Below are 142400 nucleotides of genomic sequence, written 5' to 3' on the forward strand. Positions count from 1 at the left end.
TCCAGCAACTTTGCACAGCCATTGAAGAGGCCATCAACAGCCCGATCAACTCTATGCGAAAGAGATGTGTCACGCTGCATGAGGCAAATGGTGGTCACACCAGATACTGAATGGTTTTCTGATCCACACCCCAACCTTTCTTTTAAGGTATCTGTGACCAACAGATGCATATCTGTATTCCCAGTCATGTGAAATCCATAGATTAGGGTCTGATGAATTTATTTCAATAGACTGATTTCCTTATATGAACTGTAACTCAGTAAAATCTTTGAAATTGTTTTATGTGGCATTTATATATTTGTTCAGTATATATTTTAAATAGCTGGCTGGCTAATACTTTTAGAAAAATCATAGGTTTTACCCCCTCCCCCCATTAACCAGAAGGGGGCAGTCTTTCTCTTCACTTTTATAGTGAATATACTGTATAGCCTGTCCTCAATGTTTATTATTTGCACAACTAAGTCATTTGGCATAAAAAACAAATACACACTTTTTCATCATAATTTTATTGAAAATGTACATAAATGGAATCAAACTACAATCACATATTATATCATTAATTTGTGGTGTGGACAGGTAATTGACTAGGAGGGGTGATTATGGCAGATGCTAGAAAAATGTATGGCAATTTCTTACACCAAAATGTAACTTTACACAGAGAGAAGAGTCACGTCCAAAGATCATATTTCATAAACAGGTCTCCACTTCCATACACAAAATATATCCTTATAAATTATACAAATGCATGAGTATCTATCTGTATCTAGGATTCAACTCCATCTCATTGTAATATTTGGCAATATGGGTGCCGGAAATTGTGGAGAGGGGTATAACTGCACATAACAACTAGTAATACACAAGATAAAACTGGTCCAAACAATAGAGCATCAAATGTGAAAGAGTGCAAAACGGAACTGTTAGGGGAGAAAACTACAATGGGGAAAAGGTCAAGATCACAGAGGTGATGAAATAAAAAAAAAGAGCATAAGACATGCAATATACAGAATAGACTGATGTTAGTTAAAGCACAATGCGTAAAGCGCATTAAATGTGACCTACATGGTATTTCAGTACGGAAAAGGTGATTTCACTAAATAAGTGCTTGACATGAACATGTCTTTGGCTCTTCTAAGTTCCAATGAAACAACCTATGCAGTGAACAAAGAATACTGTATTTATTTGGATCGCAATTGTCCTATGGTTTTTAAATCCGTATTGACAAAAGTTTATACTACTCACACGCAAGACGTCACACTATCAATCACCAATTGAATATGTCGGCTTTATCAGTGCTTTATTGAGGGTTGTGCCATTTGTATTCATAGGGGCTCCCGAGTGGTGCAGCAGTCTAAGGCCCTGCATCTCAGTGCTAGAGGTGTCACTACAGACCCTGGTTCAATTCCAGGCTGTATCACAATTGGCCGTGACTGGGAGTCCCATAGGGCGGCGCACAATTGGCCCAGCGTTGTCCGGGTTAGGCTATGGCCGGGGTAGGCCGTCATTGTAAATAATTTGTAATAGTGGTTATTTCAAAACAGTCCTTCTCAAAATAGACTGAATATATGATTGAACATTATTACATAAAGACTTTCTTAAAATGTACTGTCAATTAAGTTCTGATAGTTTTATGCAAAATATAAATTAATCAGGAGCCTTGGCTCTGCCACATATGGTATGATGAAACTATTGGTTTAATGTTTTTCTCTTGAACAACTGTTTAGAATCCTACCTGAGCACCTGAACAAAGCTTTGTTCATTCATACACCAAGACAGATCTGCAAAATATTATCAGTGAAGGACTCCCACTTGCCAAAGTGTACCTTGATTAGGTGGCAAAAGGTAAACTATCCAAAAAATACCATGTGAAGTCCACATACGGCCATGTTCAACAAAGCAGATGAGATGGAAGTTAAAAAAAGGTTGATGCAGTGAGAAAAGACAGGAAGAGGAAATGGGTGCTTAGTTCTTGTTGAAGCTGCAATCCCCTCTTCAGACAGGTGGCCAAGACAGATTAAAAGAAGCTAGAGAGAAAGGAGACAAATGCAAGGTTACAAGAGATGCCCAAGCAGTCAGGGAGAGCAACAGTGCCTACCAGAAGGATTACTGACATTTTGGGAGGGAAGACAGTACGTATTTGGGTTTTCCTAACGCATGTATAGTTGCTACTGTACTTCAAATGACACTAACTCTGTTCCAAATGCAATGTCTGTGTGGTAAGCTAAAAATAACTACTCATATAATAAAATACTACAGTACTTGAGCTGACCAATTCAATTTGAGCATAATACGGATTTAAAACATTGAATCAATTGCTTATGAGAACTGCTTGCAGCAGATATTATGTCCTCTGTAAATACAAAAAAAAGGTATTCAGTGTCAGTTAATAAATCAAACAGACAATCTTAAACCTACAAATGATGGAAAAACTACCAAGAAGTGCACAACAAAAACTGTCCAGAAAATATCTATCCCTACAGAAGCAAAAAGCAAATGGGGATATTAGTCAGTCAGCACAGCAAGAACACGACATGACAAAAAAGCATAACCATACGCAAAAGACAGATTTAGCCAGAGTGAGCACATAGAGCAGCAATGAAATACAGATAGGAGTATCCTTTTGTTAATACATAAAGCAGATGAATGTTTTTGTTTTTTTAAACCCAGAAGGGTGGGTTCACAATGCCTCTCCTCAGCCTTGGGGTACCCGCTACCCACAAAGCCTGGTCCCTTAGCAAAGCTTGAGGGTGGAAGCACCTACTCAGTGCAGAGCCAGGGATTACTGCAAAGGAAAGGTAAATACACACAGAGCAGTGAGCAGGGGAACTAAAGCACAGTATGTATGAATGACCACACACCAAGGCACACCCTGCCAACCCATAGAGCTTAGGACAACAGTTCCCCAGAGACATTGAGACAAAGAGCAATTTGAGAAGAGATGGTGAGAAGTTGTAAACCATACCTACTACACCACTGTACAAGAATGTGTAAGTACGTAAGCGACTCATTTCAATACATTTAGACGAAAACGAAATACCTATATCGGTGGACATTTGACTCATCAGACCAACTGTCTGACCTGTGTCACCGTACAAAGTCATGTGGGTTATATTGAGCAAGGACACAGACATGTTTTTGGGGGGGGTGGTGTGGGGGTTCTTAGAAATATGTTTCTGATAAACAACACCCTGTCCTCAAGATACAGATGTGAAGGAAGTGGAATTGAAAATAAAAACCAACAATCTCCTTGGCGCTCACACTCATCTGCCAAACAAAGGAGTGTTCCAATCCTGTTTCTCGAGGAGGAATGGAGAACGACTACTGGCTCAGTCTGTTCGGACAAAAGCAGTGCAGCACTATAAGGCTGAATACTAACACGACATTGTATGCACCTAACTTAAATGCTCATGCAAGTGTTCCATTGACTTCCAAGGCATGATTAATAAGAAAGTCCAAGTTAGGATCCAGCCCTATGAATTCAGGTTTGCAGACAATTTTGCTCTGTAAGGAGAGTTGTTTTGACAATAACAAATGGCGTGACATCTCAAAGCCCTTGAAGGAGTTAAATATCTAGACCAAACCAAGTGTTTTCAACTGTAATCAGAATCTATGTGAAACCCTTATATCCTCACATTTGCAGAACCCACTCACATACTGTATGTTTAAAATACTGCTTCATTATGCATTTCATACACAATAAATCGTGGCCACAGTTGAAATATTTGGTCAAATTCACACTTTATTTCCTTTGGATATTAAGTATTTTTGTGTAACACTGATACAAGTGTAATACTGATCCCTACATGATTGTTATTTCTTTAAAATGGATTAAAATGTGCTTTAATATATATTTAAAAAATATATCAAGTCAGAATTGCACTAGAAAAATACAAAATCATATTTTGTGTAAAATGTCAAAAGCTAACAAGTATGCAGATAACACAAAGTATATTATAAACAATGAGGTATGGCAAAGAGATGACAAGCATGAATATCTTCACATGCACCGGGCTAAGACGAAATAACATCAGCTGTTCCCTATTAACACTCGCCGTCTTGATAGCCTCAGCGCCAGTTTGTTTGCGCTGTCATGCCAACTTCCTGTAACTGATAGTCATGCAATGTTTGGAGTAGGCAAAAGCACAAACAGATCTGGGACCGGGCTACTCTCTTGAATGGGCGGTGGACAACATGCCCTCATTTAAAACATACTACGATCGTGTCTTCATTTTCAATAATTACGCATTGTATGCCAATACGATATCAGTGCCCATCTTCATGATCTCAAACTACTGGAGTGGTTTCGGACACCGTTGGAGTGAGTAGAATAGTGGTGGTATGAAACACGGATGTGAATATGCTGCCCCTGCCAAGTACATGCAGTGAGCAACGGATTACATGCCACACACACACACACACCACTCGCTTTGGGTCAGACCATAGCCGATGTGCGTTTCACCTTAGCCTCCACAAACTCCTGCCGGTCAAAACAGTAGTTGCGCGTGTGAAAGTTTAAAAGCGCGCTCAGTGATGCGGAACATCCCAACAACGAAAAGAGAATGTCGACCTTCCAACATCAAAAAAAAAAAACAGGCAAACGCAGAATGATGGCTTGTGAAAAACGTACAAAAGGAGCATGCAAGGATTCCCATTCACAGTAATGGATGGATTCTTCCTCAGAGCAGGGGCATGTGTGGGGGGTTGGAATGGGGGAAAGGAGGAGGACAGGAGGGCACAGAGAACAGCATGGCACTGCCAGGGATGGGGTGAAAACTCATTCACAGCTGGCTGAGGGAGGAAGCACTTTTCTACAGGAATCCTGAACTGGAAATAGAGAGAAGGACCATTACGCGTTAACAACACTAGTAGACATACTTTTTAATCAAATGACATAATCATTCATGTTATTGGTCAAATGTAATGTCGGAAGGAACATGTGTTAAGGTTGTTACTGTTAATAAGACGTCTGAGTGCATGGAGGTGGGGGAGATTTAGAGTATATGTTGAAAGAACATTTATTTGGTATGCTAAAGAGCTAACACACCAACTCAGTGGCCTTGTGGTTAGAGCGTCCACCCTGAGATGAGAAGGTTCGGAGTTCCCGTCCGAGTCATACCAAGGACTGTAAAAATGGGACCCGATGCGCCTCTGCTTGACACTCAGCATTAAGGAGATATATTGGAGGTAAGGCCCTGCGATAAACTAGCGTCCTGTCCAGGGGGTCTGCTTGTACATCAAGCTGCCTCACGCTACAGTCACAGGAGATAGGCTCCTGCTCCTATTAACTATCCAGGCCTTGTGGAAGGCTACTTACTTAATGGACTAACACAGATGTAAATGTTAACCACGGTAAATCGTCTAGTGTACATAAATGAATATAAACGTTGCTATCTAGCAACATTTCTGTTTCCGAGATTAACTAGGGAGGGGATACATGATTATTACAAACTAGATCATTTATCCTGAATTGACTGTTATAAAGTTCACCGATCCGTTCTCAAGTTGCTCCTACAGGGCCTTAGAAAAATGCAGTCTCTCTCTATGGTTGATTTGTCTGTTCATTTCACACTGCTCATTTCCTGTGAACGTTGTCCAGAATGACACAGCAACGCTGAGACAGCAGACTGTTTCTCATCACATTTAACTGAAGTCTTGGAAGATGAGCCAGCCCAGGAGCAGCAGTTTACAGATCGCAAGACAGATGTCTTCCTTTCCCACCCTCTATGGCTGAATCTGTACAAATAGTGTAGCTCTCTTTTTTTTAATAAATGGAATCATCAAAGAGCTAGGCGTCAAATAACTGAAGGATCAAGAACAAATGCTATAAAAAAAATCCTGGCTGAACGGCGCACTAGTGCGATCCTGCAGTTTCTGCTGGGCTCTGAATGCTCTTTGTGTAGTGGCTAGGCAGGGGTGAACCACAAAAGCAGATTGTTGTGTGGTTTCAGAGGGCAGATGGGGCAGCACATCAGACAGAGGCTAATAAACTTGCTGATTTAATTTTTAAATTATTTTAGAGGCTGGCACAGGCACAGCCAACCACAGGATATGATCCACTTCTGCAGCAGTGATGTCATCTTCAGCTAAGCCGTGGGTGGATACAGACATTAATAAAATGTACGAACACAAATGTCATAGGATTCGTTACAAAGATTTGTTGTATTGAATTAGTATCAGACCTGATTTCAAATACTGTTTTAAATATCTCAAATACATTCGAAGTAAGTATTCAGATATATTTTATTTGAAAAGACAAGTTGAATATTTGAATGTACACTACATGACCATAAGTATGTGGACACCTGCTCGTTGAACATCTCATTCCACAATCATGGGCATTAATATGGAGTTGGTCCAACCTTTACTGCTATAACCCCATCGATAACCCCATCGAACACATTTGGGATGAATTGTAACGGCTACTGCGAGCCAGGCCTAATCGCCCAACATCAGTGCCCGATCTCACTAATGCTCTTGTTGCTGAATGGAAGCAAGTCCCACCAGCAATGTTCCAACATCTAGTGAAAAGCCATCCCAGAAGAGTGGAGGCTGTTATAGCAGCAAAGGTTGGACTAACTATTAAGGCCCATGATTGTGGAATGAGATGTTCAACGAGCAGCTGTCCAAATACTTTTGGTCATGTAGTGCATTTGAAAATACTCTCAAAAACTATTTGGTAGACTATTTTTATTATATATTTTTTTACAAATAATTCAAATACTGAAATAAAAGTACTTGTTTTGGGCTATGTATTTTAAAATACTCAAATACACAGACAAAAGTATTTTAAATACCAAATAATCAAATACACATGTATTTGAACCCAGGTCTGATTAGTATAAAATGTAAACTAATATGTTTTGAAAGTAGGCCTACTGTACAGATGTTGCCTGGATTTCTAACAGCTACTAGAAGTTAAAATACTGTTACTTAAATACATTTCCATTTTAATTCCATTTAAGGACTTCCTTGTCCTTCTCATTTAAATTCAAATATGTGTGTTTAACTGACATTTGATTTACATTTTTTTTTTTGTATTTAAATAGATGTGCTTTTTGTCATTGGTTACCAGGGGAACAGTTGAGTGAGCAAGCCTTACCAGGACAAGATGTCTCATGCAGCATGCAGCAAGTGGGGGGAGGAGTTAACTGTAAAACAGCATGGATGCAACATAGGTGACACATGGACTCATGGGAGACATATGGTGCATTCAAGACAACTCGGAACCTCGGAACCTCCGAGTTAAAATGTACATATTTTTTGGCCGTAGAGCATCCTATTGGTTGATTCAGATGGAAAATATCTGGGAAAGTGTGGGAAACTCGGACCTTATCTTTCTACAACAAGTTTCTTTCTACAACAAGTTTCCAAGTTGGACATTTCTGAGTTTCCGAGTTCCGAGTGGTCTTAAACACGGCAACACATACACATTCTCCATGTCACATCTACACCACTCATTAAAACATGCCATGCTTATGTCCTTTGGTGACTGAATAAAACATTGTTTTGTAGCCCAAGCTATCAACAGGATCATGTTTTGAACAAGATAAGGAAATAGAGAGGCCAAGTTTGGGATCCAAAGGTTTAGCAAATGAGGAAGTACTAACTAGCATTCATAGGGCCGGTTTCTCAGACAAGACTAAGCTAGGCTTTTTAGTCCAGGTCAATGCTTAATCTGTGTCCGGGAAACTGGCCAATAATGTTTTGATCAGTAACCCAGAAACATTAAGTGAAAGGGAGGAGGAAAAACTACAGAGTTTAGAGATAGCAGAGAGAAATGACAGAAGAACTGTAATGAAAAGAATTCAGAATAAATAAAAAAAATAACCTCTCAGTGCAAGTGGCAGGGCTCGCATCAATTTGAATAGACAACCAGGAGGGATTACCAACATGTAGGGACCCACGACAACAACCTCTCTAACTGTCAACGCGGCCCTACCACTGTAGCCCGGATACTACAGGTAAAACAAAACGTCACAATTACTGAACCAACATTCCTATGGGATATAGACCTATACCAGCAGTCTCACTAGCCTGAGGTCAATACAATCAGATTACTGTAATACCAAATCTAATCCAGATGAATCTGGTTAACGTTGAGGGCCAGAGAAGGGTTCCGGATATTACTAGCTACAGTACTCTGTATAATAAAGGTGGATAGAAAACAATGTAAAATCCTAGTGAAGTGACAGCGACCCTAATCTCTGGTGCATATGTGTGTTCATTTTGGAGGAGAAAAATAGCAGGTCCACCTCTATACCATAGTTATGAAGGCATAAGAGCAAATGCTTGCTAAACTGCTAAACTAAGCCTTAGGGAGCATCTATTCATCTATTGCTCCTCCATTTCAATGTAATCAGAGCCAGCTACGTTGGTTATCGCTAATCCATTAGACTGTGGAGAGAAACCACTCCGTGCTTGGTGACATTAATGGGACAAGCCAAAGCGGTGGTCAGGAAAAGAGTTCCTAGAAATGCATCGACATAAGGCAAATGAAAGCTTTGATTAATGACTTTGTCATTTGTTTACGTGTGGTGTGTGTCAGGGCCTCTTCATATCTGAGGTGCGGCTGATGCAACAGTGTACAGTGTCGTGCACCAGTAAAGTGGTCCACATACATACAACATTTATATTTTAATTTGTCCATCTTCTGTATCACCAGACGTACAGTGGCAAGAAAAAGTATGTGAACACTTTGGAATTATCTGGATCTCTGCATAAATTGGTCATCAAATTTGATCTGATCTTCATCTAAGTCACAACAATAGACAAACAGTCTGCTTAAACTAATAACACAAATTATTGTATTTTTCTTGTCTATATTGAATACATCATTTAAACATTCACAGTGTAGGTTGGGGAAAGTATGTGAACCCCTAGCCTAATGACTTCTCCAAAATCTAATTGGAGTCAGGAGTCAGCTAACCTGGATTCCAATCAATGAGACGAGATTGGAGATGTTGGTTAGAGCTGCCCTGCCCTATAAAAAACACTCACAAAATTTGAGTTTGCTATTCACAAGAAGCATTGTCTGATGTGACCCATGCCTCGAACAGAAGACCTAAGATTAAAAACTGTTGACTTGCTAGAAAGGCTATCTGTAAGGCTATCTGTCCGCCAACTGAAGCTCAACAGAAGTTGGGTGATGCAACAGGACAACGACACAAAACACAGAAGTAAATCAACAGAATGGCTTCAACAGAAGAAAATACGTCTTCTGGAGTGGTGGCCCAGTCAAGAGTCCTGACCTCAACCCGATTGAGATGCTGTGGCATGACCCCAAGAGAGCGGTTCAAACCAGATATCCCAAGAATATTGCTGAACTGAAACAGTTTTGTAAAGAGGAAAGGTCCAAAATTCCTCCCGACCGTTGTGCAGGTCTGATCCGCAACTACAGAAAACATTTGGTTGAGGTTATTGCTGCCAAAGGAGGGTCAACCAGTTATTAAATCCAAGGGTTCACATACTTTTCCCACCCTGGACTGTGAATGTTTACACGGATGTTCAATGAAGACATGAAAACGTATAATTGTTTGTGTGTTATTCGTTTAAGCAGACTGCGTTTCTCTATTGTTGTGACTTTGATAACATTTTATTACCAATTTATGCAGAAATCCAGGTATTTCCAAAGGGTTCACATACTTTTTCTTGCCACTGTGCATACATGGGATAGGCAGGGACAATAATACATTTACTCATTATTTTGAGAAAAAATAATTTAGATGGCATCTATTCTAAGTGGAATTAATGACCTAGTGTTTCCCGTATTGTTGTTTGGGCGGACACCTCTCATTTTGGTTAATGAGGCCCTAAATGTTGATTTGGGGGCCTTTGCGCCCTGCCTGGAAAACGATCTAGGGGAAACACTATAGTGACAATTTATCCAGGTGTTCTTTGATCCTCCTAGATCAGGTTGTAACATCCAGACAGCTCCGGTCCAGTATACCTAAGGAATCCTCAAGGATAGCTGGGTTGTGTTCATTAGGGCACGCAACAGAAAACGTGTTAAAACGTTTCGCAATGGAACATGAAAATTAGCGTTTCTCATTTGACAGGTCCAGGTAGTCTCTCCCTGTTTCGTGATGTTATCTTCTGTTTGGGTGCCTAATGAAAACGACCCTGAACACCTATGCCTGCTGTGTGAGGAGGAGGGAGTTGAACGTGGAAGGAGATACTTACTTTTTCCTCTCCTTGTCCCTCTTGAGTGTGGTTGAGCCCCCTGCCTGCTGGGCCTGGGACTGCAGGAGCTCGGCGGCCGTCTTTTTCTGCTTGAAGCCGTTGAGCTCGTCATCCAGGGATTTCTTCTTGTCCTCCAGCTTCTTCTTCTCATCCTGGTGCAGCTTCTTGAGCCGGTCAAACTTCTCGTGCAGCTGTGTGGCGAGGGAGAAAACTCACGTCTTAGATAGAAACTCATTTAGAAGGTGTGATATCTGTAGCTTTGAGTACAAATAGAGATGTGGCACATGTAACCCTAGTTCTTGTGAGGTTGGTAGGATTGGTGATGATGTGGCAGAATTAAAGCATTTAACTGGTAATGGAAAAACCTTCCTGTACACACACGCACCTCTTTCTCGGCCTCCTTCAGTTCGGCTTCCTTTTCCTTGACTCTTTGGACGAACATCTGCCTCATCTCCTCCTCCTTCTTCTGCAGGTCGCCCATGAACTCGTTCCTCTTGGCCTCGTACGTCTCCTGCAGACTGGGGCCCAGACAGGAAGAGAAAATTCAGAAATTAAGTCATACTAATGAGTCATATATAGTGCGTTCGGAAAGTATTCAGACCCCTTGACTTTTTCCACATTTTGTTTGGTTACAGCCTTATTCTAAAACTGATTCAAATCGATTTTCCCCTCATCAATCCACACACAATATCCCATAATGACAAACAAAAAACAGGTTTTTTTTAGAAATGTTTGCTAATTCATTAAAAAAAAAATGAAATATCACGTGTGCATAAGTATTCAGACCATTTACTCAGTACTATGTTGAAGCACCTTTGGCAGCAATTACAGCCTCGAGTCTTCTTGGGTATGACGCTACAAGTTTGACATACCTGTAATTGGAGAGTTTCTTCCATTCTTCTCTGCAGATCCTCTCAAGCTCTGTCAGGTTGGATGGGGAGTGTTGCTGCACAGCTATTTTCAGGTCTCTTCAGAGATGTTCAATCGGGTTCAAGTCCCGTCTCTGGCTGGGCCACTCAAGGTCTTTCAGAGACTTGTCCCGAAGCCACTCCTGCGTTGTCTTGGCTGTGTGCTTAGGGTCGTTGTCTTGTTGGAAGGAGAACGTTTGCCCCAGTCTGAGGTCCTGAGCGCTTTGGAGCAGGTTTTCATCAAGGATTTCTCTCGACCCTGACTAGTCTCCCAGTCACTTGTGCTGAAAAACATCCCCACGGCATGATGCTGCCACCACCATGCTTCACCTTCGGGATGGTGCCACATTTCCTTGGCATTCAGGCCAAAGAGTTCAATATTTGTTTCATCATACCAGAGAATCTTGTTTCTCATGGTCTGAGAGTCTTTAGGTGCGTTTTGGCAAACTCCAAGCGGGCTGTCATGTGCCTTTTACTGAGGAGTGGCTTCCGTCTGGCCACTCTACCATAAAGGCCTAATTGGTGGAATGATGCAGAGATGGTTGTCCTTCTGGAAGGTTCTCCCATCTCCACAGAGGAACTCTGGTCAGACTGACCATCCGGTTCTTGGTCAACTTCCTGACCAAAGCCCTTCTCCCCCGATTGCTCAGTTTGGCCGGGAGGCCAGCTCTAAGAAGAGTCTCGGTGCTTCCAAACTTCTTCCATTTAAGAATGATGGAAGCCACTGTGTTCTTGGGGGACCTTCAAAGCAGCAGAAATGTTTTGGTACCCTTCCCTAGATCTGTGCCTCAACACAATCCTGTCTCGGAGCTCTACGGACAATTCCTTCAATCTCACGGCTTTGTTTTTGCTCTGACATGCTCTGTCAACTGTGGGACCGTATATAGACAGGTGTGTGCCTTTCCAAATCATGTCCAATCAATTGAATTTACCACTCCAATCAAGTTGTAGAAACATCTCAGGGATGATCCATGGAAACAGGATGCGCGCTCAATACTTATGTAAATAAGGTATCTGTTTTCTGTTTTTAATATATTAGCTAAAATTGATAGAAACCTGTTTCGCTTTGCCATTATGGGGGTGTGTGTGTAGATTGCTGAATAAATTGTTTTATTTCATCAATTTTAGAATAAGGCTGTAACATAACAAAATGTGGAAAAAGTCAAGGGGTCTGAATACTTTCCGAAGGCACTGTATGTTAGTACTATGTCCCTACATTCACATTACAGTGAATTACATCAGACTGTAATTGAAATCAGAATGCAAAAAGTGGTTGTGATTAACTACGGGGGTGGTAGGAAGTGGAAAGTAGTGATTCCAAAGTTTCAACCATTGTTAAAACCCCTTTCTCTCGTGGGAATTGGCCTATATGTACAGTGAGGGAAAAAAGTATTTGATCCTCTGCTGATTTTGTACGTTTGCCCACTGACAAAGAAATGATCAGTCTATAATTTTAATGGTAGGTTTATTTGAACAGTGAGAGACAGAATAACAACAAAAAAATCCAGAAAAACGCATGTCAAAAATGTTATAAATTGATTTGCATTTTATTGAGGGAAATAAGTATTTCACCCCCTCTCAATCAGAAGGATTTCTGGCTCCCAGGTGTCTTTTATACAGGTAACGAGCTGAGATTAGGAGCACACTCTTAAAGGGAGTGCTCCTAATCTCAGTTTGTTACCTGTATAAAAGACACCTGTCCACAGAAGCAATCAATCAATCAGATTCCAATCTCTCCACCATGGCCAAGACCAAAGAGCTCTCCAAGGATGTCAGGGACAAGATTGTAGACCTACACAAGGCTGGAATGGGCTACAAGACCATCGCCAAGCAGCTTGGTGAGAAGGTGACAAGAGTTGGTGCGATTATTTGCAAATGGAAGAAACACAAAAGAACTGTCAATCTCCCTCGGCCTGGGGCTCCATGCAAGATCTCACCTCGTGGAGTTGCAATGATCATGAGAACGGTGAGGAATCAGCCCAGAACTACATGGGAGGATCTTGTCAATGATCTCAAGGCAGCTGGGACCAGTCACCAAGAAAACAATTGGTAACACACTACACCGTGAAGGACTGAAATCCTGCAGCGCCCGCAAGGTCCCCCTGCTCAAGAAAGCACATATATATGCCCGTCTGAAGTTTGCCAATGAACATCTGAATGATTCAGAGGACAACTGGGTGAAAGTGTTGTGGTCAGATGAGAAAAAAATGGAGCTCTTTGGCATCAACTCAACTCACCGTGTTTGGAGGAGGAGGAATGCTGCCTATGAATCCAAGAACACCATCCCCACCGTCAAACATGGAGGTGGAAACATTATGCTTTGGGGGTGTTTTTCTGCTAAGGGGACAGGACAACTTCACCGCATCAAAGGGACAATGGACGGGGCCATGTACCGTCTAATCTTGGGTGATAACCTCCTTCCCTCAGCCAGGGCATTGAAAATGGGTCGTGGATGGGTATTCCAGCATGACAATGACCCAAAACACACGGCCAAGGCAACAAAGGAGTGGCTCAAGAAGAAGCACATTAAGGTCCTGGAGTGGCCTAGCCAGTCTCCAGACCTTAATCCCATAGAAAATCTGTGGAGGGAGCTGAAGGTTCGAGTTGCCAAACGTCAGCCTCGAAACCTTAATGACTTGGAGAAGATCTGCAAAGAGGAGTGGGACAAAATCCCTCCTGAGATGTGTGCAAACCTGGTGGCCAACTACAAGAAACGTCTGACCTCTGTGATTGCCAACAAGGGTTTTGCCACCAAGTACTAAGTCATGTTTTGCAGAGGGGTCAAATAATTATTTCCCTCATTAAAATGCAAATCAATTTATAACATTTTTGACATGCGTTTTTCTGGTTTTCTTTGTTGTTATTCTGTCTCTCACTGTTCAAATAAACCTACCTTTAAAATTATAGACTGATCATTTCTTTGTCAGTGGGCAAACGTACAAAATCAGCAGGGGATCAAATACTTTTTTCCCTCACTGTATAGGGCTAAATTGAAATGTTTCTTACAGAAGAAATATGGAACGCATATGCATAACCATGGTGGCAATTAAAAGGGAACAGTTTGGAAATCCTGGGGAAATTATTAGACAAAAAGTGAGGACACAACAATTCACCTGTTGATTTTATGTGCATTTAACATTTACTGTACTTTTTGCCACATTTGTTGATAACAACATCTGCAAATACTCTGGATACATTCCGTAACATGATAAGAATATTATTTGAAAATTTGGGGTAGGTGCAACATAAGACAACAAAATGACACAGGTTAGAGTGAGAGATTTAACTGGTGTTTCCAAGTGGCCACACACCTCTCAAAGCGTGCACAGTTCCTAAGTAATTTCAACAATGCACTTTTATGACTCAGAGGTTTTTTTTTTAGCTCTCCTAGCTGTGCCGCTGAGGAACTAGAGTAAGCACACTTGTAGTTGTTTTGTTTGGAACACAGCCCTGCCCCGCCTTTACACAATTACTGTTGTTGTTTACACAGTCCAAAAATGGTCCATTATAAATCGCAATCTGTCCATTCTGAATACGATCTTACAGTGTTAGGCTTCACAAGGCAATTCAGAGAAGCAGATGGTCATTTTGGTGCGCATGGAATGGAGTCATGAGTGCATTCCGATGCTTGTAACTGTACATCAAAAATAGAGATTATAAACGTTGATCCTATATATTACACGGGTTTCATGATATGGAAATGTGGAGTGCACATTTGAACTCCCGGGTGTTTGGCTTGCTTGTATGACATCAAAGCAGTATTTATTATATTCCTCAATGTCTCATCTTTCAAAATACATTGAGTCCTCTTAATTTAAAGCTTTTCCCTCACTCAGACAACAAAACATTAGCAAAAGTCGCCCAATTATCAGGAGGGATGGGGGCAACTTCCTGTCGCGTGCGGTGCTCAAGTTCAGAAAGGCAGTTTTGTCAGTCAAAACCCATACAGATCTGTGAAGTGGAGACCCTGAACTCTGACATCATGTATAGCATGTTACGGTACATCCACTGCGTTCCAATTTAGGTGCTTATCAGTATCCAAATCTGCCATTTTCAACCCGAATACGGGTACAAGTGTAAAGAACTACATCCGTGACAGGAAGTGTGCAGGGTGGAGAATTGTGACGCAGTCCTGGAAGGGTGTAGGGAGGAAAGAGAAAACAGGATGTAAGGAGGAAATGTGAAGGGAAACAGCCGCACCTGAAGGGTTTGCAGTCGGGGTCCGTGTCCTTGAATCCCATCTCCTCCAGCTTGCAGCGGCGGTAGAGCTCATAGTGGCGCGTGTGTGTCTGCTCCCGCAGGTCCTCCATGTTCACCCGGATCAGCATCTCCCGCAACTTCACAAAGTCACAGTGGCTCTCATTCTCCACTGCCGACGACACACACATACACACGCACACACACAGACACACACGCCCCATAGAGTGAACAGAGTAGAGTGTGGAGCACAACGTCAGAGACAGCATCGCGCCAGCACTATTGTATTTGTGTTCCATGTGAGGACAGGGCTAGGTGTAGGTCATACTACCCCCCACGTATCCACACACAGCCTAAACCGACATACGTACGAGCACAACATAGGAAACCAAATAACAAATAACGAGACATTTCACGTTTATATTCCTATGGTAAGTCAGTAACTTTCTCTGATAATCGTCACAGGTTTCACAATCGACCACTTTTCAAGCATTATCGACTTGTTTGAGATAAATCAATAAATCCATAGAATCGTCAAAAATTTCAGACATGGGATTCGGTTTTTCCCCATCTAAGTGACATGACTCAAGCAACAGCTGCTGTAGGTTATACATGTATGCAAGAGTGGAGCCATGTGGTGTTAAATAGACAAACATGAATGAGATTACATAAGCAGCAGTGATGGCTTCCCTCTTGACGGTATGAATGCAGTTGTTTAGGAAGTTAGGGCGGAATGAGTGGGAGGGAAATGGTGGCGGGAGGATCCCCCGACCATTTCCTTTGTGATACGTGACCTAGCTTACCCTGCACCGTTCCCCAGGGGTACTGCCGCGCTTTCACCATCTTGTTGCCGATCTTTACCTCCTCCGTGCTGCCCACAACGGCGAACGGCAAATGGCCCTGCAGAGCCGTAGTGGAGAAAGGATTCACTCTATTACATAACTCCATTATTTATTTGTTTAGATTTTGATCAATTGGAGCATATCTCTTGACAGGCGAACCAATTGCAGAGTGAACCAATTACAAACTGAATTACACGTGACATGTCATGTTAGGCCTAAAATTGCAAATTCATATACAGTGCTGCTTGAAAGTATGTGAACCCTTCAGGGCTGGTCATTATTTTGCTATAAAATATTAAAATAAACATAAACATAAAATCCTTATCTAAACCCCAATTGTTCTTGTGGCTCTTGGGGATATTTTGGAAGGGTGTCCACTTTTAGGCCGAGTTGCTGTCATGTTAAAGGCTCTCCATTTGTAAATGATTTGCCTCACAGTGGACTGATAGAGCTCAAATCTTTTTGAGATTATTTTATAGTCTTCCCCAGACAGATGTGCTCTCACTACCCTCGTCCTGATGTCCTCGGAGATCTCCTTTCCTCTCGGCATGGTGTGCTTTGCATTCACCTGGATTGGTAACACCAAACTGACCAGGTTTCTTATCTCTATTTATCAGAGTCCCAACCAAACTCTTTCCTAACGATCTCTCCTTTGATTGATTCATTTGGTACCCAATTATTTACCCACCTGATTCTACTTACCTACTTGATTTAACCAATGCAACTTGGGGTTCACTTAGTTTTGCACCTGCACTAATTCCTTTTTTAATTGTGTTTTTCTACGACACGCATGATTTCCTCTACATTCGTAAATATAAACCTGTCATGTAAGATCAAAAAGACTGGTTCTGATTAAATGAAGATTTCATGCTAAAAACAAAAAAAATCTGTAATTGCACAAGGGGTTCACACATACTTTCAAGCAGCACTGTACGTTCCCTACATCCACCAAGAATAGCTCATTTTCATAGACAGGGAGTGCTTCTCACTGCAGTGGTCGGGTCGGTTACCTTTCTGCCAGTGTTAGCATCGTCGTAAGAATGGAGGGCGAGAGCCTCAAGAGCTAATTGTCAAACGCAAATCAGCTGGGTTCTGCTCAGTGCTCAGTCAGAAGCATTGGCATTCTCGATTCGCTTGTCACTCGTCATTGTCCGCTCATTTAGCCCTGGCCCTGTTGTCAGAGAGCTAGCTGATTGTCCTACACTGTACTGGACTGTCCCCTCCCTGTGTGGACACAGATGGTGCTCGTATCCTGCTCTAGTTCTGCATGTTGTTTTAGTGTTCTGAGAATTAACTGATTAAATGACCCAGAACTCATAATGAAAGGATTCTCACATGAGGGGTACAGATACACAACCATATCTACTCCTGTAATGATTTTGTCCACTGTATTGTACGTATATTGTTTTCTAATTATTATTATAAAAAAATATAAAAAATTAACTAGGCAAATCAGTTAAGAACAAATTCTTATTTACAATGACAGCCTAGCCCAGCCAAACCCGGACGATGTTGGACCAATTGTGCGCCGCCCTATGGGACTCCCAATCACGGCCGGATGTGCTCCAGCCTGGATTCGAACCAGGGACTGCAGTGACTCCTCTTGCACCAAGGTGCCGTGCCTAAGACCGCTGCGCCACTCGGGAGCCCAAATGTGCCTGCCCTCACAAAAATATCTTCCATGAAAACAGACAATCGAGTATCGTATCATACGATATTTCTCCCTAATCAAACCGTGTCACTCGTACTTATACTTCTCAACTATAACGAGTAAGTCTGTATTGATAAAACTTGCTGAAATGCGACTGAACTAAAATGAGTGGCGTCGGAGAAGGGTTAGCTTACGTTCATGGTGGAGTTGATCTCTGCCACCGTCTCGTCGTCGGTGGGGAACTGGTAGATCTGAACGCCATTGCTGACCAGCTCGCTGGTGATCTTGATCTTGAACTTGGTCAGTTCGCTCTTGGAGATGGCGTCTGATTTGGCGATGATGGGGATGATGTTGACCTTTCGTTTGAGGAGATTCAATTAGATTCTAAGACGTTATTAGGGCTATCCGCTGATGAGGAAACGATGTGTGCTGCATGTATACAAAAGAATCCATCAGAACACATACAAATAACGCAGATCTTGTTATACCTTACCGACTTGCATCGAGATAAAAACATACTGAATCACAATTATTTGGAAGTCACAATGACAAGGTGCAAACAAATAATGCCTATACTGTGGGATATAGATAAATAAAAGATTGGCTTTGAGGCTCATGGCAAAAGCAATTTACAACACTATACTTCCACCAGGACAAAACAACAACTGAAACTAAATTGTTTAAATTGGGTCTACTTTCCAACAGAAGCCATGAATAATTATATTTCATACAAAAACCTGTCTCAGCTCTACACATTAATGGTTGGTTTCCCAGATAAAGATGAAGCCTAGTCCTGGACTAAAAAGCCCTTTGATGGAGCTTCTCCACGGAGAATTATTTTAAGTATAGGAATAAGACGAATCTATAATAAGCACATACAGTGCATTCAGAAAGTATTCAGACCCCTTCACTTTTTCCACATTTTGTTACGTTACAGCCTTATTCTAAAATGGATTAAATAGTCCCCCCCCCCCTCATTTATCTACACACAATATCCAATAATGACAAAGCAAAAACAGGTTTTTAGAAATGTTTTCTAATTTATATATTTTTTTTAATTTAAAAAACTGAAATCACATTTACATGCGAGCATCTCCTATGCAGCCAGGTCATCACAGCTAGCTAGCTAAACCTCCTGAGACAAGTGGGGAACATCTGGCCAAGACAGGATATGAATAGAGCCTGAGATATGGCTCTTCCCTCCCTTCCTAATGTTTCTCTGGATGCCTAGCCGGATACGAAAACAAAAAAAAATGTAGCTTGTCTTTTTATATCTGTACACCTCTAGTCTCTACTAGCTTCAGGGATGTTTGTGCATTTTCGATTCGGGCTTATCTATGTGCATTTCTGACATAATCAGAGCTTGGAACGAAGTAGAGATATTTGGCAGTGCAGAGCAGTAAGAGCATTTACCAGAGAGAGTAGTACTAGTGAACCTCCAACGCATGCTCCATCTCGTGAAGAGCTCGCCAAACACATTGTTAATGATGAGAGCCTACTGATCCAGCTAGCTCAGAAGAAACACTTCCTCCAGCCCCCATGTTTGGTGCAAACAGAAGCAGAGCATGAAGAGAGAGGGAGGGAAGAGATACAGTATATCCAAATATCCGCTTTAATGGAGCCCACAGGACTGAAGAAGCACAAGGAGGCAGGGGGGTCTTTGTCAAACATCCACCCACCACCACTTGTTGCCCATAAACTCAAGAGACACTGCACTTCCTCCTGCACAACCAACTTTCTTTTCACTCACTTTGGCCAGACTCAAACGCCATCCAGTAGCACTAGCCCTGGGGGGAAGGCTTCACAGTCGCTAGTAGCAATGATGCTTGGCTGACGCTAAGGGCCGTGTGATGTATACACAGGGAGGCTTCTGCTCTGGATCAAAGATCACACTGTTGTGAGAGGCTGAGAGGTGGGTAGGGTACAGCTGCTCTGGCAAACACCGAGGAGCCCCTTTCTCCGAAATCCAGGAAGACTCTATGCAAATAGGGCTTTTTGGGGTGGCATTAGGAAAACAGAGTGAGCAGTCACCGTGACGACCAAGGGCCTGCATTTCACGGCTGACCTACACCGACGCTGTCACAGGACAGGAGCGCATCTGTGAGCGTGCAAAGTGTGTGGAAGAGTTTATGAGCCACCATCATCTTGAGGCTAGGGAGCTTTCTCTTTTCCCCCCCTGCATTTTATAAAAAACTATGACAAAAATATGACTCTTCAACTGAGGTTACCATCATATTAGGGAGACTGCTTTTCACGTGACACTTCAAATCGGCAGAGTGGTAATTGAGCAGATATCTTGAGCCAAAGCGACGTACAGAAAAGCCAACATTGACAGTGACACATATAGACCAACTTAGTATACTATATCTGGCCCATGCAGGAATTGAACCCATTGGAATCATAGTGTAATTAGCTAGCTTTTGCAGCTCACCTTGCTGTCCAGTTTCTTCATAGTGACCAGGTCCAGGGACTTGAGGGAGTGTCCGGTGGGCGCGATGAAGTACAGGCAGGCGTGGATGCGCGTGTCGTGGTAGCTGTGTAGCGTGCGCTTGATTTTCAGCTCCTCCTGCAGATAGGCCTCGAACTGGGTGTCGATAAACTCAACAATAGACTTGTAGCTGAGGAGAGAAAAACACAAGTGTCCTTAATGTGTTATAAACGCACGATAAACAGGTAATAAGGAAACTAGGTTAATGACAGCGGCGCACCATAAAGAGAAAGTCACTTACCATTGTCTGTGAAGGATTCAAGGGTAGCTGTACATTTGCCTTTTTAAAAATGTCTCACTCAAAAATGAAGACAGTTCCACCACCTTATAATATCAGAAGGTGCTGTAAAGCATCTCTTAAGTGAGAGATTAAAACCAGTTCGTTCTTTAATCCCAGAGCGTTGTCAGTGGGAGGTAGCTAGCTCGCTAAGTGAGTACAGCTCAGCTCCCTATAAAGAACCTGCTGATCCCTCATTCAGCAGAGCTGGGTCTCATTAGCTGGGAGTCATCAGGCAGAACTTGGTGGTGGAAGATATTTGGGAGCTCACGGATCAGGGAGCAGAGGAGATTCATCAAAAGGCATACCACCGCCAATGAAGGGGAAGATGCACCGCGGTACGAAGGAGAGATGGAACCTCTGATTAAACACAGGTATAACCCCCGCCCTCCAACACACCTCCCTCCCACCTCCACTCCCCCTCATAAGAAGCTAGCCGAATGGCCGCTCATATAACTGGCCTTATCTTTGTGATGGATGCCGCTAACTGCTAGCCCTTAGCTCACATTCATCCATCCACCATTTGATACTGATGTGAAGCAGTGTGAACCTGGAGCACTAACCTACAAGAGGGTTCCTGTAACTAGCACAGCCTCTCCCTCGGTTCCCTAACAAGAGCAGATAGAGAGGCCTGGGACAGACTGAGGTTAGAGAGAGCTGCCTGGCCTGGCGTTCACATGATCCATCCTTTCTCTCTGTGATCTCTCATGACGAGGAATGAGGATCACATGACGGGAGAGAGAGCGGAGACAATTAGATCCCATGTTGACTAGAATGTTTCCATCAGGGGAGAAAGTGAGAGTAGTCCTCCCTTTCCCACAGACAAAACACTGTATGATTTAGACCTGAAGACTCCTGGCTCAAGTCTCAGACTATTGATACTTATATTGTGTTTTCAGAAGGTATGGGAGAGGGATAATACAAGTGGAATAAGAGTGGTACCTAATGTTCTACCAGACTCCAGAGGGGGTGACCTTAAGTCCCCACTTCATAGGAGGCGTCTCAAGCATGCACAATTAATGAGTGACATTCACAAACTGCCACTGCCGTGAAAGATAACATATTCTTGGTAGTGGTATATCAACACCAGGGTCGTATTCATTCGTTTTCTTCTGTTTTGTGCCTAATGAATGGGAATCTAAACATCTCTTAGACACATGAAGAGGAACCTGGGGCTCTCTTACCAAAGTCGTTACACACACACACACGTGATATATTCATGTTGATCTACGTCATTGTCTCTCACCTGTCCTCTTTGTTGATCTGGTCTCCGAAGCCCACAGTGTTGACCACGGTCAGCTTGAGGCGCACGTTGCTCTCCTGGAGCTCGTATGTGTTGGACTTGAGCTGCACGCCCGGCTGGTTGTGCTGGGTGGGCTCGCCCTCGAACTTGGTGTTGAACAGGGTGTCCATAAGAGTGGACTTGCCCAGGCCCGTTTCCCCTAAAACACACACCTTCAGTTAATTCACTATTGTGTCCTTTTTTTGTGGACTCTGTATTTTGTGTTTGTGTGCGACAGTTGTACTAAACTCATTGGGTATTTATACGCTATATTCTTCGATAATCAATGGGTATAGGCTACAGTATAGCATTATTGGAAATGACCATTAAACAGCAGGGAACATCCCAGATTGGGGCCATTGTCAGAATAAATGTGGGCTTAAAAAGGCACATTACATACTGTGCATGAATACTGTACATGACAGTATTTAGTACTGTACATCCCTGTTGAAAATACTGCAGTTCTACAATCTGGACTCGGGCTGCAGAGCAGATCTCTCTATGCCACCAGAATGTTAATTATATGGACACTTCCCATTTTTTCACATCTTCATACATTTTCCGTGTGAACCCCTCTGGCTTCTCCGCTGCTTTTGGCAGGAGAGGAGCTTTTCAATTAAATCAAAAAAGATACGCCGTAGAGCAGCGCATCAACAAGCTAATCTTATGTTCACCATGGTTGATATCTGGAGCAGACCACTGTAAAAAATTAAAGAAAAAAGGGCAGCACGGATCTGAGTCACGGATATCCTGATGCGTTCCGACAAACTCATACTGTTCAAAGCTATCAGTCAAGTGAGTCAGCCGCCCTTCCTCTCCCAGTGCCAGAAAATCGTTTGGGTCAAAGGTAGTAGTAGTGCGCTATATAGGGAATAGGGTGCCATTTGGGATGCAGGCCTATTTCTGTTCATCTGACACCACATATACACATGGAGCAAGCAGAGCACTGCCAACGGTAGTAGTCTTCTATTCACATCGCATCAGGGTTTCACTCAGTGCACACTAAATAGTAGAAGGGGGGTAGAATGGAGCAGCACAGTGCCTGTGTCTGAGAGAGAGCGTCCACCTCAGGTCTCTGTCGAGAGGTTTCCGTTGTCTCTCATCTTCCTTATAGAAACTTCTCAGGGCTGAACTAAGCTATGAGCATCTCACTTGGTCGGGGGCCCATGCTGAACCCCGTGCTAAAAGATGGGGCCCTGACATCCAAAGGTTCACATTTGAATGTGCCGGCATCTTAAAAATCTAACTTTCGTGAAGAAAAACGGCGGTCGGTATGAATCCAAATGGGGCTTTTGTTGCTCTCGATTCAGTTCTTGACGTTTTCTTTAGACCACAACCACAAGCCTCCGGATCGCATTTCTGGGGCTGTAAGCTGTAGGCCTGTGCAGTTTACAACTGTTTTGCTTTCTCTGACTTTAGAGTAGGCTGTAATAATAGAGGTTTGTTCGGCTTCTAGCATTGCTTTGGAATGTTTTGATTGCCACTGATACCTTTCAAGTAATTCAGAGTGTGTCAAATGGAGAGGGGATTGTATTCTCTGTTTCCTACTTTCTACAAAATTTACCATTTGGTTTAAACATATGAATCAAAATAAGGCTAAAAGACGACAGGCCATTTCACCATAATAGATCTATATGACAACTCTATCTGTCAATGATGCCCAAATACCATTCAGCTAAGTTGTATACAACCTCAAAATGAGGCCTAGGGCATCCAAATGTAATTCTGAGATAATGTAACAGACAGACACTAATATAGGGAGTGAAATAAACATGCATGTCTGTTGTCTATTGCTTTGAAATTACTGGGGCGAAATGCGGAATTACACTTGACTGGAATCCTTTTAGGGGCTTCATTTCTACTCCCAGTCCCAGACGATAGCTTGACTGACTGAAGATGAATTAGCTACGGTAATCAGAGTCGACTGCTGACCAGTGAGAAAGCAACCAAAGTGGGTCAAAGACAGAATGAATTGGGTTCACATCTACAGTGGAAACGCCTGACATAGGCCTACATTGCGCCGGAGAAGGGCTCCCATTTTGCCTTGAGGAGAAGAAAAAAGGGAGGTTTTACGCATGACACACTCACCGACACAGAGGATGTTGAAGCAGAAGCCGTGGTTGACAGACTTGTTGACCAGCTGGTCGGGCATGCTATCAAAGCCGACATGGCCGGCTAGAGGGACGGCACGAGCACCTTCTCCCTAAAGACAAAAGAATGATTTTGAAATTAGAAACACTGAGTAAAGATGTGTAATTAATCATTAACAGCCGGGTATAATCGCAGATGCATATGAAACAGGGGTGGTATAGATAAGGCTATCGTAACTTAGGTAAACATTAGGCTGACCATAATATTATTATTTCACTTCAGTTTACACATTTCATGCAAGACCAGACTACACAGAAATATGACATTTCAAACATTCACTTCCACAACTACTGGTAGTGCAGTTTTTAAGGCACAAACGGAAGTGTTAACCATAGCTACAATCTTCTATGGTTTAAGCTACAATTTACCTTTTTTTGCCAGACACATTCCATTGTATTCTATGAAGATAACTCCTCAGCTAATTTCTCTGGTGCTCTAGCTGTGATACACTTCCTGTTTCCTGCTAACATATTTGCATACAGCACAGTCTAGACCGTTGAAACCACAATGTCCATATATGGAAAGTAAAACATCACATTGTAAGAGTTACAGACTGCACAGGTGTTGAAAACAAACCATGCACAGTAGAACGATGGCATGTTTGTGAGAGTAACAATTCTATGTTATAAATGTATCATAACAAATGACCCAACTTGATACAGGAGGACATGGATCCTCCTGTTGTAGGCCTGACCTTAAATTCATAAGGGTCTAATATGGATATGAATATGTGTGTGTGTGTATATGTGTCTGTTTTTGGTTTTACTATCCTTGTAGGGACCAGAAGTTCGCACAAGGATCGTAAAACAAGGACAATTCAGACAAGTAGGGACATTTCACCGGTCCCCACAAGGAAGAAGGCTGTATGCTTAAGGGTTAGGGTTACAATTAGGGTTTGGGTTAGAATTAAGGTTAGGGGTTAGGTTTAGGGGTTTGGTCCCCACAAGGACAGTAAAACAAATGTGTGTGTGCATGAAGGAAGTTCCATCATCACACATTCTCTGCTTCTAGAACTGCACAGGATGGTTATGTGAGCAGGAACGCAAGGAATTTAGATTACATGGAACTGCCAAGCGTGCCCTCAATAGTGACTTAACTGAAGCCACCCCACCACTAAAAGGCCTAAATGTTTTGAAAATACATTGTGGCATTGAGGCAGACTGCAAAATCCGCTCAGTTAAAATGGGAGAGGTTGAAAATAGTTCCGCAGACAGGGGTAAACAGTTGTCAATTGTATAGTTCGAATTGTGTTTAAACAGCTGAAAGGCTATTAGTTAAACAGATGGTTTTTCTTGAGTAAACAAACACTCCTCAGCTGTCCTACATGTGCAGCATTCCCAAACCCAAGGCCTACTTGGGATCAAAGACACATCTGCGTTGCACAATGACATAATGCTTGTTGTTCTCGTCCATTCATTGATACATTTCGGTTGAATTAACTGCACACAAAACGGAAAGACGATTTACGTTAGCCTACCAATCTAGCCCAAAGGCCGGCAGATGGCGATATTGATCCGGTATTGATGGTCTAAACGACTCAACATCGCCATCTGCCGGCCTTCGGGCAACTACCAATCCTTCTCCCAGTGACTTTTCAAGCCTACTGACTCTCACATTCTGAAATTAATTAAACCACTTTTGATGAATCCACATTACCTTCGTTATTATTTAGGTCTATATTATATACAAATATTAATAATTCCCACTCAGTTGTACCCTATATGATTCGTTATGCACGTCAGACAACGCCCAGCAAACAAAGTAACGGGGCTGACAGGACCAGAAACAACGCGATAGGCTAACTTACTAACAGAATCGAACCCACGATAGACGGCGGATATGCATGAAATTTGAAATGTCCAGAATAAAAATATATAGTCATAATATCCTTAAATAGCATATCAATGTGAAGTATATACAGATTTAATAGCGAAATTATGAGGATATTGGATCGCAACGATAACCATAAAAGCGAACGCATGCGTGCAAATGAAGACTATCGAATGTTCCCAATAATTTGTATTTTAATAAATCATCCGGTTACGTAATGAGCGATATTTATCTAGATGCATTGTATCATTACGATAATAACGTTGTAATAGAGGTAATTTGATATCGAGTTAGCCTATAAAAAACGGTGCAACAACCATGGCGAGTGGGGCTTTCCACCGACAACTATCCATGCCGTTTGAGGTAAATTCACCCAATACTTATCAAAATTAATAATTTTAGCAAGCTACAACGGTGCCCTAGCCAAAAAAACTAGAAAATCATCCTTAATTATAGTACTCACCGCTTGCCTAGCTATTTCTGTGGCCGCCATGGTTATTTTTTTATGAAAACCCTATGTAGGAAGCTGCACTACTATTCTGCTAGCAACACTAACAATGACGTCACTTTCCTATGGTAATGATGAAACGTTCAAAATAAAAGCCCGCATTTCAAAACATTGCAAGGTGGATAACTCATTCAAAATAGATAACATTTTAATCAATGTCGATTTTTATTGTGTTTATAAGCAAATGCAAGAAGAAATGTATGGGGGGGAACGTATGTTCAGACTGAATTGTAGACAATATGGGTTTCAAGTGAGAGAAAAAAATAACTATTCTTTATGCTGATGTGAAAGTGGGGTTGGGAGTACCGAGTAGGGTCTGTAGAATCTATATATGGTGTAATTTCATGGGACACTGAACAATACGGAGTGTTGATGGCCTTTTACTACACCATTCCATATGCCACAACGCAAATCACTGTATATGAACTACATATTGGCTTATAGTGAAAAAATTTGTTTTTCACCTAAACGCATTTTTTTTAAGGGGTTGGGCAAAGGCTGTAATTGGGGTTGAGATGTACCTTTAAAAAATATATGTATATGGATAATTTGACATACTTTTATTTAAAATATTGTATTATTTATAACAGCATTTGTTAAGAAAGTTTACACCAATACTGGTATGTTGAACGCAATAGTGTAGGCTATATGTAAAGAAATACACTTTTAATAAACTAGGTCTATATCAATAAAACATCACAATAAAGTGCATAGCGTTCGATGTGCCTATTGGGGGGCCAGGAAACCAGAGATTCTTACGTGGCCCATTATATTAGGCTATTACTGGGCTATACCAACCAATAAACGAGACATAGTTTGAAGCAGTGGTGTAAAAATACTTTAAAGTACTACTTAAGTAGTGTTTTTGGGTATCTGTACTTTACTTAACTATTTATATTTTTGACAACTTTTACTTTTAATCCACTACATTCCTAAAGAAAAGGTACTTTTACTCCATACATTTTCCCTGACACTCAAAAGTACTCTTTGCATTTTGAATGCTTAGCAGGACAGGAAAATGGTCAGATTCACGCACTTACCAAGAGAACATCCCTGGTCATCCCTACTGCCTCTGATCTGGCTGACTCACTAAACACACATCCTGCATTTGTAAAGGATGTCTGAGTGTTAGAGTTTGCCCCCTGGCTATCCGTAAATTTAAAAAACAAGAAAATCGTTCCGTCTGGTTTGCTTAATATGGGAAGGAAGGAATTTGAAATTATTTATTATTCTATTTTTGATACTTAAGTATATTTAAAACCAAATACTTTTAGACTTTAACTCATGTAATATTTTACTGGGTGACTTTTACTTTTACAGCCACCTCCACCTCTGTTCCTCATAACCTTGGAAGAGAAGAGCCAGCCCAGGTTAGCTTAGAATCCTACCCTCGCCGCAGGTTTTCTGTCCAAAAACATTCATTTAAAAAGCAACTGGTTCATAGGAAGGAAGTGGTTGGAATACTCTGTTACTGCAGATGCTATAATGGTTTTCTTGGTAGCCTATTGGTTTTCATACCTTATTCTATCGCTAGAGGACTCCTGATATTTCAGGAGTGATAAGTAGAATTTTTGTCTTCATCTTGTTGTTGCCTAGTACAAGTCTTTTTGCTAGCTAGGGCCATCAGAGGCTGTATTGAAGCGGGAGTGGTTCCTCCTCTCCAAGACAATCAACATTTAGTACCGGGAGGTGTGTTCTTCACCTTTGCATGGCAATTAAATTAGTATTAGTACTTCAGTCCCCCCTATTTTCTCAGTGGCAGCTGTGAGCGGCGGTCTTGTCAAAAAACTAAGACCGTCGCTGAAACAAAGAAGTTTCTGAGGGCAGTTGTTCTGCGGAGTTCTTCGACGAAAGGAAGGAGAGGAAGGCTCCACATCACTCTCTCACTTGAGTATTTTAGCTAGTTATTTTCTGATTATCTCATTTTGCTCTTTTTTTAAAATCCTTTTTCTCCCCAATTGGTAGTAGTTACTGTCTTGTCTCATCGCTGCAACTCACGTACGGACTCGGGAGAGGCGAAGGTCGAGAGCCATGCGTCCTCCGAAACGCAACCCAACCAAGCCGCACTGCTTCTTGACACAATGCACATCCAACCCGGAAGCCAGCCGCACCAATGTGTCGGAGGAAACACCGTACACCTAGCGACCAGCATGCACTGCGCCCGTCCCGCCACAGGAGTCGCTAGTGCACGATGAGACAAGGATATCCCTGCCGGCCAAACCCTCCCTAACCCGGACGGCGCTGGGCCAATTGTGCAACGCCCCATGGGCCTCCTGGTCGTGGCCGGCTGAAACAGATCCTGGGCTCGAATCCAGAATCTCTGGTGGCACAGCTAGCACTGCGATGCAGTGCCTTAGACCACTGTGCCACCCGGGAGGCCCTCATTTTGCTCTTTTGTAGCTTTGGCAACTATGTGTGTGTTTTCTATCTCAGTTCACTCCTCTTCCTGAAGGCTTTACAGACACTCCCCACCCCTTGACTGCAACCCTTCTAATTTAGTGTACCCTGCACGCACAACCCATGTGGATTTCCTGGTCTCTGGCAGTGTTCGGAACTACTGATCTGCGGTCAAGAATGGTGAGTTTATCTCAGTCCCTTGACTTTTTGGGCCTGACATTTTCTCTCGTAGCATTTGGTCGTCGCGGTGGTGGCACAGGCGGAATCATTTCTCCTAAGTAGAGATTTTCTCTTTCTCCCTCTCTCACCTGTCAATCTCCTCATTTGAATTCCATGCTGTCACTGTCACTTGGCCACTCAAGCTTAACAATGTTGTCATCAATCGTCCACCAGGTGTCCTTAGAGAGTTCCACAATGAGCTTGACCCCTTGATTAGCTCATTTCCTGATGATGGTTCACCGCTCTTCATACTTGCCGACTTCAACCTCCCGACGCCTGCCTTCGATTCCTTTCTTTCCAACTCTATCTTTCCCCTCCTTGCCTCTTTTCACCTCACCCTTTACCAGTCCCCTCCCACTCACAAGGCAGGCAATACGCTTGACCTCACCTTTACTAGAGGCTGTTTGCCTACTAATCTCACTGCAACCCCCCTTCAGGTCTCTGATCACTACTTTGTTTCCTTTTCTGTGTCGCTTTCCTCCAACCCTAGCCACTCAGCCCCCATGCACCGTTGCAATCTTTGCTCTTTATCTCCCACTACTCTCTCCTCTTATATCCTATCATCTCTCCCTTCTCTCCCTAAATCCTTTTCCTTCCTGTCTTCTGATTCTGCCTCTTCGACCCAACTCTCCTACCTTTATGTATCCTATGACTCGCACTGTCCCCTTTCTTCCCGGCCGGCTCAGCCCTCCCCTTCTGTTCTGTGGCTGAGGGACTCATTGTGAGTTTACAGAACAGGGCTGCGGGCAGTTGAGTGAAAATGGAGGAAAACTAAACTTCCGGAGAACCTATCATCCTTTCACTCCTTCCTCTCTACCTTATCTTCCTCTGTATCCACTGCTAAAGCCACTTTCTATCACTATAACCCTAGGAAACTATTTTCCACCTTCTCCTCCCTCCTCCCTCCACCTTCAACCCCTCCTCCGTTTATGCGGATGACTTTATCTACGACTTTGAAAAGAAGGTTGACAATATCCTCATTCACTCAGCCTATTGAGTCCACTTGTCCCACTCACACGGAACTCCCCGACGCCTTGACCTCTCTCCAGATGAAATCCCGACAATCTGCCCGCTCAACCCCATTGCCTCCTCCCTTCTCCAGATCATCTCTGGAGACCTTGTCCCGTTCCTCACTTCCCTCATTAACTCGTCCTTGACCACTGGCGTCCCCTCTGACTTCAAAATTATCCGATTCACTCCCCTCCTCAAGAAACCAACTCGATTCCTCTGACGTCAGAAACTACAGACCGGTAACCCTTCTTTCTTTTCTTTTCAAAACCCTTGAGCATGCTGTCTCTGACCAACTCTCTTGCTATATTTCTCAGAACGATTTTCTTGACCCTAACCAGTCAGGCTTCAAGTCAGGTCACTCAACCGAGCCTGCTCTTCTCTGTGTCACGGAGGCTATCCGCGCGGCCAAAGCTAACTCTCTCTCCTCTGTTCTCATCCTCCTAGATGTATCCGCTGCCTTCAACACTGTGAACCATCAGATCCTCCTCTCCACCCTCTCATGGCTGTACACTTGGATTGCATCCTACTTGGCAGGCTGCTCCTACGAGATGACGTGGAGAGGATCTGTGTCTGCACCACGTACTGTCACTACTGCTGTCCCTGAGGGCTCGGTTCCAAGCCCTCTCCTCTCTAAGCCCTCTCCAAGTCACTCTGCTCCGTTATATCCTCACATGATCTCTCCTATCATTGCGATGCGGATGACACTCAACTACTTTTCTTCTTCCCCCGTTCTGACACCCAGGTGGCGACACGCATCTCTACGTGCCTGGCAGATATCTCAGCTTGAGTGTCGGCCCACCACCTCAAGCTCAACCTCGACAAGATGGAGCTCCTCTTCCTCCTTGGGAAGGCTTGCCCACTCCAAGACCTCTCCATCACGGTTGACAACTCCATGGCACCCCCCTCCCATAGTTCAAAGAACCTTGGCGTGACCCTGGACAACACCCTGCTGTTATCTGCAAACATCAAAGCAGTAACTCGCTCTTGCAAGTTCATTCTCTTCAACATCCATAGAGTACGACCCTACCATACACAGAAAGCGGCGCAGGTCCTAATCCAGGCACTTGTCATCCAGAACGCCACAGCCTGCCTGGTGTTCCACCTTTCCAAGTTCTCCCATGTCACCCCGCTCCTCCGCACACTGGCTTCCAGTGAAAGCTCGCAAGACCATGGTACTTGCCTAAGGAGCAACAAGAGGTACTGCCTCTCCCTACCTTCAGGCTTTGCTCCAACTCTAAAACCCAACCAGAGCACTCCGTTCTGACACCTCTGGTATCTTGGCCCTCCCAACCCTACCCCCGAAAAATCATAATCCTGAAATAACACTCGCGCTTGACCCCCCCCCCTTACTTGCTCTGACTTTACTGATCGCTACTTTATTGAGGAAAAATGTACCACTGTGACTGAGATATGTGGTTGTCCCACTTAGTTATCTTAACTTGAAACAGCGAATTCTGAGAGTGTGAATAATGCGACAAAGATGTGCTTTTAATACAATACGGTGGCTAACACATACAAAGCAGAAATATGACTGTTTACAAATAATCTGCGGGACAACAAAAACAATTTTCATCCCAAAATGGTATTTCTGACCGCCCGCTCCCAACCGCAGCATGAAATATTCCGAATGCGCTGCAATGAACTCTGTCGGGACCCGCATTCTCTCTACTATGAAGCAACTGTTTTTAGCTGATCAGTATGTCTGTGCCACCAATCAGTCATAGCGGTTAAGGAAAAATACGAGTTGACATCACCACCATTGTCATCTATTTCTTGTTACGATGGATGTAGCTATGAATATAAACGATAATCCTCATAGCCTACATGTTTCATTTCTTCGTAAAAGCACATAGATGTGTATGAAACCGCAAGCAAAAACGTTGAAACTGGTCATGTGCCTGCCTTATTGCCTTTTGAATTTTGTGTAACATCAGTCAGTAGTCTAGTCAAGGAAGCATCATGCAGATTATATTGGTACACTCCAAAGACCAATACCATCGCCAAATACCTTGAGTTGGTACCACCCAGCACATCTAGAAGGAAGTGTAGGTATTTCATACCGAACCCCTCCTTTTAGATGATGTCGAGGCTCTCTCTACATCACGATTTCAATGGTAGAGTTGAACCGCTAGGGGCAAAAAGAGGTCGATTTATTTAGTACTATAAAACCAACATACAATCACTTTTACAACGAACTGTCAAAATTAAGACTAGAATTGACGTGTTTCACTATAACTAAGCCTAAAACATCTGTTTTTCGAATATTTTTCTTCTTCTTCGTGAAAGTTACTATTTAAAGGTGGTTTCAATGCTGTGAAAAACACTTGTACTGCACTAGAGTACAAACATCGATATTCGCAAAATGTAGCATGTATTTATTTATAGTAGGACTCTTATTTTTAGAAAAAATCATCCGGGATCGTGCTGCCAGCATAATATCCCGCTGCCAAGAGAACGGTAATGGAAACTGCATAGTACAACAGACATACACGAGAGAATGTTCCTACTTGTCCTCCGATATTTTTTTTGTAAGATAATTAATTGAAATATAAACTTTTAAAAAGGGTGGGGCATATCAGTATAAACTATGTTAAACTGATGAATTAATGTTTGCATAACTCAAAAATGCCATACATCCTAATAGGATCTCTCCCCTATTTTCCTTCATTTGAACCTTCTGGGTAGGCTGGAGCGGCTGGACCAGTAAAATGCCACAAAATACTTCATAAAAGCCAGTAGCCATTCCACCGAATGCTAAACTTTATACTAGGAGGATTATGACATATCAAGGGGGAAACAGATGAAAAAATAGTGAAAATATTTTATATCAGTGAAAAAATTGTTATAGGCACACAGAAAAAATGTAATAGATTGTAGTAGAGGTGAATGCAAATCTACTATTGTAGTGCCCTGATCATTGTCATGAAATTGTTATATTACCAGTCTTGTTGAAACGTTTTAAAAAAAGTCTGACTGTAGCCAAACCATTTTGATTGATAGCCTTCGCTTGTTGTGATTGAGTTTATACCGTTATGATCATAGGCCTAAACTATAATATAGCTTCTGATCCCAATTGCTGCTACTTCTTCAGATCAAGCGTGACATAAATATTGGTCACACGTATGTATGTTTGTCTGTTTCTGTTTTCATTCGGGAGGTAACTGTTACACAAAAGCCTTATTATTATCTCAAGCAGAGAGAAGAGGCATCGCATTATTCCACTTTTACAGCTCCCCTGTGCGACTGGCTCCCCCGTGCGCACGTAAACCAATGGGATGACGAGAGGCGCAGTTTAAAAAGGAAGCCGCGAAGACGTTTCCGCTTATCCAAAACAAAACAAACGGGCAAGCCTAACGATACCGGACAAGAGAACGGTAAGCTGCACTCATATGACCACTAGCCAGCAAACGTTGAGTAATTGACACTAAGTTTGCACATTATTAGCAATGTAAATATCTTGCTATCGCTTTTGAATGACAAAAGCCATCCCTGCTAGCTAGCAGCGGGATAACGTTACAAGCCTCCCTGGAGTAAAACGGCTGCTAACTAGTCATGCCTTCCACCAACCAAACCGAAGATGATCGAACTTGGACGCTGTCCTCACTAACGTTACTCTCGGGTTGTCATAAACCTCAAGCGTATTTTGATTCCCTGATAGTTGATAATGACTAGCCTAGGTAGCAAATTGTCTGAAATGTCTGATTAGCTAGCTAACACGATTTTACTAATTACCACTTGCCCAAACAGGAAATGGCTTCAATCATCTTCACTGAGAGAAATGCAACCCTCCATACACCTGCTCTGAAGATGCGCCAGCGGTTGCAATCTGTTCCAGGTACTCTGCCCTACTTACAATTGTCAATTATTTACCTTCGTTTACATCTGCTTTGATAGAACTGTCTGTATGCTTCATAACCAAGGCTACATTGGGTGTTTTAACCACCATGAGAACACATGCACTTCTGTTACCATCTGAGACAGTAAAATGTAAACGATTGTCCATGATTGTTATCAATAGTGTATACTTTGCTCAACCTATTTACCACTTAAAATATATGCTTACAGAGAACCTCTTGAAGACCCCTGTGACTGGAAAGAACTTTCATGCTCCTTTACAGTCTGGTCGCAAGGCTTTGGGAGCAGTGAACAAGATCACATCAATGCCAGCTGTAAATGGACAAGAGAAGAACAAACTCCTTGAGACACAGGTCATAAACTCACAATTTGACAAATTGTTTTTGCCAGGTGGTGTGCCTAGATCTGTATAGTAATCATGATTTTTCTCTCTTCAGGAAACAAAAGTTAAAACCCTCCCTCAGACCAAAGTAGAAGAATACCCAGATATTGAGAGGTTTATCCCCTATGACCCACTTGGTAAGTAAACTCTGGTGTTTTACCCTTTGATATCCTGCCACCTTTCTGATAACCACCCACTAACTTTTTTAATTCTTTGTGGTTCTAGAGTTTGAGAACTATGTCATCCCAGAGGATGTGGTTTGCCTGAGTCATCTTGTGCTGCCTGGACTGGTACGTCTCCCAGAAATGCAATATCTGCCTGAAGAGGACTTTGAAGTGCTTGAGACATACACATGTTTTTCTCCGTTGAAGAACCTACCTCGCTCAGGTTCGTTTCAGAATTTGGGGTTCAATTAAATAAATTGTCAGTTTGTCATTTCAGTTTCTTTTATTTTCCTCAGACAATTGTGCTACAGAATTGGATGCATTCCTTCAAACTATCAACAAGCTGACCATTGACCTGCCCCCAGAGATGGATGAATGCTGAGTCTATAGCTTTGTACTGTTTTTCACCTGTTCATCTTTTCTTATCAATAAAGTTTGTTTATGAAATCCTGAATAGTGTTACTGATTTTTAATTTCATGTGTTGCATTGGCTGCTGCAAATCTAACACTTGCAAGATCATGCGGAAGTCTGACAAGTATTTTGGTCAACATTGCGTACCTATTCAAGGCATATCATTTAGGATATGTGTGAGCAGTACTGTCAGGAATTCTTTACCTGGTCCAAGACTTGTCTGTGCTGCTGTTTTGCTAACTATGGTCATTGTGATGCCAACTCATTGTCATTGGGGCAAGACTGCAGGAACAGAACTGGGGCCAGCCTAAGGGATTTCATGTAGACTACACTATTAACAGGAGTTACTGTTAGGTGTGGACTATACCAAGTACATGATCTAGCATAACAATCTATGTAAAGCGTTGTACAAGATCTTCAGTTTCTTGGCAATTTGTCGCATGGAATAGTCTTAATTTCTCAGAACAAGAATACTGACGCATTTCAGAAGAAAGGTCTTTGTTTCTGGCCATGTTGAGCCTGTAATCAAACCCACAAATGCTGAGGCTCCAGACACGCAACTAGTCTAAAGGCCAGTTTAATTGCTTTAATCAGCACAAGGTTTCAGCTGTGCTAACGTAATTGCAAAAGGGTTCTCTAATGATCAATTACCCTTTTAAAATTATAAACTTGGATTAATTAACACAACGTGCCATTGGAACACAGGTGATCGTTGCTGATAATGGGCCTCTGTACAACGATCTAGATAATCCACTTAAAATCAGCTGTTTCCAGCAACAATAGTAATTTCCTACACTGTCTTTCTGCTCAATTATGTATTTTTATAAACAAATGTGCTTGTTCAAAACCAAGAATTTAAGTGACCACAAACTTTTGAATGGTAGTGTATATTGTGCATATACATGGTACTTTAATATAAAGCAGTCACAACAATACAATACCAAACAAGCTATTTAATCCTAACCCTCAGCCCATCCCACCTATCACCATAGACCATCTTTTGGTTTCCATGTGCTATGTATTTTTCAATTGTGCTGTGATATACCATTTTTTAACCTTACAATCATATAGTATCCCCAGATTGTGAGCTAAAGATAAACCTTTCCTACGAGTATGTTGACCGACTATGGCTTTCCAAATCGCCCAACACTGCTATTTGTAACCTTTATTTCAATCCTGAACCTGTGACCAGAAACAAGCTACATAGGGGCAATACCAGAATAAATGATCTATTGATTGTCTCTGCAGCAAAATCTACAGAGATGAGATTGTTGTATGCCCCATATATACAGTTGAAGTCAGAAGTTTACATACACCTTAGCCAAATACATTTAAACTCAGTTTTTCACAATTCCTGACATTTAATCCTAGTAAAAATTCCCTGTCTTAGGTCAGTTAGGATCACCACTTTATTTTAAGAATGTGAAATGTCAGAATAATAGAGAGAATGATTTATTTCAGCTTTTTTTCTTTCATCACATTCCCAGTGGGTCAGAAGTTTACATACACATATTTAGTAGCATTGCCTTTAAATTGTTTAACTTGAGTCAAACATTTTGGGTAGCCTTCCACAAGCTTCCCACAATAAATCGGGTGAATTTTGGCCCATTGCTCCAGACAGAGCTGGTGTAACTGAGTCAGGTTTGTAGGCCTCCTTGCTCGCACACGCTTTTTCAGTTCTGCCCACAAATGTTCTATGGGATTGAGGTCAGGGCTTTGTGATGGCCACTCCAATACATGGACTTTGTTGTCCATAAGCCATTTTGCCACATCTTTGGAAGTATGCTTGGGGTCATTGTCCATTTGGAAGACCCATTTGCAACCAAGCTTTAACTTCCTGACATGTCTTGAGATGTTGCTTAAATATATCCACATAATTTTCCTCCCTCATGATGCCATCTATTTTGTGAAGTGCACCAGTCTCTCCTGCAGCAAAGCACCACCACAACATGATGCTGCCACCCCCGTGCTTCACAGTTGGGATGGTGTTCTTTGGCTTGCAAGCCTCCCCCTTTTTCCTCCAAACATAACGATGGTCATTATGGGCAAACAGTTCTATTTTTGTTTCATCAGACCAGAGGACATTTCTCCAAAAAGTATGATCTTTGTCCCCATGTACAGTTGCAAACCGTAGTCTGGCTTTTTTTATGGCCATTTTGGAGCAGTGTCTTCTTCCTTGCTGAGTGGCTTTTCAGGTTATGTCGATATAGGACTCGTTTTACTGTGGATATAGATACTTTTGTACCTGTTTCCTCTAGCATCTTCACAAGGTCCTTTGCTGTTGTTCTGGAATTGATTTGCACTTTTCGCACCAAAGACCATTCATCTCTAGGAGACAGAACGTGTCTCCTTCCTGAGCGGTATGACGGCTGCGTGGTCCCATGGTGTTTATACTTGCGACCTATTGTTTGTACAGATGAACGTGGTACCTTCAGGCATTTGGAAATTGCTCCCAAGGATGCACCAGACTTGTGGAGGTCTACAATAATTTTTCTGAGGTCTTGGCAGATTTTTTTATATTTTCCCATGATGTCAAGCAAAGAGGCACTGCGTTTGAAGGTAGGCCTTGAAATACATCCACAGGTACACCTCCAATTGACTCAAATGATGTAAATTAGCCTATCAGAAACTTCTAAAGCCATGACATAATTTTCGGGGATTTTCCACGTTGTTTAAAGGCACAGTCAATTTAGTGTATGTACACTTCTGACCCACTGGAATTGTGATACAATGAATTATAAGTGAAATAATCTATAAACAATTGTTGGAAAAATGACTTGTGTCATGCACAAAGTAGATGTCCTAACCGACATGCCAAAACTATAGTTTGTTAACAAGAAATTTGTGGAGTGGTTGAAAAACGAGTTATAATGACTCCAACCTAGGTTTATGTAAACTTCCTACTTCAACTGTAAGTCAAGCAACGTGTATAACAGTACCATCAGTAAGACGACAGCATACAACTCTGCGACACATTTCCAACCCTTACAGGGTGGATGTGCATTGGAGTTTGGATCTGAACCAACTAATAATAATGGATAAGAGACCTACCTGTACGGCTAACTATGCTTCGGCACGAAGATCAAGGTAGCAGAGCCAGCCAGAGGTGAGACCAGCAGTAACGCATCGCAGAGGCTGTACGTGGAGCACTCGAGAGAGACTCGCTCGCCATGCGTAACACTTGAAAGACTTACTATTGAACAACTCGTCCGGTGGATTTATGTTCTGTTGTCAAGATGTTCCAATGCGTATTTAAGGGAAGTTGATGGGATGTTTGGCTCTGGACCCCATGCAGCACGCACGGATGGTGTCTGTTGTAGATGGAAACTATGAAATAATTTGAAGGGCAACGCCGCAGAGGAGATGGAGCTTCTTAGCACTTGGTACGATGCGCACCGTAGGGTGCGTCTGCAAAACCCAAATAACAACATTGCGTGCAGTGCCACGCTAGTACCCAAGTCAGAATTAAGTGATGAGAGACAATCCAGTCTACTTTGATCGGGCTCTGAGGAATGGCAGATGGCGCGGATCATCTAAAAAGTAATTTTCCCCCATTCTTGTCTTTTGTGAACAAAAGTTAAAGGTCAGATGGCCACACAAAGGTATTTTTTCCCACTCAAAATCAAGTGTCTTTATGACGAGTCACATCGATTATAGCTTGTAGACTCACGCATTTGCGCTTTTACGCACAGTATGCTAAGCCACTTAAGCAATAAGGCTGAGGGGTGTGGTATATGGCAAATATACCATGGCTAAGGGCTGTTCTTACGCAGGATGCGACACCGAGTACTAGGACACAACCCTTAGCCGTGGTATATTGGCCATATAGCATAAACCCCCAATGCGCCTTACTTCTATTATAAACTGGTTACCAATGTAATTAGACCAGTAAAACTAAATGTTGTCATACCCATGATATACGGTCTGATAAACCACGGTCTGCAGCTTTCAGGGCTTGAACCACCCAGTTTATAATTGGTGAATAACCAATCTGATTATGGGCAGCACAGCAGTGGAACCGTTTCTTGCACACAATTGTTTTGTTTGTTTTAGACTTGATTGTATTAAAAAAATGTTATTTCATTAAATAAAACTTTAATTGAAGGCATGCACAAGTGTGCTCCTTGATCAACAGGGTTTCTACACCAAAAATGAGTTATGCAGATTTTGTATAAGCTTTCGCGAAACCCTAATTTTGACACTTTCTGCAGGTCGTGTAAGCAAGTGCTACAGAACTATAGAGACGTTAGATAAGGCCCGAGGCGGTGTGGTATATGTCCAATATATTATGGCTAAGGGCTGTTGTAAATCAGGACACAAAGAGGAGCACCTGGATACAGCCCTTAGCCATATTATATTGTCAATACACTGTATACCATAAAATCCAGAGGAGCTCTATTTCTACTATAAACTGGTTACCAATGTAATTAGACAACTAGTCATTAAAAAAATAAAAAATATGTTCTGATATACCACAGCTTGCAGGCTCGAACTAACCAGTTTGTAATTAAAACACAAAAACCGACATGAAAAAGGCACAATGCCTCTTCCCCCAGGAGGCTGAAAAGATTTGGAATGGGCCCTCAAAGTTCTACAGCTGCACCACTGAGAGCATCTTGACTATCGCCAATTGATATGGCACCTCCTTGGCATCCGACCGCAAGGCACTCAAGTGTAGTGCATGCGGCCCAGTACATTACTGGGGCCAAGCTGTCACAGGCAGTGTCAGAGGAAGGACCTAAAAATAGTCAGACCTCACCTACCCATGTCAGACTGTTCTCTCTACCGCACAGAAAGCAGTACTGATGCACCAAATCTGGACCCAAACAACTTCTACTCAAGCCATAAGACCGCTAAATAGTTAACCAATTAGCTACCAGAACCACCTGCACAAACTTTTGACAAATCATACACTGCTCATCTATTCTGTTTAGTCACTTTACACCCACCTAAAATGTACACAGCTACCTCAATTACCCTGTATTCCCGCAAATCGACTCAGTACCCTGAGTATCCAGCGAAAGTGTCATTATTCATTGTGTATTTATTCCTTGCGTTATTTCTCTGCATTGTTAGGAAGGACCCATAAATATTTCACCATTAGTCTATACCGGCTTACAGATCATGCAACAAATGACATTTGATAATGCATACAAAATTAACAATTGCTCTAAAGGTGGTATGGTCATTTGATAAGACTATAAAAAAACAGAACACCAATCTTCACTTCTATCACACTTTGGTTCCTTTGGATTGAACATTAACACGTCAGCCCATTCCCAATTGGACTTTAGATTGGGCTTCCAATATCGTTTCCAGGAAGTCTGAGTCACTGATCAACGCATCATTTGTCTCACTAGTGCAGAAAAGTATTGCACCATTTCCCCCCCCCTCCACTCCCACTGGTGGAGCAGGGTAAGGGGACCATTCAACCCTCTCACAAGGTCATACATCTTTTACCAGCTTACATTTAGGTTTATGCCAAGTAAAAATACTAAAGTAAATCTGAATCCTCAACTAATTACACTGACAGGGTGACTAGTTAGTAATTTTGTCAATTCCCAGTGACCCTTACTTGAGTGGGATGCCTTCCCGTAATCAAATGTAGAATGTTGCGCTGTCAACCCTGTCATTAAGTAGGCAACACCAGTATGATACATGGCTGGCAAACTTTGGGGATAAGAGACACTTACTTGCACTGGAAGCATTTAAAAAGCATTTCCAGAGTAAAGGACGAATTGAGTTTAGACAAACCCAACCACATCTCGCAAATCTTTTATTGTTAAACACGCGCATAACCAGAGTATTTGTACAAAAAGACTGCCGTTCAAGATAGTGTGGCTTCCTCTCCAGGTTCTAGCAGGTGGTGGCCTTGGCAGGTGAAGATGCTGGAGATCTGAAGACCTGTATATTTACAAGCCCAGCTTCGTCCTCCTCCAGTGTCTCCTCTTGGAGTTGTACCTGGAACACAGTGAAACCAGGAATAACTCAGACTGATAATACAACACAAGCAATCTCCGTGGTGGCATTAGATTGAAATCCATTCAAGGGCCATAGTACACCGTTTGTATTTAGGCTTGTTTAGTTGTAAACACCATATTGTTTCTTTACAATTTGTCTGAGCAGATGCATAAATCCAATTAAAGTCATTTCACAAGACCAGAGAATACTGACAAATTGCATTTGACTGGTAAAACATATCAACCAAATGCTGTTTATTCCATATGCTCAAAAGCAAAGAAATGAGGCACAGCAGGAATAAGCCCCAAAATGGCAAAAAGACATTCAAACATACTATTTGATAGGAACATCATTACCTCAGTCAGTGCGCTAGATTAACTTTTCCCACTGGCTGCACTGTTGCTACCAACTTTCAGTTGATGACACCTGCACGTGATTTGGGCACACCAATTTTGGGGCAATAAAGACTTGACCAGTGTCCCATAATGTACCTGCATTCCATGGAACCAGGCTAATAATGACTAGACATCTTTTAAAAGTAACATGCCTTTGCAGGCCTTGACATTAAAAGGTACATTTGCCAGTGGCAACACCGGGCCAGTACCAACTGAAAGCTACTGGCGCCAAATGAAAAGAACACTGGCCTGGGAAAGCGGCCGATAATTTAAAATTCTCTTTATACTTGCGGGCAGAGCAAGTAACGTATAACAACCTACCCTCCATACACATTCTAACAATCTCTAAAAACGGCGTTATTGCTAGCGATTTTGAACAGTCAATCTAGTTGTAAGGCCCTATTAATATATAAAAATGTATTCAGGTTTTATATTTTGGTAAATTCTGTTTAGGTTCCTTTTCAAAAGTTGCAACTACAAAAATGTGATGCTCAAAGTCCACAACGCTTAAACCACATCAGAAGAGCACTTTTGAGGTCTGAACAAAATATTAGAGGAGAGTAGTTGCCCTCTCCAACTACCTACCTCTTGCCCATATTGTTTTAAGTAACTTTTTTGCACATCTATCACTCCAGTGTTAATTTCCTAAATTGTAATTACTTCGCTACTATGGTCCATTTATTGCCTTAACTCCTTTTGCACACACTGTATATAGATTTTCTATCGTGTTATTGACTGTTCGTTTATCCCATGTGTAACTCTGTCGTTGCACTGTTTTGCTTTATCTTGGCCAGGTCGCAGTTGTAAATGATAACGTGTTCTCAGCAGGCCCACCTGGTTAAATAAAGGTGCGATAAAAATTGTGAGCCTAGCAAGAGATCGTTGTGTTTGGCTAGTAGTGTTTTTGTACTGTACAATGTCAGCTACATGTGATGGCAGAGTTAGCGAAACAATTGTCCAGCGATTGAAACAAATCATGATATCATTCTGACAGGTAGGCTTACTTTGCAGTCAATTTAAATTGGTTAGTTTTTTTGGGGGGGGGGGGCCTATAGAAATGTATTCAAACAGCACGTGACTGAATTGCAGTTTACAAATAATCAACCAAGACTTTGAACCAAACTTAGTATACCTGGCCTGCATACATTGTTGCATACCCACTGCTGTTTGAATAATATATTTTAAATTGCAAATTGTGAACAAAAGTTGGAGTCGAACTGTAACTCAAGTCAAACGGTCGCAGCTTTGAGCCCTGTCAGGCAACTATGATGCTGTAGTCTTAATTGCACTGTCAATACTAAAGAGAATCCCCATCACAGGTGATGTGACAAAGTGTGAACTCCAAAGCAGAATGTTACTCTCAGCAGGATTAATGACAGCACACCCACTGATTGGAGTACTGTAATTGCAGACCTGCTTTAGATGGTCAGAGCATCCATTCAGCACTAGTTAACATTAGACCATTTTATGCGTTGTACAGGATAGCGGGATGCTAGGAATGTAGCTACACACATACCTGATCTTGTTGCCAGTCTTCATTCTGATCCACTGTGGGATGGGCCTGTTCTGCTTCTGTTTCTTGGCGAGAAAGCGCTTGATCCTGAAAGTCTTGTGGGACGACTGAAATTAAGATGGGGCTGTGTTAGTTAACTAGGGTAACATACATCACATGCAAACCTACATTCCCTTCATGGCATACTACACTTACGTTAGGTAAACCTGCCAACTAACTCGGTGCACTTCAGTTACAGCTAGATTACTATAGGCAGACAAGTCTGTTGAAGGCAGGAAGTATACTTCTGGAAGTCAAGTAAATTTGATCGACAACCCGGCCACACGCTACTAAAACGTTACTTTTTAGGAATTCAATACTGGTATTGAAGACAATATAACGGCTTTCGGTGTTGCCGTTAAAAACACTTTCTGCAAATGTAATGAACAATAATGCATTTCACTCATGTAGACAAGGATGTTATAAGATTTTAACTTACCATTTTGTCCGCAGTCCTTACACCACAATGGCGGAGGCCGAAGAGAAAGAAGGAGGGGAAGCGTTGGTGATGTAGGCAACCCCAACCAATCAAAGTGTAGCAAAGTCTTGCGCTACGCGCACACAGCGTCATCGAGTGGACCACTCCAGCATTGCATCAACATGACGCTTCTGTACCACTTGTAAAAAGTATTAGTGATTGGTTCTCTGAAATTATATTTACAGTACAGTTTGTCATAAAAACCAATCTGGAGTGTTGAATAAATACCATACACAACTTAGAACAATATTTTCTTTATTGCGCTCATTTGTAACTCTTGTTTAGCAAGTCTACATCAATCATGAAAAATGAAGGTATATATGCTTATTCCAATTAGAATGTTGTTACCATACTGTAGCATTGTTTATGTATGAAGATGTATATGAGTACGACGGAGAAGGCCACAACTTAATAGCCACCCATTAGGGGTTGCGTGCAGTCTCAAGTCAAGGCATAGCTCACAGTTATGTATTTATAAATTTAATTACTTTTTAATTCCCCTGAATTGTTGAATGGATGAAATAACATAGCTTAATATTGTTTGTTTTTTACCTTTACAGAGTATTGAGGACTTGTTGGGGAAATAGAAAACAAACTTATAAATGTAACTATAAACCTAAAATATGTCTAGTTTTTGAAAGAAGCAACAGGATATAGTCTCCTACACTGTTTCTAAATTAAATAACATATTGCATGTGATATTTTTTTAAACGTATGAACAACTAATGAGGGTATAATATAAGAACTGTGCTTCGCAACTGTGTAGCAGACTGTACCAAAACTGTAGTAAGGTCACTTTAAATTCATGTGGTCCTAGAGCGTTGGCTTTTTCTCATTTTGCCCTATTTTATCTTACCTTTATTTAACTAGGCAAGTCAGTTATGAACAAATTCTTATTTTCAATGACAGCCAGTTAACAGTGGGTTAACTGCCTTGTTCAGGGGCAGAACGACAGATTTTTACCTTGTCAGCTTGGGGATTCGATCTTGCAACCTTTCGGTTAAAAGGCCCACGCTCTGACCACTAGGCTACCTGCCACCCCATAGCCAAACTCCTGCAAACATTAAAACGCCGACTTTCCCTTGCTTTTCTCCATAAACAAAACTAAAAGCGGGGCACCTTCAGGCCCTGAGGGGAGACACCATGGTCACATCCCTTCCTCTGGTTGGGAGTGGGAGGACGGGATGTGGCTCTGCAGAAGCACTACTGCAGCAGCCTCTCTGGCACCAGTTTGCTTGGCTCAGAGCAGATTCCTCTCAATCGTTTAATCATTCTTTATTTGTGGTCATTTTTTTTTATCCTTCAACTCCCTTCTCTTGGTCTCGCGCCTCAGCATGAGTTTCTCCTCCTCGGTTCCTGGCACCTGGCTGGTATAGCTGAATGGCAGGCCGATCCTGATGCACAAGGGAATGAAATAGAAAATACACAACAAAACTATTAAGGAATGTGATCAGATCAACATAGGAAATCAGGAGAAAAGGGAACAAATGTAATAGAATATCCCGATTAACCCAAGGAATTGATTGATTAGGAAAAATGCATATTTGACTATATACCAAGAAAGACTGAAGTTACTACCTTGTTTCTTAAACAATCTCTTTTAGCTTTCTCCTCCCTCAGGGTTTCTTCTGACTTTTTAGGCTTATCAGTATGGCTTGCAGAATCCCCGGCATTCTCGCCCCTTCTCTTTTCCCAGACACGATCTCTTTTCTCCCTTTTCTCTTCTTCCTCTCGCTTTCTGTAGGAGTTCTCTCCATCGTGCCTTTCCCTCCTCCTTCGTCGATCATCGTCTAGTCGTCTGATGCGCTCCTTCTCTTTCTGCCGCCGCTCCCTCTCCTTGTCTCGTTCGCGGTTTCTGTCCCTTTCTACGTCACGCTCTCTGAAGTCTTTGTGTCCATTTCCATCAGCTCTGAAAGACAAGAACATGTTCATGAATACAATGTAAGCCTTTATGTTAAAGACCTGTAACATCTCTAAGAGATGAATGGTGATGACCACTCACTTCCGTGATACCCTGTCCTCCCTGGTTTCGAAGTTTCGGCGTTTCGTCATATCAGGACACCCTGGAGCTCTGTCGTCTTTCATCTTGTCCTTCTCAGGTTTCTTTAACTTCTCCACATCATCTCCTCTGTCTGGTTTTCTCAAGAGCTGAACGGAGACAGAAAACAGATAAACATGAAAAGAGCAGTCTGTTACTCTTCGGGATCATCCGGATTCATACAGTCAAGTAGTTTAACAGAATTTCTTCTCCTTTCCATACCTTGATTTTTGGCACCTCCTTCGCTTGGTCTTTATCATTCTCGGAAGGTTTGTCTCCTTTCTTGAACTTCTCTGCTTCTTTGCGCTTTCTCCTGTCCTCCTCCCTCCACTTCCGACGTTCCTCGTCCCTCAGGCGCTTACGTTCGAGTTCTCGTCTCCTCCTTTCCTCTTTCTTTTCCTCACGGATTCTCTGACCATCAGCAGACAAAAGCCATATGAATAGTCTATCCAGCCTCATATATCATGCAAGATATATTATTTCCTACAGAAAACACATACCTGTTTGTTCTTTAAGAAGTCCAAAAGGGGAGTCATTTTCTTAGCTGGGGGGGGTAAAATCATGCCTCATCCATTACTGAAATATCTCTTTCACAGGGAACACTACTTGATTTCACATTGACACACATCTAGAGTGTTTCAACTGGCTTTGATGTCAACCAAATGTTACCAGAAAATATGTTTACACACCTACTAGTTCCTTTGTTTTAGCCTCTATTTCCTCCAGTAGAGTCTCAGGGGTGGATGTAAACTTTTCATCGTCGCCATTATAAATCTCCAGGAATTTCTTGTAGTCAGCATCTAAAAGAACAAAGTGTCTCAGTGGGACGTTCGAGCTAGAGGATTTAAATGGTGTGCAATTGCAACCAACCATAAAATACCTCATGTAACATTTTCACCTTCATCTATTGTTCCACTTTTAGCATCCTTTTTCTTACTCCTTCTTTTGGCAATCTTTTGAAAAGGAGCAAATTCAACAATGGCTGGATACTCCTGCCCTGTTAAACAAAATAAGCCACAGCATTAACACACAAGGCAATCAGAAGCTGCTGCCTAGGCTAATATTGCGTGGTTGTTATTATTTCTAAGCTATTAGTGCTTTGAGGTCAGTTCGGTTCAATTGTTTTAAAGAATAACGATTTTCCATTTTGATAAACATTTTAAGACATTAATTAAATGCATTTTAAAATCAATTATTTTAAATTGAAGTTCCAAAGACAAAAACAATGAACATTAAATTGTCAAAACATTGAAAATATTCCATTGTCTATCAGGTCCACATTTGGTAGACATCAATAGAAAAGTAGGAAATAATCAAATATTTAGGTTGTGTATATTATTTAGTTTTTATTTTATGACTATTATTGTTAATTCCTTAAAGTCATCATCTCATCTCTGCTCAAGCAGAAGCAGCCAGCCAACCCCGACCAGACTGTCTTTAGTCATCCTATTTAGCTAGGCTAGCCTGTAAGTAAGCTGCAGAGCTGTCTGACGAAATAATTTTACAAGTGCTTTAAAGTAGATTAGACGTGCATTCACAAACTGTCCGTCTCCCTCGTCGTTGTGTACATTTCTCTCTCATGCGGTCTGTGTTTATCTAACCTAACGTAGCAGGTGTAAGGATATCTGTCATTGTCTGAACCGGGGGAAAAACAGGCGCAATGGATTATGGTCATTGTATTAAATTACCGCCTTTCTGCGCTGAGCTAGGTTGAATATTTGCTTGATGAAAACTACAACTCCCTTCCGCCCAGTGTCCCAAATAGTTTGACAATTTATCTCATGAATTATTTGACTTCTCTAGAGAAACGCTACGTTGGGCTCACAAAAAAAAACGGAATTAAAGTAATTTAACAGGCGTCAGTCAATTAGATGTTTAATAACCATGGAAAAATTCAATGTTGGTTAATCGCTCAGCACTTATTAGATGTCAATAGTGTATTGAAATTAAATGTATCACACCTCCATTATCAACGAACACATATCCATCAAACCGGTCTCTGAAAAGTACAATATCTTCCGGAATCTTGAAGTTGATGTATGCTCTGGCGAAGACATGGGGGTACATGCTGTATAGAAGAAAAACTAAGTAAGTAACCAGGGTACCAAATATGTGATTCTGACTGACAATCGTTCATCAGACGATACGCACCTGCTGTCATTGGAGAAAAATTCTAAGTAATCCACTTCTGGAAGTGGCTGCAATTGCTCCTCCAGTTCCTCCTTGGTTATGCTTGGAGGCAGACGTCGGATAATGATCTGTGGCGCTCAAATGTTAATTTACCAAGATAATATCCAAGCCAGATAGTTAAAATAGCAGATTCAGCCTCTAAGCGTTGGTTAACGGTAACTAACGTTAGCTGGCTATAACAGGTTCATTAACTTTAACGTTAACAGATATATCTCTTCAATAGGCAACATTCAAAAGATAACTAGACAACTAAATTCAAATACAGGCTAATTACACCTGATCTACTAGCTAGCCAGCAATACAGGAGTAGCTTGCCAGATTAAATCCGTGTAGCTAGCCATTTTGGTTTAGCTAGCCAACTACAAATGCTGGCGTAACGTTACCTTCGTCATTACTTCTTTCTTCTCCTGCTTTGGCTTCTCCGTTTTTTCAATGTTTTCGCATTTTATCTCCATCCTTTTCTCCCTCTGACGAGTATTTTCCTTGCCGTCTTTCATATCTATGCCATAAACTTGAAGCAATCTGCAGACCTGTATAAACTTTTTTTAATTGCTTGATTGCTAACTTGCTGCTAGCTAGTTCCTTCTATCGGTCAACAACAAAAACTGCTTGTTGATTGGCTGCTAGGAGACTCGGGGAGAGACGTTCTGCGACACTTGAAAGTGTGTTGCGTCAGTGATGGTGTGGGGTGGTGTCCACTAGTTACCACAGCCACAAAGTCAAAATTGGCTATACCGTAAAAATGTATGAAAACTAAAATTAGCTTATTTGTCTTAACCTTATGCCTAACCTTATATTATCATTGTTGTTAAAGTTAGGTTTAAAATCTAAATTTAAGAAGAGGGTGTCGATAGGCAACACTGTGGTTTACTTTGGCCACAAATATTTACATATAATGTAAGACAGTGGATGCAAAGTACCAAGTAAATAACAGCAGTGTAGGTGCAAGTACACTGAACAATGATATGAACGCAACATGCAACAGTTTCATATAACAAAAATCAGTCAATTGAAATAAATTAATGTAGCCCTACTCTATGGATTTCACATGACTGGGAATACAGATATGCATATGTTGGTCACAGATACCTTAAAAAAAAAAAGGATGTGGATCAGAAAACCAGTCAGTATATGGTGTGACCACCATTTGCCTCATGCAACTTGACACATTTCCTTCGCATAGAGTTGATCAGGCTTTTGGTTGAGGCCTGTAGCATGTTGTCCCACTCCTCTTCAATGGCTGTGCAAAGTTGCTGGATATTAACAGTAACAAACTGGTACATGTCGATCCAGAGCATCCCAAACATGCTTAATGGGTAACATGTCTGGTGAGTATGCAGGCCAAGGAAGAACTGGGACATTTTCAGATTCCAGGAATTGTGTACAGATCCTTGTGACATGGGGCCATGCATTATCATGCTGAAGCACGAGGTGATGGAGGTGGATGAATGGCATGACAATGGGCCTCAGGATCTCCTCACGATATCTCTGTGTATTCAAATTGCCGGCGATAAAATGCAATTGTGTTTGTTATCCGTAGCTTATGCCTGCCCATACCATAACCCCACCGCCACCATGGGGCACTCTGTTCACAACGTTGAAATCAACAAACCGCTCGCCCACACAACGCCATCTCCCCAGTACAGTTGAAACTGGGATTCATCCATGAAGAGCACCCTTCTCCAGCGTGCCAGTGACCATCGAAGGTGAGCATTTGCCCACTGAAGTCAATTTTGACGCCGAACTGCAGTCAGGTCAAGACCCTGGTGAGGGCAATGAGCACGCAGATAAGCTTCCCTGAGGCGGCTTCTGGCAGTTTGCGCAGAAATTCTTCATTGTGCAAAACCACAGTCTCATCAGCTGTCCGGGTGGCTGATCTCAGACAATCCCGCAGGTGAAAAAGCCGGATGTGGAGATCCTAGGCTGGCATGGTTACACATGGTCTGCTGTTGTGAAGCCTGTTGGACGTACTGTCAAATTCTCAAAAACGATGTTGGAGGTGGCTTATGGTAGAGAAATGAACATTAAATTCTGGCAACAGCTCTGGTGGACATTCCTGCCAATTCTACGCTCCCTCAAAACGTGACACATCTGTGGCATTGTGTTGTGTGACAAAACTGCACATTTTAGAGTAGCCTTTTATTGCCCAATAACCTTTTTGTGCATATGGAAAATGTATGCAATATTTATTTAAGCTCATGAAACCAACACTTTATATGTTGGGTTTACATTTTTGTTTAATATATGTGACTAGCTATGTAATTTATTGGAAAAGTATTATATTCTGTATGTACTGCACTGACACTTCAATGCCGTAGGATGGCGCTGTGATATAAAATCAAAAAACAGCTTCAAGTTCCGGAAATGAACGAATGACCGTGAACATTTTGGTAGCCTTTCTTAGCAGTTAGCAAAATAAATGGGCGTATTTGGCCTCCAGACACTCACGTAAAACTGTTTGACAAATAAACATAGTTGTCACTTGCTTCACCCACATTGCAATTATGTGGTACGAAATTCTTCCCGGTCTTGGCGTCATGACTGCTTGTCTCATCCTTCCTGGGGTTTTCACTGCACAGATCCACAAATTGACCAACGGGGGGAAGGTGAGAGAATGTTGCTTACCAATGTTATGAATGAATGCAGTAGCTAGCTAAATATTCATTTTTAAACTGGTTGAAGTTATACCATTAACTAGTTTTGTATACTAGTAGTAAATTAGCTGCGTTAACACTTATTATCCTTAACCTTTGCTTAGGAAAAGAGAATCGCCAGGGTTCCATACCAGTGGTATCTGATGGAGAGAGACAGACGAGTGTCAGGAGTGGATTTGTATTACAAATCGAAGGTAAATAGCTAAGCGATTAATTCAAACGTCAATGCAGTAATTTAGTACTGTAACGTTATTACAATTGACCAGCAGTCAGCCATTGCTTAGGCCTAACTAACTATTTCTTCTTTACAGGGACTTGAGAACATCCACTAATTCCAGATCTCACCTATGAATGGAATTCTAATCTGTCCTAATTTGTTGTACATTAATAAAGTTCTGTATTGTCAGAATTAATCATTTTCTTTGTCTAGTTACTACTCATTATGTTGAAAACCTGACGAAAAAACAAATTGGGTTTACAGTTCAGTGTATTCAATAGGCAATTGTAACTTATCTATTACTCCTAAGGAATTACTCCTATTCACTGATATGTATAACATGTTATGTCTGTCTGAACCAATGATGTGTATATACAGTACCAGTCAAAAGTTTGGACACCTACTCATTGGACACCTACTCATCCTACTCAAGGGTTTTTATTTTTCCTATTTTCTACATTGTAAAGTGTTAAACAAATCTAAATATATTTAAATAAGTAGCCACCCTTTGCCTTGATGACAGCTTCGGACACTTTTGGGATTGTCATGAGGTAGTCACCTGGAATGCTTTTCCAACAGTCTTGAAGGAGTTCCCACATATGCTGAGCACTTGTTGGCTGCTTTTCCTTCACTCTGCGGTCCAACCCATCCCATAAGGTGAATATGGAGGCCAGGTCATCTGATGCAGCACTCCATCACTCTCCTTCTTGGTCAAATAGCCCCTACACAGCCTGGAAGTGTGTTTTGGGTAATTGAAAAACAAATGACAGTCCCACTAAGTGCAAACCAGATGGGATGGCGTATCGCTGCAGAATGCTGTGGTAGCCATGCTGGTTAAGTGTGCCTTGGAATTCTAAATAAATCACTGACAGTGTCACCATCACAGAAACATCACACCTCCTCCATGCTTCACGGTGGGAACTACACATGCTGAGATCATCCGTTCACCTGCTCGGCGTCTCACAAAGACACAGCGGTTGGAACCAAACATCTCAAATTTGGACTCATCAGACCAAATTACAGATTTCCACTGGTCTAATGTCCATTGCTCGTGTTTCTTGGCCCAAGCAAGTCACTTCTTATTGTTTAGAAGTGGTTTCTTTGCAGCAATTTGACCATGAAGTCCTGATTCACGCAGTCTCCTGATTCACGCAGTCTCCAACAGTTGATGTTGAGATTTGTCTGTTACTTGAACTCTGTGAAGCATTTATTTGGGCTGCAACCTGAGGTGCAGTTAATTGCCGATTTCTGAGGCTGGTAACTCTTATGAACTTATCCTCTGCAGCAGACTCTGGGTCTTCCTTTCCTGTGGCAGTCCTCATGAGAGCCAGTTTCATCATAGCGCTTGATGGTTTTTACGACTGCACATTTTTTACATTTTCTGGATTGACTGACCTTCATGTCTTGAAGTAATGATGGACTGTCATTTCTCTTTGCTTATTTGAGCTGTTCTTGCCATAATATGGACTTGGTCTTTTACCAAATAGGGCTATATTCTGTATACTAACCCTACCTTGTCACAACACAACTGATTAGCTCAAACACATTAAGAAGGAAAGAAATTCCACAAATTAACTTTTAAGAAGGGACACCTGTTAATTGAAATGCATTCCAGGTGACTAGCTCATGAAACTGATTGAGAGAATGCCAAGAGTGTGCAAAGCTGTCATCAAGGCAAAGGGTGGCTACTTTGAAGAATCTCAAATGTACAATATATTTAGATTTGTTTAACACTTTTTTGGTTACTACATTATTGAGACGCATCCCAATGCAAAAATAATGATATCTCTAGCAGACAAATTTTGATGGGGATTTTTTTTATTATGCTAGGTAAGTGTAGTCATACTACCTTTTTATAAGCACAATATATTTACAGCATAAAATGTTTTGTCTTTTTAACATGAAAACACTCATCGATTTTGAGTTGATAAATGTATCTGCACTCAAGATGGGAAACTTTTGTGCGATGTCCAAATGTAACCTACATGTGGAGAAATTAGTCGTTTTTGGATTAGTACCCCGGGAATGATCTAACAGCGGACATAAGGAGATACCAAAGTTGGGTTACAGATGTAACCGTAGTTCTCTGCGTAGAGTAACGGATCGCCAAACGACCTATGGGAACTCATTTTCCTTCACACAATGTGATTTGACATGCTTAATATCAAAGATGTTTACTGTCTATTACTAAACTCGAACCCTGTGGAGGTGGAGGAACAATATGAAAGCTTGGCAACCATTACTCTACTCAGAGAACCATGGTTACATCCATAACCCAAATGTCTCTTTCATTTCGTAATGGTTTGCCAAACAACCTATGGGAAAGGCTGTACCAAAGGGGTTGTTCGGACAACAGAGTGGATAACTCACCATTTAACTTAATCCAGGTGACCCCCTGGGACCGCCTTGTATCCAAAAATGATAAGAGGCTGTCTGCGCTATTTTAAGGTCCTTACTACTGATTAGTGTCTGTTTCAGGTACATAGGAGTCAAATTAAGAATACTGGAAGAGATTGAGACTGGCACACTGACGAAAAAATGTATAAACCCAAAACTGAGGCTTGAATGCAAAATAAAGATGTTTTTAAAACGTAGTGCATAAATGAAAGGTGAAAACAAAACACAAACGTTTCATCATCAGTGTAAATCGTTGGCACACACCCCTGGCTTCTAGTTAATTGCATATGTCAGATGATCAAGCATGAACACGTCAGAAAATTATTGAATCAGTACATACAGTATATACAGAAGCGGACAGAGAAATATCATTAATTATTGCTTTTACATTTACCATGTGAACATTTCCTCAGGATAAATAACGCAGGATTGTAAGAGTAGTGAGCTAGAGATACCACTAGATGGGTGTATCTTACACCAATAAAAGGCAATATACTAGTTACAGAAAACACTTCAATACCAATTCTTCATTCATCCCTGATGGGTGGAGAGTTTTTAAACAGAACATCCACCTACATTCTGTCAGGAGAAAACGAAGTTCAAGATTACCACACCTACGTGAATGTTGTATCTGCTGTATAACACAGAAGGACATGGAGGAGATGGGGTGACCGGCATCTGAGAAATTACGTGCAATAGGGGATTTAGGGTCATTTCTCCTAACAGCACTCTTGTGTATATGACGTAGGTATATGACGTTAGAAGAGCTGCATGTGAGGAACTGTTTGATAGTGTATTGTATGCCAGTGGCAGAGCTGTTGAATACGCTCACTTTTTTTACAGGAATCCCTACATGCCACAACTACGGCAGCAGGGTTAGAAGCCCGTCACAACATCCAGTCTTCCATCATTTCTTCCCAGAGAGACATTTAGTGTCAGTCCGAACAATGAAGTCCCTGACATTCCTGGCCCTGTCGTGTGAAAAGAGAGGAGGGTCAGAGAAAATATTTTGGCGAGAAGGATCAGCCATGAGCACATTCCAATGTTTCTAAATCTCTCCCTTGAGGTCATCACTCAAATGAGAATATGTAGTGGTACAGACACATTAATGGGTTTTCTTACTTGTATTCCTTCCGGTTGAGGTCTAATCAATGGTACACTTTCTTGCAATATGATTTTTTAATAAACATCTTTATTTTGCATTCATGCCTCAGTTTTGGATTTATTCCTTTTTTCGACAGTGCAGGTCTCCATCTCTTCCAACCTCCTTGTATCCACCACAGGATGCAACATAATATAATTAGCCAACAGGGTAGCACCGAATTTAAACTGTGTTATACTACCGTATTCACAAGCAAGCTGAAAGCTAGAACTTACAACATGAGGCTTCAATTGGGTTCAACAGCACCAAGAGTGGAAGGCATCTGTAAAAATTGTTGTGCGTAGCCTTGTGTTAGAGTGCGTAACACCAATTTGTTGGCCGTTGACCTTTTCCAGCTGGAAAAGTGGTGCTCAAGGAAATGGTGTTGCTTTAGAGAGTCGGTCCCATTAGGGTCGAGTCTCTGTGTGCTGGCGTGTAGAGGGGATGCGGCCTGCATATGGTGCGCCTCTGCCTCTTGGGCAATGCTGCACTCCACCTGTTCCAGTAGGGTTGAGAGTGTCTGTTCGTCCACTCCTGAGCAGGTGCAGCGTGAGTCTGAGCCTGGTTTCTTGGCATCCCAGTTGGGGCCCTGGGACAAAAGTAATGGTTTGCTGGCTGATGCAATGAGGCGCTGAAGCTCCATCTGTGTTTCGCTGTCCTCATTAGACACTTGGAGGACGTGGGCCGCTGCTGGGCCCAATGTCTGACTAGGTGATATGGGTACACCTAGGAGTGGAAACTTCTCTTTGTCAGGGAGCTTGGACTGCGCTAACCATAGGTGGCGCTGTGCAAAACAGTGTTTCCAAAGATTTCGCAACCATCTAAGCATTGCCCAGAAGTCATTGGATGAGCGGGTCTGTAACTGCAGACAGTTATTTCATGGTCTCAGCATCATCATTTGCGTAGAGGTGTTCCTGCAGCTCTTTGTGATAGAAGGCCAGAATCGCTGCTGAATTGCTAAGCCTAGTGGCTGAAGCAGTGCTGTAATGTGTCCTGCGCAGGACGCAATCTGCATCCTTTGTTAGGCAACTCTTGGTCTGAACTTTGATGGAGAGAAGAATGGAAGCAAATTATTAGTCCATACGGGGGAAATGGCCAAAACCATTCTCATCTGCACCATGAACTGTATCTGACCGAGAGCATATGCTTGGCATGGCAGGAGTTCTGTCATTTGACGTGCTCCAAGTGTCTTTGAACAATGGGGTGGATGTTTCAGTCTTTTAAGAACTGAATTAATGAAACTTGTATGTGGATGCCATGGCAATAGGTGCATGTTCCACGTTGAGGTTCCTGCTTTCCCTCTCAAAGATTTCAGACAAAAATATTTTCTGGTTGACCGTCACTGCCGGGCCAGTAGTCTGTGATACCATAGCATCATCATCATCAGAGTGCTCATAGACCGTGTCATAAGAGTGGGAGGCTCTTGTGGACAGTACGTCAGTGTCATCCAATTCAACAACCACGCTCCGTTCAGAGGTAGGAGTTGGGTTTGGTACCGGCGGGGGAAGCCTGGCCAGGATGTGCTCGAGGGAAGACTCAATGGATGCCATACGACTGTCCAGTGACTTAATCGCCTTGTGCATCTCAGTGTGTCGAGATTTGTGCCCAGGCGAGAATGAGCGATGGCGTTTATTGGGCAGTGAATCACAAGGGAAGTGAGACCCGTCATTAGACCTGGACATTTGCCAGACTCATCTGACTCATCTGATGAGAATCCGGAGGCTCCAACCCCAAAGCGCACAAGTCGATATTTCAATGCTCTTGTTCTGAATTTCTGACAGTGAGTGCAAGAGCTGCTACCCTGTGCAGCCACTTGAGCATGTTCAGCTCCCAAGCAAAGAACGAAAAGTGTGTGTTCATCTGAGGTCGGGAGTTGTTTTTCACACTGTTGATATGGGTGGAATGACATCTTGTGAACAGCACTGAATTAGTGTGCAAATAACTATTTTACGTAAGAGAAGTGTGTTCTAAGAAAAAGGTACCAAAAAATTGCTTTATGTTTTGGTGTGTCTCGTGAATGCCTGGATTGCCTCGCTATCGGCTTCGGATGGTTTGAGAGAAAGGGTTGTTGTCCTATTGGAAGGTGAACCTTCGCCCCCAGTCTGAGGTCCTGACCGCTCTGGAGCAGATTTTCATCAAGGATCTCTCTATACTTTGCTCCGTTCATCTTTCCCTCGATCCTAACAAGTCTCCTAGTCCCTGGCCCTGAAAAACATCCCCACAGCATGATGCTGCCACCACCACACTTCACCGTAGGGATGATGCCAGGTTTCTTCCTGAGGCCAGGGTCCGACGGGAGCCCGGGTGGCAGGCATGCTTGGAGGAGTGGGCACACTCCAGAACCTAGGAGTGAACAGCGTCAGGAACAAACCCCCGGGGGTTTGGCTGGGAACACTGCACCTCACAAACCTGCTCCCCTATTCCCCAGCTGAGTGCCATCGCCAGGCACGAGGTGGGAAGGATGGTCTCAGGTTTCAGGGGTGTAGCCACGAGGCTATAGCGGCGTGACAGTCCATCCGGCTTGACATTCTTGGATCCCGGTCGGTATGAGATGGAGAAGTTGAACCGTGTGAAAAGCAGGGCCCACCTAGCTTGTCTGGAGTTGAGACACTTGGCGGTGCGGAGATATTCCAGGTTCCACACAATGAACGGATGTTCCGCCCCCTCCAGCCAGTGCCTCCACTCCTCCAACTCCATCTTCACCGCGAGAAGCTTACAATTGCCCACATCGTAGTTCCTCTCTGTGGCGTTGAGGTGATGGGAGAAGAAGGCGCAGGGATGTAACTTGAGGTCCAGGACAAAACGCTGGAACAGGACAGCCCTCACTCCGACATCCGAAGCATCGGCCTCCACCACGAACTGGTGGGACGGGTCAGGATGAACCAAGATGGGAGCTGTGGTGAAATAGTGGTGAGTTTCCGGAACGCTCGCTCAGCAGCTGGGGACCACGTGAACGGAACGTAGAGAGAGGTGAGTGCAGACAGGGGGGAAGCCAGGGTGCTGTAACCCCGGATAAAGCGGTGATAGAAGTTGGCGAATCCCAGGAAACGTTGCAGTTGCACTCTGGACATAGGCTGGGGCCAATCCACCACCGCCCTCACCTTCCCGGGACCCATCTGTACACTCCCTGCAGCGATGATGTAACCCAGGAAGAGGACGGTGGAGCGATGGAATTCGCACTTCTCTGCTTTCACAAAAAGCCGGTTCTCCAGGAGGCGTTGGAGAACCTGTCGGACGTGGAGAACGTGTTCTTGGGCGGAGCGGGAGAAGACGAGAAGGTCGTCGAGGTAGACGAAGACAAACTGGTTCAACATGTCGCGTAGAACATCATTCACTAGAGCCTGGAACATAGCAGGGGCGTTCGTAAGGCCAAATGGCATGACCAGATACTCGTAGTGACCTCTGGCCGTGTTGAAGGCAGTCTTCCACTCGTCCCCTTCCCGTATCCGCACCAGGTGGTAGGCGTTCCGTAGGTCCACAAAGAAGAATGCTGCGCCGGCGGGGGAGGCAGAAGGACGGATGAATCCTGCAGATAGGGAGTCCTCAATGTAGGTCAACTTAGCCTTGGTCTCCGGACCTGACAGAGAGTACAGTCATCCCCGGGGCGGAGTGGTGCCTGGGAGAAGGTCGATCCCGCAGTCATTGGGTCAGTGTGGCAGAAGCGATGTGGCCCGAGCCTTACTGAACACCTTCCAGAGGTCCTGGTACTCCGCGGGAATTGCGGAGAGATCCGGGACAACTTCCGAGCTCCCAGGAAGACGTCCCGGGGCAGGCTGCGCTGACTTCCGGCAATGAGCGTGGCAGAATGGGCTCCAGCTCATGATGGCACCAGCAGACCAGTCAATAAGGGGATTGTGTTGCTGGAGCCAAGAGAATCCCAATACCACTGGAACGTGAGGAGACTTAATAATCAGGAATTGGATCGTCTCGCTGTGGTTCCCTGACACACTTATGTTGATGGGGTGGTATTGTGGGTGACCAGGCTTATAGAGCGCCCGTCCAGCACTCTAAAGTCCATGGGAATGGAGAGGGGCTGAGTAGGGATGCCCAGCTCGGATGCCAGGGTAGTGTCCAAAAAACTCATCAGCCCCAGAGTCGATGAGTACCCGGAGAGATTTCGACTGGTTCCCCCAGAGCAGGATGGCATGGAAAGGGGTGCAAGTAAGGGGAGAGTAAAAGTTCTCCGTATGGCCCACCAGCGTACACACCCCTTCTTGATGAGCCTGGGTTTTTAATGGGCAGGTAGCTACGAAATGTCCCGTAGCTCCACTATATAGGCAGCTCTAGGTGTGGAATCGGCATAAGCACTCAGCCGGAGTCAATCTAGCCCTGCCCAGGTGCATAGGATTCCGTAGGAGGCGAGTTGGCAGCCCTCTGTGATTCCCGAGAGAACTCGGGTTCACTCGCACATGTAGACTTCAGGGGTCTCCGGGATTCTTCGGAGGCGAGGTGGGAATCAAGGACGAGCGAGGGAAACTGAGCACAGATTCCCTCCTATGTTCTCGAAGCCACCCATTGATCCGGATGGTCAAGGCTATGAGGGAGTCAAGGTCCAGGGGCAGCTCCCGGGCTGCGAGCTCATCTTTGATCACCTCCGATAATCCGTGAAGGGACATGTCGAACAATGCTTCCGGGTTCCAGGCACTCTCAGCTATCCTCGAGCAGTCCGAGGGGAATGAAGAAGGCTGTAGCTCAAAAATGAGGGAGCACTGGGAGAGAAAAGCCCGGCAGGTTCCGGAATCTCCAGCGTAGTGCTCCGGAGGTGCTAAGGGGGGTTCTTGGGACACTGGGGTAGGCTGGGAGATTACGGGTGTGACCCGCTGCCCAGTGGGGAATACAAAAGATTGCTCCAGCAATGTATCGAATGGCGTTCATCCAGGGTGTGGAGTCCCTCAATAAGACATTGCAGAAACTCCTCGTGTCTTCAAATGGTGGCTCCTTGCAGGGAGACAGCATTGTGGAGCTGGTCTGAGTCTGCTGGGTCAGTCATGGCCAGTTCGTACCATCAGAACTCAGGATAAGACCCAAACATTTAGAGTCACATATGTTTATTGACCCAAACAGGGGGCAGGCAAAAGACAGGTCAAAGGCAGGCAGAGGTCCGTAATCCAGGGCAGAGTCAAAAAGGTACAGAACAGCAGGCAGGCTCGGGGTCAGGACAGGCAGAGGTTTGTAAACGGGTCAGAGACAGGCAAGTACAGAACGGCAGGCAGGCTGGGGGTCAGGGCAGGTAGAATGGTCAGAACCGGGGAAACAAGGAAACAGAATTTGAGAAAGCAGGGAGACAGGAAAACACACTGGTAAGACCTGACAAGACAAGACAAACTAACAACAAACAAACAGAGAACAAAGATATAAATACACTGGGGATAATGAGGAAGATGGGCGACACCTGGAGGGGGTTGGAGACAAGCACAAAGACAGGTGAAACAGATCAGAATGTGACACGTGCTTATTAATAGTCTACTCATCACATTAGGAATAGTAGGCTTACATTAGTTTGCAAATGTGATGATGGAGGCATGCAATCCTTTGTTATAAAGGCAGTGGTGTGAAGTACTTAAGTAAAAAATACTTTAAAGAACTACTTAAGTAGTTTTTTTGAGTATCTGTACTTTACTATTTATATTTTTGACAACTTTTACTTTTACTTCACAACATTCACATGATAAGACTACAAACTACTGTACAGTTGAAGTCGGAAGTTTACATACACTTAGGTTGGAGTCATTAAAACTCATTTTTCAACCACTCCACAAATTTATTGTTAACAAACTATAGTTTTAGCACGTCGGTTAGGACATCTACTTTGTGCATGGAAAAATTACTTGTGTCAACAATTGTTTACAGACATATTATTTCACTTATAACTCACTGTATCACAATTCCACTTTTTTGACCTAAAATGAGTATCGCATGCAGGTAAAATTAAGTATATGTTGTTCTCTAGAGCGCATAAAAATAACTCTGATGATTTAGGAATATGTACTTTGGATTGTGTCTATATTGATTGTGTCCCTGCTTACAAATATCTGGGCATCTGGATTGAGGAAAAGCTGTCTTTTAAAAAGCATATTCATGAGTTAAGATAATAAAAATGGGCTACTTCAATAGAAATAGGTCATGCCTCTCGCTAAATAGTAGAAAGATGATAATTCAGTCGACGTTCCTATCTGTCCTAGATTATGGCTGCCACTTCATCATAGTCAGTTTTAGTACCCATCACTGCATGCTCTACCATAAAGTTGGTTGTCCCTCTTTGAAGTCACATAGGTTGATACATCACTATGTTTTCATTCATAAAGCCCTTTTACAAAAAGTCCCGCTGTACCTATCGTTACTAAACTTTAGACATGAGTTACCACACCCGGTCTCAGGGATGGCTCACTCTGGAAATTCCTTTGGTATCGGAGTTAGGTAAATCAGCTTTTAGTTATTGCACCTTATTTGTGGAACAATGTTCAAAATGTCCTTAACCTTACTGATGAATTTGCTTGTTTTTTATGGCAATGTTTTTCTTTCTGCTTACATTTTGTATTTATATTTTGATGTGTGTATTTTCTGTAATTCAAGGCTCATCTGTAAAAGAGACCATGGTCTCACTATGACTTCCAGAAGAAATTGTTTTAAAAATTAAACATCCAATTGTTAGAGATGACTTATGGTTTCCTTGAAATGCCATACCAACAGTGTCTTATCTACAGAAATGCACTTCTGTAGAAATATAGCAAAACAAATTTGTTTAATAGGGTAAAACAATGAACTGGTCTCCTACCACCAGACATTTGAATGTTGTTTACAAGATGAATGGCTTGGTTTGGTTTTCAGTGCTAGGCCTTTGCCAGCAGTTGGGCTGCAGCTAACGAAACAGTAGGATACTTAGACAAGAGAGGGTTGGAAGCTTGCATTTAAACAAACCCTCATTGCTATATTGACCCCAATTTCCTTCCGCTTCCTAAAGCACATCGTGCCAAAGAATTACAGTTCTTCCAGTCTAGAGACTTTCTATTGACTGAAGCCAGTGCCAGTTAAATAAATGCACATCTCCCTGGCATCAGCTTCTTGGCATCAAGGTTTAGAATAATAAAAGGTGAACGATATTAAGTCAAGGTAGAATAACCAATATCTAAAATGCATTTCCCAGAGACAATCAAACCGAATTTTAAACAACTAAAAATAAATAAAAAGCATAAAACTCCACTATTTTTTAATCATTTATTAATCCTGAACACGTAACTTGTGATTTTACAGGCACTTTTCCAACATTAAAAGTTACATCAATAGGTAGAAGGTTCAGGGATGGATTGGATTTATGTTGGGATGCACAATATTGTAATAGTGTACAGAGACATTTTGTATTAGGCTAAGTATAGCTTCCTGGTCCATTCTTGTGTTTGCTTTGTGACCCCAGGAAAACAAGCCCTTTCCAATATTCATTTACTGACAACTTTCTACATAAACAAAATAATCCACTGTGTCAGATGCTTAAAATATAGGCCTAATTCACAATACAAAGAAGGAAAAAAAATACATTATCAAATCATGAAACGATGGGAAACTAAACAACGAAAGATAATGTTGGTAAAAAATGGTCTCCAAAGCTGAAAGTTCTGAAAGGAGAAAAACAAAGTGGTTCATTTCTCCTCTTTGCCTTTAGTTTTCCTGTACACCATTTCTCTGAAGCTGGAGAGGATTTTGCTTTCCCTCTTTCTCCTTTCCTCCTGGTTGAAAGATGCCAGGGCTCTCTTTTCATCAGCACTGTAGATCTGGTTTTCCTTTCTCAGACGCACAGCCTCCATACGACGATGTCTGGGGGTTACAATATTGCAATGAGCGTTACAAAGCCGCCAACCAAATGTGTAAAATACGATGAAATATTTGAAATGTCAAAATGTAAACAGAAGAGTACTAATGTACCTGCTACCGCTCATCACAAAGCCAGACATCTCAAAGGTTGCGATTTCGTTGCTGGTCAACCCAATTTCACCTCTTCTTGGGATACGCTTGCCTGCTTTCACGTACTCTGCCATAGCGGCACCCTCACCTGGCAGCAGTGCATGACCAAAACTAGTGGGAAAAGGTATGTAAATCATTTGGCGATTGATTGATAATTGATAATAAAAAATAAAGCTGCATTTTAAAAGCTGAATATAGTGTGGTAATATCCTGACAAAATGTGGAAGCAAGTTGTATTTACCAAGCGACAGGCTAAAACGGGTCATATTCTTGAATGTAAGAAAGATCCTTCTATGTAAAAAGAGATACTCACTCGAGAGGCTTGTCGTCCTGGGACAGGTGAGTGAGTGGGGCCTCAGGGCCCACCATGTGTTCGTCGATGCAGGTCCTTTCCACCCACAGATCCCCGTTGGCGTCCTCCTCCTCCGACCCGTCGCTGCTGGAGTCGCTCGCTGACTGCTTGCGGTTCTTCTTCGCCTTCCTCTTCTTGGACTTCTTTGACCTGTGAGGAGAAGCCAAAACACAGTTGAGGAAAACACTGCTGTGTATAGGTATGTCATGTATTCGTTATGGACGGTTGACTACAGTCGTGGCCAAAAGTTTTGAGAATGACACAAATATTAATTTCCACAGTTTGCTGCTTCAGTGTGTTTAGATATTTTTGTCAGATGTTACTATGCAATACTGAAGTATAATTACAAGCATTTCATAAGTGTCAAAGGCTTTTATTGACAATTACATGAAGTTGATGCAAAGAGTCAATATTTCCAGTGTTGACTCTTTTTTCAAGACCTCTGCAATCTACCCTGGCATGCTGTCAATTAACTTCTGGGCCACAGCCTGACTGTTGGCAGCCCATTCTTGCATAATCAATGCTTGGAGTTTGTCAGAATGTGTGGGTTTTTGTTTGTCCACCCGCCTCTTGAGGATTGACCACAAGTTCTCAATGGGATTAAGGTCTGGGGAGTTTCCTGACCATGGACCCAAAATATTGATGTTTTGTTCCCCCGAGCCACTTAGTTATCACTTTTGCGTTATGGCAAGGTGCTCCATCATGCTGGAAAAGGCATTGTTCGTCACCAAACTGTTCCTGGATGGTTGGGAGAAGTTGCTCTCGGAGGATGTGTTGGTACCATTCTTTATTCATGGCTGTGTTCTTAGGCAAAATTGTGAATGAGCCCAGCCCCTTGGCTGACAAGCAAAGGATGCTTTACTGTTGGCATGACACAGGACTGATGGTAGCGCTCACCTTGTCTTCTCCGGACAAGCTTTTTTCCGGATGCCCCAAACAATTGGAAAGGGGATTCATCAGAGAAAATGACTTTACCCCAGTCCTCAGCAGTCCAATCCCTGTACATTTTACAGAATATCAGTCTGTCCCTGATGTTTTTCCTGGAGAGAAGTGGCTTCTTTGCTGCACTTCTTGACACCAGGCCATCCTCCAAAAGTCTTCACCTCACTGTGCGTGCAGATGCACTCACACCTGCCTGCTGCCATTCCTGAGCAAGCTCTGTACTGGTGGTGCCCCGATCCTGCAGCTGAATCAACTTTAGGAAACGGTCCTGGCGCTTGCTGGACTTTCTTGGGCGCCCTGAAGCCTTCTTCACAACATTTGAACCGCTCTCCTTGAAGTTCTTGATGATCCAATAAATGGTTGATTTAGGTGCAATCTTACTGGCAGCAATATCCTTGCCTGTGAAGCGCTTTTTGTGCAAAGCAATGATGACGGCACGTGTTTCCTTGCAGGTAACCATGGTTGACAGAGGAAGAACAATGATTCCAAGCACCACCTTGCTTTTGAAGCTTCCAGACTGTTATTCAAACTCAAAATCAGCATGACAGAGTGATCTCCAGCCTTGTCCTCGTCAACACTCACACCTGTGTTAACGAGAGAATCACTGACATGATGTCAGCTGGTCCTTTTGTGGCAGGGCTGAAATGCAGTGGAAATGTTTTTTGGGGATTCAGTTCATTTGAATGGCAAAGAGGGACTTTGCAATTAATTGCAATTCTTCTGATCACTCTTCATAACATTCTGGAGTATATGCAAATTGCCATCATACAAACTGAGGCAGCAGACTTTGTGAAAATTAATATTTGTGTCATTCTCAAAACTTTTGGCCACGACTATAGAGGTAGAATGTAGATATGAGTCAACTTACTTTTTGCTCTTCTTCTTTTTCTTCTTTTTCACTTCCTCGTCTGAAAGACAACTAAATTAGAGGGTGAAATAAACTTAGCTGGACAAGCAGCCTTTGTACTAGATTTTTTTTTTTTTTAAGGTGAAACATTCCTCACCACCAGAGTCCGACTCTGACTCGCTGTCATTGGAGTGTTTCTTGTTCTTCTTCTTTTTGGATTTCTTCTTCTTCTTTTTCTTCTTTTTATCATCTATGAATTATAGTGCACTTGTCTTGATCTCACACCAATTCAAGTGTGTAATCAGAACACACATTTGACTTACTATGTAATATAGTATGCCCAGGTTACACTTTGTTCTTGACTAGTCAATGCATGTCATTCAGTCAGATGTAGGCTAACTGAGAACAGACTTTTATAGAAGGATTATTATAAAAGCTAATTCAGCATACTCACCGGATGAGCTTGAATCTGAACTGCTGTTTTTCACATCCTCTTCAACTGGGGTATGTTCATCAGAGCTTATTGAAAAAGGACACAAAATTATCTAAATGTAGATAATTTGGTAGTTGGTGTATATAGCCCAACCCTTTGAACTCTTGTACTTGATTAGTCAGATCAGATGCATAATTACTTACTCTGGTGCCATTACCCTTGGTGAATAGCCCCAGACTTCAGGTGATCCAAGTTCACCAATTCTCTCCCTCTCTTGTAGCCGCCTGAAATAAAATTCATATCATTAGAAATATACAAGAAATACATTAAACCTTGTGACCAATTGACTGATGCCCAATTGTAGTCCTAGGCAGAGGAAGAGGTGAACCGAGAAAATGTTTCTCTGTCCACAAAAACAAGTCCACGAAGTAAGGAAATTTTGTATGGAGGTCGAATTTGGTCAACAAAAAATGTAATTGCTCATTTTCTGTGTGAGGCTTATTTAATAGAAGGTTGGTAATGGTTAGGTTGTTACGAATGTACTGATATAAGTGGACTCATGTGGCACTTCGCAACTTAACCAAAAACAACTTTATATTGGAGTTCTGCCAGTTGTCAAAGAGATAGATAGGATTCATCATGGATATAACCTGCTTTAGCATGGACATTGCCATTGAGGGCTTCCACCATTTAAAGTAGTCAACTGGGTGGGGATTGCTATGAGTTGGGTGCAATCAGCTAATGAAGAAGAAGAAATTGCACTGCAAAGATGATTCCTCTCTCTGTATAGCCTGTTGTTCACACCATCTGCCCTCTCATTGGCTAGAACGGTCCCACCTGATCTCGCCTCCTGGGACTACGGTTCCGGTTCAGGAAAAAGATGGCGGAAGTGGAGGTTGAGTTTGAGTCGAGCAAAGTTGGTAAAGACTAATATTCTGAATGGACAAATGTAGTAGCGAAAACTGGAACAAAAAGGAAATTGTTTAAAATTGGAGTGGAGGATACGTGTATGAATGATAATGAATTGCTTGTTGTTGGGATGCGTTTATTGAGTAAGGATGCATGTGGGAAACCCGTTTGAGGTGTTAAATGGTGAAGTATGCGCTGGGAAAAGTGGAGTCTGTCAGAGTGACCAGGAGTGGTCTTATTCTGATTAATTGCAGATTGCAGTGAGCCTCAAAAGAATCAGAACAACAGAAGTTGTGTTTTGAACTTCGTAGTAGAGCACCCGTCAAAGGAGTCATCTCATGGGTGACGACAGATGTTCAGGTTGAATACCTGAAGAGAATTCCTGGTGTGGTTGGTGCCCGGCATCTGACCCGCTGGGTGAATGGAGAAAAAGAAGAAAGTCTGTCGCTCCTGTGGTTTTTTGATAAAGAACAAATACCTACGCATGTGAAGCTTGGTTATGTAAGAGCTTTCGTCCCCAAACCATTGCAGTGTAAGAATTGTAAAGGATTTGGCCATGTTTCAAGTGTGTGCAGATGAACAGAGTATACTGAAGAACGGTGTGTAGAATGACGACAGTGTTGCAATTGTGGTGGGGGGGGGGAATCATGATCCCGAGTTCCCTGAAAGGGTGAAGGAGATTGAGGTGGCAAAAGTTTGAGCAGTCAATCGAATCTCGTATGCGGAGGTGCTTAAAAGTACTGCGAAAACAAGTGATGCTAGTGAAGATATGGTAGTGGACGCAACACAGCCTATGGTAAATGTTTGCTGCCAGTCAAAAGATGCCCTGTGTGTTAAAAATAAAAAGAGGCAGATTTTGTAGTGTTCATTGCCACAGTTATAAACTGTACAGCACAAGTCTCAAAGAAGTCTAAGAAACTGGACATTATTGTGGCTGCTGCAGAAAAGTTTTGGGGATTTAAGGATTTTACATCTTCAGACTTGCAAGGGGGTACTGACTCCGGAAGACGCACCCTCCCAGGTTCCTCTTGAGCCTGTGTAGGTATCAGATCTGTTAATTTTTTTTATCAGAAAAGTTGGATTTAGTTTATTGGTTGTTTTTGTGGTTCCATTTTTTGGAATCCGGTTTCCATCCCGCACAGTAGGTGGCGGGATGCACATTCAATTGTGTGATCGCCAATATACCATAGAAAAAGATCTCGCCTACTCCCATCATTGTTAGAGCGGTCGCTCGAATAGCTTAAGCATTTCACTGTACCCTGCAATTACATCTGCGACCCTGTGCATGAGACTAATACACTCATCTAATCGAATATTTTATCAATATATTAGACAATCTTTGTCCCAGGCTAGATGCACGGGATGTGCAAGTTCCGATAGTGGAGTCCAGGCTTAGTCCAGAGTTAACACACCTGAATCAAATGATCAAGGCTGTGATTAGTTGAGTCAGGTGTATTGGCATCTTGGGCTGGAACAAAAGCCAACAATCTGCGGCACAGGTCATCTCTGATTTGGCTCATTTTAAACAGGACTTCACAAACCCTTTAAACAATTTGCCGTTTGCTAGCTAGTGTGGGTCAAGCGTTGCATTTGCACGGATACTAGTTAGCTGTGCATAAACATCTAAACAGCTGAGACAAGGTTGTAAGTAATTAACCTGTGAGCGCTAACTCAATTTACCTGGAGATGAAGGCGTCTTGTCTCTGGCGTTGAGCATCATCCCGTTCGTAGTAATCATTCCTGCCACCACCACCTCCGTATCTACCAGCGCCGCCACCGCGCTGATCGGACCAGCTGTGGTTACTGTACCTCTCTCGAGATCTAGAACGACTGCGGGGGTTTTCCGTACGAAACCTTTTGGCATTTCTCTCTCTCATTTCTCTTTCTCTCTCGGACATTCGAGGAGGTTTAAGGTCTTCTTCATATCTGGGGGTCTTGGGCATGGGCCCAAAGACTGGACTGGAGTCGCGAGATCGACTGCCGCTGCCAGATCGGCTCCGTCGTCGTCTTCTGGGGCCTCTCTGTTCTTGATCGGACAGAGGCATAGCTTTCGTTTTATGTCCACTAATACGAACAGCCTAAATTCGATATGTAGGTGAAGAATAAACAAGACTAGCTACCTAATCTACTGTTTAGGCCACACAACGTTGTTTCTGCGTGAGTTAAGAAACGGGAAATGATTGGGTCCGTGGGACTGTAAACAGGTCCCCCTTGAAACATGCAGCACAATGCTCTTTAGTTCCGCGTAGTCAGCAGACGCTCGAGCAAATGTTGCTGTCTTAAAACATTTGAATTCCGGGCTGTATTGATTATATCAAATAATGCCGTTGAACATATCTAGTTTGAAACGTTTTGAACTGAGGCAAATGTGTAAATATCACACCAGATGCAACTGTTTTGACACAAATGTTACGACTCCTGTTGGCAATGCATGATCTAGCAGCAGGTTGTTTGTCCCGAATTTGGACAGCAGCTGACATGGGACACACCCATAGCCTCCGGTCTCCCAAGATAATTCATTGTATGGGGTGTGCTCACGAAGCAGTCGTTAGAAGGATAGTTGCCATAAGGGGGACATATTACTGTTTGTAAAGCACCACAGATAAAGTTGTTTATACTGACTCTACACACCCACTCACATGCAAGCTGCTGCTACTCTGTATCTTATATCCTGTTGCCTAGTCCCCTTAGCTCTATACATATCTACCTCCAACACTCCAGTATCCCTGCACATGTAAGTATGTTATTGGAACGGACTTAAAAAATATTTATTGTATATAGTATGCTTACTTAATTGTGTATTTCTTATGTTTTTTTCTAGTAATACATTGTTATTGACTATTGCATTGTTGGGTTTTGAGTTTACAAGAAAGGCATTTAACTGTACTTGTGCATGTGGCATTGAAACTTAAGTTTCCATTATGCACAGATTGTTTGCAAGGTGTTCGCATAGGCTACGCAGCAGAATGTTGTAGCGAATTCGGAGGGCCCATTTGAGATTCGTGTGTAAAATCACTTGGGAAGCCAGAAAAAAAGCCATATTAAAACCTAAGCGTTTTGATAATTGCGTTGTTTGCTTCATAACCTCTTATACCGCGGTCGCAAGGCATATGAATTATAGGCCTAAAGGCCGAGACAACAATTCAAACACACCTTTGTTTTATCACAAAACCGGATAGCAACATCATCAAATCACCTCTGCTTAGTCTAATACAGTGACAACTAAAAGATACCAAAAACGATTTAGTCCAATCAACGTAAGCAAATATGTTGTGGCTGTCCATCATTCTGATTTCTGAATTTGTGTGTGCAAGTAGAAAAACATGAGAGACAGTGAACAGTTAAAAACTGTAATATTTTATGTTTCACTGAGTCGTGGCTGAACGACGACATGAATAACATACAGCTGGTGGGGTTTGTACCGCATCGGCAGGATAGAACAGCCGTCTCTGGTAAGACAAGGGGTGGCAGTCTGTGTATAGTTGTAAACAACAGCTGGTGCACGAAATCTAATAGTAAGGAAGTCTCGAGGTTTTGCTCGACTAAGGTAGAGTATCTCATGATAAGCTGTACACCACACTATTTACCAAGAGAGTTTTCATCTATATTCTTCGTAGGTGTCTATTTACCACTACAAACCAATGCTGGCACTAAGACCTCACTCAATGAGCTGTATATGGCCATAAGCAAACAGGAAAACGCTCATCCAGAGGTGGTGCTCCCAGTTGGCGGGATATTTTAATGCAGGGAAACTTAAATCAGTTTCACCTCATTTCTACCAGCATGTTAAATGTGCAACCAGAGGGAAAAAAACTCTAGACCACCTTTACTCCACACACAGAGACGTGTACATAGCTCTCCCTCGCCCTCCATTTGGCAAATCTGACCATAATTCTATCCTCCTGATTCCTGCTTACAAGCAAAAACTAAAGCAGGAAGCACCAGTGACTTGGTCAATAAAGAAGTTGTCAATTGACGCAGATGCTAAGCTACAGGACTGTGTTGCTAGCACAGACTGGAATATGTTCCGTGATTCTTCCGATGGCATTGAGGAGTACACCACATCAATCATTGGCTTCATCAATAAGTGCATCGATGACGTCATCCCCACAGTGACTGTACATACATACCCCAACCAGAAGCCATGGATTACAGGCAACATCCGCACTGAGCTAAAGGGTAGAGCTGCCACTTTCAAGGAGCGGGACTCTAACCCGGAAGCTTATAAGAAATTGCGCTATGCCCTCCGACGAACCATCAAACAGGCAAAGCATCAATACAGGACTAAGATTGAATCGTACTACACCGTCTCCGATGCTCATCGGATGTGGCAGGGCTGCAAAACTATTACAAACTACAAAGGGAAGCGCAGCCGCCAAGCTGCCCAGTGACACAAGCCTACCAGACGAGCTAAATTACTTCTATGCTCGCTTCGAGGCAAGCAACACTGAAGCATGCATGAGAGCATCAGCTGTTCTGGATGACTATGTGATCACGCTCTCCGTAGCCGATGTGAGCCTGACCTTTAAACAGGTCAACATTCCCAAGGCCGCAGGGCCACACGGATTACCAGGACGTATACTCTGAGCATGCACTGACCAACTGGCAAGTGTCTTCACTGACATTTTCAACCTCTCCCTGACCGAATCTGTAATACCAACATATTTCAAGCAAACCAACATAGTCCCTATGCCCAAGAACACTAAGGTAACATGCCTAAATGACTACCGACCCGTAGCACTCACATCTGTATTCGTGAAGTGCTTTGAAAGGCTGGTCATGTCTCACATCAACACCATTATCCCAGAAACCCAAGACCCACTCCAATTTGCATACCACCCAAAAATATCCACAAATGATGCAATCTCTATTGCACTCCACACTGCCATTTCCCACCTGGACAAAAGGAACACCTATGTGAGAATGCTATTTATTGACTACAGCTCAGTGTTGAACACCATAGTGCTCTCAAAGCTCATCACTAAGCTAAGGACCTTGGGATTAAACACCTCCCTCCGCAATTAGATCCTGGAGTTTCTGGTAAAGGTAGGTAACTGCGTCGCTCATCCTTAACACGGGGGGCCATCAGCGGTGCGTGCTCAGTCACCTCCTGTACCCCTGTTCACTCATGACTGCATGGCCAGGCACGACTCCAACACCATTAAGTTTGCAGACGACACAACAGTGGTTGGCCTGATCACCGACAACGATGAGACAGCCTATAGGGAGGAGGTCAGAGACCTGGCCATATGGTGCCAGGAGAGCAACCTCTCCATCAACGTGATCAAGACAAAGGAGATGATTGTGGACTACAGGAAAAGGAGAACCAAGCATGTCCCCATTCTCATCGACAGGGCTGTAGTGCAGCAGGTTGAGAGCTTCAAGTTCCTTGGTGTCCACATCACCAACAAACTATCATGATCCAAACAGACCAAGACAGTTGTGAAGAGGGCACGACAAAGCCTATTTCCCCTCAGGAGACTGAAAAGATTTGGCATGGGTCCTCAGATCCTCAAAAGGTTCTACAGCTGCAACATCGAGAGCATCCTGACTGGTTGCATCACTGCCTGGTATGGCAACTGCTCAGCCTCTGACCGCAAGGCACTACAGAGGGTAGTGTGTGTGGCCCAGTACGTCACTGGGGCCAAGCTTCCTGCCATCCAGGACCTCTATACCAGGTGGTGTCAGAGGAAGACCCTAAAAATTGTCAAAGACTCCAGCCACCCTAGTCATAGACTGTTCTCTCTGCTACCGCACGGCAAGCGGTACCCAACTATGGTTCCTCCTGAAAATATTCGGTGGCACAACTTTATCCAGGTCCTAATACTTATAATAATATGGTTATTATGTGCTAAAATAGCAAGGATTTCCTTCTCACTAAAGCCAATTCTAAAGTATAATTTCAAGTATAGTAATCTAAAAGGCTCTACATGGTCAATCCGACATGCATGGTCTCTGCAGAAGTCAGGATATTAAAAGCCAATTTATCCTGGAGCTGAAGATTTGGACAGGGGCTTCAAGGCACTGCATGGTCAATCTGGCGTATGCATTGACTGTGCAGCATTTACATAAGGCATCTGCAGAAGTCAGGCCATTCATACTTCTTGTGCTTCGTGGAACAGCACCGAGCTGTTGTGAAGGAAGTTGTCAAGGAAGTGAGTTTGTGTTTATACAGGACCTCCCGCCCTCAACTACCATCAACCAATCATGTCAATGTGGAGCTAGACTGAGCCCTACACATTGTTACATTTGAGAGAGGTGATGAGGTACAGAGCTCAATTTGGCCTCTGCATTGCCTCTGGAGAATCTGCAATTGCGTCACACCATCTATATGGCGCCTCCGACCACATTTTTGGGATAAAACATAAATTGGTTCAGGCATTTCAACAGTGGCATGCACAGCAACTGGGAGCCAGGGAGACATGCACTTAACCAAATCCCCCACGTTAATCTTGAAATAAAGCTCTATTCTCAAAATGTAGACTTTATTCTCTAAATTCAATGTTGAGTTTATTCTTGAAATATTGCTACTTTTTTTAAGTACTATTGTGCAAAAAATAAGAATCCAAGTACCACCACCCTTTGCTGTTTATTTTCTTTCTCTTCACTTGGCCCTAATACTCTTCCATACATCTAGACATGACCTCTGAGACGAGTGGAAGGAAGATGGCGGAAACAGATGTATTATTTGAAACTGTTGGCGAGTTAGTTGAAGATGAGAGCACGGAGAGTAAGAATGAATGGGTTACACCGGCGAAAAGGAAAGTCAAAGTTGTGGTGGAAATTAGGAAACCCCTAGACTCTCTTTTTTTCAGAGTGAGGGTTTTGGACCAACGTAACCTGGACGATCCTTTGGAAGTTTCGTTAAATGTCATGGGTGTGTTGGTTGAAGTGGCATCAGTGAGGGTAACAAGAAGTGGGCTTATTTTGAGTTTACAGCTGAGGCATTGCAATAAATCCTGTCAAAGGATGTTCCGCCCTCACAGGCCCCTAAGCCTGTATAGGGATGTGACTTGAATTGGAATGTGACTGAAGGAGTGGGATGTTTTTTTTATGTGCCACATTTTTTATATTTTTGATGATGTTGGTTTATCCCCTTCCTACAATGGATTTTTTTCTATAGTTTACCACCCGTGCTGTAGGTGGCGGCAGGCACCTCTAAGGACTGTTTGGGGACCGCAATAATACCATAAAAGAAGAAAATACTTCGTTTGGAAAGAACAATCAATCTTAAGGCTTGGCGCTGCAGGTAAATAACAAGTGTTACTTATAGAAGCCAACCTCGTATATTGGCCTCATCCAATAATTTTGTCATGATGGATCAGCGTTTACCAAAAACGCTGCAACCTGCCGCGAACCAGGAAGCTAACATCCCTCCCCTGCTAATATGTAGCCAACTAACGTTAAGCTAAAGCTACTGTAGATCCTTTTCATATAAGTTTTCCACAATAATCAATCAATACTATCTCCCCTAATATGCATGTGAGCGAATAGATTGTATAGATACTAGGCTGCCTTAAATCACATGTATGTGATTGGCATGCAAGACTCAATTGTGTAGACCGGCCTTGTGTTAGTGAATGGTGTTAGGCTAACGTTAACTAGCCAGTAAACTACAAACAATGCAGATTCTCTTTCACTCATTCCTACAAAATTGGTTGTGCAGTGGTGATGGGAAGTTCGGCTCATTACTGACTCTGATCGTTTTGACTCGTTAAGTTAAAAAAAACTAAACGAATCTTTCGACTCATTTCGCTAATTTGAGTCAGTAATGCCCAGAGCACGCAGGACCCCCTACCGGCGAACGAACTGAAAACTCGGAAGGAGTACATTCTACATGCCTCTCGTTCACTATAGGGGCCTTATTGGAGTGGTCATTTGTGACTGAGACTTATTATCATTTGTTGATTGCTAGGCATACAAATAACATTATTTCATGATAGGCCTACATTTGAAATCAAATTAATTTATAAAACAATTTTCACGCCAGCAGATGTCTCAAAGTGCTTTTACAGAAACCCAGCCTAAAACCCCAAATATATTTATATTGATATTTTCAAATACATGTAACTTTAAAGTTTTTAATATCAATACATTTTTATTTGAAAATCTTTTGGACATCTGAGCAACTTGAGGGAACCCTATTTGAGTCAGAAAATGATATTTGTATGATAGGTAAGATATACACAGTGGTGTAAAGTACTTAAGTAAAAATACTTGAAAGTACTGCTTTAGGTTTTTGGGGGTATTTGTACTTTACTATTTATATTTCGGTCAACTTTTACTTCTACATTCCTGAAGAAAATGATGTACTTTTTACTCCATACATTTTCCCTGACACCCAAAAGTACTTGTTACATTTGGACTTATTTTATTCATCTAGGCAAGTCAGTTAAGAACAAATTCTTATTTTCAATGACGGCCAAACCCGGACGACGCTGGGCCAATTGTGCGCCACCCTATGGGACTCCCAATCACAGCCGGATGTGAATCAGCCTGCATTTGAACCAGGGACTGACGGCTCTTTCACTGAGATGCAGTGCCTTAGACCGCTGCGCCACTCGGGAGCCTAGCATGCTTGAATGCTTAGCAGGACAGGAAAATGGTTTGAATCACACACTTATCAAGAGAACAACCCTGGTCATCCCTACTGTCTCTGATCTGGCGGACTCACTGAACACATGCTTTGTTTGTAAATTATGTCTGAGTGTTGGAGTGTACCCCTGGCTATCCATAAATAAAATAAAAAATAAAATGGTGCAATTTGAAATGATTTGTACTTTTAGCAATGTCATTTACTTTTTATACTATAGTATATTTAAAACCAAATACTTGTAGACTTTTACTCAAGTAGTTTTTTACTCGGTGACTCACTTTTACTTGAGTCATTTTCTATTAAGGTACCTTTACTTTTACTCAAGTATGATAATTGGGTACTTTTCCCACCACTGGATATACAAAACCTTGCAGAGAGCCTACACTACCGTTCAAACGTTTGGGGTCACTAATAGGCTGACCACACCGCTCGCGTGCGCGAGCGTTGCAAAATAAGTTTAGAAATCTATGTTATTCAATTATTGCACCCACACTGCTCGCGAGCGTCTGCGTTGCCAAGGGATAAAATAGAACTCCTTTCTATTTCAGACGCAGATCACGCTGCAAGTCCTGCCTCTCCCATCCTCATTGGTTATACCCACGTGGGTGATTGAAAGACGAACTGTGTTGCCGGTCGGTGTAGTAATACTATGAAAGTTTAGATGCCAATCACCATATAAGTTCAAAGATGAAAAAGCCTGGAAGGAGGAGAGATGACTAGAAACGATTCAGTTGACCGTTTTAGCTAGCAGTGTAGTTAGTTTGCCAATTATTTTATTCACCACTCTAGCTTGTTGAACAGCTAGTATAGTAGGTAGCTGACTCATACCTGCTTTTAAAGAGTGACTGCCCCTAAAAAGCAACTTCTCATTTTGAAAATGGCATATGTGCCATCGATATGAGTCAAACATTTATTCTAGTGTCAAAATTGACTACAAAGTGTAAATAGGAGCATTTTTGTTCATAAAGTCAGTCTCGTCCAAAACTGAGATTTGCGAGATTTTGCAAAAAATTGTCATGGACTGAAGGTTACCGTAACAGTTTTCTGTGGTTTGGGTTTATTTTAATCCTGTCCACAGCTGGCAGCACCCAAGTAATCATAAATTTGGAGCGCAGCTTCATGCAGACCTGTAATGTCCATGGTCAATTTGGTTTGACATTCGATATCCCTATGGGGTTAGATAGGGACCATCAGTAAATTACACAATGTACATTTACATTTAAGTCATTTAGCAGACGCTCTTATCCAGAGCGACTTACAAATTGGTGCATTCACCTTATGATATCCAATGTACATGGGACAATATTTTAAAAGGTCAGTAGCTCCACATTTTAATGACCTAAAACCTCCAAATATAAAATGAAATAATTCATATACAAATATTGAAAGCATTTGAGACAACTAAAAGATGTGCAGCATGAAAATATTGTCAGATTTCCATTTTGTAATTCATTGACGGTCCCTAACTAGACCCAGAGAAAGGCTATCCAAAGTCAAACTAATTTTGCCACGGCAAGCCAGCAGAAGCTAATTGGCTAAATAATTTGGCTAAATCTTCCCACCTGTAAACACTCAAGAGGCATCCACATCAAACCACACCGCGAAACCAACTCACATTTGAATTCAGTCAAGGCCGCTAGCCTTTATTATTAATATTTTTAAAATCAAAACCCAGATGTTTTACGCGTAGTTATAGTTGAAACACGGAAATTCTGGTCTTAATTTTGACAGTTCGTTGCAAAAGTGATATATTTTAGTATTTTAGTTGTAAATCTAGCTCTTTTAGCCGCTAGCGGTTCAACTCTACCATTGAAATCATGATGTAGGTACGTCATCTCAAGGGAGGGTTCGGTTTGGGATGTACTGGGTGGTACCACCTCAAGGCTTACTATAAAATCAGGTGACAGGGCGCCTTATTTGGCAATGGTCTTGATAAGTGGAGTGTGCCAATATACACTGCTCAAAAAAATAAAGGGAACACTAAAATAACACATCCTAGATCTGAATGAATGAAATATTCTTATTAAATACTTTTTTCTTTACATAGTTGAATGTGCTGACAACAAAATCACACAAAAATGATCAATGGAAATCAAATTTATCAACCCATGGAGGTCTGGATTTGGAGTCACACTCAAAATTAAAGTGGAAAACCACACTACAGGCTGATCCAACTTTGATGTAATGTCCTTAAAACAAGTCAAAATGAGGCTCAGTAGTGTGTGTGGCCTCCACGTGCCTGTATGACCTCCCTACAATGCCTGGGCATGCTCCTAATGAGGTGGCGGATGGTCTCCTGAGGGATCTCCTCCCAGACCTGGACTAAAGCATCTGCCAACTCCTGGACAGTCTGTGGTGCAACGTGGCGTTGGTGGATGGAGCGAGACATGATGTCCCAGATGTGCTCAATTGGATTCAGGTCTGGGGAACGGGCGGGCCAGTCCATAGCATCAATGCCTTCCTCTTGCAGGAACTGCTGACACACTCCAGCCACATGAGGTCTAGCATTGTCTTGCATTAGGAGGAACCCAGGGCCTACCGCACCAGCATATGGTCTCACAAGGGGTCTGAGGATCTCATCTCGGTACCTAATGGCAGTCAGGCTACCTCTGGCGAGCACATGGAGGGCTGTGCGGCCCCCCAAAGAGATGCCACCCCACACCATGACTGACCCACCGCCAAACCGGTCATGCTGGAGGATGTTGCAGGCAGCTAAACGTTCTCCACGGCGTCTCCAGACTCTGTCACGTCTGTCACATGTGCTCAGTGTGAACCTGCTTTCATCTGTGAAGAGCACAGGGCGCCAGTGGCGAATTTGCCAATCTTGGTGTTCTCTGGCAAATGCCAAACGTCCTGCACGGTGTTGGGCTGTAAGCACAACCCCCACCTGTGGACGTCGGGCCCTCATACCACCCTCATGGAGTCTGTTTCTGACCGTTTGAGCAGACACATGCACATTTGTGGCCTGCTGGAGGTCATTTTACAGGGCTCTGGCAGTGCTCCTCCTCCTCCTCCTTGCACAAAGGCGGAGGTAGCGGTCCTGCTGCTGGGTTGTTGCCCTCCTACGGCCTCCTCCACGTCTCCTGATGTATTGGCCTGTCTCCTGGTAGCGCCTCCATGCTCTGGACACTACGCTGACAGACACAGCAAACCTTCTTGCCACAGCTCGCATTGATGTGCCATCCTGGATGAGCTGCACTACCTGAGCCACTTGTGTGGGTTGTAGACTCCGTCTCATGCTACCACTGGCGGTGAAAGCACCGCCAGCATTCAAAAGTGACCAAAACATCAGCCAGGAAGCATAGGAACTGAGAAGTGGTCTGTGGTCACCACCTGCAGAACCACTCCTTTATTGGGGGTGTCTTGCTAATTGCCTATAATTTCCACCTTTTGTCTATTCCATTTGCACAACAGCATGTGAAATTTATTGTCAATCAGTGTTGCTTCCTAAGTGGACAGTTTGATTTCACAGAAGTGTGATTGACTTGGAGTTACATTGTGTTGTTTAAGTGTTCCCTTTATTTTTTTGAGCAGTGTATTTTGCATCATGCTTCCTTGACAAGACAACTGACGTTACACAAAAATGTCCGTAAATCACATTTCTGCTTATGACCAAATTCAACGTTTTTGCTTACCGTTTCATCTGTGCTTTTACAAAGAAAAAAAATATGTCGGCTATGAGGATTATATGTTTATATTCGTAGCATCCAAAGTAACAAGAAATGGATGACAATTGTGGTCATGTCAACTGTGTATATTGTCTTTAACGCTGTGACTGGTGGCGCAGTCCGCTAAAACAATTGGCTTATAGTTCAATGGTTGTGACTTCTAATTCCACATGGGGCAGATATCTTTTTCCTCTCCAAACCCTTTACATTATTCATCCAATGCCCACACACTTCTAAGTCAAAAGAGTGAAAGCATACCTGTGAGAAGGGGTCACCCTGGTGGTAGTAGTAGTTGTAGGTTTTTATACAGTAAGACCAATCTGTGAGTTAATTTGACCATTTTGAAAAAGAGCTACTGCATAAATACTGCAATGCGAGTTGGGTTGAATTGAGCCCCTAATCTTCATTTTCAAGGTGATGATTGCACTTTTCTTCCCAATACAATACTGCAATAAACGTGAGTCCATATTTCAAATATGTTTCTTGTGCCCCGTGGGGGCTTGCCCCACATCCCCCCAAAGTTAATATTTATGAGCAATTCCCCTCACCCACAACTTCTCACCTGAATGCATTTTGTTTTACATTTGAAAGGGTTGGGCAAAGGCTAAATTGGGGTTGAGAGTTACCCTTTAATGAAACAATTCTAAAATGAGGCCAAATAAGGAAGTGTAGTCGCCCTTTAAAACAATGAGCTACTGCAGAGATCATTAAATGATGACGAGATACTAATGTCTCCACCCTAACAATGGGAGTCGTTGTCCCAAATACAGGAAGGCGTGCGACAACCTTAGGTCCAAAATAAGCCCATAGAAACGCATTGTGCTTATTTTGGACAGATTTTGGCGAGCGTGAATCCTCTCGCTTCGCCTCTTCCTCTCTGGCTACTATGAATGCATGATTAGGTTACCCAACAAGAAGTGAAAGGCGATTTTAAATTTACTGGTAGCAGTGCAGTCAAGCAACTGTAAGACCTACTGGGGTGGAGGAAATGTTTTATATTGATACAAAGACTGTCAAGTGAATGCATTTGTTATTCATTGCTTTTGTCTTCACTCCACAGGGATGTCGGGCCTAAAGCTGATCTCTGCAAGTGACACCCGGTATTCAGGAACGGTGCTAAAGTCGATGAATAGACAGCGAAATAATGGATTGTTCTGCGATGTCACCATAATTATACAGGACCGTAAATTTAGAGCACACAAAAACATCTTGTCCGCGTCAAGTACTTATTTCCACCAACTCTTCTCAGTGGCTGGACAGGTGATCGAGTTGAATTTCATCAAGGCGGAAATCTTTGAGGAAATCCTGAATTACATTTACAGTTCCAAGATTGTCCGTGTTCGCTCCGACATGCTCAATGAGCTCATCAATGCTGGGCAGGTGTTGGGCGTGAAGTTCATTGCGAATCTAGGCGTACCGCTCTCACAAGTCAAGGGTCTACCTGGCCTGTCCAAAGACACAGAAATCAATGAAGTAAGCTCCGTGGAGAAAAGCAGTACAGACTCAATGGGGATGATGATGCCCATTGTCACCGAGTCCTTTTCACTGTCTGCAGAGGAGTTCAGTCAAACTGACAAAAGTGCAAACAAGGATCAGGACTCGGACGATGACGACATTATGTTTGTATCCAAAACGGACGCCACCAAGAAATGCAAGCCCTGCGAAATCATCGATTTGGATGGACCCAATACAGAGGAAGACTCTGTGACAAAGCAACCGGGAGAGGTCAGACCCGCTTTGACAAAGGACCAAGAGAAAACAGTCAAAGCAGCCCCGCACCTCAACAGCTCCTCGCAGACCTTGCGAGGCCAAAGTTCTCTGATCAGACCCATGGTGTCCCCTGACACAAGCTCAAATATTCCGTCTTTACCCACTGGAGCCTCCTCTTGCAGCACACCCACTACGCCGGCTAGAATTGGCACTTTCACCCCCGAACCCATCAGCACCACCCTGCCCTCAGAAAACCACAAGATAATAGGAATCCACAAGAAGCAGGTTACACTAGCTCGACAGAGTGACTTAAAAATCAAGCTCTCGGCCGTTAAGTCACCTGGCGGATTCATCAACGAGGCAGGCCTCAACATTCCCCAAATATCCGCAACCACAAAAAAGACGATAACACTAGATAAAGCCTCAGAGATCGACTCGTTTTCTCCAGGCTGCAAGGTGTATGCCAATATTGGGGAGAACACATATGACATTGTTCCCATGAAGGACGACCCCGGGGAGGGAGATTCTAAAAACAGTAGAGGGGGAAAGAGGTCTCTGATGGCTACCCCTCTTCAACCTTTCAACACCTCTCAACTTTCACAGGGTGCCACGATCAAGAAGACCAAAACAGAGCAGCAAGATCACTACGAGCTCATCATGGACGGGAAGACTTTCTTTGTGTGCATGGTCTGCAAGCGTCCCTACGTGTGCTTGACGAGCCTCCGGCGCCACTTCAACACCCACTCCTGGGAGAAGAAGTACCCATGCCACTACTGTGACAAGGTGTTTGCCCTGGCCGAGTATCGGACCAAACACGAGATCCACCACACAGGCGAGCGGAGGTACCAGTGCCTGCTGTGCAACGAGATGTTAATCAACTACCAGCTACTGTCGACTCACTGCAAACAAGCCCACAACCAGGACCCATCCGGGAGGAAACAAAAGGACGACACCGACAACAACTTGTACCGCCTGCTCCCTTGCAAAACAGTGCAGTTCAAGACCTACTCATATGAGACAGACGATTCAGATTCACGAGGGGTCCCTATTATCCAAGAGGATGGGAGCGTCCAGCACATTAACCCTGGAAGGGGGCACCTGGCCAACCCACTACAGTTACAGTCCACCCAGGGCAAGATGTTGAACTGGGATGACATCTTTGTGGAGCCTGAAGCACAGCCTGGATCAGGTGCCCACCGACCAGGGAGCCACCCTATCCAACCTCCCCCAGGCTCTTCTGAGTTTGAGTTTGTCATACCAGAGACGTACTGAGCAGGTTGGCTCACCGCTCTGTGATCTATGCCTTGTCAGTGGGTCCCCCTATTTGAATTTGGTTTCCTGGGTCCACGTCGAATGTTGTCTTTTTCAAATGTTCAACAGTTGTACTGAACAAACAACTGTACTGAACAAAAATATAAACATACAAACATTTCAAATATTGTACTGAGTTACAGTTCATATAAGGAAATCAATCAATTGAAATAAATTCATTAGGCTCTAATCTATGGATTTCACATGACTGGGCAGGGTCAGCCATGGGTGGGCCTGGGAAGGCATAGGCCCACCCACTGGGGAGCCAGGACCACCCACTGGGAAGCCAGGACCAGCCAATCAGAAAAAGTTTTTATTACAAACAGAAATACTCCTCAGCACCCTGTGACCACCCCCACCTCGCCCCCATTCAGATGATCTGGCAGGTGAAGAAGCTGGATGTGGAGGTCCTGGGCTGGCGTGGTTACACGTGGTCTGCGGTTGTGAGGCCGGTTGGACGTACTGCCAAATTTTGTAAAACAACATTGGTGGCGGCTTATGGTGGAAAAATGAACATTAAATTCTCTGGCAACAGCTCTGGTGGACATTTCTGCAGTCAGCATGCCAATTGCACGTCCCTTCAATTTGAGACATCTGTGGTATTGTGTTGTGACAACTTTTAAAGTGGCCTTTTATTGTCCCCAGCACAAGGCGCACCTGTGTAATGATCATGCTATTTAATCAGCTTCTTGGTATGCCACACCTGTCAGGTGGATGGATCATCTTGGCAAATGTGAGAAATGCTCAATAACAGGGATGTAAACAAATTTGTGCACAACATTGTAGAGAAATACGCTTTTGGTGCTTATAGACTATCTGAGATTTTTTATTTCATCTCATGAAACACAGGACCAACACTTTACATCTTGTGTTCATATTTTTGTTAAGTGTAGTTGTTTTTAGGAAATTCCTATGTGCTCTAGCTAGCCCATCCGGAGTGGAATGTGACTTTTGTTCTTATCAAGCTCTTGTCATTGAACTATGTATTGGCACTCATTGTATTTCTACTTACCCTTTTTAATGGTAAACATTTGTGAGTACTCTGTCTGGAGTGCTCATGCAGTTCAACAGAAGGACCCTAAATCTAGGCATACACATTTATTTATTGTTAGATCTTAATTTTTTTAATGAAAACTATTTTTTTATCGGGAGTCAAATTACCTTATGCCTTTGGGAAGATAAAATGTACAGTGGTGCTGAATGGTAACAGTTGATGTTTGTTGTTTGAACAGAGATTGGATCATGATGCTGGATATTGATGGAATTAATGGATGTCATTCATCCCTTTGTTTTCTGAAATCCACACTTTTTAATAAAAGTTTAATTATAGACAACCACCGACTGTTTCCTCATTGCTGTTGCTATAAGATGAATCTCAACAAGGAAACAGTCAGTGGTTGTATTTGATTAACCTTTTATTAAAAAGTATGGATTTCAGAAAACAAAGGCACACAACTACAGAGGACAAACATAGGTATAAGGTAAGTATTTCATAATTTATATATTTTTTTAAGTATTGATCCACAAAGCCTGGTCTCTGCTTTACTCCGTTGGTGGTTCATCAGAAACTTCCTTCACCATGGAGTTGAGTTTAGTCAGCTACCTCCTACTCTGTATGTATACAGTTTGCCTACATAGTGTATCATAGGAATCATGTAACTTGAAAACCATTTCTTTCTGTTATGAAATAGCACCTAGTGCACGATTGTCCTGCAGATCATTATTTTTTGATGTCCCTTTTTCTTCCTTTCCCCTTGTCAGTATGTATTTGAATTGAGTTGGACTGTGGAGAGCTAACTTGACATTTTATACTGCTTCATTATGTCCTTCCCTGCCAACTTTTATGGCTAAAAGAAACCTTACACAATTAAGTGGTGTATCTTGTACATAATTGACCTTTTTCATTTGAAAATGTTTGTTTTAAAAATGTATTTATTAGGTATAGTGCTAAACAAATGTTAATAAAGTTTCTTTTTTAAAGTGTGCCTCATTTTGGCAGAATGGAAGAAACCTATTGAATGAGACGACTACACAGCCTTTTAGTTTGAAAGAGTTTAAATCTGATAGTTTTCCTAAATCCCATAGTAATGAAGGCCCCTCCATTGGCATTTTCTCCCTGGTGGATGGTTATTCTCAAAAATGGAAAATAAAATGCACCTTGTGAGGTAGGTATTTCATTAAGGATGATGCATGTTGACTATTTAACCTATATGTTGTCTATGGAAAAGAACACCGTACAAGCATTTTACACAATTGCTTTTAATGGCGAGACAATCAATCCACTTCAGTCAGCAGAAGTCCATCTTCAGCGGTTGAGAAAGTGCTGCTCAAAACTGACTACTTTAATCGATCATCTCAAGAGGCTGCACCTTACTTTGAGGTCAATGCATTTTGTGATTAAGACAACACAAAGGGGTGTTCTTTTGGTGTACTCAAGTGTACGTGTGTAATAACCTATTATATTACACCCATAAAGAGACAGGAGAGTTCAGTGTTTAGTCCCTTTACAAAAATAAATAACATTAGGAGTGATCATTTCTTTTTCAGATTCCTATGGAGCCAGATACCTGCCAAAAGTTTGAATATACATATTGTTAGGATCGTAACAAAAGCCAAGTGTGAAACAAACGTGACATTTTATCTGTGAACATACAAACACCATGTTACGACTACGGACTAACAGTTTAGGCTTGAACAAATCTTGTGTTGCAATTCTGACGTACAATAATACCTTAAAGAGTTTTGACAGTTTAATCTCGCCAACAAAAGAAACGTACACCAAATGGCCTGTAAGGAGTGCTATCCAAACAAGTATAACAGTATAAAAAAACGGATGTCAGGGAAACCTGAAAGAGGTATCCTGCACGTTTTCAAGTTAAAAGTCTCCATTCTCTATTACTCCTCAGTTGAGTTTACTTCACATTTGGGTAGCTAATGTAATGGATTTGTTTGCCAGCGCAAGTCTAGATGGCATTATGCCTCTCTTTTATTGATGTATCTATAGTACCAGTCAAAAGTTTGGACACCTACATTCAAGGGTTTTTGTTTATTTTTACTTTTCTACATTGTAGAATAATAGTGAAGACATCAAAACTATGAAATAACACATGGAATCATATAGTAACCAAAAAAGTGTTAAACAAATAAAAACATTTTAGATTTGTCAAAGTAGCCACCCTTTGCCTTTGACAGCTTTGCACACTCTTGGCATTCTCTCAACCAGCTTCACCTGGAATGCTTTTCCAACAGTCTTGAAGGAGTTCCCACATATGGTGAGCACTTGTTGGCTGCTTTTCCTTCACTCTGCGGTCCAACCCATCCCAAACCATCTCAATTGGTTTGAGGTCGGGTGATTGTGGAGGCCAGGTCATCTGATGCAGCACTCCATCACTCTCCTTCTTGGTCAAATAGCCCTTACACAGCCTGGAGGTGTGTTTTGGGGTCATTGTCCTATTGAAAAACAAATGATAGCCCCACTTAGCACTAACCAGATGGGATGGCATATCACTGCAGAATGCTGTGATAGCCATGCTCGTTAAATGTGCCTTGAATTCTAAATAAATCAGTGTCACCAGAAAAGCACCATCACACCACCTCCTCTATGCTTCACGGTGGGAACCACACATGCGGAGATCACCCACTCTGCATCTCACAAAGACACTTCAACCATGAAGGCCTGATTCACACAGTCTCCTCTGAAAAGTTGATGTTGAGATGTGTCTGTTACTTGAACTCTGTGAAGCATTTATTTGGACTACAATTTCTGAGGCTGGTAACTAATGAATTTATCCTCTGCAGCAGAGGCAACCCTGGGTCTTCCTTTCCTGTGGCAGTACTCATGAGAGCCAGTTTCATCATAGCGCTTAATGGTTTTTGCGACTGCACTTGAAGAAACTTTCAAAGTTCTTGAAATTTTACAGATTGACTGACCTTCATGTCTTTGAGCTGTTCTTGCCATAATATGAACTTGGTCTTTTACCTAATAGGGCTATCTTCTGTATACCACCCCTACCTTGTCACAACACACCTGATTGGCTCAAACGCATTAAGAAGGAAATACATTTCACAAATTAACTTAGGGCACACCTGTTAATTGAAATGCATTCCAGGTGACTGCCTCATGAAGCTGGTTGAGAGAATGCCAAGAGTGTGCAAAGCTGTCATCAAGGCAAAGGGTGGCTACTTTTTGAAAAATCTCAAATATAAGATATTTTGATTGGTTTAACACCTTTTTGGTTACTATATGATTCCTTGTGTTATTTCATAGTTTGTCTTCTATTCTACAATGTAGAAAATAGTAAAAATAAACAAAAATCCTTGAATGAGTAGGTGTGTCCAAACTTTTGACTGGTAATGTACTTTGAAATGAACAAGGGAGAGGTTAAATGTAGGCTAAGTCTGGTATAAGCTTATTCCCACACTTCACAATAACTGCAGCGGTCTTAGGTAGTCTCCATATAGGCTATTCCCTCCATCACAACACTGCTGCCCAGTTGAAGAGCTGGTGATCTCCATACAGCACCATAGGCCTTCAGAAAAGCACCGCTCAGCCTCAGAAGATGCCCTTCTGGAGGCATGCAGTCAGAGTCATTATACCCCAATAAAGTGCAGAGCATGCATGATGCGTGCAACTTGTCATTCCAACATATTTTAACATTTAATGAATCCTTCAGTTCAGTCAGTATGTCACCCATTCAGTCATTTGTCTGAGTTGCAATAGGAACTAAATCAAAGAGAATAGAACTGTCTTATCCATTTGTTTATTTTAATCCATGTGTATTCAAACTTATTTGGCCTATCACAATAATATGTTTAATTTAGGCCTATCCAAAAAAAATAGGCTTTCAACTTGTAGGCGTTGTAATTTAGGCTGTCATTTTGGGTACTGGTGTCTTGCGGAATAATTCTAGAACTCTGTGTTTTATAACTGTTTTTATTATAGGGCTCTCCTTAAAAAGAGACCCTAGGTCACAGGCCTCTAAATATAGCCTCCAAATACATTTTTTACAAAATAGTTAAAGCACGTGCAGTGGCCGATAGGAAAGATTTCACTCAGGACAGGTTATGACCAAGAAGTAATCAATATTTAGTTTTTTCTTGTTTTGGATATGGATATATCTTCTGCGTGATGGGATTGTGCATCGCAAATGACTTTAACAAGCCTACATACCGAGTCGGATTCACTAACACAACAGTCAAAATGCCTAATATAAGGCCTACAGTCCGTGCTCCAAATACTGGAAAAAGTGTGATTCATTACCGTAATTTCCGGACTATAAGCCGCTACTTTTTCCCACGCTTTGAACCTCGCGGCTTATACAATGACGCGGCTAATTTATGGATTTTTCCCGCTTTCACAAATTCATGCCGCCAAAAAACTGAGCACCGTCACATAATGTGACTTAAATCGAGCGCGCTCAAACTTCCCATCATTCTGATTACGGTAGTCATTTTGTCACCCTCATCATGGCAAAGACACGGAGAAATGCATATGATGCAGCTTTCAAGTTGAAGGCGATCGATCTGGCTGTTGGAAAAGGAAATAGAGCTGCTGCACGGGAGCTTGGCCTTAATGAGTCTATGATAAGACGTTGGAAACAGCAACATGAGCAACTGACTCAGTGCAGAAAGACAACAAAAGCTTTCAGAGGGAAGAAAAGCAGATGGCCCGAACTAGAAAATGAGCTTGAAGACTGGGTCAACACACAGAGAGCAGACAGCCGAGGTGTTTCAACTGTGCAGATCCGACTGAAAGCCAAAACAATCGCCACCGCAATGAAGTTTGAGGATTTTAGAGGTGGACCATCGTGGTGTCTAAGATTTATGAGACGTAAAGGCCTGTCCATCAGGGTACGGACGAGTCTGTGTCAGCAGCTCCCTCCCGACTACGAGGAAAAAGTTTCAAACTTCCGTAAATTCACTGATGCAAAGATAGCGGAGCATTCCATCGGCCCGCACGACATCATAAATATGGACGAGGTTCCTCTGACGTTTGACCTGCCTCTCACTCGGACTGTCAACAGGAAAGGCGAATCATCCATCACGCTGAAAACAACTGGGCATGAAAAAACGCACTTCCCCTGTGTTCTGAGCTGCACGGCATCGGGAGAAAAGCTTCCACCGATGTTGATTTTCAAACGCATGACGATGCCAAAAGAAAAATTCCCGAGAGGAATTGTTGTGAAAGTCAACAAGAAAGGATGGATGACGGAAAGCCTAATGCATGAATGGCATACGGAGTGTTACGGCAAGCGACCGGGAGGATTCTTTCACAAGAACAAGGCATTGCTCGTGTTGGACAGCATGAGGGCCCACATAACAGATTCTGTGAAAGAAGCCATCAAGATGACAAACTCAATTCCAGCTGTGATTCCTGGGGGCACAACAAAGTATTTGCAGCCACTCGACATCAGTGTAAATCGTGCATTTAAGGTGGCGCTCCGTGTTCAGTGGGAGGCTTGGATGACAAGTGGGGAGAAATCCTTCACTAAAACGGGCCGCATGCGAAGAGCAACTTATGGTCAAGTCTGCCAGTGGGTCCTGACAGCGTGGAGCATTGTCAAAAGATCCACTATCATCAACGGGTTTCGAAAGGCTGGACTGCTGCGTGTTGAAGAGGGCAGCATGAGCTCAGCGGGGAATTTGCCTCCGGTGAAAGTGACGAGAGCGACAATGAAAACGATCCAACATCGGATGAAGCAATTCTGAGGCTATTCAACTCCGACACCGAAGGAGATGACTTCAGTGGTTTCAGTGCACAGGAGGAGGAAGATAGTGACCAATGACTTTCTTGGTAGGCTACTGTTTACTGCTATTTTTTTTATTTTTGTTACAAGCCGTGTTTCGTTAAAGCCTATTTATTTTTGTTACAAGCCGTGTTTCGTTTAAAAGCCTATTTATTTTTGTTACAAGCCGTGTTTCGTTTAAAGGCTGTGTAAAGTTCATTTGTTGAATGTACCGGTAGGCACCTGCGGCTTATAGACATGTGCGGCTTATTTATGTACAAAATACATATTTTTTTTAAATTCAGTGGGTACGGCTTATATTCAGGTGCGCTTAATAGTCCAGAAATTACGGTAGTTTACATGATCACCACAATAGCCCCACACGGCTATAAAATTAAATTATGCCATTATACACTGCTCAAAAAAATAAAGGGAACACTAAAATAACACATCCTAGATCTGAATGAATGAAATATTCTTATTAAATACTTTATTCTTTACATAGTTGAATGTGCTGACAACAAAATCACAAAAAAATGATCAATGGAAATCAAATTTATCAACCCATGGAGGTCTGGATTTGGAGTCACACTCAAAATTAAAGTGGAAAACCACACTACAGGCTGATCCAACTTTGATGTAATGTCCTGAGGGATCTCCTCCCAGACCTGGACTAAAGCATCCGCCAACTCCTGGACAGTCTGTGGTGCAACGTGGCGTTGGTGGATGGAGCGAGACATGATGTCCCAGATGTGCTCAATTGGATTCAGGTCTGGGGAACGGGCGGGCCAGTCCATAGCATCAATGCCTTCCTCTTGCAGGAACTGCTGACACACTCCAGCCACATGAGGTCTAGCATTGTCTTGCATTAGGAGGAACCCAGGGCCTACCGCACCAGCATATGGTCTCACAAGGGGTCTGAGGATCTCATCTCGGTACCTAATGGCAGTCAGGCTACCTCTGGCGAGCACATGGAGGGCTGTGCGGCCCCCCAAAGAGATGCCACCCCACACCATGACTGACCCACCGCCAAACTGGTCATGCTGGAGGATGTTGCAGGCAGCTAAACGTTCTCCACGGCGTCTCCAGACTCTGTCACGTCTGTCACATGTGCTCAGTGTGAACCTGCTTTCATCTGTGAAGAGCACAGGGCGCCAGTGGCGAATTTGCCAATCTTGGTGTTCTCTGGCAAATGCCAAACGTCCTGCACGGTGTTGGGCTGTAACCACAATGAACAAAGTACTAAAAAAGATCTGTAACCGAGTAAAGGGATATGTAAAGTAAGAATTTAACGTGTAAATGTTAATTCATAGTCGCAACATAGGGTTTGTACATTGGACAGATCTATTTTAACGTTTAAGTTTCATGCTTGGTTTTTCTTACGATCCAAACAATTTACATATGGATTTTCTTACGATCCTAATGATACGCATGTTCAACCTTTTGGCAGGTATCTGGATCCATAGATTGCCCCCCAATCCACCCCACAACAAAGGCTTATTTTGTCATTATTGGCTCTGCTATAACCCTGCTCACAATCTGCGAACAACAACGTGAGATAAACCGTAATAGGGTGAACTGTGATCTATGCTTCAATACCTTCAGTTTACATTACACTACGAGATACAGTTGTGTACCTTTACATATGTCCAAGCAACGTTACAGATTCTATTTTCAAATGATGTACAGTAAATTACAGGCTATACGCTTTTAGTCCTAATGGAAATACACTAAAAGTTGAGCTTGAAAGCAATCTAACAGTGTTAATACTGGTTCAATGTGACCAAGGCGTATCAATCAGACAAACCATTCCCAAACCACGACACCAGTGTCATGCCACTTAAAGGCAATGCAAAAAATAAGGAGCAATCACGGTGCCACTTTTGACAGGAAGCCTTCATAGTATACTAAAGCAGAGCGAGAGAGAGACACACTGACTGAGGTGCGAGTCAGAGGGAGGAGACCACATTGTCCAAGGTGGCGAGCTTCTAATCTGGTCAGGATAACTGGTGCTCTGAGAGTCGACAGATATGGATAAGGCACATCTGTACAGTCGTGGCCAAAAGTTTTGAGAATGACACAAATATTAATTTTCACAAAGTCTGCTGCCTCAGTTTGTAGGATGGCAATTTGTATATACTCCAGAATGTTATGAAGAGTGATCAGATGAATTGCAATTAATTGCAAAGTCCCTCTTTGCCATGCAAATGAACTGAATCCCCAAAAAACATTTCCACTGCATTTCAGCCCTGCCACAAAAGGACCAGCTGACATCATGTCAGTGATTCTCTCGTTAACACAGGTGTGAGTGTTGACGAGGACAAGGCTGGAGATCACTGTCATGCTGATTGAGTTCGAATAACAGACTGGAAGCTTCAAAAGGAGGGTGGTGCTTGGAATCATTGTTCTTCCTCTGTCAACCATGGTTACCTGCAAGGAAACACGTGCCGTCATCATTGCTTTGCACAAAAAGGGCTTCACAGGCAAGGATATTGCTGCCAGTAAGATTGCACCGAAATCAACCATTTATTGGATCATCAAGAACTTCAAGGAGAGCGGTTCAATTGTTGTGAAGAAGGCTTCAGGGCGCCCAAGAAAGTCCAGCAAGCGCCAGGACCGTCTCCTAAAGTTGATTCAGCTGCGGGATCGGGGAACCACCAGTACAGAGCTTGCTCAGGAATGGCAGCAGGCAGGTGTGAGTGCATCTGCACGCACAGTGAGGCGAAGACTTTTGGAGGATGGCCTGGTGTCAAGAAGGGCAGCAAAGAAGCCACTTCTCTCCAGGAAAAACATCAGGGACAGACTGATATTCTGTAAAAGGTACAGGGATTGGACTACTGAGGACTGGGGTAAAGTCATTTTCTCTGATGAATCCCCTTTCCGATTGTTTGGGGCATCCGGAAAAAAGCTTGTCCAGAGAAGACAAGGTGAGCGCTACCATCAGTCCTGTGTCATGCCAACGGTAAAGCATCTTGAGACCATTCATGTGTGGGGTTGCTTCTCAGCCAAGGGAGTGGGCTCACTCACAATTTTGCCTAAGAACACAGCCATGAATAAATAATGGTACCAACACATCCTCCGAGAGCAACTTCTCCCAACCATCCAGGAACAGTTTGGTGACGAACAATGCCTTTTCCAGCATGATGGAGCACCTTGCCATAAGGCAAAAGTGATAACTAAGTGGCTCGGGGAACAAAACATCAATATTTTGGGTCCATGGTCAGGAAACTCCCCAGACCTTAATCCCATTGAGAACTTGTGGTCAATCCTCAAGAGGCGGATGGACAAACAAAAACCCACAAATTCTGACAAACTCCCAGCATTGATTATGCAAGAATGGGCTGCCATCAGTCAGGATGTGGCCCAGAAGTTAATTGACAGCATGCCAGGGCGGATTGCAGAGGTCTTGCAAAAAAGGGTCAACACTACAAATATTGACTCTTTGCATCAACTTCATGTAATTGCCAATAAAAGCCTTTGACACGTATGAAATGCTTGTAATTATACTTCAGTATTCCATAGTAACATCTGACAAAAATATCTAAAGACACCGAAGCAGCAAACTTTGTGGAAATTAATATTTGTGTCATTCTCAAAACATTTGGCCATGACTGTAGACAGTCCTGGTATCTTGAGCGAGGTAAGCTTGTTTTCAATACACGTACAGCCGATCCCAATTTGCACCTTGGCTCTAACTCTTCGATGTTTGCAGAACTTTAAGGTGTAAACGATAGGATGTTTACATCCCCCACTACACTGTTTATACCTATCCAGACCCCTGCAAACATAGAATAGTTAGGGCCAAGGGAAAGATGTAGGGAGCGAACTGGCATCGATAGAGTCTGCTGAGAAAAGTGTGTAGGGCAAGCAGCATCTTGTTATATCCCCCGCTCCATCCAGGTTGGGCTGAAATGAATCCTAACAGGCTATACTTATTGGGGGATGAATGAACCTTGCAGCCCTCCTATGACAAATGGCACTGGCTTCTAGTCACATCAGTGACGCATGCTATTTTTTTCTTCCAGTAACTCCTTGTCTCTGTATACACAACAAAGCCCAGGCAGGCTTGGCTGCTTTAGAACGGTATGGAGCACCAGATGTAGCAGTAGCTCTCTTTCAAACAGGTTAATATTCAAGGCCCACCAACACCCATCAATGCCCATTGTTGTTAATGTTGTTGCCCTCCCCTGTTCTTTCCCAGAATCAGCCACTCTCCTAGGGGCTGTATGGTGGGGGCTTCTCATCGGAGGGGGAGTAAGGGGGAGAGTAGCTTGGGGGGACCAGGGTGGGCCACATGCGGCTAGCCCCTATGCGACTAGCCCCTGACTGGGAGTCATCAGACAGGCCAGAAGAGTCAGGGAACATCATGCTGGAGCCCTGAGGAGAAGGGAGGGAGAAGATGAGCCGGAGTTAAAACAGACTTGAGTTTGTACAGTACTCATCCTATGATCAGGCAGTAAGGACAGAATCTTAACTTGAAATCCACCAGTGTAACTTGAATTTGTGCATATTTACCATTGACATAAATGCGTGATCTCCTCAAAAGTTTGACTTACCCACACATTGTTCAAGTTAGTCTTCAGTCCTAATGCATTATTCCTGTTAGTTGTGGCTATGTGGGGGATAATGTATGATGGGTATTAGTAGTATATTACCTGCAGGTCGTAGGCAGTGTAGGGTGGCAGGTAGGGGGCAGTGTTGTAGTAGGAGTTGAACGGGGGGGTGCTGGGAACTGGAAACTCTAAGGGGAAAGAGGCTGCAGGAAGGGGCTCTGATTCACACGAGTCAGGGGTCAACATGGGCGTCTGTCCAAAACACAAAATATAATGAGCAATACTGATACCTGTGGTTCATGGTGTGTGCACGTCACAAAGGGCAACACTAAGGGCCACATATACTGAGAATTTGCATCCGGGGGGAATACCTGGACTTGTCTAATAATAACCACTTGCTTTCCTTTTTTCTGTTGAAAAACGCTTTAAAACGTTATGCTAGGATGTGCCCTAATAAATACAACCCTGCTGCTCATCTCACCAAGTCCTTGAAACCTCCCAGCACGGCGGCGGTAATGATGCCCAGGAAGAGAGCGACAATGTTGAGAATGATGACGGACCACAGCAGGTGGTAGAGGTGCACCACATCCTCGCAGCTCCCCACCTCTGTGTACTCATGGTAGCCCCCCATAAGCTCCATACGGCTGGGCCAGTGTGTGGGAGAGGTGGGTGGACGAGGTCAGGAAGGGGAAAGAGTAAAGACATACAGAAGTAAGAACCACCTTATTGAGATGCAAGGCTAAAGAGAAATGTGTAATGCCTACGACATTCATTGTGTACTTTTGACAGGAAAATGACAGGCAAGCATAAATCAACAACATAGAAATGAACAGAAGTGCACCTTTGGTTGTAAAACGGATGACAGTTTCAAATCAAGTTGGAAAGGGGGAACTACTGTAGCTACAGCTACTAGAGAGAGAGAGTTGGGAAACCGGTATGAGGATTGGTCTTCATGTAGGAGTGAGGGCAGGGCATCCAATCATTCCCATGGTGTATTCCAAGCAGGAAGACTTATACACAGCTACTCTTAAAATCAACCACACCAACAATAATGTTTCACAAGGGGCTAAAAGAAAGGGACCTATTTCCAAATCATGGATGTTTTCCTAAACTTTTTCAAAACATCTTTATTCGCATGTCCCAAAAGAGGGTGTTCCTGAAACATAAGCAGTGCTGACCTTAAAGCAACTAAAAAGACACTAAAACAACAAGTGTATACATTTGAGGCAAACAAGTAAATAATCAAACAAAATAGAGCTGAGTTTAGCTGCCTCTCAGGCAGAAAAATAATCCTCTGATAGGAATTTGTGAAGGAGGCTTAGCAAAATCACTTGCCACAGTTGTAGAGGTCACAGCAGTAACAGGTATTGGATTTCACACGTAAGTTACAGGTAGCCCGGGATGCTGTCTGGCAGTGAACCTAGATTTATATCAGATAGTCACTGTTATGACATGGTAACGCATATGGGTCATGCTCTATATTATGTGAAACTGATGGATTTTCAACTCTAAGGCAACATTTAAACAACTTTAAGGCAACCTTTCAACAAAATGGTGATATGAGCTCAACAGGAATTAAGTGTGCACTCACATCTTCATAATCAACAGAGGGTTTTGAATTCGCGTGGAAATCACAGCGACCGGCGTAGTAGGGTCTAAGGTCCTGGGGCGCAACACAAAGTCATCATATCCACATTTTATCCTACTGATTAGGTTTTACACATCAGTAAAGAAACAACAGCAGTAGAACCAAGACCCACTCCAATTTGCATACCGCCCAAACAGATCAACATATGATGCAATCTCTATTGCACTCCACACTGCCCTTTCCCACCTGGACAAAAGGAACACTTATGTGAGAATGCTATTCATTGACTACAGCTCAGCGTTCAACACCATAGTACCCTCAAAGCTCATCACTAAGCTAAGGATCCTGGGACTAAACACCTCCCTCTGCAACTGGATCCTGGACTTCCTGACGGGCTGCCCCCAGGTGGTGAGGGTAGGTAGCAACACATCTGCCACGCTGATATTCAACACTGGAGCTCCACAGGGGTGCGTGCTCAGTCCCCTCCTGTACTCCCTGTTCACCCAGAACTGCATGGCCAGGCACGACTCCAACACCATCATTAAGTTTGCAGACGACACAACAGTGGTAGGCCTGATCACCGACAACGACGAGACAGCCTATAGGGAGGAGGTCAGAGACCTGGCCGGGTGGTGCCAGAATAACAACCTATCCCTCAACGTAACCAAGACTAAGGAGATGATTGTGGACTACAGGAAAAGGAGGACTGAGCACGCCCCCATTCTCATCGACGGGGCTGTAGTGGAGCAGGTTGAGAGCTTCAAGTTCCTCAGTGTCCACATCAACAACAAACTAGAATAGTCCAAACACACCAAGACAGTCGTGAAGAGGACACGACAAAGCCTATTCCCCCTTAGGACCCAGATTTGGCATGGGTCCTGAGATCCTCAAAAGGTTCTACAGCTGCAACATCGAGAGCATCCTGACTGGTTGCATCACTGCCTGATACGGCAATTGCTCGGCCTCTGACCGCAAGGCACTAGAGGGTAGTGCGTACATCACTGGGGCTAAGCTGCCTGCCATCCAGGACCTCTACACCAGGCGGTGTCAGAGGAAGGCCCTAAAAATTGTCAAAGACCTCAGCCATCCCAGTCATAGACTGTTCTCTCTACTACCGCATGGCAAGCGGTACCGGAGTGCCAAGTCTAGGACAAAAAGGCTTCTCAACAGTTTTTACCCCCAAGCAATAAGATTCCTGAACAGGTAATCAAATGGCTACTCGGACTATTTGCATTGTGTGCCCCCCCAACCCCTCTTTTTACGCTGCCGCTACTCTCTGTTTATCATATATGCATAGTCACTTTAACTATACATTCATGTAAATACTACCTCAATTGGGCCGACCAACCAGTGCTCCCGCACATTGGCTAACCGGGCAATCTGCATTGTCTCCCGCCACCTACCAACCCCTCTTTTACGCTACTGCTACTCTCTGTTCATCATATATGCATAGTCACTTTAACCATATCTACATGTACATACTACCTCAATCAGCCTGACTAACCGGTGTCTGTATGTAGCCTCGCTACTGTATATAGCCTGTCTTTTTACTGTTGTTTTATTTCTTTACTTACCTATTGTTCACTGAACACCTTTTTTGCACTATTGGTTAGAGCCTGTAAGTAAGCATGTCACTGTAAGGTCTACACCGGTTGTATTCGGCGCACGTGACAAATAGACTTTGATTTGAACAGCATCAACCACACCAGCAGAATACACTCCAACAACACAAGATACAAAGGAACTTGTATCATAATCTATACGTAAGTAACCTGTATGTAAATAATAATTTCTCATGGAAAATTGAAAAGGTACAAAACAATGATGTAATCAAGTGGCAATGGTCAGATTATATATTAATTCAATCAGTTATTGGTGTGGTTACTGCGTAATAACACAAACTGTGACATTACATATGACTGCATGGTATCTGTGCATCTGTCTTCTGTATGTTTTTGCTGCTTAGAACTTGGCTTGTTTGTTACCGGTACTCACAATGTGTCTTGCTGCAAACACCCCATCCACAATGGCACAGCAGAAGGCAGCCACCACTCCGAAACTGATGAACATAATGGACGCCACCAGCTGGAAGACACACAAGAGTGACAAGAGAAACAAAGTGTTATCCACTCAGACTTATTATCTTCCATAGCGAAGTCAAATCAGGGGAAATATTCTCATTCCATGAATAAATCATTGTGTTTGTTGTTCTGCATCTAATGCTGTACATTTATTTTATATGATGTATTACCTACGACATTATGTATTGAAGTTGTAATAGGATTCATTTAATGTGGCATTGTCGCTTTTGCAGGTGCCCTATGATAGTGTGTGCATGACTACATGAGGTGAGTGTGTATATGAGTACACATGATGTAAGCCAGGTCACTGAGAATGTAGCCTGCGTGAGTATGAATGTTCCCGGCGAGGGGAGGTAGAGGGCAACAATGATAGAGTGCTCTGGCTGTCACCTTGGTGCCTGCACCACATCTGGCAAGGTACCCAGCTCTTTTCAGTCCCTTCCACTCCTCAGAGAAAGACAGCACGTATTCAATTACACACCAATTTCTACATTTTAGTCATTTAGCAGATGGTCTTATCCAGAGCGACTTACAGGAGTAGTTAGGGTTAACTGCATAGCTCAAGAGCACATAGACAGATTTTGACCCGAGTAGGCTCAGGGATTTGAACCAGTGACCTTTCGGGTTACTGGCCCAATGCTCTTAACCACTAGGCTACCTGCCACCCTGCAGCCCTCCCTGGAAAAAGAGGATAGGAGGGAAGCAGTAGCCAGTGACACAACACATTCAACAGCTACCAGCAAATGCAGGGACTTGTGTCTGAGCCAATATTCCTTCCATGGCAATATATTCCATCTATGCTTACTAAATATATTGATGTATACGTGGCAACATCAACAAAAATATTTCTAAATGTTGACATCTAAAATCATGCATACATGGTGTGGATGTGGATGGTGCAAAATAAAACATTAGTATGGTGTTGGTTTTTTGCAACAGCTCCACTGTATGAAGTAAGAGGAATGCACTAGGGTGCGTTGGATGTGTGTTGTTTACTGTTGGCTATTTGCTCCTGGTCCAGTTTTTGTGTGTTAAGGCTGACACGCTACACACTCATTCTTCATTTCGGGAGCTAGGGGGAGTAGCTACGCCCCTGGCAACACGCCACGGCTCTCATCTGCAGTTCCGTCCATACATTCCTGCGTGGACATCTGTCCCCCTCCTCTTACACGTGTTTATTCCTGGCTGCATCTCGCGAGAAGCCCTAAGATACATGTTCTGACAGCCATACTAAAAATCCCTGTGAGCCAACTGTGACATTCTGCTAGAGAAGGTAGCAGTGTTTCTGTGCCCATGCCACACGAAGACCACAATTTGGGCGTAGTCTATCAATGTCAAGTGATTGTAGCTTGACGCATTGAATTGGGTTATTGGCGGTGTTTGTCTGCAGAGAGCTATAGAGGTGTGGCATAGAAACTAATATGGAAGCGCAGGTGTAATATAAATACTCTTACCATCTGCCTCTTATTTTCTATCAAATGGGCTCCGATGATTCCGAGAAAGGAGCCTAAGCCCAGCTGAAAAAAGAGCACAATGTTGTTAGGTCACCAGTCGAACCGGACTAAATGGGAAATTCATTTGAACGGTAATAAAGACCAACAGCAAATAGAACACAACACTTCACTTCTGTTGACTCATTCCGGATCAGGAAATGGTCCTTCTATTTAGTTCACCCAAATGACCTTTCCCCGGAAATGATCAATCCCAATTATTGTGATAGAAAATGACCAAGTTCAAATTCTGTAGAAATGTTTCCTTGACCTAAGTGTAGCACATGTGAAATGTGGATGTGAAACTTACTCCTCAGCCTGAAGTGTCCCCGCTTGCGCCAATGAATAGCTAGATATTCGCGCAGCATTGACTGGTAAGACACTTCAGGAGGGCAGTCATGTGTACTAGCAAGGCAGTGGTCCCAAGTTCGTGCCAGGTATGGGCTGAATTGGGAGGAAGTAGTACTCGCTAAAGGCCTTTGCAGACTGTACGATTTTAGCCTAATTTATGCCATGATTTTGACTTCTCAGACCACATTGTGGGCAAATTCTTAGGTCGTAAACAATCGTTGTACGTCTTGGCTTGTTCAGTGTGACAGGGTCTAGGTCTGATTAAATACCGAAAAAGTTCTAGTAGCATCCGACTTTTTTGCCTTTATCGTGTAGTGTGGCTGGTGTTACGATCCCGGTGACTAACCAATAGTGTCACGCCCTGACCATAGCTTGCTTTGTATGTTTCTATGTTTTGTTTGGTCAGGGTGTGATGTGGGTGGGCATTCTATGTTGTATGTCTAGGTTGTCTATTTCTGTGTTTGGCCTAGTATGGTTCCCAATCAGAGGCAGGTGTCAGTCATTGTCTCTGATTGGAAGCCATATTTAGGTAGCCTGTTTTCCTTTGGGTTTTGTGGGTGGTTGTTTCCTGTGTCTGGGTTTCGTTTTCGTTTTGTATTTCACGGTGTTATTTTGTATTTCTTAGTGTTCAGTTAATAAATCGAATATGGACACTTACCACGCTGCGTATTGGTCCGACATCTCTTCTCATTCCAACGACGAGCGTTACAAATAGGAACAAGGCCGACACTGAGTATAGTCAGATTAATATAATAGTTCGATTTAAACTTTTAGCCTACATGCTGTGCAAGAAAAAATATTTCCCTAATAATCCTGTTTACATGACATCTGAAATAGGCTACCTGATGGGATTCTGATAAATGCACAAAATGTCCAATCAAAATAAAAGTTTTACCACAGCGACTATGTTATTTTGGGAAAGCCTATTTGATTCTGAGTTCGAACATATAAAGTTTGTATGTGAAAAGTATTTCTAAGATGCATTCTTTTAGTTTTTCCGAACTCACTTCACTCACGCATAAGCATAGAGTGAGACTTGCGCTGCTGGCACATGTGCAGATCAAATACACTGCTGCAGTTGACGTAGCCTACGTTGGCTGACGTAGCCTCACAAGCAAATCGCAGAATGTGTCGACAGAACACATTTGAAGCAAATCTTACAATCTGACCAGGTTGAGATCAAGATTTTCATTTGGTAACGTCGCACAGTGTGACGTAGTTAATCGTAAAAGACTGAATACCGCGTATAGTCTGCAAAGGCCTTAAGCAAGCAGCATGGCTTCCTTTACAGTGGTGCCGTGACCCAGATCTACAGTTGCACTCAGCTCAACACTGGGGTCGCTGTTGAGTATGTTTGAGCGGTGGATGTAGCACATGGGGATGTGAAACTTACTCCTCGGTCTAAAATGTCCCCACTTGCGCCAGCGAATAGCTAGCGTTTCACATGGCGTGGACTGGTAAGACGCTTCAGGAGGGCGGTGACATGTGCTAGCAAGGCAGAGGTCACAGTTTGCGCCAGGTATGGGCCGAATCGGGAGGAAGTGGTACTCGCTAAGCAAGCATTGTGACGTAATTTACATATGCATAGATCTATAAATGATAGCATTGGTGTCCAAGATCACCACTCTATTACTCTCATCAATCCAACTAGGGTTGCAAAGGGTCGGAAACTTTCCGCTAAAATTCCGGAATTTTCCCGGACATTTTCCATGGGTAGTTAAGCCCGGGGAATTTGGGGAATTTTGCTTAAATTCATCAAAGAAGTTAGCTTACAACAGTGAACCGTCGTTGTGGGATACACATAAGGCAATTCTAGCTCTTGTGGCATATTTTGGTTAAACTGTCCCCAATTCAAGGGAATTGCAACCCTCTCCATGCACAGTGCACTATTCCATCACATGTACAGCTGATTCTCAAGATCTTGCACACTAATGAGATGCTATTGAGCCCACACTACTACACTGTCTGTGCCAAGGACTACATGCTTTCTGGTAAGTTTTGATTTCAATACTGGGTGGGGTGAATATATTTTATATGACATACATGATTTCTTGTGAATTAGTAAATAGTAGCCTACATCAAAGTGTGTTTAAATCATTTCTAACTTGTTAACAATTTTTGCTAGTTAGTTTTTGCTATCATGTGGGTTTTAGCTTGCTTAAATCTGCTAACTGAGTGTTAATTCACCCGTTTCCATGTTTCATTTTAAAACATTTATCTTACAAAGGACTTGTCTAATCTAACTGCTTAACTATTTATCTGTACATGGAATTGTACTTGGGTTATTTTTACTAATTTTTTCTTAATCTGTACAGGAAAATGCCATGGGCACTATCTGATGTGTGGAGACATTTCACTGCAGCTAATGTAGAAGGAAAAGCTGTGTACATTTGCAAATGCTGTGCCAAATCATAAGTGAAGAATGCAACAAAGATGCAGAATCATCTGGCCAAGTGCATAAAGTTCCCTCAGTGCTCACAACAAGCAACCTCTGACAAAAGTCCCTCTACGTATATTTGAGGTGAAAATGATGAATCAGATACCTTATTGATAGCAACAGCTCACAGTCCTCCTGGATTCTTTTTTGACTCAATGGAGGAACGTAGTCAGAGAAATGCTGATGAAGGTCTTGCTCGAGCTGTGTATGCAACTGGTTCACCTCTGATGCTCACAGGCAATGTGTATTGGAAGATATTTCTGAATGTTCTTCTCCCAGCATACACCCCTCCAACCAGACATGCTTTATCTACTCATTTGCTGGATGCAGAGTTCAACAGAGTTCAAGTGAAGGTCAAGCAAATCATAGAGAAAGCAGACTGTATTGCATTCATCTCTGATGGGTGGTAAAATGTTCGTGGGCAAGGAATAATTAACTACATCTCCACCCCTCAACCAGTATTCTACAAGAGCACAGACACAAGGGACAACAGTCACACCGGTCTATACATTGCATATGAGCTGAAGGCAGTCATCAATGACCTTGGACCACAGAAGGTATTTGCACTGGTGACAGACAATGCTGTGAACATGAAGGCTGCTTGGTATAAAGTGGAGGAGTCCTACCTCACATCACACCCATTGGCTGTGCTGCTAATGCATTGAATCTGCTCCTCAAGGACATCATGGCACTGAAAACAATGGATACACTCTACAAGGTATGTGAAGGGTCATCATGTTATAGCAGCAATCTACCTCACCAAGCAAAGTGAGAAGAATAAGAGTGCCACATTGAAGCTGCCCAGCAACATCCGTTGGGATGGTGCTATCATCATGTTTGATAGTCTCCTGGAGGGGAAGGAGTCTCTCCAAGAAATGGCCATATCACAGTCTGCCGATATGGACAGCCCCATCAAGAGGATCCTCCTGGATCCTGGGAGAAAGTGGTAAGCACCTTGAAACCTATAGCAGTAGCCATTGATGGATTGAGGGAGACAATACCATCCTGTCTGATGTTCAGACTCTGCTTTCAGATGTAAGAGAAGAAATCCGTACTGCCCTGCCCACTTCACTGTTGCACCAAGCAGATGAAACTGCAGTTCTGAAATACATCAAAAAGCGTGAAGACTTCTGCCTGAAGCCCATACACGCTGCACCGTACATGCTGGACCTCAAGTATGCTGGCAGGAGCATCCTGTCTGGTGCAGAGAACAACAAGGCCTATGGTGTCATTACTACCGTGTCTCGCCACCTTGGCCTGGATGAGGGCAAGGTTCTTGGCAGTCTGGCGAATTACACTTCCAAGCAAGGGCTTTGGGATGGAGATGCCAACATATCTGATCAGCCACCTGGTGGAAGGGACTTTGTGGATCTGAGGCTCTTTCCCCTGTTACCGCCATCATCCTCCAAATCCAACCAACATGAGCCACCTCAGAGCGCAACTGGTCCTTGTTTGGGAACACACACACCAAAGCACGCAACAGGCTGACCAATACAAGGGTTGAAAAGTTGGGGCCATCCGGGCAAATTTGAGGCTTTTTGAGCCTGACAATGAGCCATCCTCAACAAGGTTGGAAAATGATAGTGAAGATGAAGCCTCAGAGTCTGATGTTCCTGAGGTGGACATTGAGGAGGTCCAGGGAGAAGACATGGAAGCCTGAGAGGAAGACAACGAAAGCTTTAGTTTCTAGACTATAATTTTACAGATGTATGTTGAAAAGATTTTTGGGAGATGCAATGGATCACTGGGGATCATTCAAAATTCCCTTTTGTTGTTCAGTGAAATCATCCCATGTGCAGAGTCAACTCATTTAAATAAAGTTCAATTCGTATAATTTTTATTTTATATATATCTATTGGAAGGATTTAATAATTTGTAATTATGTCTACTTATGAGGTAAAAGGTTTATGTTTCTGTCTCCATATGATATGGTAAGTATATCCAATGCAACCATGAAACCATTTACATTTTTGTAAGGGGCGCGTACTGGCGGCAGAGAAGTCAGACGCAGGAGAGCAAAAACTGTGTTTCCAACGGCGCAGTTTATTAATAAAAACCCACCGGAAAACAGAACAATCAATAAATGGGTACAGAAACCGACGCACACCAGAACTAACGTGCACAAGCACTTACAATAAACAATACCGGACAAGGACATGGGGGGAACAGAGGGTTAAATACACAACATGTAATTGATGGAATGAAACCAGGTGTGTGGAAGACAAGACAAATGGAAAATGAAAGGTGGATCGGCGATGGCTAGAAGACCGGTGACGTCGACCGCCGAACGTCGCCCGAACAAGGAAAGGCACCGACTTCGGAGGAAGTCGTAATAATTTTAAAATGTATTCATATTAATTTGCATATATTTCTGTTAATTCCCATATATTCCCACAGAAAGTTTCCACCTCTGAATATTCCCCAAAATGTGTAACCCTAAATCCAACCAATTCAGATCTGTGATTACTTCAAGGAAAGAAAGGACTTCGGGAAACAGCAAAGGGAGCACCCCCCTATCCACATCGACGTGACAGTAGTGGAGAAGGTGGAAAGTTTTAAGTTCCTCGGCGTACACATCACGGACAAACTGAAATGGTCCACCCACACAGACAGCGTAGTGAAAAAGGCGCAATAGCGCCTCTTCAACCTCAGGAGGCTGAAGAAATTTGGCTTGTCACCAAAAACAGTCAAACTTTTACAGATGCACAATCGAGAGCATCCTGTCGGGCTGTATCACCGCCTGGTAGGCAACTGCTCCGCACACAACCGCAAGGCTCTCCAGAGGGTAGTGAGGTCTGCACAACGCATCACCGGGGGCAAACTACATGCCCTCCAAGACACCTACACCAGCCGATGTCACAGGAAGGCCAAAAAGATCATCAAGGACAACAACCACCCGAGCCACTGCCTGTTCACCCCGCTATCATCCAGAAGGCGAGGTCAGTACAGATGCATCAAAGCTGGGACCGAGAGACTGAAAAACAGCTTCTATCTCAAGGCCATCAGACTGTTAAACAGCCATGACTAACATTGAGTGGCTGCTGCCAACATACTGACTCAAATCTCTAGCCACTTTAATAATTGGATGTAATAAATGTATCACTAGTCACTTAAACAATGCCACTTTATATAATGTTTACATACCCTACATTACTCATCTCATATGTATATACTGTACTCTATACCATCTACTGCATCTTGCCTATGCCGTTCAGCCATCGCTCATCCATATATTTATATGTAAATATTCTTATTCATTCCTTTACACATGTGTGTATAAGGTAGTTTTTGTGAAATTGTTAGATATTACTGCATGGTCGGGAACTAGAAGCACAAGCATTTCGCTACACTCGCATTAACATCTGCTAACCATGTGTATGTGACCAATAAAATTTGATTTTGATGCATTTCTGAAGTATTTAAAACTTCTTATGGCTGCAATCCCGTTAACGGGATGATATGACAACAGCCAGTGAAAGTGCAGGGCGCCAAATTCAAACAACAGAAATCTCATAATTAAAATTCCTCAAACATACATGTATCTTATATCATTTTAAAGGTAATCTTGTTGTTAATCCCACCAAAGTGTCCGATTTCAAATAGGCTTTACAGCGAAATCACCACAAACGATTGTTAGGTCACCGCAAAATCACAGACAAACACAGTCATTTTCCCAGCCAAAGACAGGAGTCAGAAATAGAGATAAAATTAATCACTAAACTTTGATGATCTTCATCAGATGACACTCATAGGACTTCATGTTACACAATACATATATGTTTTGTTCGATAAAGTTCATATTTATATCCAAAAACCTCAGTTTACATTGGCGCCATGTTCAGAAATGCCTCCAAAATATCCGGAGAAATTGCAGAGAGCCACGTCAAATAACATAAATACTCAACATAAACTTTGATGAAAGATACATGTTTTACATAGAATTAAAGATACACTTGTTCTTAATGCAACCGCTGTGTCAGATTTCAAAAGCTTTACGGCAAAAGCACAATATTCAATAATCTGAGAACAGCGTTCAGCCATAAAAGGAAGCCATACAGTTACCCGCCAAATTGTGCAGTCAACAAAACTCATAAAAAGCATTATAAATCTTCACTTACCTTTGCTGATCTTCGTCGGAATGCACTCCCAGGACTCCCACTTCCACAAGAAATGTTCGTTTTGTTCGGTAATGTCCATCATTTATGTCCAAATAGATATTTTTGTTAGCGTGTTTGGTAAACAAATCCAACGTCAGGAAGCGCGTTCACTAAAAGCAGACGAAATGTCAAAAAACAGTCAGTAGAAACATGTCAAACGATGTATTGAATCAATCTTTAGAATGTTTTTAACATAAATCTTCAGTAACGTTCCAACCGGAGAATTACATTGACTTCAGATGTGCGATGGAACAGAGCTCCCTCATGGTCAGAGCATGGTCAGGTTATGATAGACCTGACTAATTCCTGTCTCCTTCGGCCCCACCTCACAGTAGAGGCATCAGACAAGGTTCTACAGACTGTTGATATCTAGTGGAAGCCGTAGGAAGTGCAAACTCATCCATATCCCACTGTGCATTCAATAGGGTCTTGGTTGAAAATCGACCAACCTCAGAATTCCCACTTCCTGTTTGGATTTTTTCTCAGGTGTTTGCCTGCCATATGAGTTCTGTTATACTCACAGACATCATTCAAACAGTTTTAGAAACTTCAGAGTGTTTTCTATCCAATACGAATAATAATATGCATATATTAGCAACTGGGATTGAGGAGCAGGCAGTTTACTATGGGCACCTCTGTGCACCTTTCATCCAAGCTACTCAATACTGCCCCTGCAGCCATAAGAAGGGCCCACAGGGCCCATATCTATGATCATGTCACGTTGTTCGTAATAATGAATGTCGGACCAAGGCGCAGTGAATGTAGAGTTCCACATCATTTATTATAAATAAAGTGAAACTTAAGCAAAGACAAAACAAATAAAGAATAAACGAACCGTGACGACAATGCAGTGCTAACAGGCAACTAAACATAAACAATATCCCATAACCCACAGGTGGAAAAAATGCTACTTAAGTATGATCCCAAATTAGAGATAATGATAACCAGCTGCCTCTAATTGGGAATCATACAAATCACCAACATAGAAAATAAACCTAGACCCCACATAGAAATTATAAACTAGAACAATCCCCTAGTCACGCCCTGACCTACTCTACCATAGAAAATAAAAGCGTTCTATGGTCAGGACGGGACAGATCGTGGCATTGATCTCCCAGTAAGAATGATGTAATGAAAGTACAACCAGTCTCAGCTCTATTCATACAAGTCTCACAATAACCTTTTTCTTGATCTATACTCGTTAAGATTGTTCTTCAATACCTGCCCTATTCTTGTGTCTGAAATGTGATCCACTGGTCTTTCTTCAGATGAATAACCACATATGATTTATTCTTAGAGGCAACCTAGTCATCATGCACACTGAATATAATAGAGGAACTTTATTTTTTCCCGTTATGGAGCTTCTTCTTGATAGAATATCATGTCTATAGGATCAACCCAGTTGCTCCCTCCTGAGGCAGAAGGCTGAGGGTCATATAGATGGGGTCTCTAAAGCCACTTTATAGGTGATCACATATATTTTAGCCTCTAATGACAACAATGCTAAATAATGAATATGGGGGAAAATCCTCCCTCTGGGAAACCATCATTAATTAGCACTCAAAATGAGGTCAAATACAGCCTACATCAGCCAGAGCATATTACCCTTGATTGTATGGAATACCCTTTCGGTAACACTTTACCTAAAGTCTGCAGGTATAACAAGCTTTAGAGTAGAATAGAATACTAAATAATAACTTTATTTTTCATGTGAAGAAATGTCTTGTTTATAACTTGTTATTATAATAATATATAAGCATGTATGAATGTATAAGCATGTATGAATCCTGATAATGTCTTATAATAATCAAACTTATAATAAGTTATGTCTCTCTACGCATCAACAGACTCAAAATGGCTGGTATCTGGTCAGGATCGAGGTGATTATAAGACATTACAAGAGGGTCATATACTCATGACAAGTCTTGCGATCCATTATAACTGCATCATAATGCATTCGTCGTGTTACCATCTTTTCGTTAAGGTATGACATGTCTCTAAGACAGTAAGATGTTAGACTGCTACTTACAAGGACTCCTGGGTAGTAGCCACCGACGGTGATGTTCTGTGTCCTGGTGGTGGCTGCCAGTCCGAAGACAAGGATGAGCACAGACACAATGAGCAACATCACAGTGACCACGATGGACTTCTGTTTCCTCTGTTTGAATGATCCTGGAAGACATACACAGCGTTAGACAATATACTTGTATATCCATTCAATATACAGGTAATTCAACAGATCATCAGATCAGTTTTTGCTACTGAAAGTGTTCCTGAAAACTTAACTCCTGCCATGGAACATTTTGGTTGGATTGTACGAACAGTAGACCAATGAACAAAGTACTAAAATATATTTTAACTGTAGTATCCCTGTGTTAGTCATTACGCACTCCTCTTCAATGGATAGGGTAATATCAACAGGAGTGTGTTTTGGTTAGCTGGGTCGTTCCACCAATTAAGTGCCTTTTGAGTAGTGTTACTTAAAAAAAAATTATAAATATTTTTGTCCCGTGTGCCTCAGTTGGTAGAGCATGGCACTTGCAACGCCAGGGTTGTGGGTTGGATTCCAATGGGGGACCAGTATGGAAGAACAAAAAAAGGTTCAAGATGTATACACTCACTACTCTTAAGTCGCTCTGGATAAGTGTCTGCTAAATGACTAAAATGTAAACGTTAAATAAAACAATGACTAAATTAAGTGCCAAATAAAGTAACAGGCTTGACAACTTCATATTAAATCATCCAGAAATCAAACCAAAACCTGTGAAAAAACACGTGGTACACACATATGTTTTATTTTCATGAGTCAGACAAACATTTTTATATGTGTTTTTTTCCCCCTCATGTCCCCAAAAATGTTCCCCATATTTTTCACCACTTCTACATCTGATCTCCCATCCAGGGAACGACACTGTTTAGCTTCAGAGGCAAACCAGCAGTGGGATGCAGGGTGCTATGTTGCTGGAATGAATATGCCAAAACCTGCAACTGGAAAAAAAGGCAGCAAAAGCAAAGGCCATGGTAACATAACCAAAGACAGGGGAAATTACAGGAAAGAGGGAGGTGTTTTATATACTGAAAATAAATGCAACATGTAAAGTGTTGGTCCCATGTTTCATGAGCTGAAATAAAAGATCCCAGAATTTTTCCATATCCACAAAAAGCTTATCTCTCTAAAATGTTGCACAAATTTGTTAACATCCCTATTAGGGAATATTTCTCCTTCGCCAAGATAATCCAGCCACCTGACAGGTGTGGCATATCAAGAAACGGATAAAAAAATTTTTTTAAAAGGCCACTAAAATAGATTAGGGCCTAATGCATTCATTTCAATTGGTTGTTTCCATATATGAACTGTAACTCAGTAAAATCGTTGAAATTGTTGCATTTATGTCTTTGTTCAGTATAAACGCATTATAATTATATATTTTTTTATCACTGAAAACAATTGTTTTTGCATCCATTTTACAATTAATTTGTTCTCGCATTTTGAAATTATTTCCTTGCAATATTTTTTTGGGGTATCAACACTTTTGGATTTATGTTTCTCAATATAAAAGTTTGTTTGTTTGCAATACCAGGAATTTTGTAGTCGACTTCAGAAGTTTTGCTTGTTATTAATGACACAACATTAACTCTCTCACTAGAGGATTGCACAATATAATAACACTACTAAAAGTGTTATCCCTGCCACAGTTTCAGTAACAAGCTGAGGGATGGGGCTGGAGAAATGCAACCACTCAAATCCATAGAATACGCTATGAATGCAAGGACTGATCATCTATGGCAGTGGTTCCCAAACTTTTTATAGTCCCGTACCCCTTCAAACATTCAACCTCCAGCTGCGTACCCCCTTCTAGCACTAGTGTCAGCGCACTCTCAAATGAAGTTTTTTTGCCATCATTGTAAGCCTGCCACACACACACACACACTATACGATACATTTATTAAACATAAGAATGAGTATGAGTTTGTGTCACAACCCGGCTCGTGGAAAGTAACAGAGTGCTTATAGGACCTGGGCACAAATAATAATATAATAATAATCAATAATCTTGCTCTTTATTTAGCCATCTTACAAATAAAACCTTATTTGTTCATCAACAATTGTGAATAACTCACCACAGGTCAATGAGAAGGGTGTGCTTGAAAGGATGCACATAACTCTGCAATGTTGGGTTGTATTGGCGAGACTCTCAGTCTTAAATAATTTTCCACACACAGTCTGTGTCTGTATTTATTTTTTATGCTAGTGAGGGCCGAGAATCCACTCTCACATAGGTATGTGGCTGCAAAGGGCATCGGTGTCTTAACAGCACGATTTGCCAAGGCAGGATACTCTGAGCGCAGCCCAATCCAGAAATCTGGCAGTGGCTTCTGATTAAATTCAGTTTTCACAGAATCGCTTTTTGCAATTTCGATGAGGCTCTCTTGTTCAGATATTGGAAAGTGGACTGGCGGCAGGGCTTGAAAGGGATAACAAATCCATTTTTTTGTGTCATCCTTTTCAGGAGAGTACCTGTGTAATTGCGCCCCCAACTCACTCAGGTGCTTCGCTATATAAACAAACAAACAAAAAAGTCCCTTTTTCAGGACCCTGTCTTTCAAAGATAATTTGTAAAAATCCAAATATCTTCACAGATCTTCATTGTAAAGGGTTTAAACACTGTTTCCCATGCTTGTTCAATGAACTATAAACCATTAATGAACATGCACCTGTGAAACAGTCGTTAAGACACTAATAGCTTACAGACGGTAGGCAATTAAGGTCACAGTTATGAAAACTTGGGACACTAGAGGCCTTTCTACTGACTCTGAAAAACACAAAAATAAAGATGCACAGGGTCCCTGCTCATCTGCGTGAGCATGCCTTAGGCATGCTGCAAGGAGGCATGAGGACTGCAGATGTGGCCAGGACAATAAATTGCAATGTCCGTACTGTGAGACGCCTAAGACAGCGCTACGGGAGACAGGACGGACAGCTGATCGTCCTCGCAGTGGCAGACCACGTGTAACAACACCTGCACAGGATCGGTACATCCGAACATCACACCTGCGGGACAGGTACAGGATGTCAACAACAACTGCCCGAGTTACACCAGGAACGCACAATCCCTCCATTAGTGCCCAGACTGTCCGTAATAGGCTGAGAGAGGCTGGACTGAGGGCTTGTAGGCCTGTTGTAAGGCAGGTCCGCACCAGACATCACCGGCAACAACGTCGCCTATGGGCACAAACCCACCGTCGCTGGACCAGACAGGACTGGCAAAAAGTGCTCTTCACTGACGAGTCACGGTTTTGTCTCACCATGGGTGATGGTCGGATTCATGTTTATCGTCGAAAGAATGAGCGTTACACCGAGGCCTGTACTCTGTAACGGGATCGATTTGGAGGTGGAATGTTCGTCATGGTCTAGGGCGCTGTGTCACAGCATCATCGGACTGATATTGTTGTCATTGCAGGCAATCTCAGCACTGTGGTTACAGGGAAGACATCCTCCTCCCTCATGTGGTACCCTTCCTGCAGGCTCATCCTGACATGACCCTCCACCATGACAATGCCACCAGCCATACTGCTCGTTCTGTGCGTGATTTCCTGCAAGACAGAAATGTCAGTGTTCTGCCATGGCCAGCGAAGAGCCCGGATCTCAATCCCATTGCATTCCCTCCAGAAATGTCCGGGAACTCTGTTGTCATGGTTTACAGAAGAGGATGTCTTCCTTAATTGACCCCCCATAAACGTAACGGACAGGTCCGCCACGTCTGTTGACTCATCCAGCTGTAACGCAAAGAATTCACTGGCTTGTATGCGAAGCAGTTGCAACTCTTCAGACACTGGACAGAGGAACTCTGCCTGAAGGCCAGCGTCCCAGAGTCGCCTCTTCACTGTTGACGTTGAGACCGGTGTTTTGCAGGTACTATTTAATGAAGCTGCCATTTGAGAACTTGTGAGGCGTCTGTTTCTCAATCTAGACACTCTAATGTACTTGTCCTCTTGCTCAGTTGTGCACCGGGGCCTCCCACTCTTTCTATTCTGGTTAGAGCCAGTTTGCGCTGTTCTGTGAAGGGAGTAGCACACAGCGTTGTACGAGATCTTCAGTTTCTTGGCAATCTCTCGCATGGAATAGCCTTCATTTCTCAGAACAAGAATAGAACCCACAAATGCTGATGCTCCAGATACTCAACTAGTCTAAAAAAGGCCAGTTTATTGCTTCTTTAATCAACACAACAGTTTTCAGCTATGCTCACATAATTGCAAAAGGGTTTTGAAAAGGGTGACCGCAAACTTTTGAACAGTAGTGTATACACACAGTGGCAAGAAAAAGTATGTGAACCCTTTGGAATTACCTGGATTTCTGCCTAAATTAGTCAGATCTTCATCTATGTCACAATAATAGACAAACGCCGTGTGCTTAAACTAATAACACACAAATTATTGTATTTTTCTTGTCTATATTGAATACATCATTTAAACATTCAGTGTAGGTTGGAAAAAGTATGTGAACCCCTAGGCTAATGACTTTTCCAAAAGCTAATTGGAGTAAGGAGTCAGCTAACCTGGAGTCCAATCAATGAGATTTTGGTTCGAGCTGCCTTGTCCTATGAAAAAAACTCACACAATTGTTGTTTGCTATTCCCAAGAAGCATTGCCTGATGTGAACCATGCCTCGAACAAAAAGAGATCTCAGAAGAACTAAGATTAAGAATGGTTGACTTGCATAAAGCTGGAAAGGGTTAAAAAAGTATCTATAAACGCCTTGATGTTCATCAGTCCACAGTAAGACAAACTGTCTATAAATGGAGAAAGTTCAGCACTGTTGCTACTCTCCCTAGGAGTGGGCGTCCTGCAAAGATGACCGCAAGAGCACAGTGCAGAATGCTCAATGAGGTTAAGAAGAATCCTAGAGTGTCAGCTAAAGACTTACAGAAATCTCTGGAACATGCTAACATCTCTGTTGACGAGTCTACGATACGTAAAACTCTAAACAAGAATGGTGTTCATGGGAGGACAACACTGAAGAAGCCACTGCTGTCCAAAAAAAACATTGCTGCACGTCTGAAGTTCGCAAAAGAGCACCTGGATGTTCCACAGCGCTTCTGGCAAAATATTCTGTGGACAGATAAAACTAAATTTGAGTTATTTGGAAGGAACACACAACACTATGTGTGGAAAAAAAAAGGCACAGCACACCAACATCAAAACCTCATCCAAACTGTAAAGTATGTTGGAGGGAGCATCATGGTTTGGGGCTGCTTTGCTGCCTCGGGGCCTGAACAGCTTGCTATCATTGCCGGAAAAATGAATTCCCAGGTTTATCAAGACATTTTGCATGAGAATGTAAGGCTGTCTGTCTGTCAATTGAAGCTCAACAGAAGTTGGTTGATGCAACAGGACAACGACCCAAAACACAGATTAAATCAACAACAGAATGGCTTCAACAGAAGAAAATACACCTTCTGGAGTGGCCCAGTCAGTGTCCTGACCTCAACCCGATTGAAATGCTGTGGCATGACCTCGAGAGTGGTTCACACCAGACATCCTAAGAATATTGTTGAACTGAAACAGTTTTGTAAAGATGTATGGTCCAGAATTCCTCCTGACCGTTGTGAAGGTCTGATCCGCAACTACAGAAAACATTTGGTTGAGTTTATTGCTGCCAAAGGAGGGTCAACCAGTTATTAAATCCAAGGGTTCACATATTTTTTCCACCCTACACTGTGAATGTTTACATGGTGTGTTAAATAAAGACATGAAAACATAATTGTTTGTGTGTTATTAGTTTAAGCAGACTGTGTTTGTCTATTGTTGTGGCTTAGATGAAGATCAAATCAAATTTTATGTCCAATTTATACAGAAATGCAGGTAATTCCAAAGGGTTCACATACTTTTTCTTGTCACTGTATATCTGTATCTATACATAATCTATAATTTTGATACCATAGATCAGGTGTTCCCAAACTGGGGTACGCGCAGTACCGCCGGGGGTACGCCAAATGTGATGAATCACATTTTTATTTGGCGTACCCCCGACGACACTGCGCGTACCCCAGTTTGGGAACACCTGATCTATGGTATCAAAATTATAGATTTAAACTAGGTTGTTTACATTTACTTTGTTTACCAACATTGGAGTAAAACAAGCTTATATTTTGAGTTCTGATGGGGTACAACAGTTGAACTACGCTCATGAGGCAAAATACATGACATTTTTTAAGAATCAAGTACAAAAATGGATGTAACAACTAAGGACCGCCCCTTTAACAGGCAGTGACCTTCATATAGCAGAACTACTGTAGATGTGGTCACCCCAATTCCACCGGTGGAAACTTTGCAGATGCTAACACCAACTTTTCACATGTGATGAGAATAATATTATTTTAACCCCACATGTGAACTTGCAATTCCACATGTGAAAGTGAGGTTTTCACATAAGGAGTTCTTACATGTGAAACTGCAAATTTGATTTTAACTTTCACACGTGGAATGTCAAGTTCACAATCGGATGTAAAAAATCTAATTTGCAGTTTCATATGTGAAAAAATGTCACGTGAAAAACAATCACGTGGAAGTTTTTCACATATGAAACTGCAAATGTGATTTTCACGTGATTGAATTTCACGTGAACTTGCAATTTCACATGTTTACACTTCCACGTGATTGTTTTTAAGTGCGATTTTCACCCTCTAGTGGCCTCATGGATGGAATGTTATTAATAGTTTTCAGAATTTCCTAATTAACATTTTTTTTTTTTTAAACGACGAAAATCCTGTGTTTCTATGTCAAACGATTTTGTTATATTTCAGTCTTCTGTGATGTATATAAAGTGTAATTGTCACGCCCTGACCTTAGAGATCATTTTTATGTCTCTATTTTGGTTGGTCAGGGCGTGAGTTGGGGTGGGCATTCTATGTTTTGTTCTATGTTGTCTATTTCTATGTGTTTGGCCGGGTGTGGTTCTCAATCAGAGGCAGCTGTCTATCGTTGTCTCTGATTGAGAACCATACTTAGGTATCCTTTTCCCACCTGTGTTTTGTGGGTAGTTGTTTTCTGTTTTTGTGTCTGCACCAGACAGAACTGTTTCGCTTTTGTTCTCCTGTTTGTTGTTTTTGTTAGATTTGGTTTTTGGATTAAATTATGAACACTTTAAACGCTGCACCTTGGTCCACTCTTCCTTCAGCCCACGAGAATCGTTACAGTAATATTGGGATGCAAACTCAAAATTAAATACATTTCAACTGACATGGTACAGGTGTCTTTTTTGATACCTTAAAATGAATCATTAATTACATGAATTAAATAATAATCTTCAGAAATGACTATGTCAAAGCATCAAAATAACTAGGGCTTTACAACGATGGTGAACATTTGAATTAAATGTTGGGTTTAAGTGGGTAAAAAAAAGAACAATTGTTCATTTTAAAAATCTGATTGAAAATTAATTCAATGTTGTCTATATTAATGGGCACTTCATTTAATATAACAGGCTTTTGCAATTAAATATTTGTGCACAAGTTCTACTTAAAATAACAAAGGCACTCATTTCATGGAAGGACCCAGCTGTGTATAAACCAAGGAATCTAAAGCCATGATTAAACTAACCATGTTGTTCCCCTCATCCCATTCACAATGCATGTATAGCTCAAATCTAGTATCATCTTGACATTGATCATTTGTTTCTCATTACTAACATGCTATACACCTTCCTAATATTGATTTGCACCCCCTTTTGCCCTCAGAACAGCCTCAATTCATCGGGGCATGGACTACACGGTGTCGAAAGCGTTCCACAGGGATGCTGGCCCATGTTGACTCCAATACAAAGTTGGCTGGATGTCCTTTCGGTGGTGGACCATTGTTGATACACACAGGAAACTGTTGAGCATGAAAACCCCAGCACGTTGCAGTTCTTGGCACAATCAAACCGGTGCGCCAGGCACCTACTACCATACCTTGTTCAAAGGCACTTACATATTTTGTCTTGCCCATTCACCCTCTGAATGGCACACATACACAATCAATTTCTTAAGTCTTAAAAATATTTATTTAACCTGTCTCCTCCCCTTCATCTATACTGATTGAAGTGGATTTAACAGGTGACATCAATAAGGGAGCATAGCTTTCACCTGGATTCACCTTGGCCAGTCTATCATTATACAAAATCCAAGATGGCGTAGCAGTCAGGCGTCTTTGTCTTCGTCTTGTCGTGTCCCGTGTATACATCTTTTTTCTTCGCATATATTTCATATATATATATATATATTTTTTTTAACCTCAACTCCAACATACTCTACTGCAACCAGCCACACCCAATGTGGTATGGATCTGCTATTTTCTTTACTTTAGAACCGGAACCCCCAAAAGAAGCTAGCCAGCTAACTAGCTACTAGCTAGTAGTCAGCTAGCCACTGCTAGCGGTCATTAGCTAACCTTCAGCCCGGACAACTCCTGCCAGTCTGCACAGCACGATTCAACCCAGAGCATATCAGACTTCTTTTCTTCACATCTCCGGATTCCTACCACAAGCCCTGAACCTTTTCACCTGGATCATCGCAGCTAGCTAGCTGCTATCCGAGTGGCTACTCCTGGCTAATGTCTCTGTCCTGAAGCAAGCACCAATTAGCATGGAGCTAGCCTATGCTAGGCCCATCTCCCGGCTAGCCTGGACCCCTTTTACTGCCAATACGGAGCCCCGCCGATCCATCACGACTGGACTACCGACGTAATCTGCCCGAGGGGGTTTTCAACAGGTTCCTCCGTCGTGACGTCCCCGGAATGCCCATCTGCTAGCCTGCTAGCCGCGGCCTGCTAGCTGTCTAGAGCATATCGGACTGTTAGCTGAAGAGGTCCATCAGCCAATTTCTTGGGCTACAATACCTATTTTGCCAATTGGCCTGGACCCTTTAACTACACAGAGCCCTGCCGATCCATCACAACTGGTCTGCCGACGTAATCTGCCCGAGGGGGCTGCAACAGACTCTTCCGTCGCGACATCGACCTAAGGCCCTTATGCTAGCCTGCTAGCCCCGGCCTGCTAGCTGTCTGAATTGCCGTGTCTCCAGCCCGCCTAGCTACTCACTAGACCCCATGATCACTCGGCTACGCATGCCTCTCCCTAACGTCAATATGCCTTGTCCATTGCTGTTTTGGTTAGTGATTATTGTCTTATTTCACTGAGGAGCCTCCAGCCCTGCTCTATATTCCTTAGCTAACCCTTTTGCTCCACCTCCCACACATGTGGTTACCTCACCTAGTTTAAATGGTGTCTCTAGAGACAATACATCTCTCATCATCACGCAATGCCTAGGTTTACCTCCACCTTATTCACATCCTACCATACCTTTGTCTGTACATTATGCCTTGAATCTATTCTACCGCGCCCAGAAACCTGCTCCTTTTACTCTCTGTTCCGAACGTACTAGATGACCAGTTCTTATAGCCTTTAGCCTTTAGCCGTACCCTTATCCTACTCCTCCTCTGTTCCTCTGGTGATGTAGAGGTTAATCCAGGCCCTGCAATGCCTAGATCCACTCCCATTCCGCAGGCGCTCTCATTTGTTGACTTCTGTAACCGTAAAAGCCTTGGTTTCACGCATGTTAACATTAGAAGCCTCCTCCCTATGTTTGTTTTATTCACTGCTTTAGCACACTCTGCCAACCCGGATGTCCTAGCCGTGTCTGAATCCTGGCTTAGGAAGAACACCAAAACCCCTGAAACTTCCATCCCTAACTATAACATTTTCCGACAAGATAGAACTGCCAAAGGGGGCGGAGTGGGAATCTACTGCAGAGTTCTGTCATACTATCCAGGTATGTGCCCAAACAATTTGAGCTTCTACTTTTAATAATCCACCTTTCCAGAAACAAGTCTCTCACCGTTGCCACTTGCTATAGACCACCTTCAGCCCCCAGCTGTGCCCTGGACACCATATGTGAATTGATTGCCCCCCATCTATCTTCAGAGCTCGTACTGTTAGGTGACCTAAACTGGGACATGCTTAACACCCCGGCCGTCCTACAATCTAAGCTAGATACCCTCAATCTCACACAAATTATCAATGAATCTACCAGGTACAACCCCAAATCTGTAAACACGGGCACTCATAGATATCATCCTACCTAACCTGCCCTCCAAATACACCTCTGCTGTCTTCAACCAAGATCTCAGCGATCACTGCCTCATTGCCTGCGTCCGTAATGAGTCTGCGGTCAAACGACCACCCCTCATCACTGTCAAACGCTCCCTAAAACACTTCAGCGAGCAGGCCTTTCTAATCGACCTGGCCCGGGTATTCTGGAAGGATATTGACCTCATTTCGTCAGTAGAGGATGCCTGGTTATTCTTTAAAAGAGCTTTCCTCACCATCTTTAATATGAATGCCCCATTCAAAAAATGTAGAACCAGGAACAGAAAGAGCCCTTGGTTCACTCCAGACCTGACTGCCCTTGACCGGCACAAAAATATCCTGTGGCGTACTGCATTAGCATCGAATAGCCCCTGCGATATGCAACTTTTCAGGGAAATTAGGAACCAATATACACAGGCAGTTAGGAAAGCAAAGGCTAGCTTCTTCAAACAGAAATTTGCATCCTGTAGCACAAACTCCAAAAAGTTCTGGGACACTGTAAAGTCCATGGAGAATAAGAGCACCTCCTCCCAGCTGCCCACTGCACTGAGGCTAGGAAACACTGTCACCACCGATAAATCCACAATAATTGAGAATTTCAATAAGCAATTTTCTACAGCTGGCCATGCTTTCCACCTGGCTACCCCTACCCCGGTCAACAGCCCTGCACCCCCCACAGCAACTTGCCCAAGCCTGCCCCATTTCTCCTTCACCCAAATCCAGATAGCTGATATTCTGAAAGAGCTGCAAAATCTGGACCCCTACAAATCAGCCGGGCTGGACAATCTGGACCCTCTTTTTCAAAAATTATCAGCCGCAATTGTTGCAACCCCTATTACTAGCCTGTTCAACCTCTCTTTCGTATCGTCTGGGATCCCCAAAGAATGTAAAGCTGCCGCAGTTATCCCCCTCTTCAAAGGGGGAGACACTCTAGACCCAAACTGTTACAGGCCTATATCTATCCTACCCTGCCTTTCTAAGGTCTTCGAAAGCCAAGTTAACAAACAGATCACCGACCATTTCGAATCCCACCGTATCTTCTCCGCTATGCAATCTGGTTTCCGAGCTGGTCATGGGTGCACCTCAGCCATGCTTAAGGTCCTAAACGATATTATAACCACCATCGATAAGAGACAATACTGTGCAGCTGTATTCATCGACCTGGCAAAGGTTTTCGACTCTGTCAATCACCACATTCTTATCGGCAGACTCAACAACCTTGTTTCAAATCAAATCAAATCAAATTTTATTGGTCACATACACATGGTTAGCAGATGTTAATGCGAGTGTAGCTAAATGCTTGTGCTACTAGTTCCGACCGTGCAGTAATATCTAACAAGTCAGCTAACAATTTCACAACAACTACCTTATACACACAAGTGTGAAGGAATGAATAAGAATATGTACATATAAATACATGGATGAACGATGGCCGAACGGCATAGGCAAGATGCAGTAGACGGTATAGAGTACAGTATATACATATGAGATGAGTAATGTAGGGTATGTAAACATTATATAAAGTGGCATTGTTTAAGTGACTAGTGATACATTTATTACATCCAATTATTAAAGTGGCTAGAGATTGAGTCTGTATGTTGGCAGCAGCCACTCAATGTTAGTGATGGCTGTTTAACAGTCTGATGGCCTTGAGATAGAAGCTGTTTTTCAGTCTCTCGGTCCCAGCTTTGATGCACCTGTACTGACCTCGCCTTCTGGATGATAGCGGGGTGAACAGGCAGTGGCTCGAGTGGTTGTTGTCCTTGATGATCTTTTTGGCCTTCCTGTGACATTGGGTGGTGTAGGTGTCCTGGAGGGCAGGTAGTTTGCCCCCGGTGATGTGTTGTGCAGACCTCACTACCCTCTGGAGAGCCTTACGGTTATGGGTGGAGCAGTTGCCATACCAGGCGGTGATACAGCCCGACAGGATGCTCTTGATTGTGCTTCTGTAAAAGTTTGTGAGTGTTTTTGGTGACAAGCCAAATTTCTTCAGCCTCCTGAGGTTGAAGAGGCGCTATTGCGCCTTTTTCACTACGCTGTCTGTGTGGGTGGACCATTTCAGTTTGTCCGTGATGTGTACGCCGAGGAACTTAAAACGTTCCACCTTCTCCACTACTGTCACACGATGTGGACAGGGGAGTGCTCCCTCTGCTGTTTCCTGAAGTCCACGATCATCTCCTTTGTTTTGTTGACGTTGAGTGTGAGGTTATTTTTCTGACACCACACTCCGAGGTCCCTCACCTCCTCCCTGTAGGCTGTCTCGTCGTTGTTGGTAATCAAGCCTACCACTGTAGTGTTGTCTGCAAACTTGATGATTGAGTTGGAGGGGTGCATGGCCACAGGGAGTACAGTAGAGGGCTGAGAACGCACCCTTGTGGGGCCCCAGTGTTGAGGATCAGCGGGGTGGAGATGTTGTTTCCTACCCTCACCACCTGGGGGCAGCCCGCCAGAAAGTCCAGGACCCAGTTGCACAGGGCGGGGTCGAGACCCAGGGTCTCGAGCTTAATGACGAGTTTGGAGGGTACTATGGTGTTGAATGCTGAGCTGTAATCGATTAACAGCATTCTTACATAGGTATTCCTCTTGTCCAGATGAGTTAGGGCAGTGTGCAGTGTGATTGCGATTGCGTCGTCTGTGGACCTATTGGGGCGGTAAGCAAATTGGAGTGGGTCTAGGGTGTCAGGTAGGGTGGAGATGATATGATCCTTGACTAGTCTCTCAAAGCACTTCATGATGACGGAAGTGAGTGCTACAGGGCGAAAGTCATTTAGCTCAGTTACCTTAGCTTTCTTGGGAACAGGAACAATGATGGCCCTCTTGAAGCATGTAGGAACAGCAGACTGGGATAGGGATTGATTGAATATGTCCGTAAACACACCAGCCAGATGGTCTGCGCATGCTCTGAGGACGCGGCTAGGGATGCCGTCTGAGCCGGCAGCCTTGCGAGGGTTAACACGTTTAAATGTTTTACTCACGTTGGCTGCGGTGAAGGAGAGCCCGCAGGTTTTGGTAGCGGGCCGTGTCAGTGGCACTGTATTGTCCTCAAAGCGAGCAAAGAAGTTGTTTAGTTGGTCTGGGAGCAAGACATCGGTGTCCGCGACGGGGCTGGTTTTCTTTTTGTAGTCCGTGATTGGCTGTAGACCCTGCCACATACCTTTCGTGTCTGAGCCGTTGAATTGCGACTCTACTTTGTCTCTATACTGACGCTTAGCTTGTTTGATTGCCTTGCGGAGGGAATAGCTACACTGTTTGTATTCGGTCATGTTTCCGGTCGCCTTGCCATGATTAAAAGCAGTGGTTCAAGCTTTCAGTTTTGCGTGAATGCTGCCATCAATCCACGGTTTCTGGTTGGGGAAGGTTTTAATTTTTATTGGTTGGGGAAGGTTTTAATTTTTACCCATTCACCGTGGGTACCACATCACCGATGCACTTGCTAATAAACTCGCTCACCGAATCAGTGTATACATCAATATTATTGTCCGACGCTATCCGGAACATATCCCAGTCCACGTGATCGAAGCCATCTTGAAGCGTGGAATCAGATTGGTCGGACCAGCGTTGAACAGACCTGAGCACGGGCGTTTCCTGTTTTAGTTTCTGAGCTGGTCATGGGTGCACCTCAGCCATGCTCAAGTTCCTAAACGATATCATAACCGAATGACTGCATCTGCTGGTTCACCAACTACTTCTCAGACAGAGTTCAGTGTGTCAAGTCGGAGGGCCTGTTGTCCGGACCTCTGGCAGTCTCTATGGGGGTGCCACCGGGTTCAATTCTCGGGCCGACTCTTTTCTCTGTATACATCAATGATGTCGCTCTTGCTACTGGTGATTCTCTGATCCACTTCTACGTAGACGACACCAATCTGTATACTTCTGGCCCTTCTTTGGACACTGTGTTAACTAACCTCCAGACAAGCTTCAATGCCATACAACACTCCTTCCGTGGCCTCCAACTGCTCTTAAATGCAAGTAAAACTAAATGCATGCTCTTCAAATCGATTGCTGCCCGCACCTGCCTGCCTGTCCAGCATCACTACTCTGGACGGTTCTGACTTAGAATATGTGGACAACTACAAATACCTAGGTGTCTGGTTAGACTGTAAACTCTCCTTCCAGAATCACATTAAGCATCTCCAATCCAAGAATCGGCTTCCTATTTTGCAACAAAGCATCCTTCACTCATGCTGCCAAACATACCCTCGTAAAACTGACTATCCTACCGATCCTTGACTTCGGCGTTGTCATTTACAAAATAGCCTCCAACACTCTACTCAGCAAATTGGATGCAGTCTATCACAGTGCCATCCGTTTTGTCACCAAAGCCCCATATACTACACACCACTGCGACCTGTCTGCTCTCGTTGGCTGGCCCTCACTTCACATTCGTCGCCAAACCCACTGGCTCCAGGTCATCTATAAGTCTTTGCTTGGTAAAGCCCCGCCTTATCTCAGCTCACTGGTCACCAGCAGGTATATTTCACTGGTCACCCCCAAAGCCAATTCCTCATTTGGCCACCTTTCCTTCCAGTTCTCTGCTGCCAATGACTGGAACGAATTGCAAAAATCATTAAAGCTGGAGACTCAAATCTCCCTCTCTAACTTTAAGCACCAGCTGTCAGAGCAGCTCACATATCACTGCACCTGTACATAGCACATCTGTAAATAGCCCATCCAAATACCTCATCCCCATACTGTTTTTTCCCCCCTCCTTTGCACCGCAGTATCTCTACTTGCACATTCATCTATCACTCCAGTGTTTAATTGCTAAATTGTAATTATTTTGCCACTATGGCCTATTTATTGCCTTACCTCCCTTATCTTTCCTCATTTGCACACACTGTATATAGACTTTTCTATTGTGTTATTGACTGTATGTTTGTTTATTCCATGTGTAACTCTGTGTTGTTGCTTGTGTCGCACCACTTTGCTTTATCTTCGCCAGGTCGCAGTTGTAAATGAGAACTTGTTCTCAAGTGGCCTACCTGGTTAAATAAAGGTGCATTATTTTATTTTTTAATCATGGAAAGAGCAGGTGTTTCTAATGTGTTGTACACAGTATAGCTTCCGTCCCTCTCCTCGCCCCTACCTGGGCTCGAACCAGGGACCCTCTACACACATCGACAACTGACATCTACGAAGCATCGTTTACCCATCGCGCCACAAAAGCCGCGGACCTTGCAGAGCAAAGGGAACAACTACTTCAAGGGCTCAGAGCGAGTGACTTTACCAACTGAAACGCTGTTAGCGCGCACCACCGCTAACTAGCTAGCCATTTTACATCGGTTAAATCAGCGCATGTGATGATGCTTGCTAGTCTACCTTTTGAAAATACCCGTCTTTGTTAGATTCAAATGAAGAATCTATAGGTCTATTGGTGATTTTCATGATTTCAATAATTATCTGATGTAGAATCAGGTGTTATTAGGCCTACAATGTAATTAATTAATGATTATAACATCTCATGGAACTACTTTGTAAGGAATATAAATACAATGTAACCGTAACGTGTGTGAATGTTGTAAGAAAAGTAGTAAAAACAGAATCACAAACGAACACTTATTGGCTACATTATATTGTAACGGCCCTGGGTTTATAACGTTGCTGGTTGCGAGCAAGAAGCACATCAATTACTTAGCTGTAGTAAACTAGCGCTTTTCCAATATTTGAATAATGTACCGCTCTACTCGTGTCAAACACATTTTATTCCCACATAGTCAGTATTACATCCTATCTAAATAATTTATCCTGTCAATATGACCACGTCGTCAAATTGTACATTCCTTTAGAATGTTGACAACACCACACAAAGATAAACAGTCTGACAGTTCAATGTAGTTTACAGCAGTCAAAAGGCTACAGACAAAAATATGTTGCTGTCGCCCGCCCAGATAACCGCACAACATGTGCTTCGATGTTACCAAGTCGCCTATATTGTTTTTGCTGCAACCACGCAGTTGATCTTGCACACACATACCCATTGCCGTTTCTGTCAGAATTCCGGGTTGTTGATTCTGTACGAGAGGCATTTTCTAATCAAACGAAGGAGCTGGATATAGGCCCAGAATTATGATTCAAGGTTAAACCTTGTTTGTTAGATACCTAACAAGCAGAACAAATAGGCCAACTTGTTCACTGCTATGAACTAATGCAGGCGTGATATTTGATTACAGTAGCATTCTCTAAAGCAGACGTCCCCGCGCCGTTACGGTTGTCGTCGCTTTTACGTCAACATATATTTACATATCCACTCTCTTCATCTGTCGTGAACAGCGGAGCATCAATAAGTGCACAGTTTTGAGCATGAGTCACGCTCCAGTTACCGGGCTCGTCCTCTGCCCAGGCGTTGCCGACACATGTCAGATCTTACAACGCCTGGATAAGGTTTTTAAGCATCAGCATCATATGTTATACCAATGTGTCAGTCGATGACGTCGCACGCCACCATTGGTTGATGCGTGCAACGTCTGAGCGTGGAACGCGACCACATTCACACCAGACAGTCCAACTCAAGACAAAAGTACATTTAAATCAGTCCTAAAATCATCATAGGAACATTTTCATATAGACTAAATCTGAAAAAGCCAAACACTCGTTTTACGCCTAGTTTTTTAAATCCAAAATAACTAGACATATTCCGTTTCTGCTTTTTTAATTCGTTTTTATGATTGTTATAATACAGTAGCCTAGTTGTAACAGTTATTTTGATCATACAGGACGACATATTAGCTGACAAAAGGCTCATTTTACGCAAGAGTGGACTAAAATAGAGAATTTGTGATGTTCGAGCGCCACCCCATGTCAAAACTGAAAATAGTTGCCATCAACTCCTATAAACTGCAGGGTTTTACATAGTAATCTATTAGCCTATTTATTTCAGCTGTCCTCAAAGTGTTCCATTTCATTGTGATCTGCGCTAACAGGCCTACTGCCTATGCGTCATGATTAATTACAAACCTAATCATACGATGTTGCATGGCGTGTGGCACAGAGGCAGACATTATGCTGTATCTGATTGGACATTCAAGGTGGACGCAATTGATTTATTTAAAAAAAAAATGTATTATTATATTTTACAATGATTTTAATTCAATTAGCCTATGTTTTTTTCAGTGCATCTACCTGGCCTTTCACCTGACCATCTCACATAAAAAGGCTAAGCCGTGATAATGTAACTAGGCTAATTGACAAATACCAGGGTACATAATAGATACATGATAAAAGATAAGTAAAGCAAAAATGATAAAGGCTAACGTTATAATGTGTAACAAGATCTAGGCCGATAACAAACATATCACCCTTCAGTAAGCCTAACAAGTAAACAATTTGATTAATAAGCAGTATTAAAATAACTATCTACAATTGAATAATAAGAAAAGTGTTAAAATAACTATATAGGCCTATAACAAATATATCACCCTTCAGTGGGCCTAACAAGCAAACCATTTGATTAAGAAGCAGTGTTAAAATAACTATCTACATTTGATTTATAAGCAAAGTGTTAAAATAACTATTTTGGTGCGTGCGAGAAAATTTCCCTTCACAAATTAAGGAAAAAAATGGCACAATGGTAAATAAAATATGTTTTTCCATGACGACATGTCTCCTTTCATGTAGAACAATATCAAAAACGGAACAAAAAAAACAGCAAGTCCATGGGCTAGCAGATCGGGACGTGACTGGCGTGCAGATAGATAGCCCTTGATGATGAGATATATTTGAACTTCGCAGAACGACGTTTATGGTGATCAGTCGATGATAGGCGGTTGCACACATTGGGTCTGTACTTTCAGAGTGAGATGCAGAGACTTAATGCACGATCATCACTACACTATTGAAATGTACCAGTTGCATGCCATTTTGCCTAGCCTTCAGCAAACAATGGCCATTTAAAAAAGCACAAACATAGATTCAAAATGAGTGATAAAACCCCCGTTAATCCAGATTTGTGCACGACGGTGACTGACGTTAGGTAGCATGTTGGGAATGACATGAATATTATTTTTGGTGTGCTGCGGCTTTGCCTGAGTCTCAGCTCAGTTCAACTGACAATGGTGCTCTGGTGTGCGTGTGCAGAATACCGTACGTCGGCCCATGCACTGTTGCCAAAAGTTCTCCGATTAAAAAAAAAGCCCTTGCCTTTGCCCCCCCCCCCCCCCCCCCCACACCAGTTTTCCTCTTTTCAGTGTGCACTCATTCATTCTATGATGCTCGCCTAGTTGAGAGGAGATTATCTGTGCCCGGCTCCCGTTGTTTGCGTTAAACTTTCTAATGAAATCAAAAATTACTTTTTGACCAATTTAGAATTCGTTCTACTTAGGGTCAATAGGGATTCAAGACACTCACAGAACTTTCCCTGCAAAAGACAACTTCAGGTATGTCAAGATAAGTTTTTAATATTTTTGGGAAATCAGACCCAGGAGTTGAGCCCCAAAAATGTTTTAAATTGTTTTTCAATGTTGTTTGGTCCTCAAACTTAAAAAACTGCAATGGATTTCCATAACTTTCTAAGGCTGTTAGGATGTGTCCCTTTAATTCCTTGGGGACGGTAGTAGATGTGATTGGTTTAACAAGTACCTTTCTCCGCTGTGAAGAATTATGGAGCCCAATTGTACTGCGGGAGGGGCTGAGGAAGAGCACCATGGAAACTACTCACCAAATCCAGTAAGTCCGCTTTAGAATACAGAGGATGACATGAAAACAAATTGATATCTGGGACTTATTCTACTGTCAGCAAGTGCATGTCACAAGAGGTTTAGGGTACCATTCCTCATGAATTTAATTAATAATTAATTAAATTCCCATTTCTGTCTCAATATAATATAATAGGATACAATAGAATAGAGAGTTCTTAAAAACAAAACTCCACTTCATTAAGGAAGTGACATTCTAAAAACCCCAGGGGGTTCCACTGACCGCTGGGGATCTTTCTGGGGCCTCTCGATGCTGAGAATCAGTGTATAACATCTGGCTGTCGCCGTGACCCTCCAGCTTGGCTGCAGCTGTTGCTCCAAGCAGGAAGGTCAGCCTTGAGGAGGAGAGATCTCCCAAAGAGGGCCACTGGGGTCACGGCGAATGTCAATTTAGCAGAACATGGTGGGACATGATGGAACATGATGGGACAGGACCATCGCGGAGTAGTGTTGCTATAGCGGATGTCATACAGTTAAAAAAAACTTAAATACAAAGTGAATAATAGCATTTATCTAAAAAATAAACATGGCGGTTAACCTAAAAAACATGGCTGATTATAATAATCAAATATGTCTATTCTGTAATTAGTTGGAACAAATAGATAGTGATTGTTAACATCGTGGCAAGGCAAAGTCAGACTGGGAAGATTCTTACCTTCCTTTTCCTGTCTCATTTTTCCTTGTGCCAGTCTGCCGAGGTGGCGCCTGGCAAGCACGCGGTGGCAGAGGCCTTGGAAGAGGTGCAGGAGGAGTTGATAGAACATCAACCTCTGGAGCAGGAAGACCTGAACTTCGAGAAGTGGAAGCCGAAGCCAAAACCCAAGAGGACGCTCCACGAGAAAGCGTTCGATGTGAAGACATATCTATGGAACGCTGAGACCAGAGAGTTCATGGGCCGCACTGGGCATAGCTGGTGTAAGTAGAAGTGCTCAGTTTACAGAAGTGCTCAGTAGTAGCGGTAGTAACTGCGTGTTGCCCATGCAAATCATATCATACAAAGTATATCACCCACAAGAAAACTAATTCTGTGTTCAAAGCTGCAACAGGCCTGATGACACATTGGTTCTTAATTTCTATTTAAATCCATTAACTTCTCTCTCATTTGTAATCATTACAATTTTAATCGCCAATAGTTGAAGGCAAAAGTGCTGGTTTCGTGGCTTATTGTTTTTGGATGATGGTTGGGGTGGGCTGGGGCAGTGGGTGGGCGTGGGTGGGGGGGGGGGGTAGAAAGAAACGTGTCTCCCCTGTCCCTCGGCCCTGCTCACTGTACTGCGAGTGTGTGTGTGTCCAAGCTCAATGTTTACATAGGTGCACAGGCAACTCTGTCCCGATGCGGACAAAAACAAGGCTGCCTGGGGACGGCTTCCCGGTGGGAGTGCGCTGTTCTGAGTCACACGCTGGCCTAGAATCACATTCCTCATACCCCTCACCCAGCTTTCCACTGCCTTTTTCATAAAGCCCCCGTGACCTCCGCATTTGACCCTAGTGTGCTCGTGGCCCCACGGTCGGAGGCGAACACGTAAAGAGTAGACAAGCAAGGGTTTTTTCCGTAGACAGAAAAAGTAGTCAAATTTCATTGCCAGTTTGGCGCAGTCCGCCAGACAAACTTTAATGGCAGAGGCTGTTACCTAGAGTTTGTTGAGTCGGTGATGATGGAGCAGGGCTCTTGATCCGACAGCCTGGTTGCTATGCGATCTGACACCCTCATTGCTATGTGACTCGTTTGGGTTTGAACTCCCTCAAGCCTAACCAATGCACTACCATACGAGAGCACTAACATACGAGACCGGTCCAACGGGCCAAGCTTTGAGAAAATGACGCAAGCAAGAGCATGTTCCTCCTTCCTTGTCTGAAAATGAGAGTTTTTTCCCCCTCATCGTGCCCAGTACTGAAGAAGACAAGAGGCCAGGCTCAAGACAGGAAGCGATTGCTTAAGAAAGCAATGTGTGCACACTTGTGAAGGAATGGGGCCCCATGTGCCTCCTGGCAAGAAAGGAGGGGGGACTGAGTTTGAAGTCGGTGATGTGTGTCCTGTGTGAGAGGAGTGTGAGAGGGGGACACAATACCAGAGTGGGGTGATCGGGGCTCCTTGGAGCTGGCCGCGGCTCTATGGCTGCAAAAGACCGTCACTATGATGGCAACCGGAGGTTCACTGTGTTCCTGAGTGAAAGGACAGCTGGGAGAATTCTCACTGAGCTCAAACAGAAAGGCCTTTGTGGGCTCAGGGGACGCAAAGCTGGCTGCAACCAGTCTCCTGTGAAATTGCCTGCGCAGCAAAAGCCATTTAAATTTCGGGAACATTTGGGTTTGATTAGTTGCTAATGGACTGTTAATTGTAATTTGGGGAGAACAATGGTAGTTCTCAAGGTTTCCCTTTTCACACAGTTCAGGTCATTTGAATGAGTTTGTTAACAAATAAGTTTCGTAACAAAGTACAAACTGATTGGAGTGATTTCCATTTACAGACGTGGCGAGGCAACACTTAATTATTGGTTAAACACATTGGTGAGCATCTTGAGCGAAGACAGTAGAAGTGTCTAGACAGCTCAGACAGTTCCAAATTTCAACATAATAACTGGAGATTCTTTATACTTCATTATTTTCCCAAACTCAAATCAAAGAATTTCCATTCTGATGCACACTGATAGCCATAGCCATAACCACAACTATTACCCTTGCCCGTTCTTCTAATGATCTCCATTAAACAGAGTTATAGTGACTGTGAATGTAATTCATTCTCTATATCTGACCTCCATGTTGCCTCCTTCTAGTTCTGATCATCCTCTTTTACACTGCACTGTATGCCTTCCTGGCGGCCATGTTTGGTGCCTGTATGTGGTGCCTCATGCTGTCCATCAGCCCCTACCATCCAACCCACAACGACAGGGTGATGCCACCAGGTAAATATGAATTCTAACCCCCCACTCCCTATTTCTCTCTCATTCTATCCCTCTATCCATCCTCCATCCCTCTATCTGTCCATTCTATCTGAACGTAAGCACAGTTGACTGTCTATCGGTTTCCTTTGGCAGGTATGACGATGTCCCCACAACTGGATGGGCACTATGAAATTGCCTTCAACGCCTCCGACCGCAAGTCTTGGAAGAAGTATGCAAAGCTAATGGAGGAACAACTAAGATGTGAGTCAGATACCAAACATGGTGGAATAGTTGGCATTTTGCCAAACTTGAATAGTAACTTGCAGGAGTGTGGTCTGAAAGTTAGCTGAAGATAATGTTTATTTTTGCTGGGTTCGATGGGATTCAAATGTTGGGGACATGTTGGGGGTATGACATTGAAGCAGAGCAGGCACAGTTAGTTAATCCTCTCCCCCTTACCTTCCCTACCTTTGTCCCCTGTCCCAACTGCCACTGGGAGAACTGCATGCTGGGAAGGGAAAGCCTCTTTGTGGGCAGAGCGTATCCATTGAGTTCTGCTGCTTTTTTTCCGTTCTTCAGCGGTCCGCTTTTGTCAGACTGCCTGAATCAGAGGCCTGGCGGAGCAATCGGTTTATTTATGGGACCCCCCCCCTCATGTCCCTCGTTTTTTAACATTCTCCATTTCCGTTTTTCAGTACTAACCACTAACCCCCCATGAAAAAACTAAAACTAATTGTTTCATGTCTCTCTTTCAGCGTACAATGATGCCCTACAAGAGCAGAGGAACATCCAGTGTCCGCAGGATGCGTACTTCATGCAGGATGACCAGGAGGAGAGCGCAGAGAGGAAGTCGTGCCAGTTCAAGAGGTCCTGGCTGGGCGAGTGCTCAGGGCTCCAGGACCCCCACTTTGGCTTCTCCCAGGGGAAACCCTGCATTCTCCTCCGAATGAACCGGGTAAGACACAGCTCAGATCAGATTTCATGAGATCTCCTCCATGGAGGGGAGCCTCTGTTAGCCTGGTTCTAGATCTGTTTGTGCTGAGAGAACACCTCCTGTGGTCGTTGTCATGCCAAACATGGTTGGCACAATCATAGGAGTTAGGAAAGACAGTCCAAACAGATCTGAGCTCAGGCTATCACTCTATAGCATCAGTCAAGTAACATGAACTTCATCCTATAGCTGCATATATAATCAGCAATTGCTAAGAGGTAGTGTTATTTGTTATAGTCGTAAAGTGTAGTTCTTCGATGAAATGGAGGAAGATGCCATTGAGGTAATCTGAGATAGATACAGACATTTCAGTGACATCTTGTGGCCATTGTGAGGAGCAGATAAAAACGTTATTGTAATGTGATTACAGCAATTATGTGACTCTCGTCAATGTTGTTGTTACCATTATATACTGTAGCCTAAAGTTGTATTGTCCCCATTTGGAAAATTCTAGAGTGAAACCTGGTGGGGATATCAAAAATGTATCTTATTGCTAGGTAGATGATTAGACACATTTTTTAAATTAAATGTTAAATCCTGGCTTGGTAAAGTTGAACAAGACACCATATACAGCTGGTCTCAGCTGGAGGTTAGAACGGAAACATTCAACCCAAAATTATGTGGATGAGACTTTATGTCATGATTGGTGAAAAGCCTCTGAAGAAAACTGAAGACAGCCACTGGGAATGATAAATATGCATATATTTACAACATTGTTCCTCAACAAAATGATGACATAACAATACAAGGGTCCTTTTATTGCTCTCGCCTGTAGATTCTTGGCTATTTACCTGGTCAAGGCACTCCAGTAAATGTGACCTGTGGAGTCAAGGTACAGTAACAGACAGCATTCTTCCCTTCCCAACATCTCAACCATAACCTGGCTGTAAAAGATCTCTTCGTGACTGAATACCATAACTGCTTATGGAACACGGTGTTAGTCACAAAAACATGACTCACTGTGACCTTTCACTCTTTCAGAAAGGAGTGCCAGAAAGCTTGGGAGAACTTCAGTTCTTCCCCAAAAGCATTTTCAACCTGATGTACTACCCGTACTATGGGAAGCTGAGACACGTAAGTGAGGATTTTCAGCAGCATGATTTCCACTGCTGCTCTCATGATCTAGATTATATGCACGGTCATAGTGACGATAGCCACTCAAGTTGCTTTTGTCCCATATCCCTTCTCCCAGGTGAACTACACAGCCCCGGTGGTGGCCGTGCGTTTCAATGGGCTGCAGTACGACACCCACATCGTTGTCAAATGCAAACTCAATGGCAAGGGCATCATCAATGATTCGCCTACCGATCGCTTCCTAGGCAGTGTGTCCTTCTCCTTTGATGTGGGCGCATAGTAGTATTCCCCATCCTACTGTTGGTGTGATGTCCTCATGACAACCAGGAGACAGGAGAATATAGGGGAAAAAATCTCATTATGTTGAATCCTTGTTTTTCATAAAATAGTTGACCAGCTTCTCTCTTCTCCCTCCTGTACCCTTGTGCCTTTTGCTGAAAATAGCTAAATATTTTTGAATGTTAATGGATCATAAGCACAGACACCACACAGACACCTCACCAATAGTCTTGAGCACAAGTTAAGTAGACAAACTGAATATTACCATTGAATACTTAGCAAGATTAATACCACTAGCTAGGTTTATGAAATACAAGGTTCATCTCACAGGTATATTATTATACAGTACAAGCTGCCCTATAGTTAGTCTCTGTAGCTATGCAATTCCATTTATAATTTAAGACATTAATAGACCATTTTTAATAGACAGAAATACCTACTGTACAATAAGAATATAATCGGAACATGTTTAAGCACATTTTGATTTGAAATCAAATTCCGTACTAATTTCTTTTGAATTTGTATCTTTCAACATCATATGTATTGTGTTTTGTAGACTCCAAAGGCTACCATATGAACAATGGCAGGACACTTTTACTTACACAGTAAAAAAAGAAACAGTAAATGACTAGGTTACATTTCAGGTTTTGTTGTTTGATAGCTCCTTATTCCACATGTATTGATCATATATAAGCCCTATGCTGCCATTTTGTTTCCTTTTCTTTTGTATGAACACAACAAGACTGCTACTGAGAATGTAATACCGCAGGCTGACATTGATCACTATATTAGCTGATGGAAACTAAGATCTACTCTGTAAACAGACAGAGTTCACACCGTTGATAAACTTGTATACCAGTCTTGCACGCTCTTAACGAAATAACAGGCTATTTTGATATAGGCCTATACTTAATCCTTGTTACTGTATTTTTGCTATGATTCTACTAAACCTGGTATCCATGTTGTATTTATTCTGATGTATACTATAATAAATACAATGTTGATAAGAACAATGTTTTTCCATAGGAATGTATTACCTAATTGTGTAGCAGGCCAAAATATATTGTTTTAAGTAGTGATATATTTTTACATGAAACTCTTTTCTTATGTTGGTTGTCAAGCAGACTACATTAAACATAACCTATTACACACGCACAAACAAGATAGGTCTACTTTGCCCATTTATGTTCAAAGGCATTGCAGAATTATTTATTAATTTTATTCCATAATGTTGACATGGTGCAATCAATTATCAAAACTGCCTAAAGAATTGGAGATTCGAGCTAAGAAATATTCAAATAGTGAGCGCTATGCCAATTCATATTGTTTAATAAAACCATAACACTGTAGCAAATGTAAACAATAAACTTGAAACTGAATTGACTAATTTAACAATGTGTATCTGTCATTGTGTACTGTTAATAAATCCTGAAAAAATGACCTGATTTGACACTTGTCAAGTATCAAACCACAACATATCAAGTCAAATCAAATGACATTGTTTATTTGAGAGGCTTACTGATGCGTAAAACAACAAACACTAAGGTTTAGGGACTCATTCGAATGGTTTAGGTTTGGGATAAGGATACGGTTAAACTTAAGTTCATGCATTCATTCTGAGTGGTTAAATTAAGGGTTAAGGTTTGGAAAGACTTAAAACCAAAAAAAACACGAGTGTCTAGCACTGGGATTGAACACTCAACCCTCAGAGCCTGACGCCTCGATCACGCCGACAGCATCATTGCATTTTGGTACACCAGAAGTACATTCATTTCCAATGGAACGCTGTGTTTGCCTTACAGCATTGCGTTGCAGAGGCAGTTGCAGTGCATTCTGTGTGTTGCATACGTTGGATTTATCGAACGTATGCGTCAAACTTTGCATAGAAGGCTTGACAGAAATGGTAGCAGAAGGTGAATGTTGCACACATATGTAGACGGCTATAGAGAAATGGTAGCAGAAGGTGAATGTTGCACACATTTTGTTGCACACCTATCCAGATGATGCTGCGTACCATTTTGCGTAATGACTCTGTCGGTGTGATCAAGGCATGAGTCTGCAGTTTAAACGCAACAGATTAAACGCAAGCCTACTAGATGGAAATAGGTGCTCACGTTGACCCTAGAGGACAGTTTAGCTTCCACATTTTGTCAATTCTGGAACCTGCAGAACCGGCCCCTTTAGGTGTATTCCATAAGAGAATGGGCTGACCAATCCATAAGAGAGATAAACTGTACATCTATCCATTGTTCTCTATAATATGTTGAGGTCTATAGGGACAGGCTCATGTGACCTTAAACGGAGAATGAACTTGGGCCGCTACCAACATACCAGTGATGACTGCACCCATCACACAGCACTGGGCCGCTACCAACATACCAGTGATGACTGCACCCATCACACAGCACTGGGACGGTTTCCCAAATGACACCCTATTCCCTTTATAGTGCACTACTTTTGAACAGAGCCTATAGAGAATATATGGGTGATTTTACTCTGGCCACTTTTGGCATTTCTTATTTTCCACAAATTAAGTTTGTTGAGAAATAAACTTTTATCAACAGAAATACTTTTCTAACTTTGTATTGGCTTTGACCATTCTATTCGACAATACATGGATTTCACTCAATTTTTCCCAAAATATTTAGGGATTTAACTGCCAGGTCATGTTTACTTGGTTAATATGATCAGCTGTCATAAATTCCAACCACAACATAATGAGATGTATTCTTTCAAATAGAGGACAATCTAGATGAGTGCCAGCACTTGCAGTAATAACTGAGAATACAAATACTCTTATCTTGACATATTCAAAGTTATATCATACACTCTCTCCATGTCATATCCTTGTTCTCCACTGTCACTTCCCAGTTCGTGTGACTTGTAAAAATTTTTTAACAATATATTGAGGACTCCTTTTCTAACCAGCTGCATAAAAAATACACTCCAGGTTCTAACGGACAACAAATGCGTAACATATAGCTAGTACGAATTAGACTCATAACATATCCCTAAATCCCCCCCCCCCACAATTTGATGACGTAGTACACTCAAAAAATACATAGAATATCAAAAGTCAGGGTGTGGGACCATTGGCTTCTCAATGGAAAATAGTAAAATCCACAAAAACATTTTGTGAAAAATATAAAAGAAAATATATATATTTTTAAACTTTGCAAAATCGCCCATACAGTGCATTCGGAAAGTATTCAGACCCCTGAGTTTTTGTTACATTACAGCCTTTTTCTAAAATTAAATTGTTATTTTCCCCTCAATCTACATAGAATACCCCATTACAACAAAGCAAAAACAGGATTACAAAAAATGAAATATCACATTTACGTAAGTTTTCGGACCCTTTACTCAGTACTTTGTTGATGCACCTTTGACAGTGATTACAGCCTTGAATCTTCTTGGGTATGACGCTACAAGGTTGGCACACCTGTATTTTGGGAGTTTCTGCCATTGTTCTCTGCAGATCCTCTCAAGCTCTGTCAGGTAGGATGGGGAATGTCGCTGCACAGCTATTTTCAGGTCTCTCCAGAGATGTTCGATCGGGTTCAAGTCCGGGCTCTGGCTGGGCCACTCAAGAACATTCAGAAACTTCTCCCGAAACCACTCCTGCGTTGTCTTGGCTGTGTGCTATGGTCATTGTCCTGTTGGAAGGTGAACCTTCACTCTAGTCTGAGGTCCTGAGAGCCCTGGAGGTTTTCATCAAGGATCTCTCGGTACTTTGCTCCGTTCATCTTCCCCTCGATCCTGCCTACTCTCCCAGTCCCTGCCGCTGAAAAACATACCCACAACATGATGCTGCCACCACCATGGTTCATCGTAGGGATGGTGCCAGGTTTCCTCCAGACGTGACGCTTGACATTCAGGCCAAAGAGTTCAATCTAGGTTTCATCAGACCAGAGAATGTTGTTTCTCATGGTCGGAGTCCTTTAGGTGCCTTTGGCCAACTCCAAGCAGGCTGTGCCTTTTACTGAGTGACGGCTTCCATCTGGCCACTCTACCATAAAGGCCTGATTGGTGGAGTGCTGCAGAGATGGTTGTCCTTCTGGAAGGTTCTCCCATCTCTTGGTACCATTCCCCAGATCTGTGCCTTGACACAATCCTGTCTCGGAGCTCCGCAGACAATTCCTTCGACCTCATGGCTTGATTTTTGCACTGTCAACTGTGGGACCTTATATAGACAGGTGTGTGCCTTTCCACATCATGTCCAATCAATTGAATTTAACACAGGTGGACTCCAATCTCAAGATTGATCAATGGATGAACAGGATGCACCAGAGCTCAATTTCAAGTCTCATAGCAAAGGGGCTGAATAGTTATGTAAATAAGGTATTTGTTTATTTGTAATACATTTGCAAAACTTTCTAATAACCTGTTTCTGCTTTGTCATTATGGGGTATTGTGTATAGATTGCCATTTTTATTTAATCCATTTTAGAATAAGGCTGTAATGTAACAAAATACAGATAAAGTCAAGGGGTCTGAATACTTTCTGAATGCACAGGGAGTCATTGAAGAGGTAACATTCATGCCACCATGTATGGCTATTCGAGATTATACAGTCATGATCCTGACCAAAGTCTCATCTTTGGGCCTGAACATTGCAGTTTTTTTTTGCCTAACACTGCCAGGGCTAGTTTTACAACTGTATACACACGCACAGAGATAATGCCAGTCACGAGTGATGTCCTTGTTTAACAAGCGCAATAAAAGGAAAGGAGAACACCAACAGTGGTTAATGAAATAAGAGTCAGCAAATTGCTACAAAACAGGAAAGCAACTTTATTTAAACGATTCCCTCAAGTTTAGTTCAACGAGCTTACATCATTTCACATTTGTCATCAGATAGACAGACTTGGTTATGAGGGGAATAGTAGTGCATAAAAAGGCACAAAACCATATCTTAGAGGCAAAATTAATCAGGATCAGTATAATCATAAGTATTGGTACAAAACAGAAGTTCACACCGAATAATGAGCATGATACAAGAACCGTAAGGAAATATCATCCTTGGTCAAACACACTGAATTAATTTTACTGTTTAACTAAAAAAAAATGTGGCTGTTAATTTACCTGCTCTGAGATGGGGAGGTTCAGAAAGGAGTTTCATTCCTGTCCACGCTTTGGTCATAAAATAATTTGTCAAAGACATCTCAATTCTTATACTTCTTATGAGGCCTGGGTCTTGTTCAGAAGGATACGCGGTAGCAAAAAGGTTGGCAACAGAAACATTTTATTGTTCAGGCAGTACCTCATGGTTCATAGTTTCAAAACATTCTCCCTACTGAACATGACCCAGTTCTTGTAGATTTCTTAACTGGGCTATTTCTGATACCAGACCCAAGACTATGCCGCCATCCTCTTTTCCCTGAGGGGACTTTTTAACATTAGTGAAAATACAAACATCAAAATAACATTTATGGAACTGCTCCAAATGCTGGTCAGTAGCTATGCGTCTTTGTAAAGTTAGTGTCCCTTTCATTGGGTCATGGCTAGAAAGGAATACAATTTCCTAACCTTAACCTAATTCTCCTAACCTGCGGTGTAAGTTCTCCTAACCTGCCATGAAAAGTAAAATCTGACAAAAGCTGTATCCATTCTAGTCAAAACCCTTTTATTGTACTACGACTAAGAGAAGATAAGTGCAGGAGGTACAATCACAATTAAGAATCTGCTAATTTATTTTGAGGGAATTCACAAAAATAATGGCATTTTCTAATTCTGCAAAGATTTACCACTGGATACTTAGATATAACATTGGCTCTAAATTTCAATGCGCTTTCAATATTTTCTCAGTATAATTTGACATCTCTATTCATCAAAAATGAACATTCATTCTATACAAGAGAGCAATTAAAATGTACACAAATATAATACAGGATATCAACAGAACAGTGAGAGAAAACAGCCTCATTCATATGAACCTCTGGGAATAAATAACTGATGCCCTGTTATTAAGAGGAGCCATGCAATTTACATCCAAACACACTTGGTGTAATACCACTGACCATTTTGACAGGTTTTGTTGCTTGATGATTCCAGTCATATGAAAAGGACAGTCAACTTTCAAAAGTACTGTTGGGTGGGTTGAGAATTAGGGTAGGAGTGTGAATAGGGAATTTGCTGGGGGTAACACTAAGGAAAGACCCATGGGAAATGGAAAGAAACATTTGGATGCCATAGAAGCTTTGGGGATGCAACAGGGGAAATGTTGTGGGGGGCTTGGAGGATGTGAGGGAATGGGTAGAGGCAAAAGCAGCTGTGATTGGTTGGATTATACAGACTGGTAGCCAGTGCGACTCTTCCTCCGGCCAATCAGGTAGGAGATAAGCACAAGGATGATTAGGAAGCTGAGGGCCACGCCCACAGCAATGGGCACCAGAAAGCTCAAATCAGAGTCCATGAAGCACTCCACGGCTGCCACAGAGAAGAGACAGAGAAGAAGGGTTAGCAATGATAGCATGCTAGTGATTAGTCAGCATAAAAAGACAAGAGTTAAGAGGAGAGAAGAAACAGGATTTGGTTAAGTCCTTCACAGACATGAAGAAATTAGAATTTTTTAAAAGCAGCAAGTTCAGAACCAAGACATATTCATCAGGGTCCGTCAGAGCATGGGCATTGATTGCAATTAGGAAAACATTTGGTCATCAGCCATCTATAGTCAACCATGTGATGAGGAATATAAGATGTGTCAATCAAAATCAATCAATTCTAATTACACACACAGCTGTTACATGCCAAATGTTAACGGAGAAAAGCTATCATTTACACAGCCTCTTCTCCAAGTCATTGTTTCATGAGAAAGAGCTTTCCATCCGGTGAATTTCACCATTAAGTTAACTCTGCACAGTATATTAGTCAAATTAAATGAATAATTATCCCGATGACCGAAGTTAAAGCCTCAGAAGAGTGAGGATAATTTAGAAGTGCTCATAGCCAGTGCCCTGGTTTCGCTTTCTTCCAATGAAATAGGCGACCAACACAATGAGGACCAGTAAAGTCATGGCAACCCCGACCGCTATAGGAACAAGCCAGCTCTCTGTCGTATCGTCTTGGCAATCCTCCGCTGGGTGATAGTAAAGAAAGTGGGCATGGGGGGGGGGGGGGGGGGGGTTGCAGGGGGGAAGAAAGGGAAAACATCAAAATGGTGAATGCATGGTCAATCATACAGAGACGCTTCTCAGTCAAGAATAGTTGGAAAACAAAAGGAGGGATTTACTAAAATGTCCGGGGGACCAATATCATTGTAAAATATTAAAATGGTCCACGCCAGTTTATGCACAACTTCCATTCCCATTTATTGCAGCTAAAAGCATATTGAAAAGGAATTCAAAAATGAACATTGTTCAGCGCCACACAGAAGAAAAGATAATGTACACTGAGTTAAAACATTATGAACATCTTGCTTTTCCATGACAGACTGACCAGGTGAATTCAGATTAAAAGTATGATCCTTATTGATGTCACTTGTTAAATCCACTTCAATCAATCAGTGTAGATGAAAGGAGACAGGTTAAATAAGTATTTAAGCCTTGAGACATCGATTGTGTATGTGTGCCATTCAGAGGGTGAATGGGAATGACGAAATATTTAAGTGCCTTTGAACAGGGTATGGTAGTAGGTGCCAGGCGCACCGGATTGTGTCAAGAACTGCAACACTGCTGGGTTTTTAACAAACAACAGTTTCCCGTGTGTATCAAGAACGGTCCACCACCCAAAGGACATCCAGCCAACTTGACACAACTGTGGGACGCATTGGAGGCAACATGGGCCAGCATCCCTGTTGAACGCTTTCGACACCTTGTTGAGTCAGTCCATGCCTTGACGAATTGAGGCTGTTCTAAGGTAAAAAAATATTAGGAAGGTGTTCAGCGTATCTTAATTTGAAGAATGGGTCTGTCCTGTGATTGGGATTTCCCCATTTCTTAACATGCTGCTTTATGAATTCATAAACTAGCAGAAAAAAAAGGAGCCAAATAATCCTATTCATTAATGTAATCAAACCTGATTGAATCTCAAAATGGAGATGCTTCTTTGAGCAAGGCACAACATTGTCACAAACATAACATTTGATCATGTCAAGTGAATGAAAATTGGGTATAGTAAATGTTTTCAAAATTGTGTTTTAGAATTGATTGTATACACGGTCAAGAAAAAAATACAATTTTAAAACCAAAGTAACAAACAGAATTTGTACAAAAGCAGTCAATTTTCCAAGACAACACACCGGAATGTAAAGCAATAATCAATAAGAATATATTTGAAAAGGAAAAAAAAGCAAATCATTCACATATACAGCATCTTAAAAAATGTTTTGGGGTTGACTGATTGATCAATGGAAATTAAAGGCGGCAATCAAATTTCTCCATGTCTCATGCAGACCACCTCACTACGACAAAGCGATAATACACAGCAACTACACATTTTCACCTGTCCTTCTAACAGTACAACAATATACACATGTACTGCATATCCTGTGGACAATCATCCTTTCTCCTATTCTATCGATTGGTGCAACTTTAAGCAGTCAACTGGGCAGGGTTAGAGTCAATTCCATTTAAGTCAATTTAGGAATTAAACTGAAATTATAATTCCAATTTTCCTCATGAAAAAGTTGCGAGGCAAATTGGAATTAGAATTTCTTAATTGAAATGGAATAGATCCCAGCCCTGTTCACAAGTGCCCCCTTACTAACTGGCAGCTTTCAGGAGCAACACCGCAGCAACGGCTATAATATACACAGGTGTAACATTGCAGCACACATTTTCAATTTATGCCAAACTTACTTACAATTTAGTGCATTTAAATGAAGAAAAAAGGAAAAATAATAATCACCATCTGCGAAGAATAGGTTTGAATGACAGCAAATAACCAGCTATCCCTTTTTTTTTTTTAACTAATGCCAACATGTAATGACAGGAGGGGTTTTGTGTTACCTTTCTTTTCAGGTTTGTCTTTTACATCCTTAAACTAGGCATGGACTTTTCAAAGTTAATTAAACACTTGGTAGATTTCACACTACACAATGTGAGCCAGTCAGTCAAAGACAGACTGACATTGGTGGCAACCATATGTCAAGTACTGCTGTGCGTGGATATAAACGACAGATGCCTCGTTTTGTCAAATCAACTTAGAGACGGAACTATATGCCAGTAATACCACCTTTTCTTTTTACCCGAGTTGCGGCCACACAGTCAAAAAGTCACATTTCCAAATTCAAACTACTGACTGACTAGTGGATGATCAGTAACGAGCTGAAAGAGCACAAAGCAGCAGACCTTGATCCTGGTTAGTTAGTAGAGTTCCTGAGCCAAATCAACAAAGCTACTCAATGATGTCTCATTGAGCAGCGAGGCAAATGTGAAATGTTCAAGTCAGTCAAAATGTTGCGCTGCTACGATGAATTGTGAGGATGAAAAAAAAACACAAAAGAAAGGCTGAACTAAAATGTACACAAATTCAATAAGAACATAAAGAAACAAAAAAGGAATGCCAAAGGGAGGTAGGGAGCAAGTGCATGAATCATAGTGAAAAGGGCACAGCCCCCAATTGTCACAGCTCCTCGTGAAAATGTGCAAACTGTAGCACAAGGACTTTAAACTGGTGTTTCTATGAAATGTGCTACTTCATAAAAAGCGCCCCTATCCTGAATGAGAATCCTCCGGCAAGTAATACAAGGCATGTCAGATGTGTCAGATGCAATCACTGAGAATTTTCCATAAATAAAGGCCTTCACTGGTTCCAAAGGGTTTGCACTGGCTAACACAGAGGGCAAATAATCCTGCACTTGCTCCTTTACAATGGAGAAAAAAAATGAAAATATTAAGCAAATCAGACAAAACAGAAATCACAAACAACAGTATGATAGTCGAACCTGGTCCTGGAGAGCATTGAGTCTTCAGGTTTACCTGAATAAAGCTACTCATGCCTGAGCCTAAGCAAAGCTAGACTAAGCTCAAGTCTACACCTAAGCAAAGCTAGACTAAGCTCAAGTCTACACCTAAGCAAAGCTAGACTAAGCTCAAGTCTACACCTAAGCAAAGCTAGACTAAGCTCAAGTCTACACCTAAGCAAAGCTAGACTAAGCTCAAGTCTACACCTAAGCAAAGCTAGACTAAGCTCAAGTCTAAGAGCAGCTCTTAAGAGTGGCTGAAGTAAGGAGGTGATAGTCTGACTATTCCAGTTGTACAAGTCAGTCGTCAATTGAAAGACTGCACTGAGATAGCCATCCAGGGCCAGGCTTTGGGACCGCCACCCCACACAAGGATCAACCTATGTTCTTGATTAATTATCACAGATTCATGATCACAGATTGCTTTTTAGAGGGTCTGATATCCCACATAGGTCTTCCTACGACCAATCACGTAAGCAATCACTACAATGAGAATCAAGCCGGCCAGGGCGGCACCAACAATGATTGGGATTAAGATGCTGGTGTCATCCAGTGAACATTCATGGGCTGCAGACGAGAGAGAGAATCAATGAGCACAACTTGGAACATCTTCTCATGATCATTTGGTTGTTAATCAGTTTAAAAAGGGCAGAAGCATGGCATGACCTCAAATACTTACCCGTTTCATCAAACTGGACATGTAACCTATTCTACTGAAGCCCATAATGGTTATTACAGTCTATGTCTCAGTTTCAAGCATGTTAGCTGCATTTGGCTCTAGTAACCCTAGTAAGCTGTAGCATACCACTAACATAAGGGTCATGACGCAAATCCACCATCTCAGAAAGTCACCTACCTGTAGCGAATTCGCCTTTGTTGACTTCGAAGGGCTGGACGCGGAGCTCGAACGTGTAGAGAGTGAGCGTGTCGGTGACATTTAAGGTCTGCTCCTTGTTGCACATGTAGGAGCTGCCTACTGCCGCCGCCCAAATGGACATGTTGGTATTGGCTGCAACGACGGTGGCCCCTGGACATAACACACAGTGAGCAAAGCTCTAATATGCATTGCATGTACTGTGCAGGTGTTGAGTGTGTAATGTATACTGTTTATTTATTATAAAGCTGCACTGTTTCCAAGAAAAATGGCACCTCGGGGAGAATAAAGTTGATCCTATCCTAACATCCAATTAGGGACTTTGTTTCTGAAGGGGTTTGTAGTGCATTGTTGCTTACCCGTGGCTGGTATCACAGTGACGTTCAGAGCGTGCAGGTGGAACTTCTTGCCGTCCTGTAATGTGCAAAGAAACACTTATCAGCTTGACTGAAACAGACCTTACTCTGTATTTGTCCAACTGTCTACATGCTAAATGCAGACGACCAGGATAATACAGGCCTTGGTTTCAGATTTTTTTTTTTACATGTCTGGCTTCGTCGCCTTACATTGCTGAACGTGAACGTGATGTTGATTGTATCCGATGTCAATTTGAGATCGCTGCTGTTGGCCCTACAGGCTCCGCCCACTTCAGTCATATTGGGCACCAGGTTGATGGTCTCCTCTTTCTAATAAAGGGGAAAACACAGGTCGGTAAACAACACTAACATACTAGCAGCAAAGACCTATCTTCATAGACAAGAAAATCATGTTCTCTGACAAACATATCTGAAACTTTTCCATTGAACAGACTATTGCATGCTAAAATAAGAAACATCAAAAGGGCCTACTTTACAATCGCTATCCTACTTGTATACATACGTCTCCTTGCTTGTAGCCGATCCGTAGGCCAAAGGTGGCTATCAGGCAGGCTGTGCTGTTGACGTCAGGTGTGATGCTGTACTTTCCAGTAGTGGGCGTGGGCAGTGTAGGGGTAGAAGTGGGGGCAGCTGTGGTGGTAACGGTCGTGGTGGGCGCCACAGTGGTGGAGGTCATGTCAGCGGAGCATACGGTGTCTGTGTAGGGAAAACAGAGAACCTATTAAGTTCAGAGAACCAACAGGGTTGGGATCAATTCCATTTCAGAAAGTAAACTGAATTACAGTTCACTTCCTGAATTGACCCTTTTAAATTGGAATTGACCTCAACCCTGGAGAAAACACAGTAAAATAGTTTGACATACAGTGCAATCGGAAAGTATTCAGATCCCTTGACTTTTCCCACATTTTGTTACGTTACAGCTTTATTCAAAAATGAAAAAGCAAAAAATGTTTTAGACAATTTTGCAAATATCACATAAGTATTCAGACCCTTACTCAGTACTTTGTTGAAGCACCTTTGGCAGCAATTACAGCCTTCGAGTCTTCTTGGGTATGACACTACAAGCTTGGCACACATGTATTTGGGGAGTTTACCCCACTGTTCTCTGCAGATCCTCTCAAGCTCTGTCCGGTTGGATGGGGAGCGCCGCTGCACAGCTATTTTCAGGCTGGGCCAATCAAGGACATTCAGAGACTTGTCCCGAAGCCATCAAACCAGATTTCCTCCAGACGTGACGCTTGGCATTCAGACCAGATAATCTTGTTTCTCATGTTCTGAGAGTCCTTAAAGTGCATCTTGGCAAACTCCAAGCGGGCTGTCATGTGCC

General features: G+C 42.7%; 10 protein-coding genes and 1 non-coding gene across 19 annotated transcripts in view; 4 read left to right on the top strand and 7 right to left on the bottom strand.

The window, feature by feature from the left end:
- Positions 1 to 490: 490 nt before the first annotated feature.
- On the bottom strand, positions 491 to 26355 carry LOC120062220 (septin-6). Of its 5 annotated transcripts, none has more exons than XM_039012032.1 (11): positions 26266 to 26355; positions 23910 to 24024; positions 21786 to 21981; positions 20206 to 20392; positions 17969 to 18130; positions 16085 to 16181; positions 15285 to 15453; positions 10562 to 10694; positions 10177 to 10367; positions 7097 to 7145; positions 491 to 2021 (listed from the first exon to the last, which is right to left on the bottom strand). In XM_039012032.1, the coding sequence occupies exons 1-10, from the start codon at positions 26293 to 26295 to the stop codon at positions 7142 to 7144; spliced, it is 1284 nt and encodes a 427-aa protein (XP_038867960.1). In that variant the 5' UTR covers positions 26296 to 26355; the 3' UTR covers positions 491 to 2021; positions 7097 to 7141. The 5 variants fall into 5 exon arrangements, with proteins under 5 accessions (XP_038867960.1, XP_038867958.1, XP_038867956.1 ...); XM_039012031.1 differs by lacking the exon at positions 491 to 2021 and adding an exon at positions 3717 to 4821; XM_039012030.1 differs by lacking the exon at positions 7097 to 7145.
- A 6788-nt stretch (positions 26356 to 33143) lies between these two features.
- On the top strand, positions 33144 to 34792 carry pttg1 (PTTG1 regulator of sister chromatid separation, securin). Its single transcript, XM_039011757.1, has 6 exons — positions 33144 to 33311; positions 33685 to 33772; positions 34003 to 34145; positions 34230 to 34311; positions 34400 to 34561; positions 34635 to 34792. Exons 2-6 carry the CDS (start codon positions 33688 to 33690, stop codon positions 34718 to 34720), a joined length of 558 nt encoding a protein of 185 aa, XP_038867685.1. The 5' UTR covers positions 33144 to 33311; positions 33685 to 33687; the 3' UTR covers positions 34721 to 34792.
- Positions 34793 to 40509: 5717 nt separating this feature from the next.
- LOC120062221 (60S ribosomal protein L39-like) lies at positions 40510 to 43244 on the bottom strand. Its single transcript, XM_039012033.1, has 3 exons — positions 43098 to 43244; positions 42623 to 42726; positions 40510 to 40711 (listed from the first exon to the last, which is right to left on the bottom strand). The coding sequence occupies exons 1-3, from the start codon at positions 43227 to 43229 to the stop codon at positions 40663 to 40665; spliced, it is 285 nt and encodes a 94-aa protein (XP_038867961.1). The 5' UTR covers positions 43230 to 43244; the 3' UTR covers positions 40510 to 40662.
- Positions 42393 to 42526, bottom strand: LOC120062602. The gene has a single exon (XR_005478422.1). It is a non-coding gene; the product is annotated as a small nucleolar RNA SNORA69 (small nucleolar RNA).
- A 138-nt stretch (positions 43245 to 43382) lies between the features above and the next one.
- On the bottom strand, positions 43383 to 47980 carry LOC120062222 (regulator of nonsense transcripts 3B-like). The gene is made up of 10 exons (XM_039012034.1): positions 47748 to 47980; positions 47326 to 47432; positions 47136 to 47242; positions 46073 to 46171; positions 45864 to 45974; positions 45675 to 45718; positions 45397 to 45585; positions 45139 to 45284; positions 44715 to 45045; positions 43383 to 44530 (listed from the first exon to the last, which is right to left on the bottom strand). Exons 1-10 carry the CDS (start codon positions 47859 to 47861, stop codon positions 44432 to 44434), a joined length of 1347 nt encoding a protein of 448 aa, XP_038867962.1. The 5' UTR covers positions 47862 to 47980; the 3' UTR covers positions 43383 to 44431.
- Positions 47981 to 49705: 1725 nt separating this feature from the next.
- Positions 49706 to 50436, top strand: LOC120061973 (NADH dehydrogenase [ubiquinone] 1 alpha subcomplex subunit 1-like). Its single transcript, XM_039011758.1, has 3 exons — positions 49706 to 49970; positions 50123 to 50212; positions 50330 to 50436. Exons 1-3 carry the CDS (start codon positions 49869 to 49871, stop codon positions 50348 to 50350), a joined length of 213 nt encoding a protein of 70 aa, XP_038867686.1. The 5' UTR covers positions 49706 to 49868; the 3' UTR covers positions 50351 to 50436.
- A 10538-nt stretch (positions 50437 to 60974) lies between these two features.
- On the bottom strand, positions 60975 to 67406 carry LOC120062223 (NFKB activating protein). Its single transcript, XM_039012035.1, has 8 exons — positions 66893 to 67406; positions 64507 to 64587; positions 64325 to 64389; positions 64028 to 64120; positions 63892 to 63931; positions 62043 to 62231; positions 61691 to 61840; positions 60975 to 61582 (listed from the first exon to the last, which is right to left on the bottom strand). Exons 1-8 carry the CDS (start codon positions 67255 to 67257, stop codon positions 61408 to 61410), a joined length of 1158 nt encoding a protein of 385 aa, XP_038867963.1. The 5' UTR covers positions 67258 to 67406; the 3' UTR covers positions 60975 to 61407.
- Positions 67407 to 72390: 4984 nt separating this feature from the next.
- Positions 72391 to 80672, top strand: zbtb33 (zinc finger and BTB domain containing 33). The gene is made up of 2 exons (XM_039011759.1): positions 72391 to 72461; positions 78537 to 80672. Exon 2 carries the CDS (start codon positions 78539 to 78541, stop codon positions 80456 to 80458), a length of 1920 nt encoding a protein of 639 aa, XP_038867687.1. The 5' UTR covers positions 72391 to 72461; positions 78537 to 78538; the 3' UTR covers positions 80459 to 80672.
- A 10765-nt stretch (positions 80673 to 91437) lies between these two features.
- tmem255a (transmembrane protein 255A) lies at positions 91438 to 121981 on the bottom strand. Its single transcript, XM_039011643.1, has 9 exons — positions 121978 to 121981; positions 105909 to 106051; positions 96899 to 96961; positions 95359 to 95448; positions 93367 to 93438; positions 93107 to 93195; positions 92257 to 92419; positions 91878 to 92027; positions 91438 to 91599 (listed from the first exon to the last, which is right to left on the bottom strand). Exons 1-9 carry the CDS (start codon positions 121979 to 121981, stop codon positions 91438 to 91440), a joined length of 936 nt encoding a protein of 311 aa, XP_038867571.1.
- A 2280-nt stretch (positions 121982 to 124261) lies between these two features.
- atp1b4 (ATPase Na+/K+ transporting subunit beta 4) lies at positions 124262 to 131311 on the top strand. The gene is made up of 9 exons (XM_039011760.1): positions 124262 to 124375; positions 124595 to 124664; positions 125383 to 125608; positions 127468 to 127596; positions 127729 to 127836; positions 128331 to 128530; positions 129342 to 129398; positions 129548 to 129640; positions 129759 to 131311. Exons 2-9 carry the CDS (start codon positions 124599 to 124601, stop codon positions 129918 to 129920), a joined length of 1041 nt encoding a protein of 346 aa, XP_038867688.1. The 5' UTR covers positions 124262 to 124375; positions 124595 to 124598; the 3' UTR covers positions 129921 to 131311.
- Positions 131312 to 134688: 3377 nt separating this feature from the next.
- lamp2 (lysosomal-associated membrane protein 2) overlaps positions 134689 to 142400 on the bottom strand; it is a 13313-nt gene continuing 5601 nt past the window's right edge. The window contains exons 5-10 of one of the 5 annotated variants that reach the window (XR_005478390.1): positions 141576 to 141769; positions 141263 to 141382; positions 141056 to 141110; positions 140679 to 140849; positions 139964 to 140389; positions 138078 to 139864 (exon numbers count right to left, since the gene is read on the bottom strand). Coding sequence is in view for 2 of the 5 variants with exons in the window: in XM_039012036.1 (XP_038867964.1) it covers positions 136851 to 136996; positions 140679 to 140849; positions 141056 to 141110; positions 141263 to 141382; positions 141576 to 141769 (686 nt within the window). In the remaining 3 variants the exon portion in view is untranslated. Of the gene's footprint in view, positions 136997 to 138077; positions 140390 to 140678; positions 140850 to 141055; positions 141111 to 141262; positions 141383 to 141575; positions 141770 to 142400 lie in introns of those variants that run through there. The other 4 variants (XR_005478389.1, XR_005478388.1, XM_039012036.1 and 1 more) reach the window with 4 other exon arrangements.

Source organism: Salvelinus namaycush, chromosome 17 (genome assembly GCF_016432855.1).
Source record: "Salvelinus namaycush isolate Seneca chromosome 17, SaNama_1.0, whole genome shotgun sequence".
Taxonomy (NCBI): domain Eukaryota; kingdom Metazoa; phylum Chordata; class Actinopteri; order Salmoniformes; family Salmonidae; genus Salvelinus; species Salvelinus namaycush.

What these genes read in the sequence shown, in the direction of transcription:
- tmem255a (XM_039011643.1), bottom strand. An exon ending in GCTACTACCCAGGAGTCCTT is followed by an intron (nt 96,962 to 105,908) that starts GTAAGTAGCAGT and finishes CTCTTTTTTCAG; the next exon opens with CTGGGCTTAGGCTCCTTTCT. An exon ending in TAGAAAATAAGAGGCAGATG is followed by an intron (nt 95,449 to 96,898) that starts GTAAGAGTATTT and finishes TGTGTCTTCCAG; the next exon opens with CTGGTGGCGTCCATTATGTT.
- LOC120062222 (XM_039012034.1), bottom strand. Translation starts at nt 47,861, where the DNA reads ATGAAAGACGGCAAGGAAAATACTCGTCAGAGGGAGAAAAGGATGGAG. An exon ending in TTTTTCTCCAATGACAGCAG is followed by an intron (nt 47,243 to 47,325) that starts GTGCGTATCGTC and finishes TCTTCTATACAG; the next exon opens with CATGTACCCCCATGTCTTCG. An exon ending in TAAAACAAAGGAACTAGTAG is followed by an intron (nt 45,719 to 45,863) that starts GTGTGTAAACAT and finishes TACCCCCCCCAG; the next exon opens with CTAAGAAAATGACTCCCCTT.
- zbtb33 (XM_039011759.1), top strand. Translation starts at nt 78,539, where the DNA reads ATGTCGGGCCTAAAGCTGATCTCTGCAAGTGACACCCGGTATTCAGGA.
- LOC120061973 (XM_039011758.1), top strand. Translation starts at nt 49,869, where the DNA reads ATGTGGTACGAAATTCTTCCCGGTCTTGGCGTCATGACTGCTTGTCTC. An exon ending in AATTGACCAACGGGGGGAAG is followed by an intron (nt 49,971 to 50,122) that starts GTGAGAGAATGT and finishes ACCTTTGCTTAG; the next exon opens with GAAAAGAGAATCGCCAGGGT. An exon ending in ATTTGTATTACAAATCGAAG is followed by an intron (nt 50,213 to 50,329) that starts GTAAATAGCTAA and finishes TCTTCTTTACAG; the next exon opens with GGACTTGAGAACATCCACTA.
- LOC120062221 (XM_039012033.1), bottom strand. Translation starts at nt 43,229, where the DNA reads ATGACGCTGTGTGCGCGTAGCGCAAGACTTTGCTACACTTTGATTGGT. An exon ending in TAAGGACTGCGGACAAAATG is followed by an intron (nt 42,727 to 43,097) that starts GTAAGTTAAAAT and finishes TCTTAATTTCAG; the next exon opens with TCGTCCCACAAGACTTTCAG. An exon ending in AAGACTGGCAACAAGATCAG is followed by an intron (nt 40,712 to 42,622) that starts GTATGTGTGTAG and finishes ACTGTGTTCCAG; the next exon opens with GTACAACTCCAAGAGGAGAC.
- atp1b4 (XM_039011760.1), top strand. Translation starts at nt 124,599, where the DNA reads ATGGAGCCCAATTGTACTGCGGGAGGGGCTGAGGAAGAGCACCATGGA. An exon ending in CCGCACTGGGCATAGCTGGT is followed by an intron (nt 125,609 to 127,467) that starts GTAAGTAGAAGT and finishes GCCTCCTTCTAG; the next exon opens with TTCTGATCATCCTCTTTTAC. An exon ending in AATGGAGGAACAACTAAGAT is followed by an intron (nt 127,837 to 128,330) that starts GTGAGTCAGATA and finishes TCTCTCTTTCAG; the next exon opens with CGTACAATGATGCCCTACAA.
- LOC120062223 (XM_039012035.1), bottom strand. Translation starts at nt 67,257, where the DNA reads ATGCCTCTGTCCGATCAAGAACAGAGAGGCCCCAGAAGACGACGACGG. An exon ending in CCAAGGGTAATGGCACCAGA is followed by an intron (nt 64,390 to 64,506) that starts GTAAGTAATTAT and finishes TTTTTCAATAAG; the next exon opens with CTCTGATGAACATACCCCAG. An exon ending in AAAAAGAAGAAGAGCAAAAA is followed by an intron (nt 62,232 to 63,891) that starts GTAAGTTGACTC and finishes TTCTCCTCACAG; the next exon opens with GTCAAAGAAGTCCAAGAAGA.
- pttg1 (XM_039011757.1), top strand. Translation starts at nt 33,688, where the DNA reads ATGGCTTCAATCATCTTCACTGAGAGAAATGCAACCCTCCATACACCT. An exon ending in TATCCCCTATGACCCACTTG is followed by an intron (nt 34,312 to 34,399) that starts GTAAGTAAACTC and finishes TTGTGGTTCTAG; the next exon opens with AGTTTGAGAACTATGTCATC. An exon ending in GAAGAACCTACCTCGCTCAG is followed by an intron (nt 34,562 to 34,634) that starts GTTCGTTTCAGA and finishes TATTTTCCTCAG; the next exon opens with ACAATTGTGCTACAGAATTG.
- LOC120062220 (XM_039012028.1), bottom strand. Translation starts at nt 26,295, where the DNA reads ATGGCGGCCACAGAAATAGCTAGGCAAGCG. An exon ending in CAGAAATAGCTAGGCAAGCG is followed by an intron (nt 24,025 to 26,265) that starts GTGAGTACTATA and finishes TTTTGTCTTTAG; the next exon opens with GGAGAAGGTGCTCGTGCCGT. An exon ending in CTTCAACATCCTCTGTGTCG is followed by an intron (nt 21,982 to 23,909) that starts GTGAGTGTGTCA and finishes TGTGTGTTTTAG; the next exon opens with GGGAAACGGGCCTGGGCAAG.